At 43.1% G+C, this 104,643-nt stretch overlaps 1 protein-coding gene across 2 annotated transcripts; it reads right to left on the bottom strand.

Annotated features, from left to right (window-relative positions):
* Positions 1 to 24,863: 24,863 nt before the first annotated feature.
* On the bottom strand, positions 24,864 to 91,327 carry LOC132405837 (procathepsin L-like). Of its 2 annotated transcripts, none has more exons than XM_059990827.1 (8): positions 53,511 to 53,628; positions 48,617 to 48,758; positions 41,418 to 41,540; positions 34,749 to 34,928; positions 31,892 to 32,110; positions 29,538 to 29,700; positions 27,777 to 27,882; positions 24,864 to 25,218 (listed from the first exon to the last, which is right to left on the bottom strand). In XM_059990827.1, exons 2-8 carry the CDS (start codon positions 48,746 to 48,748, stop codon positions 25,119 to 25,121), a joined length of 1,023 nt encoding a protein of 340 aa, XP_059846810.1. In that variant the 5' UTR covers positions 48,749 to 48,758; positions 53,511 to 53,628; the 3' UTR covers positions 24,864 to 25,118. The 2 variants fall into 2 exon arrangements, with proteins under 2 accessions (XP_059846810.1, XP_059846811.1); XM_059990828.1 differs by lacking the exon at positions 24,864 to 25,218 and adding an exon at positions 91,191 to 91,327 and having other exon boundaries at positions 27,764 to 27,882.
* Between the last annotated feature and the right edge of the window lie 13,316 nt (positions 91,328 to 104,643).

Here is a 104,643-nt window from a genome sequence, read left to right as displayed (position 1 = left end):
GTATTTGTTGATGTGCTAAATCTCTTCAAAGTCTTATTAAAGTATAGCTGCTGTCTTGCCTTCTTTATAACTACATCAATATGTTGGGACCAGGTTAGGTCCTCAGAGATCTTGACACCCAGAAACTTGAAACTGCTCACTCTCTCCACCTGATCCCTCTATGAGGATTGGTATATGTTTCTTTGTCTTACCCTTCCTGAAGTGCACAATCGGCTCTTTCATCTTACTGACGCGGAGAGTCAGGTTGCTGCTGCAGCACCACTCCTCTAGTTAACATATCTCACTCCTGTACACCCTCTCGTCACCACCTGAGGTTCTACCAACAATGGTTGTATTGTCAGCAAATTTATAGATGGTATTTGATCTATGCCTAGCACACAGTCATGTGTATATAGAGAGTAGAACAGTGGGCTAAACGCATACCCCCGAGGTGTGCCAATATTGATTGTCAGCAAGGAGGATATGTTATCACCAATCCTCAAAGATTGTGGTCTTCTGATTAGGAAGTTGAGGATCCATTTGCAGAGGGAGGTACAGAGGCCCAGGTTCTGCAACTTCTCAATCAGGATTGTGCTATTAAGTAGATGACCCAAGACATCTTCAGGGAGCGGTATCTCAGAAAGGTTGCAGTGTCTCAGAAACCAGAAAGGTTGTGAGAATGGACTCCCTCACCTCCAACCCTCTGACTCTCAATACAGGAGTCCTTCAGGGTTGTGTACTCAGTCCCCTCCTTTACTCCCTGTATACCCATGAATGTATCGCCACCCACAGCTCCAATCTGCTAATTAAATTTGTTGAAGACACTACATTGATTGGCCTAAACTCAAACAATAATGAGGTGGCCAACAGGGAAGAAGTCATCTCTGACACAGAGGTGTCAAGAAAACAATGTCGCCAAAACAAAGGAGCTGCTTGTGGATTACAGGAGGAACGGAGACAGGCTAACCCCCATTGACATCAATGGATCTGGGGTTGAGAGGGTGAACAGCTTCAAGTTCCTCGGCATCCACATCACCAAGGACCTCACGTGGTCTATACACACCAGTTGTGTGGTGAAAAAGGCACAACAGCACCTCTTTCACTTCAGACGGTTGAGGAAGCTTGGCATGGGCCCCCAAAATCCTGAGAACTTTCTACAGGGGCACAATTGAGAGCATCCTAACTGGCTATATCACGAGGAAATCTGCAGATGCTAGATATTCAATGAACACACACAAAATGCTGGTGGAACGCAGCAGGCCAGGCAGCATCTATAGGGAGAAGCGCTGTCAATGTTTCAGGCCAAGAACCTTCATCAGGACGAAGGGTCTTGGCCCAAAACGTCCACAGTGCTTCTCCTTATAGATGCTGCCTGACCTGCTGCGTTCCTCTAGCAATTTGTGTGTGTGGCTGTATCACTGCCTGGTATGGCAACTGTACCTCCCTTAATCGCAGGATTCCGCAGAGAGTGGTGCGGACAGCCTAGCGCAGTTGTGAACTTCCCATGATTCAAGACATTTACAAGGACAGGTGTGTAAAAAGTATCCGTAGGATCATTGGAGACGCAAGCCATCCCAACCACAGTCTATTCCAGCTGCTACCATCCGGGAAGTGGTATCGCAGCATAAAAGCCAGGACCAACAGGCTCTGGGACAGCTTCTTCCACCAGGCCATCAGACTGAAGAACTCACACTGACTTGAGTGTACTCTATATTACATTGACTCTTCTATTTATTATAAATTACTACGATGGCACATTGCACATTTAGATGGAGACATAACGTAAAGATTCTGACTCATGTATGTGAAGGATGTAAGAAATAAAGTCAATTCAATTCATTATTGAGGACCTCCAGCACCCAGAGCATGCCCTTTCCTCACTGTTACCATCAGGTAGGAGATACAGAAGCCTAAAGGTACACATTCAGCGATTCAGGAACAGCTTCTTCCTCTCTGCCATCTGATTTCTAAATGGACTTTGAATCTTTGGACACTACCTTTTTTTTAATATACAGTATTTCTCTTTTAGCATGTATTTTTAAAATCTATTCAATATACCTATACTGTAATTGATCTACTTGTTTATTTATTTTTATTATTTTTTTTATTTTTTTTCTCTGCTAGATTATATATTGCATTGAACAGCTGCTGCTACGTTAACAAATTTCATGTCATGTGCTGGTGATAATAAACCTGATTCTGATTCTAATTCTGACTTCTTCTGTACCTTGTCACGCCCTTTGCTTTCCACAAAGTGTAGCAGAGCTGCCTCCTGGCCTTTGGACCTCTCTGCCCAGTCCACTGGAGCTGACTTCTCATGCTAGGATAGGCATAGCTCTGTCTCACCAGGCCACAAGGCCCACCACGACCCTCACCTGGTTTAGCCTGCCTGTCAAAGTGGTGCAGCTGCTGTCACAGGCAAACAGCTACTTGGAGCCACAGGTGAGACCTGAGTGTCTGGAGGGACCCAAAGCCAATTGAAGCGTTGAGCAAGATTGAAACACCGAGGTGGATGGGAGGAGGCCGGGCAGGTGGTCACTCAATGTGTCAGGCTGGGGGTTGAGAGGCTGCATCAGGCCAGAGATCAGGAACCTGCTTCTCAGTGGATGAAGGCCCCAGGGATGGACTAAGTTCAAGCTGTTGCTCTCCTCGATGCTGACAAAGTGTCTTTGGAATTCCGAGATATATGAGATTATCACCGCGGTCTGTAGTTTATGTTGGTCTCCTTCAGTTTTCTGCATTTTCGTTCTTGTTGCCGATTGGTGAATGGGCGATGTTACTTTTTTTGGGTGAGTGAGGGGTTGGGAGCTAAATGTTTTTTTGTGTGAGGAGGTTTGGGATTTGATGTTTTAGCTCCCGAGTCCAGGTGGGCAACCAGTTAGTTTTTGTGCGAGGGAGAGTTTGGGGGGGCTATGCGGTTTGCGAATTATGTTTCTTTTATTTTTCATCTCGGGGGGCCATGGTTTTTCTGTATTTGATGGCTATCTGGAGAAGATGAATCTCAGAGTTGTATTCTGCATACATACTTTGATAGTAGAATGAACCTTTGAAGTGAGTGAGTTGCCACAGAATGGACACAGCAAACTCCTTCACCAATGTACACCAATCACAGCTCCGTCCATCAAAGGCCTCAGCATTGAGCACATCTATAAGGAGCACTGGCACAAGAAAGCAGCATCCATCATCAAAGATCAGCTCTATCCAGTATATGCTCTCGTCTCACTGCTACCATTGGGAAGGAGATACAGGAGTCATAGGCTCCACACCACCAGGTTCAGGAACAGTTATTACCCTTCAGGCATCAGGCTCTTGAACCAGCAAGTGTAACTTCACTCACCTGAACTCTGAAACAATTCCACAAATATGGATTCATTTTTAAGGACTCTATAACTCATGTTCTCAGTGTCATTCATTTATTTATGTTTTAAATTTGCACAATTTGTCTTCTTTTGCACTCTGGTTCTTTGTCAGTCTTTGTGTGTAGTTTTTCATTGTATTTTTCTGCTTTACTGTGAATGCTTGCTAGAAAGGTAAGCCCAAGGCACTACATAGTGACATATATATACTTTGATAATATATTTACTTTGAACTTTGATTTAGCCAGAACTTGGCCAAAGGGCAAAAATGATGTGCCTGCTGATAATGACTTTCACCTCTTTCACAGGAATCTTATCATGGTGACCAAGTTAGCCAATGGTCTCACGCAACCTTCGCCATCATGGCAACTATCAGAGAACTCCATTATCTACAGACTGAATCTACTTCTCAGGGTGTGTTCCCAGATAAGAGTGTGGCATCAGTACTAAAGGAACTCACTACACTTGGGAAAATCTCCCAGTTGTCACAGGAAGAATGTGTAAGGTCAGGGTTGAACTCAGGTCTCTGGTGCTGAGAGGCATTGCCTCAAACCACTGTGGGTACAGACACTTGTGTGCACAATTCATCTGACTGCTTTTTTTTTAACAATATTTTTATTCAGAAGAAAAAAAAACAAGATTTACAGAGTGCAACACATAGATACATCTCAACATAACTTGTGTACATTCATATATTGTGATAAAATTGATCAAAATGTAATAGCATAACACATAAAGGTATACCACTCTGTAATCAAAAATTTAAAGATAAGTCATACATCATAAAAGAAATGTTATGGATGACAATGGATAATTAGAAAAAAAAAGACATATTCACTTAAGAAGAGAAGATAAAAATATACATAAAAGTCTGTGCACTGTTAAACTTTAAAAATTGGAAAAGTAATTTAGGAAAGGTCCCCAAATATCATAAAAAGATTGTTTTGAATTTAAGATTGAGCAGTGGATCTTTTCTAAATTTAAATAAGACGTAACATCACGCAGCCATTGAAGATGTGTAGGAGGGGTAGACTCCTTCCATTTAAGCAAGATTGCTCTTCTTGCTAAAAGAGAGGTAAAAACTAAAACCTGTAGGTTAGGAGTATTTTAAGTTATATCTTCATTTGCAATAATACCAAACAAGGCAGTAAGGGGATTTGGGTCAAATTGGACCCTAAAAAGTTGTGAGAAGGTATGAAATACTTCGCGCCAAAACTTTTCAATTGTAGGGCAAAACCAAAACATAGGAATTAAAGAGGCATCAGCAGAGTTGCATTTATTACAAAGTGGAGAAACATTCGGGTAAATACTGGAGAGCTTCTGTTTAAAAATGTAAGCTCTATGAACCACTTTAAATTGTAGGAGAGAATGACGAGCACAGAAAGATGATTTATTAACCCGTTTAAGAATTTTGTTCCATCTAACATCAGAAATCTGACAATTTAGGTCATCCTCCCAAGCTTTTTTTATTTTATCTAAAAAATCTTGTCTAGAATCAATCAACAAGTTATAGATACCAGTAACAGAACCATTAACAAAAGGTTTCAAATTTAAAAGATCGTCCAGTAAATTTTTATCAGGACCTATAGAAAAAGTAGCTAATTGGAAATGTAGAAAATCTCTAATTTGAAGGTATTTGTAAAAATGTGTTTTTGGGAGTGCAAATTTAGTTGACAATTGGTCAAATGAAGCAAGAGATCCTGAGATAAATAGGTCCCAAAAACACTTAATACCTAGTTCATCCCAATCTTGAAAGACTTTATCAGTCATGGAAGGGATAAAAAAATGGGAGATGATAATGAAAAATTCGCTAAACCAAAAAATTTTCTAAATTGAAACCAAATCCTTAAAGTTTGCTTGACAATTATGTTATCTGTTGTTTTATTTGCTGAAAAAGAAGAGTATGATCCAAGAAGAGAGACAATAGAGGAGTTTTTTACAGAATTAACTTCTAAGGAGACCCTTGATGGGCAATCTTTACGATAAATATAATAGGACCAGAAAGTAATATTCCTTATATTGGCAGCCCAATAGTAAAACCTAAAATTGGGTAGGGCTAGTCCACCCATCTCTTTATTTCTTTGTAAGTAAACTTTACGTAAACGGGCTTGTTTATTATTCCAAATATAAGAGGTTAAAATTGAATCTAAAGAATCAAAGTACATGTTAGGAATAAAAATAGGTAAGGCCTGAAAAAGATATAAAAATTTAGGAAGAATCTTCATTTTAATCAAATTAATTCAGCCAATTAGGGATAAAGAAAGAGGGGACCATTTAGAAAGTGTCTTTTTCACATAATTCAATAAGGGGTTTAAGTTTTCTTTAAATAAATTCTTGAAGTTTTTAGTAATTATTACACCTAGATATGTAAATTGACTTATAACAACTTTGAACGGAAATTTGGCATTTGATGACATTAGGTTATTTAAAGGAAATGCCTCACTTTTACGTAGGTTCAGCTTATATCCTGAAAAAGAACTAAACTGGGAGATTAAAGAAAGAACCAAAGGTAAAGAAGTTTCAGTGTTAGAGATAAAAAGTAAAATATCATCAGCGTATAATGAAGTTTTATGTGACATACCTTCCCTTAGTATACCACAAATGTCCTTAGATTCTCGAAGTGCTATTGCTCAGGGTTCTATAGCTAAAGCAAAAAGTAAAGGACTAAGAGGACATCCTTGTCTAGTTCCCCGTTGTAATTTAAAGGGCTTAGAAATTTGGGAGTTAGTAATAACCTGAGCGGTAGGAGACAAGTAGATTAATTTAACCTTAGAATAAATTTAGGCCCAAAATTAAACTTTACTGAGGTCTTAAAAAGATAATTCCACTCAATCCTATCAAAGGCTTTTTCTGCATCTAAGGATAATATACACTCTGATATTTTTTGGGATAGTGAATATATCACATTCAATAACGGATGTATATTAAAATGTGAGTAATGATTTTTAATAAATCCTGTCTGGTCATGTGGTATAATAGATGGTAGAATATTTTCAAGTCTTCAAGCTAAGATTTTGGATAAAATTTTTGCATCAACATTTAATAAAGAAATCGGTCTGTATGAGGAACGCTCAGCTGGATTTTTATTTTTTTTTAAGAATAAGAGAAATAAAAGCTTCATAAAAAGATTGAGGGAGTTTACCTGATTTAAAGGACTCTGATAAAACAGAGGATAAATAAGGTGTAAGTAATGTAGTGAAAGTTTTATAAAACTCCCCAGGAAAGCCATCAGGTCCTGGAGTCTTACCAGAATGTAAAGCACATATAGCCTCAGCCACTTCTTAATTGGAAATATGCTGATGTAACTGTGTTATACTATCAGCAGACAATGTAGGAATGTTGATATTACTGAAAAAAGCATTCATATAGATATCATCTGAAGAAGAGTCAGACTGATACAACTTAAGGTAAAAGTCTTTAAATAAGTTGTTAATTTCAGAATGGTCGGATGTCTTAGTTCCATTATCTTTAAAAATTTCTGTGATTTGATGATTAACTGTAAAAGATTTTAAGTGATTGGCTAATAAACTACCAGTTCTATCCCCGTGAATGTAAAATTGAGTTTTATCTCTCAACAGCTATCGTTCAATTGGGTAAGTCAGCCGAAGATTATACTTGGATTGGATTTCAATATGCTTATTATATATACTTGGATCTGGAGATAGAGCGTACTTTCGATCAAGATCTTTTAATATCGTTGCTAGGTCAGACCTTTCTTTGTCAGCTTTTTTCTTTATATAGGTAAAGTAAGAGATAATTTCTCCACAAATATATGCTTTAAAAGTATCCCAGACTATATTACCAGCAGTATCTCCTTTAAAATTTTCTTTAAAGAAAAAAGTAATATGGTTTTCCAAAAAGGTTAGAAAATTTTTATCAGATAACAATAAGTTAAAATGCCAACTTCTATTTGGTACAGAGTAAACAGGTAATCGTAAAGCCAGAAGCACAGGTGTGTGATCAGACGAAGCAATCTCCTTATAATCACAGGATCGTACCAGTGGAAGCCAGTTTCTATCTATAAAAAAAAATCAATTTGAGAGTACACATGATGAACCTGAGAGAAATATGAATATTCCTTTTCTTGGGGGTGTAAAAAATGCCACACGTCAAGAATACCACATTGAGATAAAAAAGATTTAAAAAGTAGGACTGATTTATTAGTGACAGGGGTTTTACTTGAAAAGTGGTCTAATATAGGGTCAAGCCAAAAATTAAAAACTCCACCCATCACTAAGGAATACCGATTCAAATCAGGCAGAAAAGAGGTTCAAAGAACAAGGAGTCATCTGTATTTGGAGCATATACATTCGCAATGTCCTAAGAATTGGCTTGTGCATAGAAGGCAGAAAGAGCCTGCAGCTGGAGCATATTCTGTCTGGAGTTCAGGGACCAGTGGTGTTCTGTAGGGATCTGTTCTGGGAACCAGGCTCTTTGTGATTTATAAGGATGACTTGGATGAGGAAGTGGAAATGTGGGCTAGTTTACAAATGACACAAAGGTTGGTGCAGTTGTGGATGGAGTGGAGGATTGCTATAGGTTGCAATGGCATACTGACAGGGTGTGGAGTTGGGCTGAGAAGTCATGAATGGAAAAGTGTGAAATAATTTATTCTTAAAGGTTGAATTTGGAAGCAGAATACAGGGTTAATGGCAGGATTCTTAGCAGTGTGGAGGAACAGAAGGATTTTGGGGTTCACATCTAAAGATCACTCAAGTTGCAGCATAAGTTGATAAGGTGGTAAGAGGGTATATTGTGTGTTGGACTGAGATCAAGAGTGGTGAGCTAATGCTGCATTCCTCTAAAGCTCTGGTTAGAACACATTTGTGTTCAGTTCTGGTCACCTCACTATAAAAAAGATGACAAAAGTTTAAAGAGGATGCAGAGAAGATTTACTAGGATGCTGCCTGGACTAGAGAGCCGTGTTTTATGTGGATAGGTTAGGTGACTTAGGGCTTCTCTCTCTGGACTGAAGGAGGATGAGGTGATTTGATAGAGCTGTACAAGATGATAAGAGGCATGGGTTGGGAGGATAGCCAAAGACATTTTCACAAGGCAAAAATGGCTAATACAAGGGGGCATGATTTTAAGGTGATTTGAGGAAAATATAGGGGAGGATGTCATAGGTAATTTTTATTTTGCGGAGAATTGTGGGTGTCTGGAATGCCCTGCCAGGGAACACAAATACATAGGGACTTATAAGAGATTGTTAGGCATGTGGATGATAGAAAAATGGAGGGATTTGAGAGAGAGAAGTTTAGAGTGATCTTAGAGTAGGTTAAAAGGTCTGCAAAACATCGTGGGCTGAAGGCATGTATGGTGCTGTAATATTCTACATTCTATGTCTCTTTGCTTCCAATTTGTATCACATTCTGATATGTAATTTTTAGGTACAAAATGGATGACCCCACTCTTTCCTATAAGAGATTCCCTTTGCCAGAGGTTTGCTCACTCACTTAATTTACTGTCTGTAAGTTTTTGCTGCTGCCTGCATTAAACATTATATCATTATCAAACCTAGATAGCTGGCTGTTACTCCTTCATCCACATCTTTTCTGAAAATCCAGAGCAGATTTCAAGATTGCCATTAGTCTTCCAAGTCATGCACAGCAATGCTGAGACAATACCAACTATTCCTGCACTTTTCCTTCCTCTAAGTTTCTGGTTTCCACCTGCTTTAAGAAGATTATCATCCTGGTATTAAAAAATATGCTTTAACAACAACTGCATAGTAGCACAGTTGCTCTAACATGCAATATCACAAAGTGCTTCAAGAGGCTAGTCATGGCACACATTAAATCTAGCCTCTCAGGCAACCTTGACCTACTGCTGAAACAGGTCCACAGTGGATGCCATCTCCCTGACCCTACATTCATCTCTTGAGCATCAGGTCAGTGAAGATATCTATGTTAGACTACGATTTACTTCAGGTAAGATGACAGTGTGTTTGGACGCAGTGGCCTCTTGGAGGTCAACCAAACGTATTATTTGTCTTTTTTACGATTGCTGGACATTAAGAACTTCAGGTATTGCAGGTCTATCCCATCAGTGAGCTGCTCGTTGGCAGAGGAGCTGGACGTGGTGTGGACCATGTTTTTGCCTGCCACAGGAAGACATTGGAGTCAATGTGTGAAGGTGGTGTGCAGCCTAACAGTGAGTGATTGACTTGGATGATTCTCTTGCGATTGCAAGATTATGTTGAACATTAATTTCCCTTGTTTCTTGGCAAGACAGACAGTAGGGGAACTGTGAGGCGAGGACTAGGCCTTGAACCGCAGGCTAGCCTGTTGCAACAGTCCAGGAGAGGAGGTGCAGGAGACGGTGTACCGTGGCAACCATGCTGGATAGGGGGCTGGCTGCTCCTGTCCGTGTTGCTGTCTGGTTTTCAGTTGGTGGGATGACAAGCTGAAATGTATGTGTGTGTGCATGCATACGTTCATCTGTGAACTGCTGAGAACTGCTCGTTTTTGCTGATAACAACCATACACCATCAATTTATAGGACATGTCACAGGGACTTGGGTTATAATACATAGTTTAGTGTGGCTGTACATATGTGCTATACATGCTTTGTGCTGTGTATGACTGTTGGTACTGTGTTTTGTACCTTGGCCCCAAAGGCATGCCATCTTGTTTGGCTGTATTCATGGGTGTTCATATATGGTTGAATAATTACACTTGAACTTGAATTTGAATTTATTGACTGCAGCTTCACCTTTAATACTCTAATTCCAAGCAATCTCAAATACAAATTCGTAGAATTTGGACTCAACATCTCTCCGTGCAAATGCATCCTTGACTTCCAACTAACAGACTGCAGTCAGTTACAAAAGGCAGGAGAACCTCCACCACAGTTATTCTCCACACTGCTGCCCCCTACAGGAGCATTTCCTCCTAATCCACTCACAAATGCGTGGCCAGATTCTGTTCTCATTCCATCTGCAAGTCTGCAGATGAGGTCACCATAGTAGGGCTAATCACAAATAATGACGAGTAAGAGTACAGGAAGGAGCTAGAGAACTTAGTGACATGGTGTCATGACAACAACCCTTTTCTCAATGCCAGCAAAACAAATGAGATGGTCAATAACTTCAGGAAGAGTTTGGCACATTCTCCTGTCTACATCAACGAAGACCAGATGGTTAAGAGCTACAAGCACTTAGGAGTGAACATTAGCAAAACGACATGACAACCATGTGGATGTCATGTAAAACTTTTACTTCCTCAGAAGGCTAAAAGAATTAGGCATGAACCATCACCAATCTGTTGAACTTCACCATTTTTTATAAATGCACCATAGAAAGCATCATGGTTTGCCATGGCAACTGCTCTGCCCATGAGTGCAAGACACTGCAGATTTCTGGACGCAGGTCAGTACATCACAAAACCAGCCTCCTTTTCATATACTCTGTCTGCACTTCTCACTGCCTTAGTAAAGGAGACAAGTTAGTCAAACCACCTCCCCCACTGCAGACATTCTCTCTTCTCTCCCTTCTGAAAAGGCCTGAAAGCAAGTACCAGCAAGCTCAAGGATATCTTCTACCTCACTGTTGTATGATAAGTTGGACCTTTGGCATCACAATCTATCTTGTTATTTCCTCGCTATATTGCATTCTTTCTGTAAATGTAACACTTTATTCTTGACTAAGTTATTGCCTTTCTGTTGTGCAACTTCAATTGACTGATGTGATGAAATAACCTGTATTGACAGCATGCAGAACAAAGATTTTCACTCTGCCTTGGTAATGTGACAATAATAAAACGATTTACTAAATTCTGTTACTGAATTTACCATGCTGTAAGTTGTTCTATATTCCTAACTCTATGGAAATCACAAATTGATCCAAAAGCAACCTCTTCAGAAGTCCTTGCTGTAGGCAGGAGACCCAGTAATATGAGATACTGACAGTGACTCAGTGAAATAGTAGATGTGGAGTCAAGCAATGCTGCTAAGCTACATGATCTAGGGTATATCAACAAGTATTATAATAACAACTGAAATAGGGTTTGTTTTTAACTGAACTATGGGATGAATTATGGATGTTATGACATTTCTGGTGAAGCAGTTTAAATTTGCATTCACCAGAACATCTCAGGAAGGCTAAGGAAGCCAAGCTGTTAAGTAAGTGAGGGAAAATGTGTAAAACTAACAGAGTAATGAAACTGATGGAGAGTGTGGCGAGTTGCCAGAAAGCCATGCATGCCATTATTGGCAGAAGCAAGCTGACACACTGAAGCAGCAATCTTCAAAGCAAAGAACAATAACAGGCCTATCACCATTGCAAATGAGAGCTGAACCCAATGTGATGCAACTGAATGCAGATGTGAGGAACAAGCTGTAAAATATGAAATCAGATCACCATGACTGATGTGACATTGAACAGCTATACAGAAAGGCTGCTGATTATGCTTTAGTCCTTTGTCTACTCTGGAATGTTTCTCAGTCAGAGTCATACAGCAGTAAATAGATTTTTCAGCACAAGTATCTACCTAACCTACTCCCAATAGCCTTGGTTTGGCCCATATCCCTTCAAACTTTTCCTCTTCATGTACTTATCCAAGTTGCTTTTAAATGCTGTTAATGTGCCTGCCTCAACAACGTACATTGGCAGCTCTTTCTATATAGTGACCACCTTCCAGGTGAAAAATTTGCCTCTCACCTTAAACCTATGTCCCCTAGATTTTGAATCCCTGGCCCTATTGTGCACTGACACTCTCTATGTTCCTTATGATTGCATACATCTCTGTAAGATCAATCCCTCATTCTCCTACATTCCAATGAAACTATCCCAGCCTGCTCAACCTCCCTCCAGTCCCAGCAACATCCACATGAATTTCTGTATTCTTTCCAGCTTAATGACATCTTTCCTCTAGAAGGATTCAAGAATCAAGTTTCATATTTATCTGTCATGTGTACATTGAAACGTACAGTGAAATATGTTGCTTGCATTAACAACTAACCCACCAAAGGGTGTGCTGGGGGCAGCCTACAAGAGTTGCCACACATTCCGACTCCAACATGAACACAGAACACAGCAAGCAATAAACTAACACCAGCAAACCTTCTGGGGTAACTGAAGGCCCAATGTCTGCATGTCCGAGAATGAATCCGAGCCCTCAGGAGACTGTAGGTCGAAGTAGGCAGCTTGTCTTGAGGTTACAGAACTGTGTATATTTGTAGGTGGAAGGGAAGAATGGAACTTATTTTGCTGTTGCTGATACTGTCATAGCAGCTTTCTTTTAAAATTCCCTAGACTTGGAAAGGTCCCTGCAGACTGTAGTACATTATTCAAGAAAGGAAGAGAGTAAAAGCAGAGAGCTGTAGCCCAAAATAAACCCAAGTAACCATTGGAAGTAAATAATCCTGCACCCAATGTATTGATACAATCATGAAGGTGGCACACCAGTGACTCTGCTCTGTTAGGAGTTTGAAATTTCTACAGGTGCACTTTGACCAGTTGCATCACAGCCCGGTATGCAGCCTCCATTACACAGGATTCTAGGGGGCTGCAGACTCTGTGAGTTCTTTCACATGCAGAACCCTCCCTACCATTAAGGACATCTCCATGAAGCATTGCCTCAAGAAGTGGGCATTCGCCTTTAAAGACCCTCATTTTCCAGGGCATGCCATCTTCACTTTACTACCACTGGGGAGTAGGTACAGGAGCCTGAAGACCCACACTCAACATCTTAAGAATTGCACCTTCCCCATTGCCATCAGCTTTCTGAACGACCTATGAACCCGTGATACTACTTCATTATTCATCTTTTGCACTATTTATTTTTGTAACAGAACTTACACTGTAACTCAGTGATAATAAACCTGATTCTGGTCACAACAGAATTAAATTGTTTTATGAAAGGAAGATTGTGACAAATTAATGAGTGTTTTAGACCTCTATGGATATAATGAGGTGGAACAAATGGAAGAAAACTTAGAGTACATTTTTGGCAGAGAGGATGATGGAGAAGTAACGGATGTAGTCTGTTTGGACTTCCATAAGATACGTATTAAAAAGCCAAATATAAAGTTAATGTGCAAAATAAGGTCTGGCAATAAAGTGATATTGTATCATGGATGGAGATTTGGTTAAATGATAGAAACGGGATAATTGGGTAAGTTTGAGACTGGAACGCTATAGTTAGTGTTATGCACCCGTGGGTATCTTGTACTTGTCACGTGACAGTGGTGTTGAAGCTATACTGGCCTTAAGGTAATAGTCTTGTGATGGTGGAGTGACGTCATTTTCCAGCCAGTAGAGGTCATGTGACAGGTTTTTTTTCACAGGGTATAAAAGGAGGACCCCTCCCTTTGAGGAGGGGCAGTTCGTGGCTGGATTTGCCATTTTGACTCCATGTCACTGCGTGGTCCAATATTATGATGCAGTTTGATTGGGAGGTGGAGTTTTATCTAATGCCTAAAGTTTAAAAGGTCATTGCTGGCAGTTTCTTTATAATACTGCCAGTTAAAAATCGGTGGAGAGTGAAGATCGGAGTTCGGGAGTGAAAAGATCGAGGAAAGTCGATTTCAACGGTGAAACAGGTTTGACCTTGTTTGATCCTCATTCGGAAGGGATTCATTGGCTGTGCCCGTGTTAACCCCTGTGAATAATAGCAGAAAGGGTTTGGGTACAGTTTTGTCAAGGAAAGGTCAATGCCTTTAAGCCGTTTCATTTTCATCTTCATAAATTCTCTGGGATAAGTATAGTTCGACTGGGAACCGCAACATCATGACATGAAAGAGAATTTAAATAGTCTAAAAAGTCTCTCCTTTAATGGACTGTAAGCATTTTGAACTTTTGCAGTACTACTTTGAAGAGCTGTTTTTGCAACATTGCCTTAAGAACTGTTTTCGCTTTATTCCTTTAAGAACTGTTTAAGCTTTATTGCTTTAAGAACTGTTTAAGCTGCCGCACAACAGCTGATTTCCGGTTGCGTTAGTCATTTGTTTACTTTTTGGGGGTTTGTTTTTCAGTGTTTAATAAATGTTTTATTTGTTATAAGAAACCCTGCCTCACTTATATATTTATTTTTGCTGAATCCATAACATTAGTTAGGAATTGCCGATCTCACTGTGGGGCCCCCATATACTCACTATTTAAAGTTCAGTAAAATTTATTATCAGAGTACATAGATATCACCACATACAACCCTGAGATTCTTTTTCTGTGGGCATACTCAGCAAATCTATCAAACAGTAACTGTAAACAGGATTAATGAACAACAAACTGTGCAACTGCAAATATAAATAAATAGCAATAAATAATGATAATGAAATAACAAGATAAAGAATTCATAAAGTGAGATCATTGATTGTCGGAACACCAGCAATAGAATGAGAGTGGCTATCTCCTTTTGTTCAAGAGCCTGATGGCTGAGGGTTAATGACTGTTCTTGGTGATGTGAGTCCTGAAGCACTTATACCTTCTAACTGATGACAGCAGCAAGAAAAGAGCATGGCCTGGGTGGTGAGGATCTTGATGATGGATGGTGCTTTTTTATGGCAATGTTTCATGTTGATGTGCTCAATGGTTGGGAAGGCTTTACCTGTTAGGTACTGATGTTTCCGTACCAGACTATAATGCAGCCAGTCAATACACTTCCCACTACACATCTACAGAAATTCGTCAAGGTTTTTGATTACATGCTGAATCTTTGCAGACTACTGAGGAAGCAGAGGTGTTGTGCTTTCTTTGCAATTACATTTGTATTGTTATGATATGCAACAGTGAATATAGAATTGAGACAGGTTTTTTATAACAAATAAAACATTTATTAAACACTGCTGAAGGAATACCCAAAAGTAAACAAATGACTAACTTAACCAGAAGTGGACTGCTATACGGCAGCTCGAACAGTTCTTAAAACGAGAAATGCGAACTCAGTTCTTCAAAGCAGTAGATACAAAAGTCCAAATGATTTACGCAGTTAGGAGAGACTTTCCTTGAAGTAATAAATTCTCTTATGTGGTGTTACTGCTGATCCTAGCTGAAGTACGCCTTGCCCGAAGGATTTATGATGAAGGAAATAAAACGGCTTGAAGGCACTGACCTTTCCTTGGCAAAACCTTGCTCCAATCCTTTCTGCTCTTTTAACAATGCAGGAGCTATCTTGGATTGCAGGTTACTAATTCCTTCTGAAAGAGGATCAAATAAGGTCGAACCTGTTTCACCGCTGACAACACCAACTTTTCTAGATGTTTCGAGTTTTCCAAACTTCGATAATTCTTCACTCTCCGACTGGACTTTAACTGGCAGTGATTTTCAGAATTGCTGGCACAATGATTCTTACAGTAGAAATTAAAACTCTGCTTTTAAAACAAAACTGTGTCATAATATCAAATATGCAGCACAACGGAGTCACTGACGATTTAAGCCACGAACCGACCAACGTCACAGGGAGGGGTTCTCTTTTTATACCGTGTTGAAAAAACCATCACATGACCTCTCACTGGTGGAAAATTACATCACTCCACCATCACAAGACCATTGCATCATGCCCAGCAGAGCCTCAATTACATCATGGTCATGTGACAGTGACAAGATAGCCACAGGGTATGTAACAGTATGATGTGTCCACAACAGATCCTCTGAGATAGTGACACCCAGGAATTTAAAGTTACTGATTCCCCCACTTCTGATCCTCCAGTGAGTACTGGCTCATGCTTTGGTTTCCCTCTCCTGAAGCCTACGATCAGTTCCTTTGTCTTGCTAACATTGAAGAAGAGGTTGTTGTTATGAAACCACTCAGTCAAATTTTCAATCTACCTCCTGTATGCTGATTCATCATCACCTTTGATATGGCCCACTAGTGGTGTCATCAGCAAAGTTGTAAATGATGTTGGAGCTGTACAGAGCCACACGGTCATAGGTGTAAAGTGAGGAGAGCAGAGGGCTAAGTACATATCCCTGAGGTGCTCCTGTGCTGATGCAGATTGTGGAGATGTTCTGGCCAATCTGAACTGACTGGGGTCTACAAGTGAGGAAATCCAGGATCCAATTGCACAAGGAGGTATCGAGGCCCTGGTCTTGGAGTTTACTGATTAGTTTAAGTAAATGATGGGAAATTTGCAAACAGTTTAACTCTGCTGTTTTTCATTTCACTACTTACTCCTTTAACATTGATCAACAGTTTGTGTTATTTTCATTAAGGAGCTGCATTAAATAAAAGGGTTAACATGGTTGGTAAAGTTGTAACACAAAGACTCTTGCTTTGAAGAAAGTCTAGTCCTTGCAGTTACAGAGAAGCTTCCATTTCCTTTGTTGCAATCCTTTGTATCACAAGTGATGTCTCTCTTTGTTTTGGAAAGCCCTTTTCTTAGACAAGGGGTCCAAAACTGCTTACGATACTCCAAGTGCGGTGTGATCAGTGTCTTATAAAATCTCAAAATAGCAGCCTTGCTTTTATATTCTAGTCCCCTTGAAGTGAGTGATAACATTGCATTTGCCTTCCTTATCAGTGACTCAATCTGCAAGTTAACTTTAATGGAATCCTGTACAAGGACTCCCAAGTCCTTTTGCACCTCTGATTTCTGAATTTGCTCCCTATTTAGAAAATAGTCTATGCCTTTATTCCTTTTACCAACGTTTATGACCAGACACTCCTCTACACTGTAATCCATCTGCCACATCTTTGCACATTCTTCTGCAGACTCCCTGCTTCCTTAACGTTACCTGCCCCTCCACTTATCATTGTATCATCCACAAACTTGGCCACAAAGCCATCCATTCCATCATCTAAATCATTGACATACAACATGAAAAGAAGTGGATCCAAAACTGACCCCTGTGGAACACCTCTAGTTATTGGTAGCCAACTAGAAAATGCTCCCTTTAGTCCTAACCTTTGCCTCCTGCCAGTCAACCAATCTTCTATTCATGTTTCCTGTAATACTACGGGCTACAGTCTTGTTTAGCAGCCTCATGTTGGTACATTGTCAAGGTTTTATGAAAATCTACGTAAACACCACGCTTTGTCTATCCTGCTTGTTAATTCCTCAAAGAACTCCAACAGATTTGAAAGGCAAGATTTCCCCTTAAGAAAATGGCTATCTTCTGCCTGATTTATCAGGTGTTTCCAAGTACCTGGAAACCTCATCCTCTTCCACATCTTCCCAATCACTGAAGCCAGGCTAACTGACTTTTAATTTGCTCCTTCTCTTTTTAAAGAGTGGGGTGACATTTGCAATTTTCCAGTCCTCTAGAACCATTCCAGAACCTAGTGACTCTTGAAAGATCACTACTAGTGCCTCCACAATCTCCTCAACTATCCCTTTCATAATTCTATGGTATAGCCCAGCTGCACCAGGTGACTTATTAACCCTCAGGCTTTTCAGCTTCCCAAGCATCTTTTCCTTAGTAATAGCAACAACACTCACTTCTGCCCCCGACACTTCTTTTAAAATCTCTAATTTTTAATGCAACACCAACAAATTATATTCAATACAACCAGTTGCCAATTAGATTTTGACTGTTTAACCCATCTACCCCCAACCCTCATCCCCACCCCCCTCTCCACCCCTCTCCCCCCAACCCCTCTCCCCTCCACCAACCAACTGAATAGTAGTGCAGACACAGACAGAGCATTCCTATTTTAACAGAAGATCTTTTAAGTTAGATATCAAATTTGTCCACATTAAGATTGTGTTTGGTCGTGCATCATTTACTCTTGCTGATGATAATTCTAGAGAAGAAATGTCCAAAAAGCTCTAAAGCCAGTGAGTACTTGAAATATCATGAGGAAGTTTCCAACGCTGGGCTACAATCTTCATAGCTGCAGTCAGGCCTGCCAGCCAGACTTTGTGTGTTTTTTTCCGTAAGGGAAAGGTGGGAGTCATCATTTAGAAGATGTACAGTGGGGTCCATTGGTAATTGTACCCCTGTTAGTTCTGTAAGAGTACTGATAACCTTCTCCCACAAACTAAAAACCCCTGGATATTCCCATACAACTGGTATAAAAGGGGCAACGATTCCATGGGGGGCCAAAATGAGCAATATGTGTCAGGAACCAGTCCCATTTGATGTCTAATTCTCAGTGTTAGATATGCTCTATGACAAAATTTCAAGTGTATATACCAATGACCTGGGTTTTTCGAAGCACCATTATCCCAAATCACACCCCAGTCTAAGTCTTGTCCCAATTCAGATATGTCCCTGTCCCAGGCTTTCATTCCTGATGTGGGCATATACTTCTGGGAGTTTAATTTATCATAGATATATGACACTATCTGTCTTGGAGCAGTCTGTATCCAGCTTAAAATGGGATGTTCCTTTAAATCTGACCCCCAGGGAACCCCGTAAACTTTCCAAGTTGATCTTACTCTAAATTAGGAGAAAGCAGAGTGTCTATCAATATTATATCGAGATACCAGTTCTTGAAAGCTAAGGATAGTACTTGCCCCATTAATATCTTGAAGAGTAGTAATACCTTTATCCTCCCAAGTTCTGATAGTGAATGATTTCCCCCAGATTGCCCCCTGACACTCTTGAATTTCCAGCAAACCGATGGTGTCTTCCACAGTGAAGAACACCACAGAATACTTATTAAGTTCACCTGCCATTTCTTTGTCCCCCATTACTACATCTCCAGCATCATTTACCAATGGTCCAATATCCACTCTCGACTCTCGTTTACTCTTTATATATCTGAAGAAATCTTTGGTATCCTCTTTTATACTACTTGCTAGCTTACCTTCACATTTCATCTTTTCTCTCCTTATTGCTTTTTCAGTTTCCTTCTGTTATGCCTCCTAATCCTCTGCCTTCCACTAATTATTGCATACTATATGCACAGTCTTCTGCTTTTATGCTGTCTTTGACTTCCCTTTGTAGTCACGATCGCCTCATTCTTGCTTTAGAATACTTCTTCTTTGGGATGTATCTATTTTGTGTCTTCTGAATTGCTTCCAGAAACCCTAGCCATCCCTATTTGTGTCCCCTTCCAATCAATTTTGGCCAGCTACTCTCTCATGCCTCTGTAATTCTCCTCACTCCACTGTAATACTGATGCATTTTAACCATATAACCATATAACAATTACAGCATGGAAACAGGCCATCTCAGCCATTCTAGTCTGTGCCGAATGCTTACTCTCACCTAGTCCCACTGGCCTGCACTCAGCCCATAACCCTCCATTCCTTTCCTGTCCATATACCTATCCAATTTTACTTTAAATGACAATACCGAACCTGCCTCTACCACTTCTACTGGAAGCTCATTCCACACAGCTACCACTCTCTGAGTAAAGAAGTTCCCCCTCTAAACTTTTGCCCCTTAACTCTCAACTCATGTCCTCTTCTTTGAATCTCCCCTACTCTAAATGGAAAAGACCTATCCATGTCAACTCTACCTATCCCCCTCACAATTTTAAATACCTCTATCAAGTCCCCCCTCAACCTTCTACGCTCCAAAGAATAAAGACCTAACTTGTTCAACCTTTCCCTGTAACTTAGGTGCTGAAACCCAGGTAACCTTCTAGTAAATCTTCTCTGTACTCTCTCTATTTTGTTGACATCTTTCCTATAATTCGGTGACCAGAACTGTACACAATACTCCAAATTCAGCCTTAGCAATGCTTTGTACAATTTTAACATTACATCCCAACTTCTATACTCAATGCTCTGATTTATAAAGGCCAGAATACCAAAAACTTTCTTCACCACCCTATCTACATGAGATTCCACCTTCAGGGAATTATGCACCATTATTCCTAGATCACATATCCTTCTCAAACTGCAGGGTGATTTCTATCACATTATGATCACTGTATCCTATTGGTTCCTTTACCTTAAGCTCCCTAATCAAATCTAGGTCATTACATAAAACCCGATCCAGAATTGCCATTCCCCTAATGGGCTCAAGCACAAGCTGCTCTAAAAAACCAAAGCATAGGCATTCTATAAATTCCCTCTCTTTTGATAGAGATCAACATGACTTTCCCGATCTTCCTGCATGTTGAAATCCCCAAATGACTACTGTAACATTGCCTTTACAGCATGCCTTATCTATCTCTCGTAATTTCTGTACTATAGCTCAAAGATTTCAAAGGTACATTTACGTTTGTAATATCAAAGAAGCATTTACAATAGACATCCTGAAATGCTTTTTCTTCACAAACATCCACGAAAACAGAGGAGTGCCCCCGAAAAAATGAATGACCGTTAAATGTTAGAATCCCAAAGTTCTTCAAACAACCAGGCGAAGATCATTTTGTTAACCTAACAACACTGGGACATTGGAGCTACAAAGGACAAAGCTGCAGAGTCTTTTAATGATATTTGAGAGCATGTGTAATTAGTATTTAAAAGTCCAATAACAGAAGGATGTATTAATTTTAGGGATTAAACCTTGAAATAGAAAAGCTGTAGAATCTACTTTGGAGGCAGTGAATATCATTTAATTATATTATTATAGAAAAGGCAGTGACACAGTGGGGTAAACGTTTTCAAACTGGGTGTGGCCAACATTACCAGGGTTGAGATTTGACTCACAGAAGTAGGCTGGAAGTAGCTACTTGAAGGAAAATCAACCTCCAAGCAAAGGCAGGCAGTCAAGGAGGAGAAGACACTATGTTCATCCAAATATATTCATATTTAAAGAAGAGAAGGCTTTCCATCCGAACTCCCTCCATTTTTGTGAACTGGTACACTTCCATTGATATATCCATATTGTTGTCCATTCTTCCTCAGATATAATTATCCCTCCTTCCTTCTCCCATTTTGTTTTAATGTATGAAGTTGAAAGTGTTTTAAGATTTGACAAACCCTTATACTGGCTTGAAATGGTTCTGCTACCATTATCTGAATTATATGCTTTTCTAAATAGCTCTATCAACCATATACTTGCCTTGGTTACATTTTCAACTGTCCTATTAACATATTGTTGCATCTGTAAAAACCAATGAAAGTTTTGTTTTTCTAATGTGTTTCTCTTCAAGCATTTCAAAACTGAACAGTGTTCCTACTTTCATTATATTGCAAAGAACTGTTATCCCTTCAGGTGTCCAGTCCTTAAATCTAGCATCCAGTTTATTCGGTGTAAAATCCACACACACAGACCCTACCTTTATCCTAAATGCATGGATGGAAATTACAATGGACATTTACAAAATGGAGAAGATATCAGCATCTGTTAATCATAAGGGAGCAATTTGATTCATACTGGGAAAAATGGTTTAACTACATAACACTTCATAGGCCTGATTTTATTCTCACAAATCAATGAATATGTTGTAAAAAGATTACTCCCTACTTGTACATAGATTTCTCCTTTTGCTTGTTCTTTCTTTCCTCTCTTTTCTATAAGTATATACCTCAGATAAATATTATGTGGAGATTTGTGGCATATATGACTATATGATATTTATGTACAATATCTGAAATACATCTTATGGAAATGTTTGTTTGATGATGAACTTCAATAAAAAGTAAATTCCAAAAAAAAGAAGAGGAGGATCCTTGATGTTACAATGACATGTTGAAGAATATATCTCTTGACCCAGAAGGATGAACCCAGTCTCTTGACCCACATTGGCCTGTCAGATCACTTATCTGTAATGTTAATACCAGCATATAAATCTGTGATCAAGTGGGTCAGACCAGTTGGAAAGGTGGTGAAAACCTGGCCTGAGGGTGCAATCTGTGCACTGTAGGACTGCTTCAATAATACCAACTGGAGAGCATTCAGGAAACTAAACAGAAAATCTGCAGATTCTGGAAACATGAGCAACACACACAAAATGCTGGAGGAACTCATCAGGCCAGGCAGCATCTATGGAAAAAAGTACAGTCAACGTTAACGCCAAAACCCTTCAGCAGGGCTGTCCTTACCTACGATAACCACGTTAATTTCGAGGAGTATGTGGATTCTGAGAAACCTACTGAGGATGTTCCCATCATGAAACACATCCAGGTGACGGCAAATCAGAAGCCATGGTGTACTGCAGAGGTCTGTGCACAGCTGAAGGATCGGGATGTTGCAACAGCTCTCAGGAAAGCAAGAACTGTGCTTTCCTGCTCCATCAGGGAGACGAAACGGGAGGATTCTCAGAATCTTCTGCAATATCAGGGACATGAAGTGCATGTGGCAGGGAATTCAGGGTATTACAGACTACAAGTCTACCCTGCACATCAGTGACCAGGATGCCTCACTCCCCGACAAGCTAAATGTCTTCAATGCCTGGTTTGGTGCACAGAACAAAATGCTGGCAAGGAAGGCATCCCTACCCCCAGGGGAGCCTAACTCCATCTGCCTAAATCTGAAGTGAGGAAGACTTTAGGTAGAATCACCCACACAAAGCTGCGGGGCCCAATAATATACCAGAATGGGTTTTGAAAAACTTTGCAGCCCAGCTGTCAGAGGTGCTGACGGATATATTCAACATCTCTCTGGAGCAGTCCATTGTCCCCTCGGTTTTCAAAGTGGCAACCATCATTCCAGTGGCAAAGAGGGCGACAGTAACCTGCCTATCTTCTGCTGGCATTAACATCACACATTATGAAATCATGAGCTGCTGGTCATGGAGCACATTAAAGCCTTTCTCCCGGCTGCACCGGACCCCTTCCAGTTCGCTTATTGCTCAAATTGATCCACTGAAGATGCTTTTGTCCTGTACCATCTGGAAAATGGGGTTTCATATGCTAGACGGCGGTTTACAGACTTCAGTTTGGTGCCTAACACCATCATGCCCCAGAAACTACTGGGGAAACTGTCCTCACTGGGTCTCAACACCTCCCTCTGCAACTGGATCCTGGACTTGTTAAGGCCACAGTCAGTCAATGAGAGTAGCAACATGTCTCGTCCCATTACACTGAGCATTGGTGCACCCCAAGGCTGCTGCACACACTGATGATGCATGACTGTGTCACAGGATCCAGCTCAAACTGTGTCATCAAGTTTGTGGATGACCCGACAGTGGTTGGCCTCATCAGTGATGATGACAAGATGGAGTACAGGGAGGAAGTGAAACAACTGGTGGATTGGTGTGAGAAGAACAACTTAAACCTGAACATGGAGAAGACCAAGGAAATTATTGTGGACTTCAGGAAGTTGCTGACAAACCATCTCCTTCTATGAATACACGGCTAAGTAAATGCACAAGTGTTCCTGGGAACTCACATCATGGATGACCTCTCCTGGTCCCTCAATATCACCTCCCTGAACAAGGCACAGCAGTGCCTCCACTTCCTAAGGAGATTGAGACAAGCAAGTTTCCCATTCCACCCCCCCCCCAACTGCATTTTACAAGAGCATCTTCACCTGGTATGGGAGCAGTCAAGCATTGGATCAGAAGTCCCTACAGAGAACTGTGAGAACAGCTGAGAGGATCACAAAGGTCTCCCTACAATCCATCAGGGACATTTAATGGGAGTGCTGTGTGTACAAGGCTTTTAGTGTTATTAAGAATCCCACCCATCCATCCAGCATCCTCTTTGACTTTCTACCATCAGGCAGGAGACTCCAATGCATAAAAACAAGAATGGCCGGGATGGGTAACAGTTTCTTCCCCCAGGCCATTAGGCTTCTGAACTACTTGCCAAATTGTATTTGAAGTGTCACTGGTTAAACTGTCTGTACTTTACAATATTTAATTTATGCACTTTAATTTGTTGTTTATGCTTAATTCATCTGTAGATTTTATCCTTGTCTTCATAAGCTATCGTGTGTTATGTCTACCCCTGTGCTTTATACCCCGGTTCACAGAAATGTTGTTTCATTTCTATATACATTATATGATTATACACATGTTATAGTTAAAGGACAAAAAAACTTGACTTAAATTCCAGAATGCTAATGGATTTCAAATTTCACTCATGATATTTGATATTCCACATATGATATCTGTGCCACAAATGGGATTAGCAATGGATATCTCCAACAAGAGAGGATCTTGTCATTGCCTTTGATAATCAATGGTGCCATTTTACCTGGATTAGTTCTGGCTGCTGACTTGCTTTTCTGGTAAGTACACTGTGACACAAGGTCTGTACTCACCATAACTGGTTATGGTGAGGAAAGTAGCAATGTGGATATAAACGCCAAGGAAGAATTTTAAGTATTGGAGGGAAGACAGGATTTTGTATTATCAAATATTGTTAAAAGCAGAAAAATCATCCAATCTGGATAAAGTATCTCCCAGGCTCCAAAATAAAAAGCAGGAGGAAATAGTTCAATCGTAGATCACCACTTTGGCTTTGTGGGTTGCTGGAGGAATAGCACTTGAATAGGTTAGTACTATCATTTTAAAAAGGTGAAAAAAAGCTCTTGCTTGACCTGCAAGAGCTACAACTGTTTCTCTCCTTGTGAAAGGCATGAAAGTTTGAAGTGTTTTCCCTTGCTGCCCATTGGTGTCAGTGTTCCAGAATTCCTTCGTCACTTTGCTGTCATAATATCAATAGCATTCACTCTCATTTAACATCTGGAAATCAACACCTTAATCTTACTTGCGATCAAGGCGGCGATGAGGTTTGGATTTGAGAGATCTGACAGAACCTCAATTCATTCATTAAGTTTCAAACAAAAAGTAGTTGAAGTGATTGCCAACAGCTTTTATTAATTACTGAGCATTACAACCTATTCCTTGACAAAACTGGTATAACATTGTCATTCAAAGTTGCAATTAGCAACATACAAGTAATTCACCTTTAATGCCACACTGACAAAAATGCAGAAGCAGCAGTTATTTCTCTGACCATCTATTTTCATTTCTTTTAGACTGATTAGCAACAGCAGAAGTTTCTACAATTCTTCAGCACAAATTCTGAAGCCCTGGCTGACTGTTGGAGCGCTCACACGACTGGAAATACAACATAATCGGTTATGCCGCAATTATTATTTTGGTTCCTTGACATTTTGATGTAACCGTTGTCACCCCATGCTGTTCCCCAGCTGCAAAATAAGAGATGAAAAGGTGTTAATTTCACAATTCTGTTAAAGTATTAACTGGGAACTGGGATTCGATACACTGCAGAGAAGGATTTTGATTGGATCTGATTATGTTCTTTCAAATAATGACAATGCACATAGGATATTTGAGTTAGATAGCTGAGCAGGATATTGCAATAATGCTTTTTTAAAATTTACAGTTAGGTTAAGGGTCAAAACGTTCTGCTTGACCTCTGACATAAATTAATAGCCAATGGATGTGCATGGATTTAACACAAGCTTTTAGATCAAAGTTGGGTGGGAATGTGAAGTGTTGGAAACCAGATGTTACCTAAAGACATTTTTTACCCACATTCATGCAGGAGACAGTTTTAATGAAGAAGAAATAATGCTGAACTTGTTCTGCATCATTATCAGGATGGGACTAGCCTGATGGATCAATGGCCTATTATCACCAAGAATTTTTCCTCCTATTTGCCCATAATTTAAAGCAGAGGCAAGTTAAAAAAGAACACCGGAGTACAAGAGTTGGGATGTCATCTCTAAGTACACAAATTGGGACATGATGTTACTTGAGTATAAGGATCGGAGCATCATATTACAATTGTAAAAACGCATTGCAGAGACCATCTAGAGTATTTTGTGCAGTTTTGGTTTCATAGCTGTAGGAAATATTAAGTTGGAAAAGATGCAGAAAAGATTCACAAGCATGTTATAAAGACTATAGCTTGAGTTATAAGGAGAGCTGACTGGGGCCTCTGGAGGAGCCTCAGGGATAACCTTATAGAAGTGGAACATAAATAAGGAACATAAATATTATGAATGGTCACAGCCCTTTTTTCCCTGGGATGGAGGAAGAATAAAACTACAAGGCATAAGTTTAAAATGAGAGGGGAGCTAAGCGTAACTTACAGAGCAATCTTTTCACACAGAGAGTGGCGGAAATTTTAAACAAGCTACCAGATGATGAGGTAGAGGTGGGTGCAATTAAAATGTTTAAAATGTATCTGGAATATGTACATGGATAAGAAAGGTTTAGGGAGATGTGGAGCAAACACAGGAAAATCAGACTAGTTTAGGTAGGCACTTCAGCCAGCAAAGGCCTGGCTCAACAATTCCTATCCATGATTGGCAGCACAGTCTGGATAGAGAATCCTGGTCAGGCAGTATCCATGGAGAGGGAAAACGAGCTATCTCTACAGATTGTAACTGATTATCAGAATTGCTGGAAAGGTTAGTGATAAAACAAGTAATAAGGTGCTGACAAAGTTGAAAACAAGGATAGAATTAGAGAGAAGTTTCTGATAGTGTGGAAATAAAAAAAAACAGTAGATAAGAGGGGTGATTGCCTAAGGAGGTGTAGATTCTGAATAATTATCTGAAATTATCAAAGTACTGCAGAAAGCTGGAAGTAAAAGTCCAGTAAATGCTGTTATCTGAAATTGATGAGTTGGGACACTACAATATACATGGTTAGAAGATAAGATATTGTTCATTGAGTTTACATGGAGCTCCACTGGAACAATGCTGATGGTCAAGGATTAAGAGGTCCCAGTGAGAGTGAAATGACAAAGTGACAAACAAGTGAAGTTCAGGATCACCCTTGTGACCTGATTACAGGTGTTTTCCATTACATTATTCCATCTTCATTTTGTCTTACTAAGTAAACAAAACCACTGTTATAAGCAGTAAATATGGTATGCTAAATTGAAAGAAATACAAGTCATTCACTGCCTCACAAAGTATGCATGTTTGGGAATTTGGCAGGTGAGAGGAGATACAAGTAAATCATAGTATCTTCTGTTGTGGGAAAGAGGCTACAGTGTGGTACAGATGAAAAAGTGAAGCATCCCTTTGGAATGGAGAAACTAAAATAGAGGAGAGATGCTGGTGTTGTTGGAAGTCAAAATAATGATTGAATGAACGTGAAGACCAGTGGGGTAGATGGTGAGGATGAAAGGGAACTGATCTGGTGCTGGGAGAAGTGTAAGAGTACAGGTATGGGAAATGGATATCTAGTCAATCCCATCCAACTTTGTCATTGACTCTCCACATCTATGAGAACATATTCTTTGGAGTGGTCACATTTTTACCAACCAATTTGTGTAATGTTGATGTTCTAAAAGAGACTATTCTCTTAAAACGTATCTTTTCAGTACTTTTGTCCTCGCATTTATATAATCGGCTCCTTGACTACTCTGGTGAATTCCTAATGGCCAAACACATTGCATTCTTTCCGTACTTTAGATTTAAACAGTTCCTTTGAATTCCCCATTGGGTGCGTAAGTAAAAATACAATAGTACAATCCTTTAGATTTGTATTTTAAAAATTACTTTCAGGACACCCTAGATTTCTGTTTGCTATGTAGAAGAATCTCATCTTTGGCAGCTTCCCCGATAAACATATTTCTTTCTTCTGATATCAGTCTTTTGAATCTTTTCCCTGATGCCCCTAAGATGGTAGTAGTTTCCCTAATGTATCAACACTCAGATCAAACACAGCTTTTGCCACTGCTCTTCCTGAGGTCATCTTCTGTCATTCATTTTGTTATGGTACATACCTGTTTTTAACAAGCCAATATTGTCCATTCTGCTCTGTGCCATATCCAATCAACAGCACTGCATGATTTACACCCTGTTGATTGCAATTTGGTTCATAGTAGACACCTGAAAGGAAACATTTATTTAAACATATAATTGTAAAAGGTGGTTGGCCTTGTGTTGCACAGAAATTTATTCTGTTATCTTGTCATTGAATTATCACTTTACAATCTGTTTACTTCTGTTTGTCATAATTTTCTCACATTTGTCTGTATTTTTAGTATAAATCTTAATGTTCACTTTTATAATGAGAAGTTCCAAAGTAAATTTCTTATCTTGTAACAGTGTCATCCAGTCTTCCCTCAGCATTCTACCTCCATAGTCCTCTGTCTGTCCACAGGGAACTTTTTCCTGTGCAGCCAGTTTCTGTCTAAGGTAAGTGCACATGCGCATCTTTTGCAAAAAAAAGAACTTAAACTGCACACGAAAGATTGTCACCCTCTACCTCGTTAGTATGTTAAGTATATTTCATGATCGTACACAATCACATTCCCTTTTCCAGTTTCTGATGTGGACAGTGTTGACAACAGGGAGTTTGCGTTGATTTGTTTGCAGATTTCTGAAATGGATAATTTATGCCATTTTTATGGAAGAAATTATTCAGTGTGCACATGTTGTTGTTACTGGGCAAAAAATTGCACAGTGCAAGATTTTTGTGCACACTGGTCATTACAAACTACAAGGAGCATTGTGTGCAGGCAACATCAATTTCCATATGAATGTAAAGTTTGTCAAATTTTCTAAGTTACTTCTGGGGTTTGGCAAAAGTAAAGAAAAAGAATGGAAAAGATAGCAGGGTGGTGCAGCCAGTAAGCTGGCTTTAATGAATCCAATTTGATGAAAACATTTTTATGGATTCTTTGGAAAATGATTTCTGTAATGTACTTTATAATTCTGAATATAAAAGTATCACTGGCTTTATTACTGAATAATATACTTATTCTTCACTTTTCTGTTTGGATTCATTTTGGGAAATACACATGTCAATCAAGTATTTTTCCAATTCTAAGTATAATTTTATAAGAACATTTTGTATAACTTGTGAATAATTAAGTCTAATAGAATTGTGATAAATAAAGTCATCTATTGCTTTTTGCTCAATATACTGTACTAACAAAAAGATGAAACATCTGACATTGATCTTATCTTTTTTAAATGAACTCTGTTTCCTTATGTAATGGTATTTCACCAATTTGTGTCTGTGACTTCTATCTTGAAGTTTGCTGCAGTAAAGTAGATGGTAATTCTATTCAATGAAGATTCTAATCATTTTAGCTTAAGTTTTTGCTTTACAACACAGGAATACAGAAAATTATAGGAAAGCGTTCTAGGTTGTAAGTTTTGGATCGAATGGCAGGATGAATTCAACTGTTTATTGACATGAGTTCTGTCTTGCAGTGTGATAGCAATGGATAGTTAAGATGAAAAGGGCTGGTTTAATTACCTTTCAGGGAGAGCAAGAGAAGTGCCAACACCAAAAAGAGATGTTGAAAAATGTGAATGCTGTAATGCACAGGCAGTTTTCAACAGCACCAGAATGCATATGCTGTGAGGGGTGGGGTGTGGGGGGGGGGGGGAATGGTAAAACTTCTTGGAAATGTATGGTTGATGTAATTAACATTGTAAATATTCAACACCAATTACTAATGATACATACGTTGAGAGAGGAACTGGGTGCAAATGTAGGATTATTAATATGCATGGTATGGATAATTTCTTACCTTGACGGTAATACTGGAAAGATTCGCAGGAAGCATCAATGGCAACACAAATGGGTCCAAGTTTTGCCACCTTTCTTACTAAACGTGTTTCGTCGATTTTAAAATTGCGATATTTCCTGATCATGGCAACAATGTTGTTTTCCTGAAATCTGCAGACTCCTTGCTAATGATAAATTAACCATTAAAATTTGAAGTTCGTTAGTACTACATCATGCTTTTCAAAGTGCCAGTGATATGGATGCAAAGAATTTTAACCCTCAGTCTGGTGTAGCATTTTAAAAATTGATGCCACAACTATTTCTAGCACATTAAGTTGAAAAGTGAAACTTCAGAACAGGATAAATATGGAAAAAGAAACACAAAATGCTGGCAGAACTCAGCAGTCCAGACAGCATCTATGGGAGGAGGTAGTGATAACGTAAATATTGAAAGTTCTCTTTATATAAAATATATTGGCCAATATGTTGCTCAGGTTCTACCAATGCTGTCATTGGTGTAATTCAGAATCACAGGGTGGATTCAGGGCAAAGAGGAACACAATCAACAGATGCAGGTTTTACATCAATAGGGACTTGCTTATTCCGTTCCTCCTTTGGCAGATCAAAAGACAAATTTGGAGAGAACACCATGTAAGGTAACACGCTGATCTCAAAGTTTGACTTTTAGTTGTGATCTCAGTTTGCCTCCATGAAACCACCCACACAATGGAGAGCAAGACAAGTTTCACGACACAGAAAAAGCTGGAAACTCCAAGCAGCTCAGGCAGTTGCTATGGAAACAGTAAACAAGTTTATCTTTGGTCTGAAATGTTAACTCTGTTTTCCTTTCCTCAGATGCTGCCTGACCTGCTAAGTTTTTAAAGCATTTTCAGCTGATATTTCAAATTTCCAGCATCTACATTTTTTACATTTTCACTACATATCAGATATCAAGGCCATTACAGATATTAAAAGTTAGGGCACCTTAGCAAAGGTGGTGGAGGCGGATACAATAAGGTATTTTAAAAGATTTTTGGATAGGGACATGAGTTTAGAAAAATAGAGGGCTATGGGTAAGCCTAGTAATTTCTAAGGTAAGGACATGTTCGGCACAACCATGTGGGCCGAAGGGCCTGTATTGTGCTGTAGGTTTTCTATTTTTTTTTGTTTATATATTATATCGGATAAAAACATACATAATGTGGGTAAGGAATTCAAAGATGAGTGTGTAGAATTGCTGAAGGAGCAATTTTAATTAAGCTGAAGCTACACGGTATTGGTAAAAGAGTCAGGAGATGTTTGAGGTGTACCAATCAGGATAGCACATAACTCTAATTCTCTGAGTGACTTCAATAGCAGGCTGTGCACTACTGTAGAAACAGCATCAGTGTTAATGATCAATGGTATAAATATTTACCTGAGAACACTTCTAATCATTATTGCTGATTTAAACCTAATATATAAAACATTGAACTTGTCAAGTAATAGCTTATTTTTCATTGCTAAGACATGCATCTCTTTCTTAACAAATAACTATGCTTATAATAAGGTACTCTACAAAATACTGTACAGATTAACTGTAACCCTTTGATTCAAACATTTACGTCTTTTGTATCAGATTCACTGCAAATTTATGTAAACAGCAGCACAGCATTTAGTGCTGCTTCAGCAACCTGGGTTCTGTCCTGACTTCTAGTGTTGTCTGTACGGAGTTTGCACATTCTCTCTGTGACCTCCTGAAATAATCGTGGTTTTTCTAGTTCTCTTCCACATCCTAAAGATGTGATGGCTGGTACATGTAAATTCATCAGTCATACTGAGCATGTTCAATGTGTTGACTCAAGTGAGTGATGCACCGACAGTCAGCATCACAGAGTAAGGGATGTGGTAGTAAGGTGGTTATATTCTTGAACTAACAGCCAAAGGACTGGACTGTTGATTCAGAGACCTGAGCTGTAATTGTTTGGGAACTTCTCAAATAATTAAATCAATATGCAACTTAAAAAAATATCTACTTTCGGTTCAATAGTCATGTACTTATGGACCTACTGTAAAGATACAGCTGGCTCCAACATTCTTAAAGAAAGGAAATTCCCCATCTGTTCCTGGCAAAGGTAGTATATGACTTCAAATCACCACTGTAATTGATTCACACCTGCCTTGTCAGTTGAGGGGTAATTAGAGAAAGGTAATAAATGTCAACATTGGCAGGGACATGTGCATGACCATGATTAAATACATAAAGTCAAAATGTTCTCATCTCCTCCACTAAGTAATGTATTTGAACAGAGAGGACATATCATTTGGACATATGTTTTACCATTTAACACCGTGAATGAACCCGAGTAAAATAAATCCATGTTGAAAAAGACTTACATATCCAGTGTAGGGATAAGTACTTGCTGACTCTATGCCACCAAGTTGCTTTATAGTTCTGAAGGCACTATCCATATACCCGCCTCTGCATCCAAAAGAACTAGTGTCACAATCCAGCAAGTTCTGTTCACTCAGGGAGATAAGTTGCTTCTTTTTTTTTGCCCACTGCCCCTCGAGGGCTCCAGTTGCACTGAAGGCCCAGCAGGAGCCACATTGTCCCTGATAATCAGAAACACAGTCACACTGAAAACAATCCAAAATTCACATCACATCAATCATTTTCATCTTTTCTGAGGTGGTGTACAGTTCTACATTGGAGAAACTAAAGTGTATATGAGCATGTAATCCTGAGAGTTTGAGTATCAGAGTTGTGGAAATAGTTCTTCTACCCTTGATCTCTAGGGCTGAAATATGATTGATACTGCAGATGGCAATCAGCTCTGTGAACAAGTACCACAATTGTATAGATGACTGAGAATAATGTAAAAAGTGCACTATCAACATGCCAAATCTGCAATTACATTTAATGCTTGGAGTTTTAGAAAATATTCCATCATGCACAGTACAAAATTGATAGTTATAGAAACATACATATACAAATCTTTAAGTCTGCACAAACCATCAACCACTCATTTACATTGTTGGTTGGCATCCATCCGTCTTGAAAGACAGTGGGCGATGATGATCATCATCAGGAGCCTGGGCTAAAGGTATGAAGACCTTGAGATGCCCACTCGTCAAGATCCCCCTCTCAGCCTCACCAGTGTAGTCCAAAGGAAAGCTTATGCAGCAATACGTTTGGCACCAGCTTGGCTGCAGGAGCTGCCAGAAGGATGTTCAAATACGTCCAGCTGCCTTAGGGGCTCCACTTGGGACTTGCTCTGGGTTTACTCCCATACCCTTCGTCTCTCCCGAGGCTGCCATCTCTTAATCCTACCTAAATCCCAATTTGAATTCTCCCTGATTCTACCATTCACTTCTGCACCATGGCAAATTAATTTACAAACCTGTGGTCACAGAGTGAAAGTGCAAATTCCACACAGACAGCACCCAAGGTCAGGATTGAACCCGGGCCTCTGTTACAGAGCTGGTATTGTAAAACATTGCGTTAAATGCTACTCAAGGTGATGGTGGAAGGTTGCTTTTCTGATTGGAAGTCTGTGACCAGAGGTGTACCAAATGGATTGGTGCTGAGACCCTACATTAACAACATGGATGTGAATGTACGAGTTTTGATCAGTACATTTGCAGATGATGTAGACAGCAAGGATGGTGATATAGATAGTTAGGAAGTTGGGTGGAGCAAAGGCGAATGGAATTTGTCCTGCAATAATGAGAGGCAGGACACTTTGGAAAGATAATTAAGAGTAGGATATGTACAATAATGGTAGAGCACAAGAGAGTGCTGATAAACAGATGGAGCTCAGGGAAGTCACTGGAAGTGGCAGCACAGGGGATCAGGTGGTGAAGATGACATGAGATGGTTGATTTTATTGGGGCTGTGGCAAAGAGTAAGAGAACAGCTTTATGTTGCTCTGGAAAGCACATTACAGGACAAGGATACAGCATTTCAGCAACGAAACGAGTCTCTTTTACTGTTAAGCAAACAAGGAGGCTGAAGGGCAACCTGACAGAGGTATAAATATATTGTGACGGGGATAGATAGGCTAAATACTAGAAATCTTTTCCCATGGTGGGTGTGTGCTTGACCAACAGATTTAGGTTTAAGAAGGAATTTAAGGGAGAATTTGTTTTCACCCAGAAGGTGGTTGGGGTCTGCAACACACTGGTAGATAGATACAATGAATATTGTGGACTGAAGAGCCTGCTTCTGTGTTGCAGGAACCTGTGGCTTGATGAAATCCAAAAACATTCCCTTGTTTACTACTGTTGCCACCAACTGAAATGTACCCTTATGCAGAGGGAGCTTGGGTAAGTAATACTGAACATTATTTATGTTGGGCGTTTCAGGTAACAATGGAGAAGATACAGGAGATACATGAACAGATCCAAATATTGGACATGTCAAAATTCTACCTCATAGCATTGTTAATGAGTGTTTAGGCAGGCTTCATCTCAAGATCAACTTACTTTGTTTTAATTCTACATGCAATATATATTGCATATTGAAATCTGAAGTAAAACAAAAGAGCATATTTAGAATTGAATTGCCAAGGATGTCTCTAAAGCAGTCAACAGCAATGAAATTCATCACAAGTCACATGCACCAAGTTTATAATGTAACGTTCAAGTTTAAATCTATTGTTGTCATACACAAACACAGCATGAACTCCATGAAAAATTGCTTTTTGAAACAGCAACACAAGAGAAGAAGTGAAACATATATTAACATAAATTGACATAATCACACATTCAAAATTATGATCAACATAAACAACTTATGTATGCCGTAGTCCACCTCTAACACTCTGCTTCTTTGACTTCAGTAGAACTGTATTTTTCAGAGTAAGGGATATTGTGTACAGGATTTTGGAGAGTAAGGGATAGTGTGAACTGTATTTTGGAGAGTAAGGGTTAGTATGAATTGTATTTTGCAGAGTAAGGGTTAGTATGAACTGTATTTTGGAGAGTAAGGGTTAGTATGAACAGTATTTTGGAGAGTAAAGGGTTAGTGTGAACTGTATTTTGGAGATTGAGGGATAGTATGTACTACATATAACACTATATTACATATTGAATGTGCAGGATTTAGCATGAATTGTGTGTATGGCTGAACTCCACAGACAGCAGCAGCATAATTGTGCAAATGGGCAGCACTTTCAATCAAATAAGACTTATCTTCAATGGTTATTAAACAACATCAATCGCACATCACTATTACCACTGGATTTCTTACCTGGTCCTTGACATCTGTAACCAGACCCTTTTTCCTCCAGTCAACACAACTTGGAAGTTTGGAAACATCTTCACTTTCATCATCATCAAGCTCATGGGATTCTTCAACTTCTTCCTCTGTTGAGTTTTCAGCTTTACTTCCGAGGAAACCATTCATGAGTTTATTGAACTCTTTATTGGTCTAGAAAGACATTTACAGGGTCATACATTAATGCAGTGACAGTCCAAGGCAAATCAGAATCAAGTATATTATCAGTCTAATATGCTATGATTTTTTTGTTTTGTGGCAGCAGTATAGTGCAAAAAATAAGAATGACTATAAATTATAAAAATAAGTCAATAATGCAAAAATAGGTAGATAATGCAAAGGATGAATAATGGTACAGTGTCATGGGCAGTTCAGAAATCTGATGGTGAAGGGTAAGAAGCCATTCCCTAAATGTTGAGTGTAGATCCTTAGGCTCTTGCATGTCCTCCCAGAATGTCAGCAATGAGAAGAGAGCGTGCCCTGAATGATGAGGGTCCTTTTTGAGCAGTGCCCTTTGAAGGTATCATTGACGTGCAGGAAGAAGGTATGAAACCTCCTGTGGTTACAATACAGTAGCATTGATTTTGCAGTATCAGGAGAGATGATAATATTGAACACCTTTAGCAGAGAGGATGTTCTTGCTTACTCTGTATCTGAAATCTGGTTTTTCAGACAAGCACCTTCCTCCCCAGGTGTGTACCCCCGTATATACTTGGGCCATTGCCTAGGCCTTAAGGGTAGGTAAGTGGCAGCTTTGCTGATCCTTTTGATTAATTTATTTTAGTGACCGAGTGCGCCTGCGTGAAGTGTGTTAACTGTGCAGCTCCTTTTCTACATTGCAGGATGGGGTAGGTCTTTGTGTGAGTCATTGCTTTAGCCTTCCATTTAATAGCTTTTGCTTAGCTTGAGTTTATGGTACTTGTATGGCTAGTCTTAAATCTCCATGTGAACCTGAGGCACTGACGCTCTTTATTATACCGGTGTAGTAACTTTACCTAACACACTTTATTGAACTTTATTCAGTCTGATGATAAATCAGGAGCTCTATTTTATGTGAAACCTGACTTGTCTCTCCATGTTTTTAACAAAACTTCTGTTTGTCAATAAAATTTGTTATAACTGTAAACTACCTTGTTGGACTGTCTGCATTAAAGAAATCCAGAACCTGCCTGTACTACTGCCTTAGCAGTTACATGATTACTATCTTTCTGGAATTATGAAGCTGCTATTCCACAGTACAGCTGTACTTAAACCACTGCTGGAGAGTACTGGCAAAGCATAAACTTGGACAGAGTTGTCTGGGGGAGGTGGGGTGAGGAACCAACCCATTCTAATGAAGAACCGTTTGTACGGGTTCTTTGTACAAAGAGCACTTGTGGCAAGAAGTCGCCATGGAGGAGACTATAGGATGTGAGCCCTCTGCATATGCCTGCACTTTTAAAAGATTTACACCACAGTCAAATGCCACCCCCATCTGTGAACATTTATCAGAAATATTTCTCAGTAGACTAGTCTTAACTCTTATAAGTAACTGCCAGCACCTTTAAGGCATGATGTAGCTTACCTCAAAAGGATCAGCCTGCAGGGATCCTGAGGCAAAGTTTCTGAGAGGGTGACCCTTATCTAGATATTGGCAGCAAAGTAGCTACTTGAGATTTAACAGGTAACTGCCTGTTCTTGCAGTAAAGTCTGGGTTTAGACTCAGAAACCCTGCCTCAGATCCCTCGGGGCTACCTCTGATGAAACACTGTTGCTCATTGCTGCCATGCAGTTTTCAAGAATAGCCCCAATAACAAAGGAATGGAATTTTTCATTGTTGGTGTGACCTCAGCATTTGCATCTGCAAAGGACATTCAGCCAGAGCTGGAAACTTCCCAAGTGCAGCCATTCATAGGGGACACTCCTGCCCTTACTGCCTCCTCGCTGGCACATTCATAGGGGACACTGCTGCCCTTACTGCCCCCTCGCTGGCACATTCATAGGAGACACTGCTGCCCTTACTGCCCCCTCGCTGGCACATTCATAGGGGCACTCCTGCCCTTACTGCCCCCTCGCTGGCACATTCATAGGGGACACTGCTGCCCTTACTGCCCCCTCGCTGGCACATTCATAGGGGACACTGCTGCCCTTACTGCCCCCTCGCTGGCACATTCATAGGGGACACTGCTGCCCTTACTGCCCCCTCCCTGGCACATTCATAGGGGACACTGCTGCCCTTACTGCCCCCTCACTGGCACATTCATAGGGGACACTCCTGCCCTTACTGCCTCCTCCCTGGCACATTCATAGGGGACACTCCTGCCCTTTCTGCCCCCTCCCTGGCACATTCATAGGGGACACTGCTGCCCTTACTGCCCCCTCGCTGGCACATTCATAGGGGACACTGCTGCCCTTACTGCCCCCTCCCTGGCACATTCATAGGGGACACTGCTGCCCTTACTGCCCCCTCCCTGGCACATTCATAGGGGACACTGCTGCCCTTACTGCCCCCTCACTGGCACATTCATAGGGGACACTCCTGCCCTTACTGCCTCCTCCCTGGCACATTCATAGGGGACACTCCTGCCCTTTCTGCCCCCTCCCTGGCACATTCATAGGGGACACTGCTGCCCTTACTGCCCCCTTGCTGGCACATTCATAGGGGACACTGCTGCCCTTACTGCCCCCTCCCTGGCACATTCATAGGGGACACTCCTGCCCTTTCTGCCCCCTCCCTGGCACATTCATAGGGGACACTGCTGCCCTTACTGCCCCCTCGCTGGCACATTCATAGGGGACACTGCTGCCCTTACTGCCCCCTCCCTGGCACATTCATAGGGGACACTGCTGCCCTTACTGCCCCCTCGCTGGCACATTCATAGGGGACACTGCTGCCCTTACTGCCCCCTCCCTGGCACATTCATAGGGGACACTGCTGCCCTTACTGCCCCCTCCCTGGCACATTCATAGGGGACACTGCTGCCCTTACTGCCCCCTCACTGGCACATTCATAGGGGACACTCCTGCCCTTACTGCCTCCTCCCTGGCACATTCATAGGGGACACTCCTGCCCTTTCTGCCCCCTCCCTGGCACATTCATAGGGGACACTGCTGCCCTTACTGCCCCCTTGCTGGCACATTCATAGGGGACACTGCTGCCCTTACTGCCCCCTCCCTGGCACATTCATAGGGGACACTCCTGCCCTTTCTGCCCCCTCCCTGGCACATTCATAGGGGACACTGCTGCCCTTACTGCCCCCTCGCTGGCACATTCATAGGGGACACTGCTGCCCTTACTGCCCCCTCCCTGGCACATTCATAGGGGACACTGCTGCCCTTACTGCCCCCTCCCTGGCACATTCATAGGGGACACTCCTGCCCTTACTGCCTCCTCCCTGGCACATTCATAGGGGACACTCCTGCCCTTACTGCCTCCTCCCTGGCACATTCATAGGGGACACTCCTGCCCTTACTGCCTCCTCCCTGGCACATTCATAGGGGACACTCCTGCCCTTTCTGCCCCCTCCCTGGCACATTCATAGGGGACACTGCTGCCCTTACTGCCCCCTCGCTGGCACATTCATAGGGGACACTGCTGCCCTTACTGCCCCCTCCCTGGCACATTCATAGGGGACACTGCTGCCCTTACTGCCCCCTCCCTGGCACATTCATAGGGGACACTCCTGCCCTTACTGCCCCCTCCCTGGCACATTCATAGGGGACACTGCTGCCCTTACTGCCCCCTCGCTGGCACATTCATAGGGGACACTGCTGCCCTTACTGCCCCCTCCCTGGCACATTCATAGGGGACACTCCTGCCCTTACTGCCTCCTCCCTGGCACATTCATAGGGGACACTGCTGCCCTTACTGCCCCCTCGCTGGCACATTCATAGGGGACACTGCTGCCCTTACTGCCCCCTCGCTGGCACATTCATAGGGGACACTGCTGCCCTTACTGCCCCCTCGCTGGCACATTCATAGGGGACACTGCTGCCCTTACTGCCCCCTCGCTGGCACATTCATAGGGGACACTGCTGCCCTTACTGCCCCCTCGCTGGCACATTCATAGGGGACACTGCTGCCCTTACTGCCCCCTCGCTGGCACATTCATAGGGGACACTCCTGCCCTTACTGCCCCCTCCCTGGCACATTCATAGGGGACACTCCTGCCCTTACTGCCCCCTTGCTGGCACATTTCTGCAGAGTGCCTCCTCCTGCTTTGTGTTTCTTTCTCCAACCTTTTAGTTGTTTCTGATATTGTGGACCTGGTACAATTTCTGCTTCAGTATAATTTCTTCATTTCTCTCCACTGATTTCAAGGATCACCCTTGAAATTGGGTTAGAAAGTAGTGCTACTTGGGATGCTGGGTTGTTGAGCCTCTGTGAGGTTTGTTATGTGGAGAGCTGTGCAACACTCTGTCTGTGATGTATCTAGCCTTTTAAAGAATGCTCATTTTTAGCCTACAGCATTTTTTTTTGTTCTGCGAGGGAACAGAGACCATTGCAGTTTCAACCAAAATAGATGGAGGTCCAGCTGGAAATGATTCTTGGGCATGATAATTATTGACCTGAATGAGGCAATGCATGGAAAAAGTGCATATAATTCCCATCAGAAGTCCATCCTTATTAACAATGGCTTTTTTTTCAATTGACAAATGTCTTAATGTAATTTTTTTACATTAATTCTTTGTTTTTTGTAAGTCATCTTTTTTCAGAATCTGATATAAAGGGAGGTTGGTTTCAGTTAAAAATGACCAAAGCCATTGTGCAATTCTCATTGTACAATTGGAACCATTATTTTTCATGCAACTAAGTTAATGGGAAGCCACCTTCTTTTGTGAATGCAGTAGCCATCTTGCATTGTGAATATAACCTCACAGAACACTAACCAGTGGGGGAAACGAGTAAAAGCTATTACTGCAAGATGCTAAGTTTTCTAGGGCAGAACTGAGCATCATTGATCAAGTGAGTTTCAGCTTTCATTACCAGCCAGTGTAAATCAATTGCCAGCTGGACTGCAGTTGAGGTGTATATTTCTCTTCACTGTCCTTGGAATAAAGCAGAATTTCCAGCAGCATTCCTAGTTCTGATTGTAAATCAATGCAATAAAGCAAAGGAGTTGCACAAAGATCAGAAACAGAGAAAATATGGGAAAGGACAGATGGCATCTAAGGAAAGAGAAACAGAATGAATGAAACAGAATGAAACTCCAGGGTGCAGTTCAAAATTCTAAGTAAATTAATTATTGAAGTATATATATGTCACCATATCCAAAAGATTCTTTTTCTTGTGGGCATACTCAGTAAATCCAAGAAACAGAACAGAAGCGATGGAATACCAATAGGACAAAGAATCAATGCGCAAAAGGCAAACCGAAAATACAAGAGTAAATTAAAGAACTGAAGGTGTTATATTTCAATGCACGCAGAATACAGAATAAGGAAGGCGATCTCTTAGTGCAGTTAGACCGGCAGGTGTAACGTTGTGGGCATCGCTGAGTCGTGGCTGAAAGAAGATTATAGTTGCAACCTTGATATCCAAGGATAGACATTGTATTGAAAGGATAGCCAGGTAGACAGAGAGCGTGTTATGGGTCTAATTTTAAAAAATGAAATCAAATCCTTCAAAAGAGGTGACATAAGATTGGAAGATATAATGAACTGCAAAGGTAAAATGACCTTGATGGAAGTTTTATACAGGTCTCCAAACAGTAGCCAGGATGTGGGCTACAAAGTGCAATGGGAGATAGAAAAGGCATGTCTAAAGGGTAATGTATCAATAGTAATGGGGGATTTGAATATGCAGGTAGGTTGGGAAAATCAGGTTAATGCTAGACCCCAAGAAAGAATTTTTAGAATACCTGCAAGATAGCTTTTTAGAATAGCTGGTGGTTTAGCCCTCTAGGAAGATCAGCTATTCTGGATTGGGTATTTTGTAATGAACTAGATTTGATTAGGGAACTTAATGTGACAGAACCCTTGGGGAGTAGTGATCATAATATGATAGAATTCACTCTGACATTTGAGGGAGAGAATTTAAAGTCAAATGTATCAGTATTGCAGTGGAGCAAAGGGAATTCCAAAAGCACGAGAATGAAGCTGGCCAAAGTTGATTGGAAGAGGACATTAGCAGGGATGACAGCAGAGCAGTGATGGCTGGAGTTCCTGGAAGCAATTCAGAAGGCACGGGATAAATATATCCCGAAGTATTCTGAAGTCCCGATTACTCATCTGTGGCTGACAAGGGAAGTCAAAGCTAACCTAATAGAGCAAAGGTTTGTAGGGAGTTAGTTGCGGAAACATTTAAAAAGCAACAAAAGGCAACTAAAGACCATGGGAAAGATGAAATATGAATGTTAACTGGACAACAATATCAGAGGGTACCACATGTTTTTTTTTCAGATACTTTTTTTTCCAGAAGTTAAGTGTTCCTTTACTTCACAACAGCAAATACAAAGGTGACACTAGCCTCCTGGCAGCAGCTCACCATGATGGTGAGCAGAAATAATGAAATATGATGTTAAAGGGTCAGATGAAAGAATCAGAGATTGGCAAGAGAGATTGGACTTTGTTACATGATATCAGTGAATGTAAAGAGCTCATTCAGTAAAAGCACCTCATAACTAGCATCTGATAGACAAATATTTTAGATATTGTACACACCAGATCTCCAAACTGGTTCATTGCCACAGTAAATGTGTGCTTCCCCATTGCATACTCTCGATTGTGCTGTTCAATGTAGCTCATGGCATTTTCCCAAATCATTCTCCTGTTGATCTCCTCGTCCTGAAAAAGACATCATGACGTCAATCTGTAGCACCTTTCTACATTATCATTTTACAAATTTTTCAAAGGTTGCACACAAAATCTGAAATATTAATTTACAGTGATTTTTAAATTGCTTCAGTTAGTCTGAAAGGTGGGACTGATTTCACATTTAGGGTCAACACTACTAGCATTTGTGTAGCACATTTGATCTAGCAAAACCACCCAAGTTACTGCACACGAGCTTCAAACAAAATGCTGAGCAGCACAAAACATCAGAGCAGATGATCAAGAGTTGTTTTTTAAAAAAAGAGATGGTGGTGGATTACCTTCTGAAAACTTTCCAGAGTTTAGTGCATAGTACTGATAATACATCTTTCAACTGAGAAATGAGTAGATTTTGAGATTGAGTCAGAGTCATAGATTAAGAGTCACAGCCTTCAGCCCAACTTCTCCATGCCAGCTGTTTTGCCCAGTGAGCTGCTCCCATCTGCTTGTACTTGGCCCATGGCCCTCCTATCTCTATACTTTTGTAATTGGCCTTTAAATTTTGTTAATGTGCCTGCCTCAACCTCTATCGTGACAGCTGTTTCCAAATATGCACCGTCCTTTGCCACGAAGATGCCATGATGTCCCTTTCAAATTTCTCGTCTCTGATCTCAATCATATACGCTTTATTTTTCTGCATCCCCTCCCTGTGAAAATGATTATGCGCATTCACTCTATGCCCTTCATGAATTTAATAACTGTATCAGATTCCCACTCAGTCTCCTACCTACCAGAGAATAAGGTCCTAGTCTATATGATCTTTCGTTTGAACTTGGACTCCCAAGTTCAGGTAACATCCTGATAAACTAGAAAGAGTGCAGTGATGATTTAATAATGTCTTTCCTATAAGGGTGACCAAAACTGTACACAATACTCCAAATGTGACCTCACCAATGTCTTGCATGAACTGCAAAGTGACTTCCTAACTGCAACGTCCAATGAAGGCCAGCATGCCAAATGCTTTCCTCATCACCCTATCAACCCATGCAAATGTGCATTTGCACTCCTTGACACTACTCTTCACTGTGTAAATCGCACCCTGGCTTGGTCTCCCAAAGTGCAATCCCTCACATTTATTTGAATGGAAAGCCATTTGTTATTTTGCAGCCATATGTCTAGCTGATCAGAATCTGCACATTTTTAAAAGCTTCTACACTGTCTACAATGCCGGGTAGTTTAGTATCACTCCAAACTTATTGATTATGCTTTCTACATTCCTATCCAAGTTGTTTATATAAATTTCAAACAAACCTCCCAGCACCAACTCCTGTTGCACACCACTAGATACAGGCATCTGGTCCAAGAAATAACCCTTGACCATCACCATCACCGAGCCAATTATGAATCCAATCGGCCATCTCCCCCTAGATCACACGCTACTAAATCTTCCAGACCAACCTGTCATGTCTTGCTGAAGTCCATATAGGCAGCATCTGCTGCCCTACCTCTCCTCTTGGTTACCTCCTTAATTCTGTGCACCTACAGTTTCTTCTCTAGCTTCCCGCAAGGTCCAAGTGAGGTCCTGGGATTTATTCATCTTAATGCACTTTAAGGCCTCCAATACTTCCTTCCTGTTAACTCTTATGTGGTCTAAGGCATCACGGATCATTCCCCCATTTCCTTTGCTTTTATTGTTTAATCCACAGTAAAACTGGAAAAAAAATTTAACTGAAAATCTCATTTCCTTTTCCATACAAAGACAGCCATGCTGATTGTTATGGGGACCTATTCTCTCCCTTACACATAATATTCCTGTAGAATTTCATGTGTTTGCTTCAGTTTGAATGCCAAATGCCTCTCGTATCCTCTTTTTGTCTTCCTGATTTCTCTCAAACGTACTCCTCAACTTGTAGTTGCCAAGAGATTCGGTAGTTTCTAATTGTGTTTACATGTAATATAATACCCTCTTGTTGTTCTTAACAGAAGCCACAATATCTCTTGTCAACTGGGGTTCCCAAAATATGCCAACTTGCCCTTCACGCTAACAGGCTCTGAAGGCTCTGAGCTCTTGTCATCACACTTTTTAAGAACCTTCCTCTTAGCAGACACTTTTTTCCCTTGTACTCAGTCAGCCTCTGCAAAGACCTTGCTAATGGCTCTAAAATTTGCTCTACCCCCGTTCAGATCCTAACACATGAACTAGATCTCTCCTTCTCCATAACTATTTTAAAACATCACTGGACCCAAAGTGCTTGCTGACAGATTCCTCTGGTACTTCTCATTTTGCAGGAGGCGGTCCAGCGTTAACACCCTCTCTATATCTTTATATTGTGGAACGATGCTTTCTTGAAAAAATTTCACCAATTCCACTCCATCTAGGCCGGTTACTCTATGGTTGGCCAATTAAATATTAGGAAAGTTAGAATCTGTCACATACTAACCTATTATGTGTAGAACTTGCTGCAATCTCTACATAAGTGCTCCTCCAATTCCTGATGACTACTGGGGAGCCTATAATGTTATATAATAGCCTATAATGACTATAATGTAGTCAATCAGAGTGATAATCCCTTGTTTCTTAGTTTTACCAATATGACATTACAGGAGGATCCTCCCAGAACATCCACTCCAAGGACCATTGTTAAATTCCTTTAATCAAGAAAGCAACTCTCCTTCCTTTGTTACCTGCAGCTCTGTCATAACTGTACCATCAGTTTCCTGAAACAGTGAGTTGCCAATCCAACATTCCCTCAGCCATGTTTCTCTCTTGGCTGATATCCCAGTCCCCAGAGCAAATCTATGCTTCAGACTCATTCACCTTGCCCATTGTAATGAAATAAATGCCCTTTAAACCAATGATTTCTCCTCTCCCTTTACTGTGCTCCTGTCCACTAAACTAACTCTAATTACTTACAGCATTATTACCTGATTTCTCACCCACTGCTTTACTGCTCAGGATGCCATGTCACTGTCATTTTAGTTTAAAACATTGCAACATTGTAATTCAGAAGGGTGTAGGGCTGGAGATGATTAGACATGTGCAAGTTCAGCTTTGAACACATTAGAAATCATTGCTGAGAAATTCATAACTGATCTTTGCTTCACTAGCAAACATTGGGATGATACCTGAACATAAAGGTGGACTTGGGATACAGGTAGCATAATCATAGATGGTCCCAAGAAGGTAGAACAATGGAAGCTGGCTAAGTGGGTTTTGAAGAATTGTATTCAAAGGTAAGGGGTAAATCTGATTGTTTCAGCTGCCATTGACTTGAGGTAGGGCTAAAATTGGATGCTACCTGTAAAAGTCCCTGACAGGGATGTAGAACATATTCCTACTTTGTCCACTGCAAACAATGCTGTTCATTGGCTTACCACCTCACCACCGAGACTAATTTTGTGAACACTCGTGCCAATTGAAACTGGCCTCAAAGGGGAGGAGCATGGTGGCTGTGACAGATACTAGGAGGCCATCTACAACTGAAGCTGATCCAGGAGATCTTCAACAATGGCAGAACCTGGGAAAAAGGTAGGTTGAATTATGATCTGATATGGAGGCTTGCTGCAGGAGATGCCTGATTCTGCAGATCATGAGGGTAGACACACACTCAAAATGTAATGTGATATTGGCTGTTGCTTTCAGTGCTGTAAATTATTCAATAGATTTTAATGTGCAACCAATGTCGTTGAATGCATGTTTGAATGACATGTAGTGGGGACTGAGTAACTCGATAGTCCGAATTCTCATGTCTGTTCTCAAAGAACTACCATCATATCTTGCCTGTCTAATATTATTTGCCCCACTGTTTGTTCACTGTCTTGGTGCTAATGAAACCTTCAACAACAGAACAGTATAGAATGCCAGCCAAACAACTACATTATCCAACAGGCTTTCACTGCACATGCTTATACCTTTCCATTGACCTCAAGGGGCAAGAGGGCAACCAGTCGCCAGAAGCTTCTAGGAGAGTGACAAGTGAGACAGCTTCACATTATTTCAATGGAGGAGACAGAGGATGTCATTAATGGAATGGCCATTGTGGATGCTGTATCAGCTGTGGGGTGAAAACTCAAGAATAAATCACAACCTGCCTTGCCTTCATCCTACATACTCTTTTGATGGATTCACACTGTCATGATATAACATTTGAAGCCACAGGCTCAGGTACTGATGATGCATGTAACCTGGGAGATAACTACAAAATGGTATTGCTACCAGAAATGATAGATGTCCTGTGCTTCATTTATTTATTTCTCAGGATGTGGGCACAAATGGTGAGGGCAACATTTATTGCCCCAAATGGGGATACCTCTTTTTCCCTTATTAGAGAGAGAGGCTGTGGTATGTCAAATACCGGGTGAACGAGTAGTCTTTGGGGTACTGCAAGTCTGTGTCTTTATTGATGCTTTGCTGAACACTGGAGTACTCAGTGGGGGTTGCCGATGCTCTTTTGCTGGTGGGGTGGGGGGGTCCTTGCTTTGCTGTTGCTTGTGTTTGGGAGGGGTGAGTTGGAGGGAATTTGGGGTTCTAAGATTTAACTGTCATTCCATCTTTGGGGCACTCCTCTGTTTTCATGGATGTTTGCGAAGAAAAAGAATTTCAAGATGTATATTGTATACATTTCTCTGACATTAAATATCCTAATTGATTGGGGGGTAAAAAACCTGGGCTAAGCTGTCTCTCTGAATCATTGCAGTCCATGTGAAGGTGCTTCTACTGCACTGTTTACAGTGTGTTTCATGATTTTGGCCCTGCTGTGTTGTGATGGAGTAGAAACACCATTTGTACTGGTGTAGAAATGTAAAACACCATGGAGTAGAAAAAGCATGGTGTGTGATTTGGAGGGGAACCTGTTGTGCTGGTGTTCCCATGCATTTCCTTTCTTTAATCTTTATGATGGTGGGGGGCATCAGGGGCTTGCTAAGTGCTTGTCAGAGTAGTTGAAGTAGTAAATGCTGTCCCTGTTTTCAGATGCCACACACTGAAGCCGCTGTGTACTGTGTTAGGGAAAACAAATGTGGAGTGTAGTCAGTGTGATCCCCATCAAATAGACTGCTTTATCCAAGACAATGTCAGCGTGAATGTTGAAGCTGTACTCATCCAGACACATTGTGATTTTTGTGTAGTAGACAGAGAAAAGCCCATGCGTTACTCACTGCAGAGCACCCATCCCTGTGTGATTATGGTATTTATGTGACTGGTACTGTTGAGTTTCTGGCTAATGGTCACTGCTAGGATGTTTACACTGAAACTCACCAATGGCAGCATCAGAGATATACAGTACTGCCCTGGGCCATTTCAGCAGACTTGTTGAGTTGTTTATCTGCATTAATCCAATTTGATTGTATTGGATTATATCCCTCTAGCCCTTTCCCAATACCTGTCCAAATACCCTTTAAAAGTTGTAATGGTATCTGCCTTCACAACTTGCTCTAGCACTCAGTGGCTATGTTATTAGGTACACCTGCTCTTTAATGCAAATAATGTAATCCACCCATCATGTGGCAGCAAGTCAATGCATAAAAGCCTGAAGACACGGTCATGAGGTTCAGTTGTAGTTCAGATCGGACATTAGAATGGGGAGGAAAGTGATATTGACCATGGAATGGTTGTTGGTACCATACAGGGTGTTTTAGTATCTCGGAAACTGGTTTCCTGGGATTTTCATGCACAGCAATCTTGAGTTTACTGAGAAAAGTGCAAACACCAAAAAAAAATCTAGTGAGTTGCATTCTGTGGGCAACAACATCTTATTAATGAGAAAGATTAGCATAGAATGGCCAAATTGGTTGGAGCTGACTGAAGGTGGCAGTAACTCAAATAACCACATGTAACAACGGAAGTGTGCAGAAGAACATCTCTGAATGCTCAATTTGTTAAAGCTTTGAAGTGAAGGCATTACAGTTGCAGAAGATCTCAAACATACACTCAATGGCCATTTTATTAGATACAGGATGTACCTAATGACGTGGCCACTGGGAGTTTGTCACTCTGTGTTGGGGGGGTGGTGAAGAGGAAACTTATCATATCCTTTGTGGTGTGTCAATCTGAACTGTATACGATAAACAAATCAATGTTTTGTACAGTTTTAATGTTACATCCCAGATCTTGTCCTCAGTGCCTTGGCAACCATACTAAATGCCCTTTTCCCTCCCTTTTCCACCTATATTGCCACTTACTGGTAACCATGGGCTTGCACTCAAAGGTGTTTCTGTATATTAACACTGCCAAGGTCCTGCCATTTATTAGCCTGCTTTTTAACACAGCCATGTGAATTGTTGATGACCAATTGCAGCACAGGCAAGAGTCACCTAAAATCTGAACATTGTAGTACAAGTTCAGACTGCTGTAGTTGTGATTTTGGTTATGCATTTGAAAGTACTTTGATAGTTCCAGCAATCTATCCTTCATCTGCGGCTCTGTACAGAAGTCATAATGACAGCATTTATGATTAATTCAATGTTGTCAGCTTCTCTTCCACCAAGAATCACTTACTTCCACATCACCACCTGCCCACTAGCATGACCCTTCCATTCCCTCTCACCACCATACTCTTCTCCTCCAACACGCTCCTTTCCCAACACAAATCCTCGAACATTTTGTCACTCCCTCTCATTCTTTTTTCCTCAATTCCAACCCCATCTAATTCCCTTGCTGGCAGCCAGCAGCTCAGTTTATTTATATGTTGAACTGCTCCAGTGCAGGCCTGCTTCAGATTATGCTGCAACACCATCTGTGAGCCCTCCTTCAACTATCAGGTAGAACTTGCCTTTAATCACGCCACTGGGGTTGCATGGTATGTAAAGGCATTTAGGAGATGATCATCATGAACAGACCAAGGTTTGTTCATAATGCAGCTTGATTTTGATTCATTAGTGTAGCTGGGAGTGCTTGTTTTGACAGTGTGGCAGGCTGACACTGCAGTAAACAGCAGCAATGGGAAAGTAGGATGTTAGATCAGTGGCGAATGGGGAAATGAGGGCCGTACAATTCAATAAGGTGGTCGTTGATGAACTGTTTAGAAAGAGACTACATGGGTTGCCCTCCTTCCCTCCATCCCCCTCCTGACATAGACTGTCAGAGTTTAGTCTGAGAAATTCTGTTTTACCTTTGCATAGTGCTTATTGTACTGTAATTTCCAGTTCTTCCATTCTTCATCTAGAGTTGATCTGAATGTGTAGTCAGAGGCTACAATCAGAATAGGCCCCACCACAAAGCCCAGAAACAAGGTGAACTTCATTATGCAGAACCTAAAGAAACAAATGAAATGGCGTTACACTGAGTTGTCTGTGTTCACTATTTGTGAGAAAGGTAGATGTTTTGTAGAGTTACTGTTAATAGAAAGCATTGGTCCTGAGCATTCTGCCCCAGTGACTCTCAATGTTTTCCATTTTTGCCTTAGCAAACTGAAAAATGCCTCGGGAGCATGGTTTCTGGATTAGTATCTAGCTGTCCTTCAGCTTAGCTTAAATAATGTTCAAAGCAAGATCAATTATTCAAATTAATAAGCTGTAAAGAAAAGAAGACTAATTTTAGCTAACTAGAAATCCCTGCATTGGAGTATCCACAGTAATACTTGGCAGTGACTGGGAACAGAGCGCTTCCCATTCCAAGCATTCCCCATGAGGTCAGAGCACCAAACTTTGCATAAACTAATGTTTTAATAATCATAATGTTCTGTGTGCTATTTATGCACTGACATTCATGTGCTAAGCTGTAGAAATAATTATAAGCATTATTTGCATGTTGGGGCTAGTAGTTGGACCTGTAGCATTGTGGGCAATCTATCTCTCCTGGCCTTGTCACATCGCATTGTCCCTGCTTTAACTGCAACACCCTGCATACAGATTGTCCTCAACCATGATGCCTTTATGCTAAACCTGTAATCATCCAATAGGGTTCAAGAGTGGCAAATACAGAGAAAGGGGCAGCACCTTTAGTTTTCTGTCAAGTTGTACACCATCCTAATTTGGAAATATATTGTCACTGGTCTCCATCTCTGAAAGCACTGTAAGTATAGCTTTATCAGAAGGACTGCAACATTTCTAGGCTGCATCTCACCATGAACTCGAGAATAGATAGAATGAACAATAAATGCTGGTCCCTGTAAACTTTGCCAATACTGGAAAAACAATTGAGAGAAGCCTAAAATGATACAATGGAATGCATTCTAATGCCACAAACTTTCCTTTGTTGTTTTATCATTAATTAATCATAATGCCTTAGGTGCAAGAAGAAATTTACTGAGAGTATTCCTCGCATTTGTAAATTTAAGACCATAAGACACAGGAGCAGAATTAGGCCATTTGGCCCAACAAGTCCGTCTCACCATTCAATCTTGGCTGGTCCTTTTTTTTCCCCCTTCTCAGCTTCATATCCTAGCCTTCTTCCTGTAACTTTTGATGCTGTGTCCTATCAAACTCTGCCGTGAATACACCCAATGACCTGGCCTCCACAACTGCCCATGGTAATAAGTTCCACAAATTCACCACCCCTTGACTAAAGAAATTTCCCTGTACTGTTTTAAATGGGCACCCCTCCATCCTGAGGCTGTGCTCTCTTGTCCTAGATACCCCCACCATGGAAAATATTCTTTCCACATCTACTCTGTCTAGGCCTTTCAACATTCAAAAGGTTTCAATGAGATCACCCCCCCACCCTAAATTCCAGTGAGTACAGACCCAAGCTATCAAATTTTCCTCATATGATAACCCTTTCATTCCTAGAACTATCCTTGTGAATCTGCTCTGAACCCTTGCCAATGCCAACACATCTTTTCTTAGATGAGGAGCCCAAAACTGCTCAAATACTGGTGTGGTCTCATCAGTTCCTTATAGACACTCATCATCACATCCCTGCTCCTGTATTCAAGACCCCTTGAAATTAATGCTAACATTGCATTTGCCTTCCTCACCAATGACTCTACCTACAAATTAACTGTTAGGGTGTTCTGCAAAAGGACTCCCAAGTCCATTTGCATCTCAGATTTTTGGATTTTCTCCCTGTCTAGTCTGCACATTTGTTTCTACTACCAAAGTGCATAACCATGCATTTTCCAACATTGTATTTCATTTGCCTCACTTGTCCATTCTCCTAATCCAAGTCCTTTGCAGCCTACCTGTTCCCACAACACTACCTGCCCCTCCACCAATCTTCATATCATCTGCAAACTTGGTAACAAAGCAATCTATTCTATTGTCAAAATCATTGATATGCAGCATAAAAAGAAGTGTTCTCAATACCGAGCCCTGTGGAACACTGCTACATACTGGCAGCCAACCAATCAGAAAAGGATCCTTTTATTCCCTCCTACCAATCATACGATGGTCTAACCTTGTTAGTAACTTTTCTGTAATACCATGGGCTTTTTGTCAAAGGCCTTCTGAAAGTCCAAATATACAACATACCCTGCATCCCCTTTAACTATCCAACGAGTAATCTCTACAAAGAATTCCAACAGATTTGTCAGGCAAGGTTTTCCCTTAAGGAAACCATGCTGACTTTGTTCTATCTTGTCCTGTGTCTCCAAGTATCCCATAAGCTCATCCTTAACAATTAACTCCTACATCTTTCCAAACACTGAGTTCTGGCTAACTAGTCCATGATATCCTTTCTGCTGCCTTACTCCACTCTTTAAGAAAGGAGAGATATCTGCAATTTTCCAGTCCTCTGGCACCATGACAGACTCCAATGATTTTAGAAAGATCATTGCTAATGCCTCCAAAATCTCTACCGCTACCTCTTTCAGAACCCTAGTATGCAGTTCATCTGGACCAGGTAACTTGCGTACCCTTGGGTCTTTCAGCTTTTTGAGCACCTTCTTCCTTGTAATAGTAACTGCACTCACTTCACTTCCCTCACACCCTTCAACACTTGGCAATTTGCTAGTAGCTTCCACAGTGAAGACTGGTGCAAAATACTCATTTAGTTTATCTGTCATCTACTTGTCACCCATTATTTTATCTTCAGCCTCATTTTCTAGTAGTCCTATATCCACTCTCTTCTCTTGAGTTTTACATATTTGAAGAAGCTTTTACTATCCACTTTGTTAGCTTGTTTTCATATCTCATCTTTATTATTTTGGAAACTATTTCAAAATTTAACAGTATTATCAAATTGTGTTTACTTTTGAAACGGAAAGTGGAAAAGTACAGAAAAAAACAAGAACTTTCTGATGGGGTGTGCTATTGGGGTAAGGATTTTCATTTTGATATCTGAGGTTATACACATAATAAAAAAAACAAGGAAGCCACATATTCCTTGAAAATGTGTAATTAACTGATGACTAGATACGGAAACAGTATCTATTAGTGAAGCCATGACAAAAGCAAAACAAAGCAATAGAATTTAGTTCTAAAGGCACGCACTGAAGTCCAAAGCATTTGTCAGACTTCTGTGAAATCTGGGACAGTTACACATGGAGTTCTGGACCCCAGGTAAAAATAGATACAGAATTCCCAGATAAAGTGCAAAAACATTTTACTGATGATGCTGGAACTGAAAGATTATTCTGACAGGAAACAATTTACCAGCTGGATTCTTCCTCCCCAAAAGGTGGAGTCTTGAGGGGATCAGAGGCTAGTTAACACTACAATAGTATCTTACTTTAATTTCTGTTGTAAACAAATTTCCTGTGCAAGCTCACATTTTCAATGCCTGCCATTGAACAGAGTCTGGAACCTACCATAGTTACAGCTACACATGTTGACCCATCTTATCCTTTCCAAAGTTTACAAGCTTCAAGTGAAATATAATGGAATAATGACTGGAGCCCTGGATAGTGCAACTGCTTTCAGACAACAGCACCAAGATGAGAAGATTTGCTTGCCACTTCAATTGGCTTCACTCCACTCTCACTGATGGACTTCAACTGCAGGATAATCTATTACAGCAAATTGCAGCAAATAACCAAGGTTATTGTAATCTCTACCACCAAGAAGGACCGGAGCAGCAACACTTCCAGCCCATATTCTATCCCATTCCACATGACTTGATTAGTGTAGCACTTAATGCCAATCTAGAAAACCTTCATCCTAAGTACATCAGAAATAACCCTCTGCAACATTCTCCAGGTGGCCAGGAAAAGGCAGTAAATTGTCCCATTTCTAAATGCATCAGAAGGAGAAAAAACATGGATAGTTTTTCTGAAGTGTTGAAGACTGAGGGAAACCTGATAAAAATGTATAACATTGAGAGGTAGGTAGATATTCAGTGCCGCTGAGCCCTTTGCCCAGGATGCAAAGATCAAACACTAAAGGGCATAGGTTTAACATTAGATGGAAAGTTTAAAGATGTACAAAGCAATTTTTTTAAATACATAGATTGGTAGGTGCCAGGAATGCTTTGTCCAGGAGATGGTAGAAACAGATGAAAGCAACTTCTATGGGGCATTTGGAACAGGTGCAAGCAGATGGAATTAGTTCACACTGTCAGTGACGTGGTGGGATGCAGGGAGTGTACCTTTGATTAGAATTAGACTACACAGTGATGCAGCTAGCGTAATTACTACACCACAGCTCTACTGAGCCAGAGTGACCCTTGAGTTTAGGTGCAGTGTATAAGTTCACACGTTCACCCTACAATTATGTACGTTTTCCTCAGCCCAAAGACGTGCAAGATGGGAGTTGTAAATTGCCCCCTGTGTACACCAGTGGTAGAATTGGGTGTGAGTCGACGGGAATGTAGGAAGAATAAAATGGGGAAGAGTAAGTGGGAATCGATGGTTGGTACAGATGTGCTGGGTCAAAAAACCTTTCCGTGTTGTGTGTTCCACAACATAAACATGTGGACGATCAAAACTTCATTGACCTATTGATAAGTAACTAGTTGTACACTTCCCAAAGCAATGGAACCAAGGAATTTGTTCCCTGTTCCATCTGGATCTTAGTACAAAATATGTCTAAAACCTGTCTCTTCCTGTGCCATTCTATCAAATCCCCTCCAGTCCTCTGCTGCCCAGTCTGTACAAGGAATAAAAAGATGGCTTGCATTAGCAGACTCACCTTGAAATGATGCTGCCCTTGAAGCTTCACTGAACATTTGGTGCATCCCAGTTAAATACTTGGGGAGTATCCCAGGATCCGCCCTCATTTCCCATTGCAACACCATTGATTGGGAAACCTATGGAAGTAACATCATGATTTTCAGAGTGATGCTTAAAAATCAAATTCCTCTTTTTGAGGACACGCAAGGTGCATGATGTAATTCTTCCTATTAGTTTTATTTTTGATTAATTTTATGTTTATTTTGTCTCAGTGCTGCACACTTGCAGATGTGCTTTGGTATCGCTAATGATTGCTCAGAGTCTTTCCATGAACATGCTCTGCTCCTGATGTATCCTGCACAAAACAAGGAAATGAGCAAGAATAAGTGTTAAGAGAACTCTATCCTTTCCAGAATTCTTTGTTCTGTGGGTTCATACAGGATTCAAGATCTGAGAGAAGAATGGTTTAAGATGTTCCTCTTTAAAAAAACTTGTTACAATGCAGCATTAGAAATAGGAGTAGGCTATTCATTCCCTCCAACCTTCTCTGATATTCAGAAAGATTTTGGCTGATCTAATCTGGCTGCATTATTTTATCTTCCTGCCTAGTCCCTAGAAGACTTGGTTTCCCATACCCCATTGAGTACAATAATCATGAATCATATGTTATCATGCAAAAGATTGTCAATGCAAAGGAACGAGTTCTGAGGTAATTTTCACTTAGCTGTCTGCACTGAGCTTGTTTCTCATGAACAAATTCACTATCTCCCTTTAGTCAGGACAGTGTCACCTGGTGTGAACCTGCAGACGGTGGTATTACTGTGAGCTCACTGCCTTTGGTTTTGTGATAGTTTCCTGTTTTGGAGGTGAACTCAGAGTATCCTGGGTGAGTAACTCCAGTTCCACGGTGTAGGTGGAGGGAAGGGATGGTTAGGCAGGTAGATGGACTGCCAGTCAAGTAGGTTGACTTCTTGTGGGAAGACATTTTAGCTGCATCTCTAGTTCTGCATGATGCTAAACTTGTTGAGTATTGCTGGAGTTGTGTGCTTCCGGGCACGTGGAGAATATTCCGTCACATTGCTGACTTGTCCTTTGAAGTGGGCAGCACTGAGGGACAGTTAGTTGATTCACTGCACAGCTCCATAGATCTGGATTCAGTGCTAACCCCGGTGCTATCAGTGTGGAGTTTTTGTTCTCTCTGTGACCGCACTGGCTTGTCAAGAAGCTCCAGTCTGGTGAGCAGTTAGGTAGACTAATGGGTTGCAGAGAATTGCCCTGAGTGTGTAGGTGAGGACAGAATCTGATGAATATGTATGGAAGGAAAATGGGATTAATCTAATTGGATGCTATGGGCTGAAGAGTCTCTTTATGACTGTGTCAGAAGTGATCACTACAGGATACTCTGCCTTTGACTGGCTCTTGTATTTTAGTTTCTGGTCAAAGTTGACCTCCAGCATGTTATTGGTAAACCTAACAACGATAAAAGGTAGTGGGGGGGGGGGACTTACTAATTGACCCAATCTGCATGCCTTTAGATGGGAAGGAAGAGAGCACCTGGAGGAAAACCACATGGTCACAGGGAGAATGTGCAAACTCCGCATCGATGGCTCTGAGGGTCAGGACTGAACTTGATTGAGGCAGCAACCCAATTAACTACACGTCTCTGCTACTCCAGCTTTATTGCCACTTGTCAGCCATGCCAGAATATTGTCCGGAACCTGCAGGTTGCACATGAGGCACTGCGTTTGCTGAAGTGATATGAAAGGAATTCAACATCGGACAATTATCAGACAACAACCATCTTCTGGCCTTGTGATGAAAGAATGGTTAACAATGAATCAGCTGAAGGTGGTTGGGCCAAGGCCACTTTCCTGAAAAGCTCCAGCAGTCATGTCCTGGGGCTGGCATGTATGAACTTCAATGTGTAGAACCATCTGCCTTTGAGCAAATAAGACTCATGCCACAGAAATATTTTAGTGCTGCCAAATCTCAACAGTTTTATCAGGTCTCCTTATTGTCCCAACACTGTCAAATGCTGCTTTGAGGTTGAAGGAAACCACATTTGCCTCAACTCTGGAATTCAGTCTATGCTCTCTGAGATCTGGAGCTGAATCATCCTGATGATATTCAAACTGTGCACCAGAGTAGGCAATTGAGTACCTCATGTTGTCACAGATGACAACATATTCCACCTATTTGTTGATTTCAGCAAGCTGATAGGGCTGTAATTACCCTGATTAGATTTTCCCTGCTTTTAGACTTATCCTGCACATTACAGAGAGTCTGGGTTGATGTATCTGTAGTGGACCACCATAAGTGTAGTTAGTTCTGTGGTGCAAGCACCTGGAATGCTGTCTTCTGCCACAGCTTTGCTGTATCTAATATGCTCGGCAATTTCTTGACATCATGTGTAGTGGGTCTTTCGGACTGAAGATTTGGTTCTGTGTTGTGGGCGTTTCAGGAAATTGAGTTGATCACCCATTCAATCAAATTTCTGGCTAAATATGGTTGGAAATGCAAGAGATTCCACAGATGTTTGAAATACAGAATAATGCTCACAAAACTCTGGAGGAACTTAGTAGATCAGCTGAGGGGAATAAATGGTCGGTTTGTTGTTGAGAACCATCATCAGGACTAGAAAAGCAGGGGGAAGAAGCCAGAATAAGAAGCTGGGGGTGGGGAGGGGGAAGAGGAAGGAGAACAAGCTGGGAGGGGATGGGTGAAGCCAGGTTAGGTGAGTGGGGAAGGGGTTGAAATGAGAAGCTGAAAGACGATGGACAGAAAAGGTAAAGGGCTGAAGAAGGAATCTGATAGGAGAACGGAGATGTGAGAAAGGGAAAGAGGAGGTGTACCAGAGGGAGGTGATGGGCAGGTGAAAAGAGAAGAGTAAAAAGTGAGCCAGAATTGGGAATGGAAAAGGAGTGGGGGAAGGGGGCTTCAAATTACCAGAAGTTAGGAAAGTTTATGTTACTGCTGTCTGGTTGGAGATTACCCAGACAGAATAAAGTTTTCTCTCCAGTCTCACGGGCAGCGGAGGAGGCCATGGATTGCCATATGGGAATGGGGACGAGGAATAAAAGTTGTTGTCCCCCAGGAAATCTTGCCTGTTGTAGATGGCATGAAGGTGCTTCACAAAGAATGGTTAGAAACTCTTCAGCTTTACCTGCAGCATTCATGTGCCGAGAACAGGAATGGTCTTTGAGCTGCCTCCTCCAGTAAACTTATTCATCATTGACAATGAGATGTTGCAGGTCTGCTGATCTTGGATCCTATCTGTTTTCAGTGAAGCTATCTATTTCAGGCTGCTTTTGTTGGTTAGTGGTATGTAGTCCTGCACTGCACTTTCTCAAGTCAGCCAGCTTATTTGTAGATATTCCCAGAGCTGCTTCCAACCTGTTCTTCTGCACTCTTCATTGAACCAGGATTTACCCTCTGGTTTGATGGTAAAAGGATCAAGTCAGAGTGGTTGCAGATCAGGTGGTGCACATTGTTGATGATACACCAAACTTCTTAAATGTCCAGTTCTGTGCTGCCAGATCTGTTCTGAGTCTCTGATTTAGCACAATTGTAATTGCAGCTGACACAATGGAGGATGTCCTCAGTGTGAAGATGTATTCTGTCTTCACGAGGATTGTTAAGCTGTCACTTCTGCCAATGGACAAGTGTATTTGGCATAGACATTCTGGGACAGGATGAGATTGTAAAGGTTTAAACCTTATGTTGGAAACAAGATGCGCTGAGCTGCAGCTCCTAAGGGACAGTGTTAGGGAACTGGAGCTGCAGCTCGATGACCTTCGTCTGGTCAGGGAGAGTGAGAAGTTGCTAGAGAGGAGCTACAGGCAGGTGGTCACACCAGGGCCACAGGAGGCAGAAAAATGGGTCACGGTTAGGAGAGGGAAGGGGAAGAGTCAGGTACTAATGAGTACCCCAGTGGCTTTACCCTTTGACAATAAGTACTCCTGTTTGAGTAGTGTTTGGGGGTGGGGGGACAGCCTACCTCAGGGAAGCAACAGTGGCTGTGCCTCCGGCACAGAGTCCGGCCCTGTAGCTCAGAAGAGTAAGGAAAGGAAGAGGAGGGCAATAACAATAGGGGACTCAATAGTTAGGAGGTCAGATAGGCGATTCTCTGGATGCAGTCAGGAGACCTGAATGGTAGTTTGCCTCCCTGGTGCCAGGGTCCGGGATGTTTCTGATCACGTCCAATATATCCTGAAGTGGGAGGGTGGGGAGCTAGAGGTCGTGGTACATATAGGTACCAATGACATAGGTAGGAAAAGGGAAGAGGTCCTGAAAGGAGAATATAGGGAGTTAGGAAGGGAGTTGAGCAGAAGGACCACAAAGGTAGTAATCTCAGGATTACTGCCTGTGTTACGCGACAGTGAGAGTAAGAATGGAATGGGGTGGATGATAAATGTGTGGCTGAGGGATTGGAGCAAGGGGCAGGGATTCAAGTTTTTGGATCACTGGGGCCTCTTTTGGGGCTGGTGTGACCTGTACAAAAAGGACAGGTTGCACTTGAATCCAAGGGGGACCAATATCCTGGCAGGGAGATTTGCTGGCTGCTGGGGAGACTTTAAACTAGAATGGTTGGGGGTGTGGGAATCAAATTGAAGAGACTAGGAGAGAGAGGCTAGTTCACAAATAGAGAAAGCTTGTAGACAGTGTGTGAGGGAGGATAGGCAGGTGATGGAGAAAGGGAGTGCTCAGACCGAAGATGTAGGGGAGAAGGAAGAAAAGGAAGATAGTAAGGTTGTTTGCACTGTTAGGGTAAACAGAGAGTAAGAGGTGGAGAATTTCTTAAATGCATCTATTTTAATGCTGGGAGCATTGTAAGAAAGGTGGATGAGCTTAGAGCATGGATTGATACCTGGAAATATGATGTAGCTATTAGTGAAACATGGTTGCAGGAGGGGTGTGATTGGCAACTAATTATTCCTGGATTTCGTTGCTTCAGGTGTGATAGAATATGAGGGGCAAGAGGGGGAATTGTTGCATTGCTTGTCAGAGAAAATATTACAGCAGTGTCCTGGCAGGATAGATTAGAAGTCTCGTCTAGGGAGTCTATTTGAGTGGAATTGAGGAATGGAAAAGGTGTAGTAACATTTATAGGGGTGTATTATAGACCACCTAATGGGGAGCGAGAAGTGGAGGAGCAAATTTGTAAGGAGATAGCAGATATTTGTAGTAAACACAGGGTTGTGATTGTGGGAGATTTTAATTTTCCACACATTAACTGGGAAGCCCATATTGTAAAAGGGCTGGATGGTTTGGAGAAGGGGCAGTGTTGGATCTCCTGTTAGGGAATGAGATAGGTCAAGTGATGGAGGTATGTGTTGGGGAGTACTTTGGGTCCAGTGATCACAATGTCATTAGTTTCAATATATTTATGAAGAAGGATAGGACTGGACCCAGGGTTGAGATTTTTGATTGGAGAAAGGCTTACTTTGAGGAGATGTGAAAGGATTTAGAAGGAGTGGATTGGGACAATTTGTTTTATGGGAAGGATGTAATAGAGAAATGGAGGTAATTTAAAGGTGAAATTTTGAGGGTACAGAATATTTATGTTCCTGTTAGGTTGAAAGAAAAGGTTAAAAGTTTGAGAGACCCATGGTTTTCAAGGGATATTGGAAACTTAGTTAGGAAAAAGAGAGATATCTACAGTAAGTATAGGCAGCATGGAGTAAATGAGGTGCTCAAGGAATATAAAGAATGTAAGAAGATTCTTAAGAAAGAAATTAGAAAAGCTAAAAGAAGATACATGGTTGCTTTGACAAGTAAGGTGAAAATAAATCCAAAAGGTTTCTACAGTTATATTAATAGCAAAAGGATAGTAAGGGATAAAATTGGTCCCTTAGAAAATCAGAGTGGACAGCTATGTATGGAGCCAAAAGAGATGGGGGACATTTTAAACAATTGCATTTCTTCGGTATTCACTAAGGAGAAGGATATTGAATTGCGTAAGGTAAGGGAAACAAGTAGGGAAGTTATGGAAACAATGATGATTAAAGAAGAGGAAGTACTGGTGCTTTTAAAGAATATAAAAGTGGATAAGTCTCCAGATCCTGACAAGATATACCCTAGGACCTTGACGGAAGTTAGTGTAGAAATAGGAGGGGCTCTGACAGAAATAATTCAAATGTTATTAGAAATGGGCATGGTGCTGGAGGATTGGCGTATTGCTCATGTGGTTCCATTGTTTAAAAAGGGTTCTAAGAGTAAATCTAGCAATTATCAGCCTATAAGTTTGATGTCAGTGCTGGGTAAATTAATGGAAAGTATTCTTAGAGATGGTATATATAATTATCTGGATAGACAGGGTCCGATTAGAAAGAGTCAACATGGATTTGTGCGTGGAATGTCATGTTTGATAAATCTTATTGAATTTTTTGAAGAGGTTACTAGGAAAGTTGACGAGGGTAAAGCAGTGGATGTTGTCTATATGGACTTCAGAATGGCCTTTGACAAGGTTCCACATGGGAGGTTAGTTAGGAAGGTTCAATTGTTAGGTATTAATATTCAAGTAGTAAAATGGATTCAACAGTGGGTGGATGGGAGATGCTAGAGAGTATGGGTGGATAACTGTTTGTCAGATTGGAGGCCGGTGACTAGTAGTGTGCCTCAGGGATCTGTACTGGTTCCAATGTTGTTTGTCATATACATTAATGATCTGGATGATGGGGTGGTAAATTGGATTAGTAAGTATGCAGATGATACTAAGATAGGTGGCGTTGTGGATAATGAAGTAGGTTTTCAAAGCTTGCAGAGAGATTTAGGCCATTTAGAAGAGTGGGCTGAAAGATGGCAAATGGAGTTTAATGCTGATAAGTGTGAGGTGCTACATTTTGGTAGGACTAATCAAAATAGGGCATACATGGTAAATGGTAGAGCATTGAGGAATGCAGTAAAACAGAGTGATCTAGGAATAATGGTGCATAGTTCCCTGAAGGTAGAATCTCATGTGGATAGGGTGGTGAAGAATGTTTTTGGTATGCTGGCCTTTATAAATCAGAGCATTGAGTATAGGAGTTGGGATGTAACGTTAAAATTGTACAAGGCATTGGATAGGCCTAGTTTGGAGTATTGTGTACAGTTCTGGTCACCGAATCATAGGAACAATGTCAACAAAATAAAGAGATTACAGAGAAGATTTACTAAAATGTTACCTGGGTTTCAGCACCTAAGTTACAGAGAAAGGTTGAACAAGTTAGGTCTTTACTCTTTGGAGTGTAGAAGGTTGAGGGGGGACTTGATAGAGGTATTTAAAATTATGAGGGGATAGATAGAGTTGACATGGATAGGCTTTTTCCATTGAGGGTAGGGGAGATTCAAACAAGAGGACGTGAGTTGAGAGCTAGGGGGCAAAAGTTTAGGGGAAACACGAGGGGGAACTTCTTTACTCAGAAAGTGGTAGCTGTGTGGAATGAGCTTCCAGTAGAAATGATAGAGTCAGGTTCGATTTTGTCATTTAAAAAAAATTGGGCGGGTATATGGACAGAAAAGGAATGGAGGGTTGTGGGTTGAGTGCAGGTCAGTGGGACTAGGTGAGAGTAAGCGTTCGTCACAGACTAGAAGGGCCATGATGGCCTGTTTCCGTGCTGTAATTGTTACATGGTTATATATAAGAGACTTCAGATGTTGGAATCTGGAGCAAACAAAAATTGCCAGAAGAATTCAGTGGGTCAAAATGCTGAAGTACCCAACAGGTCAGGCAGCATTTGTTGTGAGAAACATTTTGGATTATTGCAAGTATACATTGCACCAAGACACTTACTACAGTATTATATTCTATGCAGAAACGCATATTGTATCTGTCACAACCACGGACTCTGCCATTGCGTTTGGAAGCCTTCACAGGTGGGCAGTTGAAAGAGGTTGGCAATCTCACACATTCCAGTGGATTAGAGTTTATTTGTGGTTGTATTTAACTGCCTTCCTTTGTTTCAGTATAGGTAAGTCTTGACCAAAGCATAGTGAGAGCAATGTTCCCTCCTTGCCTTAATTCATTTTCCAGGGAAGATGATTACAAATTTAAGTTGACACTGCAAAAGAACAGTATTAATTTGGTATTAAGTTGCTGCATCCAAGCTGCAGTGATAGCATTCGATTTTAGATTGAATGTTTCAGTTAGCAGCCCTTTAGCCTAGCATTTATTATCTCCTGTCCAGTTATTAAAACTCAGTGAACTGTTCATTATACTGCTGCATCTCTTCCTCAGCACTCGGGCCATCACTAAACACTGACAGCATCTTGACATTTGATGACTCCAGTAGCCCAAAAATTAGGCTGCAAGGAACTTGACAGTGAAATTTAAAAATCATTTTGAGAATGGTAAAACATAAGACTGAAAGGGTGGGGACAGCCAACTAGACCACATGCATATAGTATCTGAATGAGGTCTTCATTCCCGACATCTGTTTCAACGCTGACATCTTTCATTTTGTTAATAGTGGTCATTATCTTTGTGTGGACAAGTAAAATCACTTGTCCACATGATATTAGATAACTGCCAAAAAAATGCTTAGAAATTGTGGTTAAGACGTTATAATGAACAAACCAAACTACGGTTAAGAACATTAAGAAACTGTGTGAACTCTAACAAGTCATTCCCACAGTTCTTCCTGCTGCGCTACAATTGTGGTATAGTGCTAACGATTCTATGGTACTTGTACAAGATTGTAGTGCACTCAACAACTAATGTGTTTCCATAATATTTTCCCAGCAAATAAGTGATTCTTTATCAAACAATTACAAACAACAATATTAAACACTGCATTAAAGTTAAAGCATGTTGGAATCTGTGTACAAAGACAGTAAATCAGAAGATAAGTGACAGTAGTGTAGGGGTCAAAATCAGAATCGGGTTTATTACATTATGTCTTAATTCTGTGGCAGCAGTACAGTGCAAGGTAATAAAAAAGTACTATAATTGTCCAAAAACTAAGTGTTCATGGTCCATTCAGAAATATGATGGCAGAGGGAAGTGAGCTGCTTTTAAAACATTAAGCACTGAATTTGAGACTCCAGGCTTCTCTCTCTCAGTGATGATGACAATGAGAAGATGGCATATGTGAGGGTGGCGAGTGTCCTTCATGATGGATGCTGCCTTCTTGAGGCAGTGCCTTGTGATATCGAGTCTTGTGCCCGTGATGGAGCTGGCTGAGTCTATACCCTGTGAAGTCTCTTTTGATTCTGTGCGTTAGAATCTCCGTACGAGGTGGTGATACAACCAGTCAGAATGCTCTCCATCATACAGTGCATGTGTAGAAATTTGCTGGTCTTTGGTGACATGCTAAATATTCTCAAACCTCGAATGAAGTACAGTTGACGCTCCTTATCCGCGAGTTCTGCATGAGCGAATTCAACCAACCACGAATCGAGAAAACCCGGAAGTGCTCTTCCAGCACTTGTTGTTCAAGCATGTATAGACTTTTTTCTTGTCATTATTCCCTAAGCAATGCAGTATAACAACTATTTTACATATCATTTACATTTTATTAGGTATTATAAGTAATCTAGAGATGATTTAAAGTATACGGGAGGATGTGTGTAGGTTATTGTGGATTGGGATCGAAAGAAAACTGGAAGTTCTCTTACGAAGTAAGTTGGAACAGACACATCCAGTATTATTTAGTGTCAGTAAGTCAAATGTTTGTCTTAGTATATAGTATATGCTATACCTTTCTATGCATATAAAACACTTAAGAAACATGTTTCAGCACCAGGTGATCCAGTGACAGATCACTACCGAGCATGCTGTCCATCTGTGCCGGGTTGATGTGGAGGAGCAAAAACCCAAAACCCCAAAGCCCAATAATTAACTCCGTTGCTCAGTAATAATTGTAGCTTTCATCGGGGCAGGGCCCCTCTAACTTTATCCTTTAAAATTATTCCGATCGTTGACCGACTATAGCCTAACGCTTTTCTAATGAGCGATGGCGTTTCGTTCGCTTTATTGTTTCCACTTTATTTTCAATCATGATTGTGATTATTTTCGTGAACAGAAACACTACGGATCAGAGCTCCGCTACCGGGTCCTAATGTCCATCGCACTGAGACGGGTTGAATAAGAGACTTGAGCATCTGCGTTTTTTGGTATCTGCGAGGGGTCCCGGAACCAATCCCTCGCGGATAAGGAGGGCTGACTGTATAGCCACCAGTCTTTCTGCCTGACTGCATCAGGGTTTGGCTTACGATAGATCGTCAGATGTTGAAGCTGCTCACTCTTTCCACCACAGATCCCTCCATGAGGACTGATTTGTGTCCTTCCTGTTTCCTGTAAGTTTGAGACAGAGCTAATGAAAAGGAAAACACAGAGCTGGGAGTAATGTGTGTACTTCATTACTTCATTCTTTACTTTTAGCAAGATGAGCACGTGGAGTGGTGGTGTAAAAATGTGTGCCACACATACATTTTACCGTACACGATATAGATAACCACAGCATAGTCAATTTTAAATTGTCCTATTCTTACCTAAAGGTTTAATCACTGTGATGGATTTCTTACTCTTGTGGGGTAGTGCCTTTCTAACAATGGAGCAGGGAGTTACTCTGCTTGGCAAATGAGACTTGTGGCTGTGAAATAATCTCCGGTTTCTGGGTCCTCCTCGGTGGTGGTTGTAGGAATTGACTCTGGGATTGCAGGAAGTGGTTCTGACAACCGTGGATGCCTTTCTTCTCTGACAATTGACTCCACTCTCCTCAAGATGATGTGTCCCCCTGGATGATATAAGACACAATCTCCACTGTGTAGGAGAGTGGTCCAGTTCTGTCCTTAAACTTTGAGTACCCACTTTTGATCATCCCTATTGTCCATCAACAGGACTGCTTTTCCAGGAGTGAAACATTGAACCTCCTTGTTTTATTTCACTGTTACAAATATCGTTCCCACAGGAGTTACCTTTTCTCCAGTTTAGGTTCTTAGTTGGATATCTGCAGGCTTTAGTTCAATATCTTGAAATGCCATTCAGACTTAATTTGTGGAATGACTGAACAGCCAAGCCAGTGTCCAATTCCTTTTTCTGGAACTGCTGTTCACTTCTGGTGTAAACATATTACTTGCCTCCTGGTAGTTTTCACTTTGTAAATCCCAAGGCTACCTATTCCTGTGTCACTCTCACCATTTTTTTTAATTAACAGCAAACATAGTGTTATTGTTGTCAATGCAACTTGACTTTTTATCTTTTTCTCATCCCTGTGCAATCCATTTATTTGTTTCCCTGACTCGCTCTTTGTATGTGTCCTACCTTGTTGCATTTTCGGCAGGTAATGCCTTTAAACCTGCCTTGGGCTGGTGTATGCCATGATGATGACACAATCTGTGTGGGCAGGCTGGTTTCTGCAATTCCATTCGCTTTCATTCCTGACTGAAGCTCAATTGTGACTCTGACTGCTGTTTCCATTGATAGTGATTGCAACTACTCTTTTAAATGTGAGTTGTGCTCCCGGTAAGAGCCATTTTGAATATATTTGAGTACATTTGGGGGAAGAGCATTCAACATTTTTGAATGCTTTGAACTGTATGCTCTTCCCCTCAATATACTCAGCAAAAATGGCATTTGTTTCTCATCAGTTATTCTATTTACTTTGCAATATTGTCCAATCAGTTCAGTATATCTCCCCGGTTATCTTTTGTGCAACCAATTGTATCTTTCTTTCCAATGTTGCCAGCCATTTCTGCTTTTTATTTATTATTATCACCATGTACTCACTGTTTATGAACCTGCGAATTTTCTCTATTTTGTCTTTTTTTTAAACTCTACTGTCTTGCTGCACTTCCCTAAAAACGCTAACATCTCACTGCTTCTTTTAAAAAAAACTAGAACGTCACTTTCCCTTTTGAAGAAAGGACATGCTGTGCTCTAAAGTTTGAAGTATGTATACATTTTACAACCTTGAGATTTATCTCCTTACAGGACTCAAAATAACTTTTTTTTTGAAAAAAGAGCATCAAGCACGCTGAGCAAACATCAGAGAACAGCGAGGTAAACTGGCCCATCCCTCACCTTGGGGGCCCTGACATGCTGACCTTTTCAATCCGGCCTGATGCTGAAATCATCGTCCAAACATTGGGTTCTGCTGCTTCGATATGCTCTGGTTCCTGGACCACACCACCCTGATTGGACTGTACCCGACCTCTCCAAATTGGCCTATTGTTTGAATCGATCGAACATAGGGTCTTTCTAGCTCTGGGTGATGAGCCTGCTGCCCTGCCTCGCCTTGGTTCTGTCACATCATATTGCCTTTCAAAGGGAAGCTACAGGTTATTATTTGTGGTGATTGTTTACCAGCACAAGTGTGATTAACAAAGTATTCAGTTTCATTGCCCCACCAGCAAGTCGTCAGTGAGCTTTGCCAGTGCCATTTACCCCGGAACTCAGACAAGTGCAAAGTTCAACAGGTAGGTAGTCATCACCAATTTTTTTTTTTAATTAACTTGTTGCTATTGTTACGTTTTGTAACTCCAAAACATTAAATTCATCAAAATCAAGACAAGGAGCCGGGAATAGCCAATGTGCTTTATTCTTTAATTTTAGTAAGGTGTGAGAGGTCAGATTTGGAACATACCCAAAGGTGCCTGGCCTCAAAGACCTGATGAGTGGTGTAACCACTTGGTGTCGGCAGACATCGCCCATAACACCTTACAGCATTTGCTGCACAGAATGTCACTGTTGGAGTGCCTGTTTGCTTACACCGCACCTCTTTCCGGAACAGGAGACTGAGGGTGGGGTCCCTTCACAAGAAGATCTCATCCAGTGCTGCAGTCAGAAGTGGACTGATTTTACTGGCCTCTACCTGAAAGGCAGAGACCAAGGTGAATTGAACATAGCACATATAAATCTACAGTACATTACAGGCCTTTTGGCCCACAATGCCGTACTGACCATGTAACTTACTCTAGAAACTGGATAGCCCTCTATTTTTCTAAACTCCATGTACCTACCTAAGAGTCTCTTAAAATACCCCATTGTATCTACCTCCACCACCGCTGCCAGCAGTGCATTGCATGCACCCGCTACTCTCTGTGTGGGAAAACTTACCTCTGACATCCCCTCTGTACCTACTTCCAAGCACCTTAATACAATGCCCCCTTGCGTTAGCCATTTCAGCCTTGGGGAAAAGCCTTTTGCTATTCACATGATCAACGCTTCTCATTATCTTGTACACCTCTGTCAGGTCACCTCCTATCCTCCATAGCTCCAAGGAGAAAAAGCCAAATTCACTCAACCCATTCTTGTAAGGCATGCTCCCCAATCCAGGCAACATCCTTTGTAAATCTCCTCTGCACTCTCTGTAGTACCCAAATTTTTCCTGTAGTGAGGAGACCAGAACTGAACACAGTACTCCAGGTGGGGTCTGACTAAGATCTTGTATAGATTTAACATTACTTCACAGCTCTTGAACTCAATCTCACGGTTGATGAAATCCAACACACCATTTGCTTTTTTAACAATGCTGTCAACCTGCACAACAGCTTTGAGTGTCCATCAACATGGACCCCAAGATATCTCTGATCCTCCATACTGCCAAGAGTCTTACTAGTAATACTATATTCTGTTTTCAAATATGACCTAACAAAATCAACCACTTCACACTTATCTGGGTTGAAGTCCATCTGCGACCTCTGATAACTCCCCACATTGTCCACAACACTCCCAACCTTTGTGTAATCAGCAAACTTACTAACCCACCCTTCTACTTCCTCATCCAGCTCATTTATAAAAATCAAAGAGGAGGGGTCCCAGAACAGATCCCCGCAGAACACCACTGGTCACTGTCCCCCATGCAGAATATGAACCATCTATAATGAACCCTTTGCCTTTGTGAGCAAGTCAATTCTTTATCAGCAAAGCAAGGTCTCCTTGGATCCCATGCCTCCCTACTTTCTGAATGGGGAACTTGCATGGGGAACTTTATCAAATGCCTTACTGAAATCCATACACCAGATCCACTGCTCTACCTTCATCAATGTGTTTAGTTACATCCTCAAAGGATTCATTCAGCTTGTAAGGCACAGCCTGCTCTTGACAAAACCTTGCTGCCTATCTCTAATCAGATTATGTCTCTCCAGATGCTCCTAAATCTTGCCTCTCAGGATCTTCTCCAACAACTTGCCCTCTACTGAATTAAGACTCACTGGTCTACAATTTCCTGGGTTATCTCTACTCCCTCTCTTGAACAAGGGAACAACCTTCTCGCATCCCTATTGATGATCGCAAGAGGCTCAGCAAACTCCTCCCTCACTTCCTACAGTAGCCTGGAGTATATCTTGTCCAATCCCCATGACTTTATCTAATTTATTACTTTTCAAAAAGCTCCAGCACATCCTCTTTCTTAATGTCTACACACTTAAACATTTCAGTCCACTGTAAGTTGTCCCCACAAATGCCAAGGTCCTTTTAGCTGGTGAATACTGAAACTATTCATTATGTACCTCCGCTACCACCTCTGACTCCATGTCCGTGTTTCCACTATTATACCTGTTTGGTCCTATTCTCACACAGCTCACCCTCTTGCTCTTCACATACCTATAGAACGCCTTGGGGTTTTCCTTAATCTTGCTCACCAAGGCTTTCCCATGGCCCCTTCTAGATCTCCTAATTTAATTCTTAAGCTCCTTTCTGGCAAACTTGTAATTTTCTGGAGCTCTAATGGTACCTAGTTTCTTGAACTTTTTGTAAGCTTTTCTTCTTAACTAGATCTTCCATGTCCTTTGTATACCATAGTTCTTTTACTTCCCTTTCCTTGCCTCAATGGAACATACCTATGCAGAATGCCATACAAATATTCCCTGAATATTTGCCACATTTCTGCTGTGCATTTCCCTGAGAGCATTTCTCAATTTATGCTCCCAAATTCCTGCCTAATCGCATCATATTTCCCCTACCTCAATTAAATGTTGCCTGAATTGCCTGTTCCTATCCCTCTCCAGTGCTATAGTAAAGGAGATGTGATCACACCTCCAAAATGCTCTCCCACCGAGAGATCTGACACCTGACCAGGTTAACTTCCCAATACCAGATCAAGTGCAGCCTCTCCTCTAGTTGGCTTATCTAAATATTGGGTCAGGAAACCTTCCTGAACACACCTAGCAAGCTCCACCACATCTAAACCCCTTGCACTAAGGAGAACTCAGGAACCTGCCTTACAGCCTGGGCTACAGCTCTGGCTCTCCACTCATGATCTCCCTCTCCAGGTGGAAGCCAGAAAACTGGCACCTAAGTTCTTTGGACCCTGCAAAATCCTGAGGAAAGCAAACCCGGTGGCTTGCACTTTGCAGTTCCCTAAGACCCTAAAGTTCAATCCCACCTTCCACATCTCTAAATCAAGAGCTGTCTGCACCAGCCCCTTGGTACTGCTCAAGATTTTTCGGCAATGCCTTGTGGTCTGGGCAGGATTTGGGTGCAAGGAGAGGTGTTGGGTGCCTAAATGAGACATCTTAGATCTGGATCTCATCTGTGATTACCATCACCACCTCTCTGAGCAGCCAGAGCTGTAAGGAGTTGGCTGTAGGGAAAGGTTCAAAGTTATGAGACACTCCCAACTGCACCAGTTTCCAGGATTTAGATGCACTAACTCCCCAGGGTACAGATAGCTGGCACAGTCCCTTTAATGGTTCAGGATGGCCCCACTAATTGGCAATCATGTTTTGGGTGCCAAGAATTGAGTTTTTAGGAAACAGCTGAACTGAGGTTCACTGCTTAATCAAACGCCCTGCTAGTGATTTCATCGAGTTTTTATTTTGTGCTCAGTTCTCAATCCATTTCTGTACCATGTCTCAATCCTTGCTTTGGATATCCTGTATCTGGGTCCAAACCATCCTCATCAAGGCATCTCATCACAGTATAATTATGCCAACATGAACCCGTATTGGAGTCTTTTGTCAGCTGTGGCCAGCCACAGCGAGAAAATCTACCACATTCTTCTTGAGCGCCGGTATGATTTGAAATCTCTTAGAAGTAGTTTGGGCACCGCAGACTGCTGAAGTGAGTGGTTGAAGATGTTTGTAAATACTCCAGCCAATTGATTAGCACAGGTCTTTAATATTCAGCCAGATGCAATACCTGGGCCAGACGTTTCCAGTGAAGCAAAGCTCCTAAAGGATGCTCTCATGTCAGCCTCAGATTGAAATCGCATGGTTTGGGAGTTCATGAAGGTACCTCCATGTTCAGTCAGTCAAAGTCCATATAAAAGGCTAATCTAGGAAAGAAACCTTGTCATTAATGTAGTTTGGTTTTCCTTTGTAGGAGGAGATGGCATTCAAGCCCTGCCACAGCTGTTGAATATTCTTCTGTGATTAAGGTTTGGTCTGAAATTGCCACTTTGCATGTGAGATGGTTTCCTAGGGCCTCTGTACTTTCCTGGACCACCAGTTCTGAACGTCATCTAATCCTCTCTGTTGATTGCAAATCTCTTAGTTCATCCAGGCTTCTGGTTGGGGAAGACTCTGAATGATCTTGGGGCATGCTTGTGCATGAGTATCTTTATAAAATCTGTGACAACCGTGGTGTATTCATTGAAAGCTTGAACGTGGCCTAGTCCGTCACATCGCCACTCCTTTTCTCCTGTGACTGTGACCACACTTTGTTGTCCTAAGCACGAGATTCTGCAGATGCTGGGAATCCAGAGCAACATACACAAAATGCTGGAGGAACTCTGGTCTGGCAGCATCCATGAACATGAATAAACAGTTGATGTTCTGGGCCAAGGCCCTTCTTCAAGACTGGAATGGGAAAAGAGGATGGAATAAGAAGGTGGGTGGGGGGGGGGCGGGGAAGAGGGAAGGAATAAAGTTTGGGTGATATGTGAAGCCAGGTGGGTAGGGGAGGAGGGATGAAGTGAGAAGCTAGGAGGTGATGGATGGTATAGGGCTGAAGAAGGAATCAAAATAGAAAAGTAGAGTGAAAGATTGGAGAGAGGCAAGGAGGTGGGTCACCAGAGGGAGGTGATAGTGAGGTGAGAATAAGTGGGGAATGGAGGAAAAATTTCTGAAAGTTGGAGAAATTGATGTTCATGCCTTCAGGTTGGAGGTTACTCAGACATTATTAAAATTTGCTGTTCCTACCTAAGAGTGACTTAATCACTGCAGAAGAGGAGGCCATGGACTGACATGTCAGAATGGGGACTGGAATTAAAATAGCTGGCTACTGAGAAATCCTGTTTATTGTGGATGGAGCGAATGTGCTTGACAAAGCAGTCCCCCAATCTACATCAGGTCTCAATGATGTAGAAGAGGCTGCATTAGGAGCACCAGATACAGTAAATGAGCCCAACAGGTTTGCAGGTGAAGTGTTGCCTCCTCTAGAAGGTTTGGAGTTCTGAATGAGGTGAAGGAGGAAGAGAATGGGCAGGTGAAACACTTCTGCTCATTGGCATTAGGTGCCAGGAGGGAGATGAGTGAGGAGGAATGATTAGATAAGGGAATCACCGAGCAATCCCCATGAAAAGTAGAGTTGCCGGGGTGGGGGGAGGATGTGGAGGAGGGGGGAGTTAAAGATGTGTTTGGTAGTAGAAAGTTGAAGATGGTGGAAGTTGTGGACAATGATGTGCTGAATGTGGAGGCTTGTGGGTTGGTAGGTAGAGACAAGGAACACTAATTCCTGTTTAGACGGGAAGATGGGATGAGGAGGAATGTCAGGAAAATGGAAGAGATGCAGGTGAGGGCAGCATCAATGGTGGAGAAAGGGCAACCTTCTGCTTTGATGAAGGAGGACAACTCTGTTCTGGAAAGGAAAGCATTCTTATAACAGGTGTGACAGGAAAAAATGGAACTAAGAAAAGGAATGGCACTTTTACAGGTGACAGGGTGGGAAGAAGTATAGTTAAAGTAGTTGAGAGAGTCAGTAGATTTATAAAAGATGTCAGTAGACAGTTTGGCTCCAGAGATGGAGACAGCGAGATTGAGAAAGAGGAGAATGAAGTAGAGAAAGAGATGGTCATTGATTTCATGAAGGGTGCATGCACATTTTCCTATCTGTATCACCAAATTCTAGAGGGTTGAGAACATTAAGTTCCTGGGAGTGAACATCAGCAAAAACAAGCTCTGGTCCAACCACATAGATGGCACATTGGTGAAGGCACTTTCAATAAGCACTAGAGATTCTGCAGATGCTGGAAATCCAGAGAAACACATACAAGTGATGGAGAAACTCCAGCATCTATCCCACTGCTGAATGGTCCACTTGTACAATGAGATGGACCTTTGACCTCACAATCTACCCCTTTATGTCTTGCCCATTGTTGCCTGCCTGCCTTGCTCTTTCTCTAGAAATGCTGTATAACACTTCATTTTGCATTCAGTTTTTGCCTTTCTGTTGTGCTACCTCAATGTGATGAATTTACCCATACAGCATGCAAAGCAAAGATTTTCACTCTGCCTTGGTAATGTGACAATAATAAACCAATTTACTAAATTTACCATGCTGTAAGTTGCCCTAACGCTATAGAAATCACAACTGATCCAAAGGAAACCTCTTCAGAAGTCCTTACTGTAGGCAGGAGACCCAGTAGTATGAGATACTGACAGTGACTCAGTGAAAAAGTAGATGTGGAGTCAAGCAATGCTAATCGATTTAACATAATCTAGGTATATCAACAAGCATTATAATGACAACTGAAATAATGTTTGCTTTTAACTCAGCCATGAGATAAGTTATTATGGATGTTATGACTTATGGTGAAGCAGTTTAAATTTGCATTCACCAGAACATCTCAGGAAGGCTAAAGAAGCCAAGCTGTTAAGTAAGTGAGGGAAAATGTGTAAAACTAACAGAGGAATGAAACTGATGGAGAGTGTGGCGAGTTGCCAGAAAGCCATGCATGCCATTATTGACAGTAGCAAGCTGACACACTGAAGCAGCAATCTTCAAAGCAAAGAACAATAACAGGCCTATCACCATTGCAAATGAGAGCTGAACCCAATGTGATGCAACTGAATGCAGATGACGCGAAGTGAGGAACAAGCTGTAAAATATGAAATCAGATCACCATGACTGATGTGACATTGAACAGCTATACAGAAAGGCTGCTGATTATGCTTTAGTCCTTTGTCTACTCTGGAATGTTTCTCAGTCATAGAGTGCAGAAATGGGTTCTTCAGCACAGATGGTCTACCTAACCAGGATTCCCAACTAAGAGAAACCTGTTTAATTCCATTTGGCCCATTTTCTTTCCCAAGCACTTTTTAAATGCTGTTAATGTACCTGAGAGCTCATTCCATATACTGACCACCCTCTGGAGGAAAACGGAGAAACTGCAAACTCCACACAGATGACATGAATGCTCAGTATTGAATTTGGAGCCCTGGTGCTGTGAGAAAGCAGTTTTACTGTTGTACCACTATGTCACCCCATGCTCCCTCTAAGCAAAATGTTATTTTCCAAACACTCTATAGATCCCAGCCTTGAACATTCTCAGAGACTGAACATGCACAGCACTCTCGTTTAGAAAATTCCACCGACTCACAACATTTACATTGATCAAATTTCTTCCTATCTTAATCTAAATGGACAATCATATGCCATATGCATGTGTCCACTTGTTCTAGATTCTAAACGCTGGAGTCTGGTATGAGATGCCCTCTGAGTCTTCCAGCGACAGAAAATCTTACTGAATGTTCTCTTACAGGATTATCTTCTCATCCCAAAAGTCAATAGAAAGACCTGCACCCATTTCAAGGTAAATGCAATCTTTCTTATAAATCTTTGGCTCACAGTGTCATGCTGAACCAGCTAAAAAACAAATCAAAAACACCCAGATGCTAATCCCTGCTACCTACACAATGTCTATATTCCTTCATCTTCCTGATACTCAACTGCCTATCTAAACATCTCTTAAAGGCCTGTGATGTATTTGCCTCTATCACCACACCAGGCAGTGCATTCGAGGCATCCACCACTCTCTGAGTTAGAAAACTTACTCCTCATGTCGCTTGTGAAGCTACCTCCTCTCACCTTCAATGCATGCCCTCTGGTATTAGACATTTCAATCCTGGGAAACAGATACTCCCCGTTTATTCTCTCTGTCTCTCATAATCTTATAGACCTCTATCAGATCTCCCCTCAGCCTCTGCCACTCCTGAAAAAATAACCCAAGTTTATCCAGCCTCTCATGATAGCACATGCCCTCTAGACCAGGTAGCATCCTGGTAAGCTTCTTCTGCACCCTGGTCATACGGGTGAGTGTGACAGGAAGAGGCAGAGTTTGCGACAGTTTGCGACAGGCAGCAGTAAATAAAAGCAAGTACACAGGATTGCTCTGACCACAGGAAAGGTGATGAGTCTTTGCCCAAGGGCTGAGGAGGTTCTGTCACTGAATACATTCAAAGCAGAGGTTGATAAAGTTAAGGGAGTTGAGAATGTGAGCATAGCGTGGGAAGATGTGGCTAAGATGGACGATGAGCCTTGATCCTGATGAATAGTGGAGCAGACCCGAAGGACCAGATGGATGACTTGTGCTCCTTAATCTTTGGTTCTTATGTGATGAGGACTTTGCAGGAAAAGGGACCCACTTATGGCTAGATAATAAAGCTAAGTACAGTCCATGTCCTAAGAATTAGAATGAGGTTTATTATCATTGATGTATGCTGTTAGAAGTGCTGTTTTGTGGCAGCAGTACAGTGAAAGACTTGGAGTTACAGAAAAGTACAACGCAGAAACTGGCCCTTTGGCACATCTAGTCTGTGCTGAACCATTTACCACCACTGGGACCACAGCCCTCCATACCCCTACCATCCATGTACCTATTCAAAATACACTTAAACGTTCAAATCGAGCTCCTATGTACCACTTATTCTGGCAGTTCGTTCCACACACTCAGAACCCTTTGAGTAAAGAAGTTTCCCTGAACGATTCCCTGAAACTTTTCACTTTTCACCTTTAACCCATGACTGGTTGTAGTACCACCCAACTCTAGTGGAAAAAGCCTGCTTGCATTTACTCTATCTACACCCCACATAATTTTGTATCCCTCTATCTAATTTCTCCTCAATCTTCTATATTCCAAGTAATAAAGTCCTGAACTATTCAACTTTCCCTCATAACACAGGTTCTTCAGTCTTGGCAATGTCCTTGTAAATTTTCTCTGTATTCTTTCATCCTTATTTACATTTTTCTTGTGGGCAAAACTGCACAGAATACTCCAAATTAAGCCTCACTATTGTCTTATACTTCAACATAACAACCCATCTCCTTTGATTTATGAAGGATAATCTGCCAAAATCTTTCTTTAGGATCCTATCAACCTGTGATGCCACTTTCAATGAATTGTAGACCTGTATTCCCAGATCCCTTTGTTCTACTTTGTGAGACCTACCCTGGTTGGTCCTATTGAAGTGCAGCACTTGTCTACATTAAATTACATCTGCCATTTTTCAGCCCATTTTTTTAGCTGGTCCAGATTCTGCTGCAATCTCTGATGCTCTTCTTCGCTGTCCCCTACATCCCCAAGTTTGCTGTTATCTGCTGATCCAGTTAACCACATTATCATCCAGATCATTGATATTGATGACGAACAATGGACTCAACATCAATCCCTGTGGCACTCCACTTGTCAGAGGCTTCCAGTCAGAGAGGCAACCATTTAATTCGCACAGTGGCTTCTCCCACAAAGCCAATGTCTAATCCAATTTAGTATCTCATTTTGAATACCAAGTAATTGAACCTTCCTGATCAACCTCCCATGTGGGAACTTGTCTTAACCTGCTATGCACCTCCTTTGTTTTTCCTTAAGCAGGGCCTCAATATCTCTTGAAAATCAAAGTTCCCTAAACCTGTATCTTTATCTTTTATTCAAACAGGCACATATAAGTTTTGTATTCTCAAAATGTCACTTTTGTACATGTCCCACTTACCAGTACATACACTTTTGTCTTTGTTGTTTGAACGTTAACAAAGTAGCTTTTGAGCATGTAAATGTACATTTACACACTCAGCAACTCCTTTGTTAAAATGGAGAATTCATAATGACAAATAAGAAAATCAAATGCATTGTAAAAAATTTATGTCTTCAGCATGGAAGCAACTTCAAGCATACTAAAAATCATGGACAGTAAAGGGTTATGGAAGGGACAAATGTAAGTTATTATCACAATACTAGACAATCTCATGGGGTAAAATGGTTGATGAATCACCTAGACTTGATGGCTCACATTCTATAAACCTTAAAGATATTATTGTAGTGATAGTTGACACTGTCATGGCTATTTTTTTAAAATTCCTTGGACTTTGGAAAGGCCCTTGGAAAAATACAGATGTAATATTCAAGAGAGGAAGGGGAGAAAAAAAAAGAGCAGTAGCCCAACAGACCTAACTGACCATTGGAACTAATAATCTATCCTGCAACCAGCATATTGATACAGTCATGAAGAAGACACGCCAGCAGCTCTGCTTCATTTGGAGTTTGATGAGGTTTGGTATCTCACTGAAGACTCTTACAAATTTCTACAGATGCGTGGTGGAGAACATTTTGACTAGTTGCATCTCAGCCTTGTATGGAGACTCCAATGCATAGGAATGCAAGGTTGTAGTCTCAGCCTGTTCCATCTCATGTATAACCCTCCTGGCCATCCAAGAAAACTTCAAGAGGTGGTGCCTCAGGAAGGTGGGGATCATTATTAAAGATCCCCACTTTCCAAGACCATACCCTCTTAATCTTACTGCCATTGGGGAGCAGTTACAGCTTTTTCCTCTCTGCCATCAGCTATCTGAACAGTCCATGAACCCATGAACGCTACTTAATTATTCATATTATGAACTATTTTTTTATTTTTGCAACTTTTATGTCTTCAGCTGTATTGGTGAATTCTGCCATGGACAGTCCCAAGCCCAGCTGAGAAAGGACCCTGTCCCGTAAAATCCCTGAGCTTTAGAAATGGCAACAGAAGTTTCGAAGACCTCATCCCTGGATGAGAAAAGATCTTCAAAGTTGGGCTACACCTGGGGACAACTTGAAAGACTGGCCCTGGGCAGAGGATTCTGGTGAGCTGCTGCTGGTAGCCTATACCCCAAGAAGGATGATGAGTAAGTAAATACTGCATTGGTTGAATTGAATTAAATTTCGATTTAGAACATAGAACAGTACAGCACATTACAGGCCCTTTGGCCCAAAATGTTGTGCCGACCCTCAAACCCTGCCTCCCATATAACCCCCCCACCCCCCACCTTAAGTTCCTCCATATACCTGTCTAGTAATCTCTTAAACTTCATTAGTGTATCTGCCTCCACCACTGACTCAGGCAGTGCATTCCACACACCAACCACTCTCTGAGTAAACAACCTTCCTCTAATGTCCCCCTTGAACTTCCCTCCCCTTACCTTAAAGCCATCTCCTCTTGTACTGAGTAGTGGTGCCCTGGGGAAGAGGCACTGGCTGACAACTCTATCTATTCCTCTTAATATCTTGTACACCTCTATCATGTCTCCTCTCATCCTCCTTCTCTCCAAAGAGTAAAGCCCTAGCTCCCTTAATCTCTGATCATAATCCATACTCTCTAAACCAGGCTGCATCCTGGTAAATCTCCTCTGTACCCTTTCCAATGCTTCCGCATCCTTCCTATAGTGAGGCAACCAGAACTGGACACAGTACTCCAAGTGTGGCCTAACTAGAGTTTTATAGAGCTGCATCATTACACTGCGTCTCTTAAACTCTATCCCTCGACTTATGAAAGGTAACACCCCATAAACTTTCTTAACTACCCTATCTACCTGTGAGGCAACTTTCAGGGATCTGTGGACATGTAACCCCAGATCCCTCTGCTCCTCCACACTACCAAGTATCCTGCCATTTACTTTGTACTCTGCCTTGGAGTATGTCCTTCCAAAGTGTACCATCTCACACTTCTCCGGTCTACACTATCTACAACACCATCAATTGTTGTGTTGTCTGCAAACTTGCCAACCCATCCTTCTACCCCTACATCCAGGTCGTTAATAAAAATCACAAGAAGTAGAGGTCCCAGAACAGATCCTTGTGGGACACCACTAGTCACAACCCTCCAATCTGAATGTACTCCCTCCACCATGACCCTCTGCTTTCTGCAGGCAAGCCAATTCTGAATCCACCTGGCCAAACTTCCCTGGATCCCATGCCTTCTGACTTTCTGAATAAGCCTATTGTCTGGAACCTTGTCAAATGCCTTACTAAAATCCATGTAGATCACATCCACTGCACTACCCTCATCTATATGCCTGGTCACCTCCTCAAAGAACTCTATCAGGCTTGTTAGGCACGATCTGCCCTTCACAAAGCCATGCTGACTGTCCATGATTAGACCATGATTCTCTAAATGCCCATAGATCCTATCTCTAAGAATCTTTTCCAACAGCTTTCCCACCACAGACGTAAGGCTCACTGGTCTATAATTACCTGGACTATCCCTACTACCTTTTGTGAACAAGGGGACAACATTCGTCTCCCTCCAATCCTCCGGTACCATTCCCATGGACAACGAGGACATAAAGATCCTAGTCAGAGGTTCAGCAATCTCTTCCCTTGCCTCTTGGAGCAGCTTGGGGAATATTCTGTCAGGCCCCGGTGACTTATCCGTCCTAATGTATTTTAACAACTCCAACACCTCCTCATCCTTAATGTCAACGTGCTCCAGAACATCAACCTCACTGTCATTAAGTTCCCTCTCAGTGGTGAATACTGAAGAGAAGTATTCATTGAGGATCTCGCTCACTTCCACAGCCTCCAGGCACATCTTCCCACTTTTATCTCTAATCGGTCTACCTTCACTCCTGTCATCCTTTTGTTCTTCACATAATTGAAAAATGCTTTGGGGTTTTCCTTTACCCTACATCAAGGCCTTTTCATGCTCCCTTCTTGCTCTTCTCAGCCCCTTCTTAAGCTCCTTTCTTGCTACCCTATATTCCTCAATAGACCCATCGGATCCTTGCTTCCTGAACCTCATGTATGCTGCCTTCTTCCACCTGACCAGATTTTCCACCTCACTTGTCACCCATGGTTCCCTCACCCTACCATTCTTTATCTTCCTCACCTGGACAAATTTATTCCTAACATCCTGCAAGAGATCCTTAAACATCGACCACATGTCCATAGTACATTTCCCTGCAAAAACATCATCCCAATTCACACCCACAAGTTCTAGCCTTATAGCCTCATAATTTGCCCTTCCCCAATTAAAAATTTTCCTGTCCTCCCTGATTCTATTCTTTTCCATGATAATGCTAAAGGTCAGGGAGTGGTGATCACTGTCCCCCAGATGCTCCCCCACTAACAGATCTGTGACCTGACCCGGTTCGTTACCTAATACTAGATCTAGCATGGCATTCCCCCTAGTCGGCCTGTCAACATACTGTGACAGGAATCCATCCTGGACACACTTAACAAACTCTGCCCCATCTAAACCCTTGGAACTAATCAAGTGCCAATCAATATTAGGGAAGTTAAAGTCACCCATGATAACAACCCTGTTATTTTTGCACCTTTCCAAAATCTGCCTCCCAATCTGCTCCTCGGTATCTCTGCTGCTACCAGCGGGCCTACAGAATACCCCCTGTAGAGTAACTTCTCCCTTCCTGTTGCTGACTTCCACCCTTTCTGCAGCTGTAATAGTATCCCTGACCAGTAATGCCATTCCTCCTCCCCTTCCCCCCCTCTCTATCCCTTTTAAAGCACTGAAATCCAGGAATATTGAGAATCCATTCCTGCCCTGGTGCCAGCCAAGTCTCCATAATGGCCACTACATCATCATTCCATGTATGTATCCAAGCTCTCAGTTTATCACCTTTGTTCCTGATCCTTCTTGCTTTGAAGTACACACACTTTAGTCCTTCTACCTTACTACCTTTATACCCTTTATTCAGCTGTTCTTTCCTCAAAGCCTCTCTATATGTTAGATCTGGCTTTACTCCAATGCACTTCTTTCACTGCTCTATCGCTCTGGGTACCACCCCCCTTGCAAGTTAGTTTAAACCCTCCTGAACTATGCTAGCAAACCTACCAGCGAGGATATTTCTCCCCCTCGAGTTCAGGTGCAACCCATCCAATCAGTGCAGGTCCCACCTTCCCCAGAAGAGATCCCAATGGTCCAAAGATCTAAAACCCTGCCCCTTGCACCAACTCCTCAGCCACACATTCAACTGCCATCTCCTCCAATTCTTACCATCACTATCACATAGCACCGGCAGCAACCCTGAGAACGCCACCCTTGAGGTCCTGTTCTTCAGCCTTCTGCCTAGTTCCCAAAACTCACACTTCAGGAACTCATCCCTCATCCTGCCTACGTCCTTGGTCCCAACATGTATCACGACTTCTGGTTGCTTTCCCTCTCGTACCAGGATGTCATGCACCCGGTCAGAGACATCCCGGACCCTGGCACGCGGGAAGCAACAAACCATGCAGGTGTCCTTCTCACGTCCACAATATCTCCTGTCTGCTCCCCTGACTATAGAGTCTCCAATGACAACAGCTCTCCTCTTCTCCGTCCCATCCTTCTGCACCACAGGGTCAGACTCAGCGCTAGAGGCCCTGCCACCGTGGCTCACACCTGGTTGGTCGTTCTTACCAACAGCATCCAGGACCGTAAACTTATTGTTCAGGGGAATGGCTACAGGGGTGCTCTGCACTATCTGTCAACTCTCCTTCACTTCCCCCCCTCGGACTGTCACTCAACGACCTGCTTCCAGCAGCCTAGGTGTGACTACCTCCCTGTAGCTCTCATCTATGTCTGCCTCATTCTCCCTTACGAGTCGAAGGTCAACCAGCTGCTGCTCCAGATTCCTCACACGGTCTTCCAGATTGCCCAGTCGCTTGCACTTCTGGCAGATGTGACTCTGTGGAAGAGGGGAGTTCCCCCAAGACTGCCACATCTCACAGGAGAGGCACATCACCGTCTCAGGAGGCATTGTAAAGACTAACTGGGAATAAGCTTGTCCGCCGCCACTTCTTGTCGAAGCCTCTCGAGTCAAAGACTCAAATCTCCACTCCTTCACTGACCCACTCACTTACTGGCCGCTTTCCAGTGATGACAATGATTTATTGTCATTTAGAAACCACAACTGCAATGTAGTTAAAAAATGAAGCAGTGTTACCCCAGAATGATATCACAAAAGCTCACGACAAAACAGACTACACTAGAAAATCTACATAACATTTGGCAATCCCCAATCCAGAGTCTGGAAAGGCTGCTGCGTATTAATATCGCGCTACCGTCTTAGCGCATTCCCCGGAAAGGAGCTCCAAATCCACCAGACAAAACAAGACTACCCAGATACACCAAGTCAGGATACCAACTCTACCACCCAACAAACCAAAAACTAAAGCTACAAGACCTACACAAAACCACATAGTTATATATAGTTATAGTTAACATATAGTTACAACCATGCAGACAATACCATAATTGATAAAAACAGACCACGGGCACAGTAAAAATAGTCCAAAGATGTTAAAAGACTATAAGTTCAAAAGAAACCACCACACAATATCCACAAGTCCTCAGGGTCCCGATAGACTCATCATCCCACGCAGGCGGCAGAAGGGAACACTCCCAGTATGGACTTCCCCACGCCACTGGACTCAGCCTCACAGATGCAGCACACAGGGAAGGCGCCCTGACTGCAGTGGACTCCGAGTCCGTCGAACCTCTGAGCCTCCGACCATCCCCTCCGGCACAGCCTCTCTGAGCACCATCCTCTGCCGAGTGCACTATGACACCCCCACCACTGGCAACGCGACTCCAAGGACTGGGGGCCTGTTCTTCCAGGCAGAGACCCGGACCTCACTGCAGCAGCAGCAATGAAGAAGGTCTTCCTGGAGATTTCCAGATGTTCCTCCGTGCTCCCACGTCTGGATTTCATCAGATTAGAATTGTGCACGGCACCCCGCTTGACAAATAACAGGTATCAACTCCTGAGTGGCCGCTGCACACTGTGTCGCGCTGCCATCTTGGTGCTGCAAAGCAACACATTTCAAAATATGCTGCACATTAGTGATAACAAACCTGATCCTGATTCTGGTCACATGGAGCTAAATAGTATTATGAAAGGGAGGTTGTGAGAAAATTATGAGTGTTTTGGACCTTTATGTATATGATGAGGCTTAATATATATAAAGAATAGTTTGAGGATATCTAGCAGAGAGGGAACAGGAGAAACACTGGATATAATCTGTTTGAATTTCTATGAGATGTACAGTAAGGTGCCACATAAACCATTATCTTGCAGACTAAAGGTTGGCAATAAAGTGATACGATAGCATGGATGGAGAGTTGGTTAATTGATAGAAAAACAATGGATAATTGGGTAACTTTCAGAATGGGAAGCTGTAGTTAGTGAGGAGTTATGGACCTCACTGTGGGGCCCTGGATATTCATGATTTACTGCATGATCCGTGACCCACCTGAGGACAAACAGGTGTAGGTGCCAATCTCTGTCTCTGGTTGGAAAGCACGTTGGACCATACTGCTCAGAGGAAGTGTGAAAGTGACAAAAGCACTGGTCTGACTACAACAGATTTTGTAGGCAACATGTAGAAACATAGAAAACCTACAACATGATACAGGCCCTTTGGCCCACAAAGTTGCGTGGAGCATGCCCTTGCCATAGAAATTATCTCGGGTTACCCATAGCCTTATATTTTTCTGAGCTCCATGGACCTATCCAGGAATCTCTTAAAAGACCCTATCATATCATATCATATCCACCCATCGTTACCGGCAGCCCATTCCACACACTCACCACTCTCTGTGTAAAATACTTACCCGTGACATCTCCTCTGTACCTTCTTCCAAGCACCTTAAAACTGTGCACTCTTGTGTGAGCCATTTCAGCCCTGGGAGAAAGCCTCTGACTATCCACACGATCAATGCCTCTCATCATCTTATACACCTCCATAAGGTCACCTCTCATCCTCTCATTCCAAGGAAAAAAGGCCGAGTTCGCTCAACCTATTCTCATAAGGCATGCTCCCTAATCCAGGCAACATCCCTGTAAATCTCCTCTGCACCCTTTATATAGTTTCCACATCCTTCCTGTCGTAAGGCAACTAGAACTCCAAGAACACAGTACTCCAAGTAGGGTCTGACCAGGGTCCTATAGAGCTGCAACGTTGCCTCTCGAGAAAGTTCCTGATATGTTAATCAGGCAGTTACTTGTAAAATATGTCTTGGATTTAAGCTGGAAGAGAGTTCCAGGTGCTGCTGGAAAATTGGACCCATTTGGCTTTCTGAATATAAAGAACTAGAATCTACTCTGCAAGTATTAAGGTTATTGCATGAACTTCAAATGGGAAACAAAAAGCTGTTTGTAGAATCAAGGACCAAGGCTCAGCTGGGTGAATGGAAAGCCAAGAAGAAAGAGCCAATGGAGATCTGAAAACGGAGGATTTGCCAGATGTTGTGGATGAGGAAACCAAGAGGAGAGATCGGATCATTGCGGGAGCAATAGAAAGATTCATAAGTGAATACTCCAGTGACCAAATGCTCTTTCCCAGGATCAAGATGCGCAAACTAGAAGAAGAAAATGGAGGAAGTAGTAAGATGTCCAGCGCTGTCAGAACCACTTCCTGCACTCTCGCAGTAAACTCTACAACCACCACGGAGGAGGCCCCTGAACCTGAGATTGTTTCACAGCCACAAGTTCACCTGCCTAGCAGAGTGACCCCCCCCCCCCCCCACTCCATGTCAGGAAAGATACTATCCCAAAAGAGCAGGAAATCCTCCAAAGTGATCAAATCTTTAGGCCTGAATGTGACAATTTAAAATTTGGGTATGCTGTGGATGTCTATATAGTAGTTGTATTATATTGTATCTTGTGAAGTTTATAGCTAAGCAAGGAGAAGTGCTGTGTATTTAATATTTAAGTAATATTTAAATATATTTTTGATTAACCATTCTTTATTTAAATAAGTCATTATGGGTTATATATACTCTATAAATGTGCTACCATGTGATAACATGTGTGCCTCACTTAAAGTAAACAAGTTACACCTGCAATCAGTGTATTCCTTTCAACTAGTTTAATGTTTTGAAGTTACAAAGCATAACGTGAGCCTCTTTAGCATTATTTATTGTTGTAACTTATAGTAATTTTTGTCTCGCACCGTGTTGAAATCATATGTCCGTGACAATAAACCTGACTATGTTTCTTCCTTACAACTTATCATTTTCACCAAATTGTTGATTGTTGCTTATGGAGTTTGATATGCAATATTATTCTTTGGGACATTTCCTACTGCAATTATTTCTAATGGGAGATGCACCCTCTAGTGATGGATTAAAGACTCTGCAGGATATGTTGAAAGTTTGGAATGAATTCACTCACATATGTGCCTCTTTCAGATATGATACTGATAGGTCATGCCATCATTAATAATACATGATAGATTATTGAGGAATTGCAAAAAGTAAATGTTGTTAGAGAAGTATGAATCCCAGGAATAAAAAATAGTTAAAATTATGTCTTTTATATCTGTTATAAATGTTAAAGATAACCAAAGGGCAATGGTTTAATGTTAGAAACACAGAAAACCTACAGCACAATACAGACCCCTCGGTCCACAAAGTTGTGCTGAACATGTTCCTACTTTGGAAATTACTAGGGTTACCCATAGCCCTCTATTTCTCTAAGCTCCAAAAGTCTCTTAAAAATGTACCTATCCAAAAGTCTCTTAAAAGACCCTATCATATCCACCTCCACCACCATTGCTGGCAGCCCATTCCACACACTCACCACTCTATGCATTTTTAGAAAAAAAACTTACCCCTGACATCTCCTCTGTACCTACTCCCAAGCACCTTAATCCTGTGCCCTCTTGTGGCGGCCATTTCAGCCCTGGGAAAAAGCCTCTGACTATCCACACGATCAATGCCTCGTTGGTACTAATTTTGCAGATCTATACACTGGTGATAATTTTATGTAACTGTTGATGACTTTAGTTGATTCTTTGTGGTAGGAATTGTCAGTTCCACTTCAGTGAAAGTTACCAACCCAAGAGCTGGTAGCTTTCTTATGTTGCTTGATATACTAAATGCAGTGCAGAGAGCCAGTTTTTACCAAGAAGACAGGTGTGGGGATCAGTGTACTGGTGATGATGTAACATTGTCATTACAAAAATGAACTTGATGACAGTCCTTCGAAGAAGAAAGAACAGATTGGGCTAGCTAAGCAGCTACAGGTTAGGTCTTTTTGGGAGGAGAATGCAGAGACTGTGCATTTAGCAGTTATTGAGCCATGACAGAGATAAAGATTGGTGAAATAGTATGGTGGAATATAGGCAGGCGATATCTAAGTTGGCAATATCAAAAAAAAAACTGCACGGCAATAACAGAGTGAGAACATTTTACTGTAACACCTGAACTCTAGGACAGTTCACACTTGTCCAGGCTCAAAGAGCAACATAACCCAGAGCATGTTTTAGAAGTTTAATAGAACTGAGTAAATTCCACAAACAAAATTGCAATTACAAACATGACAAGTAATATGACATTAGATGTCATATGAAATTACCAGAGGTGTTACTTTATGTAAAATAATACAAATTATTCAAAGTATTCTAAAGACAAGATGACACAACTGTGGGTAATATGAGAAGTCAAAGCCGACATAAAAGCCAAAGAGGGGGCATATAATAGAAAAAAAAATTAGAGGGAACTTAGAGGATGGAAGGTTTTAAAACAACAACTAAAAAATGTAACTAAGAAGGTAAAGATGGAATACGAAAGTAAGCTAGCCAATAATATTAAAGAGGATACCAAAAGGTTCTTCAGATACATAAAGTGTGAAAGAGAAGTGAGAATGGATATCGGACCACCGGAAAAATATGCCAGAGAGGTAGTAATGGAGGACAAAGAAGTGACAGATGAACTGAAAACATATTTTGCATCAATCTTAACTGTGGAAGACACTGGCAGTATGGTGGAAGTTCCAGAGTGTGTGAAGCTGCCATTACTAGGGAGAAAGATCTTGGGGAAACTGAAAGGTCTAAATGTAGATAAAACACCAGGACCAGATAGCGTACATCTGAGAGTTCTGAAAGAGGTGGCTGAGAGATTGTGGAGGCATTAGTAAGGATCTTTCAAGAATCACCAGATTCTGGAATGGCTCTGGAAGACTGGAAAATTTCAAAGGTCACTTCACTCTTCACGAGGGATAGAGGTAGAAAAATTGGAAATTATAGGCCTGTTAGTCTGACCTCAGTGGTTAGGAAGATGGTTAATAAATTTATAGATTCATAAGAGTTTTACAACGCAGTAATGCAGTTCAGAGTGAAAGAAGAGTGAACCAACTAGGGTGCCAGTTATGGAGTGTACTAGCACAGCATATGAGAAATGTGCATTTGAAATTAAAAACAGAAAATACTGGAAATACTTGGCAGATCTGTCGGCATCTCTGGAAAGAGAAACAGAGTTAAGTTCTAGTCAATGAAGTTCTGATCACCAGCACTTTGTTTTAATTTCAGATTTCCAGCATCTGCAGCTTTTTGATTACAGATATAATTGATACCTCTCTGGGCAAGTGGTCCATTGAAATCCTTGGTGTCTGCATTAGTAATTTCACTGGGCCACTTCTCCAATATTAGTTAGAGCTCACTGGTTAGTGTTTTGGAAGTTGGAAAGATTGAGCATGTGATGTTCAGTTTATAAACTTGTATTCAAGATCCCATATGGAGGTTGGTCAAAGTTCACTAATTTGCCATTCAGGATGAGATAGTAAATTAGGTTCAAGATTGGCTTTGTGCAAGAGGCTGCAGTGGAAGTAGATGGTTGCCTATCTGATGGAGGTTTGTGACTAGAGGTTTGGTGCTGGGTCCATTGTTGTTCGTCACCTATATCAATGATCTGGATAATAAATTTACCTTTATTTGATTTAGAGATAGAATTCAGAGTAGGCCCTTCTGGTCCTTCAACCCGTGCCATCTCAGCAACCACCATTTCAACCCTAGCCTAATAGAAACATCGAAATCTACAATGCAATACAGGCCCTTCAGCCCACAAAGCTGTGCCGAACATGTCCTTACCTTAGAACTACTTAGGCTTACCCATAGCCCTCTATTTTTCTAAGCTCCATGTACCTATCCAGGAGTCACTTAAAAGACCCTATCGTTTCCACCTCCACCTCTGCCACCAGCAGCCCATTCTACGCACTCACCACTCTCTGCGTAACAAAAATTACCCCTGACATCTCCTCTGTACCTACTTCCAAGCACCTTAAAATTATGCCCTCTCGTGCTAGCCATTTCAGCCCTGTGAAAAAGCCTCTGACTATCCACACGATCAATGCCTCTCATTACCTTGTACACTTCTATCAGGTCACCTCTCATCCTCCTTCGCTCCAAGGAGAAAAGGCCGAGTTCACTCAACCTATTCTCATAAGGCATGCTCCCCAATCCAGGCAACATCCTTGTACATCTCCTCTGCACCCTTTCTATGGCTTCCACATCCTTCCTGTAGTGAGGCAACCAGAAATGAGCACAGTTACTCTGATCAGGGTCCCTGAACAGCTGGAGAAAAGCCATGGAGCAGACATGCAGGCTGTTTATGGATGACATCGGAATTGAACTTTGAACTCTGATGCCCAGGGCTATAATAATGTTGTGCTAACCGTTACACTACTGTGGCGGTAATGTGGTAAACTGGATCAGCAAATTTGTGGAAGACACCAAGGTTGGGGGTGTAGTGGACAGTGAAGAAGGCTATTAATGCAGACAAGTATTGGATAGAACAGTAGAGCGCAGGAACAGGCCCTTGGCCCACAATGTTGTGCGGAACCAGATAAAAAAAATAAAAACATAAAAACGAATCCCTCCTCCCTACACAATTCCATATTCCTCCCTCTTCCTCCTATTCATGTGCCTATCCAAACATTTCTTAAAAGCCTCTAATACATTTTCCTGTACCACTATACCAGGTAGCACATTCCAAACATCCACCAGTCTCCGAGTAAATGGTAATTTACTCCAGAAATGCTCCAAAAGTAGCTTAACCAGAGTTTTATGAAGTTGCAACATAACCTCCAGTCTTCTGAATTTAGTGTCTCGACTAATAAAAGCAGCCAATCCATAAGCCTTCTTAACCATCACATCAAGCCTCTTGTCAAGATCTCTCTGCTCACAAACACTAAGGATCTTGCCCTTAACAGTGTACTGTCTGCTTGCATTTGCCTTACCAAGGTGCAACACCTCACATTTATCAGGGTTAAATTTCATCTGCCATACCTCTGCACATATTTACAGCTGGTCTTTATTGCAATGTATTCTTTGCCAGTATTGTACGCTGTCCACAACTCCACCAATCTTGGAGCCCTCCATAAATTTACTAACCCATCCATCTACATTCTCATCCAGATAATTTATATACATCACAAACAGCAGGGATCCCAGCACCTCTGATCCCTGAGGAACATTACTAATTACAGATCTCCAACTCGAATAAGTTCCTTCAACCACCACTCTCTCTCTTCTATGCACAAGCCAGTTCTGAATCCAAACAGCCAATTCGCTGCAGACCCCATGTATCCTAATCTTCTGGATTAGCCTTCCATGAGGAATTTGATCAAACACCTTACTAAAATCCATGTAGCGAACATCTACTTCCCTACCCTCATCGATCTCTGTCATCACCCTGTCAAAAAACTCAATTAAGTTGTTAAGACATGACCTGCTCCACAAAAAGCCATGCTGACTCTCTTTAGTTAGGCCAAATGCTCACAGATTCTAACACTAAGAAACTTCTCTGGTAATTTCCTTACAGCTGACGTGGGATTCACCAGTCTATGGTTTCCAAGATATTTCCTTGTTCCCTTCTTAAATTGAGGTACAACATTAGCCACTTGCCATTTCTTTGGGCCCTCACCTAGTCTAGAAAGGTCACAAAGATGCTGGTCAGGCCCCAGCAATCTTGTGTTTTGCTTCCCTCAATAACCTGGACTAAATCCCATTAGGGCCTGGGGGATTATCATTAGGAAACCCAACACTTTCTCCTCCTTGACCTCTAAACACCATAACGTATTTATGCACTCAGCACTGATCTCCTGGTCCTCCATGTCCTTTTCCTTGTGAAACTCTGGGAGGATAAACCAGGGTAGGACTTACACAGTGAGAAGTTGGGCACTAAGGATTGTGGTAGAACAAAGGGATCTGGGAATACAGATCCATAATTCCTTCAAAGTAGCATCACAGGTAGTTAGGGTAGTAAAGAGAGTTTTAGGCAAATTGGCTTTTGTTAATATAAGTACAAAGTACAGGAGTTGTGATGTTACATTGAAGTTGTATAAAATGTTGGTGAGACTCAATTTGGAGTATTGTATGCAGTTCTGGTCACCTATCTACAGGAAAGAGTGCAGAAAAAATGAACAAGGTTGTTGCTGGAGTTTGAGGATCTGAGTTATAGGGAAAGGTTGAAAAGGTTAGGACTTTATTCCCTAGCGTGCAAATAAGAAGAGATTTGATAAAGGTACACAACATTATGAGGGCTATAGCTAGGGTTAATGTATGCAGTCTTTTTCTAGAGATTGGTGAGACTAGAACCAGAGGTCTAAGGTTAAGGATGAAATATGAAATGTTTAAGAGGAACATGAGGGCGCTCTTCTTCCCTCAGAGGGTGGCGAGAGTGTGGAACAAGCTGCCTGTGCTAGTAGTAGACATGGGTTTGAGTTAAGCATTTAAGAGAAATTTGAATAAGTATGTACATGGATGGACAGTGGAATGGAGGACTATGGTCCAGATGCAGGTTGATGGAATGAGGCATAAAAATAGTTTGGCATAGACTTGATGGGCCCAAGATATTTTTCAGTGCTGCAGTGACTCTGGATTCTTTTACTGTATGACAAGATGTGTGGTTATGGCCCACAGCAGAGGAAAAGACACTGATGGCACTGCAGATTGGAAGCAGCAACTTAATAATACTAATAAATTCCTCTCCTTTACAGCATCAATCAAAACTGTACTTCTCCCTCTTGGAACAAGGACAAAAGCTATGTTTTGGTCAAGACTCAGCAAGACTGAAACAAGAGGAAGAGTGTTAAATACAGCCACAATGAAACACTAATTGGCTGGGATGTGCATACTCATGAATGTGATTGCTGACCCTATTGAGCTGTCCATCTACGAGGGCACCCAAACGCCGTGGCAGAGCTCATGGGACAATCTGTATGTGTTAATGATTAATTGTATGTATAACTTTGTTTCTGTAAATAGCTGATATAATTTTATGTATTTAAATACCAAAGAATCGTATGAGTCTTGATTGAGTTTCAGATACATTTGTGACAAAGGAATGCATTTTGACAGTTAAGTTCTCAATTCCTTTTTTATTGTGTTCTAGAGAACTGGGTGTGTAACACTTTGTGGACAGACAGAGAGGGCAACGGATTTGGAGTAAGGTTTCCCTGCTGAGAGCCGTAATGGATGTGGTGTACCAAAAGGATTCCTTCTGCTGTATGGCTCTGTGATTCCAGTTCTTCCATTGCCTGTTGTAAATAATAAATGCTCACTCTAGCCTGAAAAGAAATCAAATATTATGTTTGCCTGCACCTTGATGTTAGTCCTCCAAGACAAAAATAATTCCCTTGACTAATTCCTCATGAGTTGGAAAAGAAGTTAGAACTAAATTAGTAGTTCTATGGATGGTTCAACAGACATACAGAGCTGTGGGGGTCTGCTGCATGGACCCATTCTTGACAAAGATAAGCAGAATGCAGCTCAACCAAATACTCCTTCTATGTTCCTTGAGTCATCATGAACTATTGTTTGTTCTAATGCAATAGTGTGGGGCTAAAGGGCCAAAAAAAACAGGGATTGGACCACAAAAATAGGAGCAGAATTAGGCCATTCAGCCCATTGAGTCTGCTCTGCCATCTGATCATGGCTAATCCATTTCCCTCTCAACCCTACCCTCCTGCTTTCTCCCCGTAACCTTTCACACCCTGACTTATCAAAAACCTATCAATTTCCAACTTAAATAGGCACAGTGATCTGGCCCCTACAGCCACCTGTGGCAATGAATTCAACAGTTCACCATCCTCTGTCTAATCTCCATTCTAAATGGATGTCCCCCCCATTCTGAGGTGGTCCTAGACTTGCCTACTATAGGAAACGTCCTCTCCACATCCACTCTATATAGGGCTTTCAACATTTGATAAAGTTCAAAGAGATCCCCCTCATCTTCTAAATTCCAGCGAGTACAGAACCAAAGCAATCAATGCTACTTATATGATAAGCCTTTCATTCCTGGAACCATTTTAATGTACTTCAATTTGAAACCTCTCTGACGTTTGCACAACCTTTCATAGATAAGGGTCCTAAATCTGCTCACAGTATCCAAGTAAGGTATCACAAGTGCCTTATAAAACTTCAGCATTACATTTTTGCTGTTATATTCACATCCTCTTGAAATGAATGCTAGTATTGCATTTTCCTTCCTCACCGCTGTGTTACAATATGGCAACAATGAATATTAAATTGAGACAGGTTTTTTATAAACAAATAAAACATTTATTAAACACTGCTCAATAAAAATGAAAAGTAAACAAATGACTAACTCAACCGGAAGTTAACTGCTATACGGCAAATAGAACAGTTCTTAAAGCGATAAATGTCCAAATGATTTAAGCAGTCAATAAGGAGAGACTTTCCTGAAGTAACAAATTCCTCGACGACATGACGTTACTGCTGATCCCAACCAAAATATGCCTTGCCCAAAGGATTTATCACGAAGTTAATTAAAATGGCTTAAAACAACTGACCTTCTCCTTGATGAATAACGCTGCGCCCAACCCTTTCTGTTTTCACAATGCAGGGGCTATCTCGGATGCAGGTTACTACCTTCCGAATGAATATTCAATAAGGTCGATCCTGTATTACCGCTGACAACACCAACTTTACTCGATCCTTTGGGTTCTCGTACCTTAGTAAATCTTCACTCTCCAATCCTTAGACTTTAAAATTAAATTGAAGATACATCAAACATAACTGGCAGTGATTTTTCAAAACTGCTGGCACAATGACAACGTACCTTACAGTGGGAATTAAAACCCCACTTTAAAACAAAACTGCGTCATGAAACCAAATACGCAGCATAACAGAGTAACAGATAACTTAAACAACGTCCCAACAAAAAGCTCCTCCATCACAGCAGGCTTTCCCTGTATTATACCTGTTGAAAATAGGCCATCACATGACCTCACACTGGCAGGAAAATACATCACTCCACCATCACAAGACCATTACATCATGCTCACCAGATACTCAATTACATCATGGTCATGTGACAGTCACAAGATACCTACATGGTATGTAACAACTGATTCATCCTGCAAATTAACCTTAAGGGAATTTTGCACAAGAGCACCCAAATCCCATTGCACCTCAGATTTTTAAAGTTTCTTCCCATTCAGAAAATAGTCTACACTTCTATTCCTTCTATCAAAGTGTATGACATTGTATTCAATATGCCACTTCTTTGCCCGTTCTCCGAAACTGTCTAAACCCTTCTGCAGCCTCGAGGCTTCCTGAACACTACCTGTCACTCAACCTATCTTTATATTGTCCAAAAACTTGGCCACAAAGCCATCAATTCTGTTATCCAAATCATTGACATACAAGGTAAAAAGACGCAGTCCCAACACCAATCCCTGCTGATCACCACTAGTCACTGTCAGCCAATCAGAAAAGGCTCCTCTTGCTCCACTCTTTGTCTTCTGCTAATTAGCCAATTGTATATCAATGTTAGTATTTTTAATGTTATACCATGGACACTTATCTTGCTAAGCAGCCTCATGTGTGGCACCTTGTAAAAGGCCTTCTGAAAATCCAAGTACATAACATTCACTGATTCTCCTCTGTCTATCCTGCTTGTTATTTGCTCAAAGAATTTCAACAGGTTTGCCAGACTCGATTTTTCCTTAAAGAAGCCATGCTGACTTTGGCCTATTTTACCATGTGCCTCCAAGTACTCCGAAACTTCACCCTTAACAATCGACTCCAACTTCCCAACCACTGAGGTCAGACTAACTGCCTCCCTCCCATTCTGAAGAGTGGAGTGACATTTGCAAATTACCAGTGCACTGAAACCATGTCAAAAACTAGTGATTCTTGAAAGTTCATCAATTATGCCTCCACAATCTCTTCAGCTACTTCTTTCAGAACCCTGGTGTGTAGTCCATCTGGTCCAGGTGACTTATCTACCTTCAGATCCTTCAGCTTCCCAAGCACCTTCTCTTTAGTAATAGCAGCTGCACTCACTTCTGCCCCCTGACACCCTCAAATTTCTGGCATACTGCTAAGTGTCTTCCATAATGAAGGCTGACACAAAATACTCATTCAGGTCATCTGCCATTTTCTTGTCCTCAATTACTACCTCTCCGGAGTCATTTCCCAGTGGTCATATATTGAGTCTCACTTTTCTTTTACTCTTAATATACCTGAATAATCTTTTAGTATCATCTTTGCTATTATTGGCTAGCTTCCCTTCATATTTCATCTCTTCCCTCCGTATGGCTTTTTAGTTGCCTTCTGTTGGTTTATAACAGCGACTCAATCATCTAACTTCCCAGTAATTTTTGTTCTATTATACACCCTCACTTTTGTTTTGGGTTGATTTTGACTTTCCTTGTCAGCCACAGTCATGTCATCCTGCCTTTAGAATACTACTTCTTTGGGATATATCTATCCTGTGCCTTCCGAATTGCTCCCAGAAAATCCAGCCATTGCTGCCCAGCTGTCATCTCTGCTAGTGTCTCCTTCCAATCAACTTTGGCCAACTCCTCTCTCATTCTTCTGTAATTCCCTTTTCTCCACTGTAATACTGATACATTTGTCTGTAGCTTCTCCCCCCCCCCCCCAAGTTGCAAGGTGAATTCTATCATTATGATTATTGCCTCCTAAGGTTTCCTTTACATTAAGCTCCCTAATCAAATCTGGTTCATTACACAACACCTAATCCAGAATAGCTGATCCCCAGTGGGCTCAACCACAAGCTGTGGCTCAAGCACCAAGCTGCTCTAAAACACAATCTCACAGGCATTCTACAAATTCTTTCTCTTGGGATCCAAAACCCGCACCAATCTGATCTTCACCATCTACCAGCATATTGAAATCTGCCATGACTATCGTAAATTTACCCTTTCGACATGCATTTTCTATCTCTCATAATTTGTAGCCCACAACCTGGCTATTGTTGCGGACCTGTATATAATAGTCATTTCACCCTTGCAGCTCCTTAATTTTCCCAGAATGATTCTACATCTTCTGCTGTCTCATCACCTCTTTCTAAGGATTTGATTTCACTTTTTACCAAAGAGTCATGCCACCCCGTCTGCCTACCTGCCTGTTCATTTGATACAATGTGTACCTTGGATTTTAAACTCTCAATCATAATTTTCTTTCAGGCATGACTCAATGATGCCCACAACGTCATACCTGCCAATCTCTTAACTATGCAACAAGGTAATCTAGCTTATTCCATATACTGTGGGCATTCAGATATCACATAGAAACATAGAAAACCTACAGCACAATACAGGCCTTTCAGCCCGCAAAGTTGTGCTGAACATGTCCTGTATTCATCACCCTTTTTGATCTTGTCCCTGTTACACTGCAACTCATTCCACTGACTGCAATTTTGCCCTAACATCCGCCTGTCCTTCCTGACAGTTTTACTATGCCCTGCCTCTGCTTGTATGCCCACCTTCAGCTTTATCCTTAGCACTATCATTCAGTTTCCCATTCCCCTGCCAATTTACTTTAAATGCTTCCCAACAGTTCTAGCAAACCTGTCACAAGTATGTTGGTCCTCATCACATAACATGTTGGTTTTGTACAGGTCATATCTTCCCCCAGAAGAGATTCAAATGATCCAGAATCTGAAATCCTGCCCCCTGCACCAGTTCCTCAGCTATGCATTCAATCTGCCACATCAACCTATTCTTACCCTTATTGGTGCGTGGCACAGGTAGCAATTCAGAAATTGCTACCCAGGAGATCCTGCTTTTCAACATTCTACCAAGCTCCCTGAATTTTCTCTTCAGGACTTCCTCCCTTTTTCCTACCGATGTCATTGGTTGCACAATGTACCAAGACTTTTTACCGTCCCCCTTTAGAATTCTGTGGACTCCATCCCTGACCATGGCACCAGGGAGGCAACGTTCCATCTGAGTATCTCTATCACGTGCACAGAATCTCATGTCTACACCCTCCCTTCGGAGCCACAGCACCAAACTCAGTGCCAGAGGTCTGGCTGCTGTAGCCCCACTGGTAGTTTGTTCTGTATCCAAGGCAGCATAATTATTATAAAAGGGAATAGCCAGTGGGGTAGTCTGCTCTGGCTGCTAATTTCCTTTCTCTTTCCTGACAGTCATCCAGGTAACACACACAAAATACTGGAGGAACTCAGCAGGCCAGGCAGCATCTATGGAAAAAAGGGATAAGGCCACACAAAGGTTAGAGGAACAACTCCTTATGTTCCATTTGGATAGCCTCCAACCTGATGGCATGAACATTGATTTATCAAACTTCCAGTAATGCACCCTCCCTTCACCATTTCCCATTCTTTTGTCCCTCTCACATGTTATCTCCTTGCCCATCCATCGCCTCCCTTTGGTTCTCCTCCATAACCCCTCCCCTCTTTTTTCTTTTATCCATGGCCTTCTGTCTCTCACCAATCAGTTTCCAAGCTCCTTGCTTCATCCTTCCCCCTCCAAGTTTCACCTCTCGCCTGGCATTTCTCTTTCCCCTCCCTCCACCTTTCAAATCAACTCCTCAGCTTTTTTTCTCCAGTTCTGCTCAAGGGTTTTGGCCCAAAACTTCGGCTGTACTTTCTTCCATAGATGCTGCCTGTGTCACAAGTTGGGGCAAGGGTGCTGGGAGAGGACCCACATGCAGGGCACAAACACGTCTTTCTCAGGTTCAATAAAATAGCGTTTATTATTCACTATACAGAAAATCGGGAAATCAAGGAGGACAAAGAGGAACACGGACCTCGGACTGGGGGACTAGGGACTTGGATCGCTGCAAACCTGGGACTTGGAAACTGGGAACTGGGACCGCCGCGGCCATGACCTGGACAGTGGGAACATGTACAGCCGCGGCCATGACCTGGACAGTGGGAACATGTACAGCCGTGGACCTTGGACTTGGACAGTGGGAACATGGACAGCCGTGGACCTTGGACTTGGACAGTGGGAACATGGACAGCCGTGGACCTTGGACTTGGACAGTGGGAACATGGACAGCCGTGGACCTTGGACTTGGACAGTGGGAACATGTACAGCCGCGGACCTTGGACTTGGACAGTAGGAACATGGATCATCGCGGACCTTGGACTTGGACAGTGGGAACATGGACAGCCGCGGCCATGACCTGGACAGTGGGAACATGTACAGCCGTGGACCTTGGACTTGGACAGTGGGAACATGTACAGCCGCGGACCTTGGACTTGGACAATGGGAACATGGACAGCTGTGGACCTTGGACTTGGAGAGCGGGAACATGGACAGCCGCGGACCTTGGACTTGGACAGTGGGAACATGGACAGCCGCGGACCTTGGACTTGGACAGTGGGAACATGGACAGCTGTGGGACTTGGACAGTGGGAACATGGACAGCCGTGGACCTTGGACTTGGACAGTGGGAACATGGACAGCCGTGGACCTTGGACTTGGACAATGGGAACATGGACAGCCGTGGACCTTGGACTTGGACAGTGGGAACATGGACAGCCGCGGACCTTGGACTTGGACAGTGGGAACATGGACAGCCACGGGCCTTGGACTTGGACAGTGGGAACATGGACAGCTGCGGACCTGGGACTCGGACAGGGGGAACATGGACAGCTGCGGACCTTGGACTTGGACAGTGGGAACATGGACAGCCGTGGACCTTGGACTTGGACAGTGGGAACATGGACAGCCACGGACCTTGGACTTGGACAGTGGGAACATGGACAGCCGTGGACCTTGGACTTGGACAGTGGGAACATGGACAGCCGCGGACCTTGGACTTGGAGAGCGGGAACATGGACAGCTGTGGACCTTGGACTTGGAGAGCGGGAACATGGACAGCCGCGGACCTTGGACTTGGACAGTGGGAACATGGACAGCCGTGGACCTTGGACTTGGACAGTGGGAACATGGACAGCCGTGGACCTTGGACTTGGACAATGGGAACATGGACAGCCGTGGACCTTGGACTTGGACAGTGGGAACATGGACAGCTGTGGACCTTGGACTTGGACAGTGGGAACATGGACAGCTGTGGGACTTGGACTCGGACGGGGGAACATGGACAGCCGTGGACCTTGGACTTGGACAGTGGGAACATGGACAGCCGTGGACCTTGGACTTGGACAATGGGAACATGGACAGCCGTGGACCTTGGACTTGGACAGTGGGAACATGGACAGCCGCGGACCTTGGACTTGGACAGTGGGAACATGGACAGCCGTGGACCTTGGACTTGGACAGTGAGAACATGGACAGCCACGGGCCTTGGACTTGGACAGTGGGAACATGGACAGCCGCGGACCTGGGACTCGGACAGGGGGAACATGGACAGCTGCGGACCTTGGACTTGGACAGTGGGAACATGGACAGCCGCGGACCTGGGACTTGGACAGTGGGAACATGGACAGCCGTGGACCTTGGACTTGGACAGTGGGAACATGGACAGCTGCGGACCTTGGACTTGGACAGTGGGAACATGGACAGCCGTGGACCTTGGACTTGGACAGTGGGAACATGGACAGCCGCGGACCTTGGACTTGGAGAGCGGGAACATGGACAGCCGTGGACCTTGGACTTGGAGAACGGGAACATGGACAGCCGCGGACCTTGGACTTGGACAGTGGGAACATGGACAGCCGTGGACCTTGGACTTGGACAGTGGGAACATGGACAGCCGCGGACCTTGGACTTGGACAGTGGGAACATGGACAGCCGTGGACCTTGGACTTGGACAGTGGGAACATGGACAGCCGTGGACCCTGGACTTGGACAGTGGGAACATGGACAGCCGCGGACCTTGGACTTGGATGGTGGGAACATGTACAGCCGTGGACCTTGGACTTGGAGAGCGGGAACATGGACAGCCGTGGACCTTGGACTTGGAGAGCGGGAACATGGACAGCCGTGGACCTTGGACTTGGACAGTGGGAACATGGACAGCCGCGGACCTTGGATTTGGACAGTGGGAACGTGGACAGCCGTGGACCTTGGACTTGGACAGGGGGAACATGTACAGCCGTGGACCCTGGACTTGGACAGTGGGAACATGGACAGCTGTGGACCTTGGCCTCGGAGAGTGGGAACATGGACAGCCGTGGACCTTGGACTTGGACAGTGGGAGCATGGACAGCCATGGACCTTGGACTTGGACAATGGGAACATGGACAGCCGTGGACCTTGGACTTGGACAGTGGGAACATGGACAGCCGCGGACCTTGGACTTGGACAATGGGAACATGGACAGCCGTGGACCTTGGACTTGGACAGTGGGAACATGGACAGCCGTGGACCTTGGACTTGGACAGTGGGAACATGGACAGCCGTGGACCTTGGACTTGGACAGTGGGAACATGGACAGCCGTGGACCTTGGACTTGGACAGTGGGAACATGGACAGCTGTGGACCTTGGACTTGGACAGTGGGAACATGGACAGCCGTGGACCTTGGACTTGGACAGTGGGAACATGGACAGCCGTGGACCTTGGACTTGGACAGTGGGAACATGGACAGCCGTGGACCTTGGACTTGGACAGTGGGAACATGGACAGCCGCGGACCTTGGACTTGGACAGTGGGAACATGTACAGCCGCGGACCTTGGACTTGGACAGTAGGAACATGGATCATCGCGGACCTTGGACTTGGACAGTGGGAACATGTACAGCCGCGGACCTTGGACTTGGACAATGGGAACATGGACAGCTGTGGACCTTGGACTTGGAGAGCGGGAACATGGACAGCCGCGGACCTTGGACTTGGACAGTGGGAACATGGACAGCCGCGGACCTTGGACTTGGACAGTGGGAACATGGACAGCTGTGGGACTTGGACAGTGGGAACATGGACAGCCGTGGACCTTGGACTTGGACAGTGGGAACATGGACAGCCGTGGACCTTGGACTTGGACAATGGGAACATGGACAGCCGTGGACCTTGGACTTGGACAGTGGGAACATGGACAGCCGCGGACCTTGGACTTGGACAGTGGGAACATGGACAGCCGTGGACCTTGGACTTGGACAGTGGGAACATGGACAGCCGTGGACCTTGGACTTGGACAGTGGGAACATGGACAGCCGTGGACCTTGGACTTGGACAGTGGGAACATGTACAGCCGCGGACCTTGGACTTGGACAGTAGGAACATGGATCATCGCGGACCTTGGACTTGGACAGTGGGAACATGGACAGCCGCGGCCATGACCTGGACAGTGGGAACATGTACAGCCGTGGACCTTGGACTTGGACAGTGGGAACATGTACAGCCGCGGACCTTGGACTTGGACAATGGGAACATGGACAGCTGTGGACCTTGGACTTGGAGAGCGGGAACATGGACAGCCGCGGACCTTGGACTTGGACAGTGGGAACATGGACAGCCGCGGACCTTGGACTTGGACAGTGGGAACATGGACAGCTGTGGGACTTGGACAGTGGGAACATGGACAGCCGTGGACCTTGGACTTGGACAGTGGGAACATGGACAGCCGTGGACCTTGGACTTGGACAATGGGAACATGGACAGCCGTGGACCTTGGACTTGGACAGTGGGAACATGGACAGCCGCGGACCTTGGACTTGGACAGTGGGAACATGGACAGCCACGGGCCTTGGACTTGGACAGTGGGAACATGGACAGCTGCGGACCTGGGACTCGGACAGGGGGAACATGGACAGCTGCGGACCTTGGACTTGGACAGTGGGAACATGGACAGCCGTGGACCTTGGACTTGGACAGTGGGAACATGGACAGCCACGGACCTTGGACTTGGACAGTGGGAACATGGACAGCCGTGGACCTTGGACTTGGACAGTGGGAACATGGACAGCCGCGGACCTTGGACTTGGAGAGCGGGAACATGGACAGCTGTGGACCTTGGACTTGGAGAGCGGGAACATGGACAGCCGCGGACCTTGGACTTGGACAGTGGGAACATGGACAGCCGTGGACCTTGGACTTGGACAGTGGGAACATGGACAGCCGTGGACCTTGGACTTGGACAATGGGAACATGGACAGCCGTGGACCTTGGACTTGGACAGTGGGAACATGGACAGCTGTGGACCTTGGACTTGGACAGTGGGAACATGGACAGCTGTGGGACTTGGACTCGGACGGGGGAACATGGACAGCCGTGGACCTTGGACTTGGACAGTGGGAACATGGACAGCCGTGGACCTTGGACTTGGACAATGGGAACATGGACAGCCGTGGACCTTGGACTTGGACAGTGGGAACATGGACAGCCGTGGACCTTGGACTTGGACAATGGGAACATGGACAGCCGTGGACCTTGGACTTGGACAGTGGGAACATGGACAGCCGCGGACCTTGGACTTGGATAGTGGGAACATGGACAGCCGTGGACCTTGGACTTGGACAGTGAGAACATGGACAGCCACGGGCCTTGGACTTGGACAGTGGGAACATGGACAGCCGCGGACCTGGGACTCGGACAGGGGGAACATGGACAGCTGCGGACCTTGGACTTGGACAGTGGGAACATGGACAGCCGCGGACCTGGGACTTGGACAGTGGGAACATGGACAGCCGTGGACCTTGGACTTGGACAGTGGGAACATGGACAGCCGTGGACCTTGGACTTGGACAGTGGGAACATGGACAGCCGTGGACCTTGGACTTGGACAGTGGGAACATGGACAGCCGCGGACCTTGGACTTGGAGAGCGGGAACATGGACAGCCGTGGACCTTGGACTTGGAGAACGGGAACATGGACAGCCGCGGACCTTGGACTTGGACAGTGGGAACATGGACAGCCGTGGACCTTGGACTTGGACAGTGGGAACATGGACAGCCGCGGACCTTGGACTTGGACAGTGGGAACATGGACAGCCGTGGACCTTGGACTTGGACAGTGGGAACATGGACAGCCGTGGACCCTGGACTTGGACAGTGGGAACATGGACAGCCGCGGACCTTGGACTTGGATGGTGGGAACATGTACAGCCGTGGACCTTGGACTTGGAGAGCGGGAACATGGACAGCCGTGGACCTTGGACTTGGAGAGCGGGAACATGGACAGCCGTGGACCTTGGACTTGGACAGTGGGAACATGGACAGCCGCGGACCTTGGACTTGGACAGTGGGAACGTGGACAGCCGTGGACCTTGGACTTGGACAGGGGGAACATGTACAGCCGTGGACCCTGGACTTGGACAGTGGGAGCATGGACAGCCATGGACCTTGGACTTGGACAGTGGGAACATGGACAGCTGTGGACCTTGGCCTCGGAGAGTGGGAACATGGACAGCCGTGGACCTTGGACTTGGACAGTGGGAACATGGACAGCCGTGGACCTTGGACTTGGACAGTGGGAACATGGACAGCCGTGGACCCTGGACTTGGACAGTGGGAGCATGGACAGCCATGGACCTTGGACTTGGACAATGGGAACATGGACAGCCGTGGACCTTGGACTTGGACAGTGGGAACATGGACAGCCGTGGACCTTGGACTTGGACAGTGGGAACATGGACAGCCGTGGACCTTGGACTTGGACAGTGGGAACATGGACAGCCGTGGACCTTGGACTTGGACAGTGGGAACATGGACAGCCGTGGACCTTGGACTTGGACAGTGGGAACATGGACAGCCGTGGACCTTGGACTTGGACAGTGGGAACATGGACAGCCGTGGACCTTGGACTTGGACAGTGGGAACATGGACAGCCGTGGACCTTGGACTTGGACAGTGGGAACATGGACAGCCGCGGACCTTGGACTTGGACAGTGGGAACATGTACAGCCGCGGACCTTGGACTTGGACAGTAGGAACATGGATCATCGCGGACCTTGGACTTGGACAGTGGGAACATGGACAGCCGCGGCCATGACCTGGACAGTGGGAACATGTACAGCCGTGGACCTTGGACTTGGACAGTGGGAACATGTACAGCCGCGGACCTTGGACTTGGACAATGGGAACATGGACAGCTGTGGACCTTGGACTTGGAGAGCGGGAACATGGACAGCCGCGGACCTTGGACTTGGACAGTGGGAACATGGACAGCCGCGGACCTTGGACTTGGACAGTGGGAACATGGACAGCTGTGGGACTTGGACAGTGGGAACATGGACAGCCGTGGACCTTGGACTTGGACAGTGGGAACATGGACAGCCGTGGACCTTGGACTTGGACAATGGGAACATGGACAGCCGTGGACCTTGGACTTGGACAGTGGGAACATGGACAGCCGCGGACCTTGGACTTGGACAGTGGGAACATGGACAGCCGTGGACCTTGGACTTGGACAGTGGGAACATGGACAGCCACGGGCCTTGGACTTGGACAGTGGGAACATGGACAGCTGCGGACCTGGGACTCGGACAGGGGGAACATGGACAGCTGCGGTCCTTGGACTTGGACAGTGGGAACATGGACAGCCGTGGACCTTGGACTTGGACAGTGGGAACATGGACAGCCACGGACCTTGGACTTGGACAGTGGGAACATGGACAGCCGTGGACCTTGGACTTGGACAGTGGGAACATGGACAGCCGCGGACCTTGGACTTGGAGAGCGGGAACATGGACAGCCGCGGACCTTGGACTTGGACAGTGGGAACATGGACAGCCGTGGACCTTGGACTTGGACAGTGGGAACATGGACAGCCGTGGACCTTGGACTTGGACAATGGGAACATGGACAGCCGTGGACCTTGGACTTGGACAGTGGGAACATGGACAGCTGTGGACCTTGGACTTGGACAGTGGGAACATGGACAGCTGTGGGACTTGGACTCGGACGGGGGAACATGGACAGCCGTGGACCTTGGACTTGGACAGTGGGAACATGGACAGCCGTGGACCTTGGACTTGGACAATGGGAACATGGACAGCCGTGGACCTTGGACTTGGACAGTGGGAACATGGACAGCCGTGGACCTTGGACTTGGACAGTGGGAACATGGACAGCCGTGGACCTTGGACTTGGACAGTGAGAACATGGACAGCCACGGGCCTTGGACTTGGACAGTGGGAACATGGACAGCCGCGGACCTGGGACTCGGACAGGGGGAACATGGACAGCTGCGGACCTTGGACTTGGACAGTGGGAACATGGACAGCCACGGACCTGGGACTTGGACAGTGGGAACATGGACAGCCGTGGACCTTGGACTTGGACAGTGGGAACATGGACAGCCGTGGACCTTGGACTTGGACAGTGGGAACATGGACAGCCGTGGACCTTGGACTTGGACAGTGGGAACATGGACAGCCGTGGACCTTGGACTTGGACAGTGGGAACATGGACAGCCGTGGACCTTGGACTTGGACAGTGGGAACATGGACAGCCGTGGACCTTGGACTTGGACAGTGGGAACATGGACAGCCGTGGACCTTGGACTTGGACAGTGGGAACATGGACAGCCGTGGACCTTGGACTTGGACAGTGGGAACATGGACAGCCGTGGACCTTGGACTTGGACAGTGGGAACATGGACAGCCGCGGACCTTGGACTTGGACAGTGGGAACATGGACAGCCGCGGACCTTGGACTTGGACAGTGGGAACATGTACAGCCGCGGACCTTGGACTTGGACAGTAGGAACATGGATCATCGCGGACCTTGGACTTGGACAGTGGGAACATGGACAGCCGCGGCCATGACCTGGACAGTGGGAACATGTACAGCCGTGGACCTTGGACTTGGACAGTGGGAACATGTACAGCCGCGGACCTTGGACTTGGACAATGGGAACATGGACAGCTGTGGACCTTGGACTTGGAGAGCGGGAACATGGACAGCCGCGGACCTTGGACTTGGACAGTGGGAACATGGACAGCCGCGGACCTTGGACTTGGACAGTGGGAACATGGACAGCTGTGGGACTTGGACAGTGGGAACATGGACAGCCGTGGACCTTGGACTTGGACAGTGGGAACATGGACAGCCGTGGACCTTGGACTTGGACAATGGGAACATGGACAGCCGTGGACCTTGGACTTGGACAGTGGGAACATGGACAGCCGCGGACCTTGGACTTGGACAGTGGGAACATGGACAGCCGTGGACCTTGGACTTGGACAGTGGGAACATGGACAGCCACGGGCCTTGGACTTGGACAGTGGGAACATGGACAGCTGCGGACCTGGGACTCGGACAGGGGGAACATGGACAGCTGTGGACCTTGGACTTGGACAGTGGGAACATGGACAGCCGTGGACCTTGGACTTGGACAGTGGGAACATGGACAGCCACGGACCTTGGACTTGGACAGTGGGAACATGGACAGCCGTGGACCTTGGACTTGGACAGTGGGAACATGGACAGCCGCGGACCTTGGACTTGGAGAGCGGGAACATGGACAGCTGTGGACCTTGGACTTGGAGAGCGGGAACATGGACAGCCGCGGACCTTGGACTTGGACAGTGGGAACATGGACAGCCGTGGACCTTGGACTTGGACAGTGGGAACATGGACAGCCGCGGACCTTGGACTTGGAGAGCGGGAACATGGACAGCCGCGGACCTTGGACTTGGACAGTGGGAACATGGACAGCCGCGGACCTTGGACTTGGACAGTGGGAACGTGGACAGCCGTGGACCTTGGACTTGGACAGGGGGAACATGTACAGCCGTGGACCCTGGACTTGGACAGTGGGTGCATGGACAGCCATGGACCTTGGACTTGGACAGTGGGAACATGGACAGCTGTGGACCTTGGACTCGGAGAGTGGGAACATGGACCGCCGTGGACCTTGGACTTGGACAGTGGGAACATGGACAGCCGTGGACCTTGGACTTGGACAGTGGGAACATGGACAGCCGTGGACCCTGGACTTGGACAGTGGGAGCATGGACAGCCATGGACCTTGGACTTGGACAATGGGAACATGGACAGCCGTGGACCTTGGACTTGGACAGTGGGAACATGGACAGCCGCGGACCTTGGACTTGGACAGTGGGAACATGGACAGCCGTGGACCTTGGACTTGGACAGTGGGAACATGGACAGCCG

The sequence above is a fragment of the Hypanus sabinus genome, chromosome 16 (assembly GCF_030144855.1).
Source record: "Hypanus sabinus isolate sHypSab1 chromosome 16, sHypSab1.hap1, whole genome shotgun sequence".
In the NCBI taxonomy this organism is placed as follows: domain Eukaryota; kingdom Metazoa; phylum Chordata; class Chondrichthyes; order Myliobatiformes; family Dasyatidae; genus Hypanus; species Hypanus sabinus.
Note: the sequence above shows the minus strand (reverse complement) of the source record. Positions and strands in the feature narration are given on the sequence as shown.

Coding starts and splice junctions, on each gene's coding strand:
- LOC132405837 (XM_059990827.1), bottom strand. CDS start 48,748: ATGAAGTTCACCTTGTTTCTGGGCTTTGTGGTGGGGCCTATTCTGATT. Junction 34,929..41,417: donor TGAACCAGTTTGGAGATCTG/GTGTGTACAATA, acceptor ATGTCTTTCTAG/ACCAATAAAGAGTTCAATAA. Junction 27,883..29,537: donor TTTCCAGTATTACCGTCAAG/GTAAGAAATTAT, acceptor GTTTCCTTTCAG/GTGTCTACTATGAACCAAAT.